Below are 131,039 nucleotides of genomic sequence, written 5' to 3'. Positions count from 1 at the left end.
AGTATATGTTGCATTCATATTTACCAAGATTAATTAATGCTGTAAAAGCAATCTTCATTGTTAGTTCATATGAATCAATGTCATTAACGTATGATAACAAATGCAACTTAATGGTAAAGTGTTTCCAAAAATATAAATAAAATAAAACAAAATACTGATATAGAGTAATGAGAATCATCATTGAGAATAATTGGTACATAAAGGCACATATATTTGGGCTATTCACAGTAGGGCTCCTGCACCTGTCGGGTTTGTTTATTGTCTGTTTTTGAAAGCTTTGACTCTTACTCTTCTCTCCTCAACATGTGCAAAACACAAACACTGCCATTGTATCCCTGCTACACATGATATACAGAGTCCAGCCCAACAGTCTGTGCAGTGAGCCTGTGCTGCTATAAATCTAGTCTGGGAATCAAACTCAATTCACAGTGCCACAGTTGGCCCCAGAGCTGCAGATGGTTTCATGTGTGCAGAGCTGCTCGGAATCAAAGCACGTCTCTCAGAAATCAGCTACTTGTTCTTATAGTCACATCAGTGCTCGCTGCAGTAGCCCACTGGCCTTCTGATGTGGTTAAAAATACTCTCTGATGGCACTGCAGTTAGAGCGAAATTAAGAGCATGCATTAAATTATTCCTTAATTTATTGGTTCAGTGCAGAACTCTGTGTTGCCCTATATGTATAGAGACATTGCATTTTCAGTACCTGTATTACAACACAGCTCAGTTACTCCCTTTTTGTAGTTATATTCTGGCTTATTTTCCCAGATCATATTCTATCATAGTTCCCCTCGACAGCAAGGTGGAATGGAGATCAAATGGAGAATATTGCTTCTGAGATTTTTCTCCTGAGTAGACCCTATGTATTTTTTATTAACTTTTACCACCTGATTTTTTTTTTTTTTTATTAAAATTATGATAACATAATTTTTTTGAGTTGCCAACTCTGTACCACAATGGAAAATGGTCAAAACATAGTTTTTCTTAAAAGCATACCGAAATGTGTATAAAAGAGCTATTTGTGGAGCAATTGTGCCTTGAAGACAAAATCAAATATCATGTGACTTAATAACAGCATGTGAGGCCTATTTGTTTCCTTAAAGACTGCCCTTCCATTTCCAACCATGCATTATGAAAAGTAAGAATGTGAAAGAAATGCTACACCATACCATAAAGGGTTAGTGAAAATTTGGGAGTGCTTTTAAGACTTGAGATTTTGAAATGAGATCAATTTGTTTTTTTTTTTGGTTAGGTTTTTGTTGCTTAAAAACATGTGTTTGTACCCTTTACAGTGGAAGTCTAAGGGACAACTGTTGTGTGCCGGGCCGATAGACTTCCAGTTTAAGTTCGTAACTTACAACACATTCTTTCATTTGTTTTTACAAAGTTGTTTTTTTGCTGCAGTAATAATCGATGATAAGCCACAGATCCTGTTGACAAAGCTTAACAATGAGTATTTAATGCCAAATATTCCATTAAGTATTTTGTTTTTAGGATTATGTTGTGACTTTAGTCATATGCTTCTAAATGTCCTTATTTCCTCTGGTCACCACAATGAATAAGGTAGATTAATAGATGGGCTTATGACTTTGACCGAGGTAAAAAAAATGTATATGACTCGGTTCAAAGGGGGATCTGCAGAGAGCAGGAGGTCTGTAATATGAACAGGATTGAAGTGGAACTGGAAAAAGCAATGAGGATTTTTGTGCAGATGGTTGTTCTTTGCTCTTTTACTCCCTTTTGCTTTCTAGCATAAACAACCCTCCCTGTCGACCTGTGTGTCAGCGTTATCTTTTGTGCAAAAGTCTATAGAGATGCTCTCACTCGAGGTCTTTCTTTTTATTCCCCCACAGATAAATCTTACAAGTTTTTACAATCCTTGATGGTTCTTAATAGACGTGTAGACAATACTTGTGTGGTCGACATCTGTTAACGGAGAAGAGGGTCTTCCTTATGACTGTTTTCTTTGAGTTTTGATCTAGTGCTTCATATTATGAATACAAAAATCTTTGTATTTTAAACAAAAAAGTGAGATACTAGAAAAGTACACTGGCAGCCAAATGTTTGGAATAATGTACAGATTTTGCTCTTATGGAAGGAAATTGGTACCAAAGTGGCATTCAACGGATCACAATGTATAGACAGGACATTAATAACATGGAAAAATTAATATTACAATAAAAAGCTACTTGTTATAATAATCTTCTTAAAGTACTTCAAAGAGTTCTCATCAAAAAATCCTCCATGTGCAGCAATGACAGCTTTGCAGATCCTTGGTATTCTAGCTGTCTGTTTGTCCAGATACTCAGGTGATATTTCACCCCACACTTCCTGTAGCACTTGCCATAGATGTGTCTGTCTTGTCGGGCACTTCTCACACACCTTACAGTCTAGCTGATTCCACAAAAGCTCAGTGGAGTTAAGATCCATAACACTCTTTTCCAATTATCTGTATGTCTGTTTCTTTGTCCACTCTAACCTTTTCTTTTTGTTTTCTGTTTCAAAAGTGTCTTTTTCTTTGCAATTCTTCCCATAAGGCTGCACCCCTGAGTCTTCTGTTTACTGTTGTACATGAAACTGGTGTTGAGCGGGTAGAATTCAATGATGCTGTCAGCTGAGGACATGTGAGGCGTCTCTTTCTCAAACTAGAGACTCTGATGTACTTATCCTCTTGTTTAGTTGTACATCTGGCCTTCCACATCTCTTTCTGTCATTGTTAGAACCAGTTGTCCTTTGTCTTTGAAGACTGTAGTGTACACCTTTGATTGAAATCTTCAGTTTTTTGTCAATTTCAAGCATTGTATATCCTTCATTCCTCAAGACAATGATTTACTGACGAGTCTAGATGAAGCTGTTTCTTTTTTGAAATTTTTGACCTAATATTGACCTTAAGACATGCCAGTCTATTGCACACTGTGGCAACTCAAAAACAAACACAAAGACAATGTTAAGCTTCATTTAATGAACTAAATAGCTTTCAGCTGTGTTTGATATAATGGCAAGTGATTTTCTAGTACCAAATGATCAATTTAGCATGATTACTCAAGGATAAGGTGTTGGAGAGATGGCTGCTGGAAATGGGGTTTGTCATTTCATCAAAAATAAAAATTTTCAAATAGTGATGGTGCTGTTTTTTACATCAGTAATGTCCTGACTATACTTTGTGATCAGCTGAATCCCACTTTGGTGAATTAAAGTACCAATTTCCTTCCGAAACAGCAAAATCTGTACATTATTCCAAACTTTTGGCCGCCAGTGTATATTACATTCAAAACCTAAAGACTTTGTTAAAAACAGTTTCGTTTCAATGGCAAAATAAAATAATTAATTAATAATTCATTAATTTTAGAAAACAAATTAGCACATTCTGATGGAATAATTTATTTTGAGTAATTTAACCTATTTACCCTTATTTATTTTAGTAATGTGAACCCTTTGGAATTAGCTGTTTTTCTGCATTAATTGGTCATAAAATGTGATCTCATCTTCATCAAAGTCACAAGTATAGACAAACACAATGTGCTTAAGCTAATAACACACAATTATAATCTCTCATGTCTTTATTGTCCCATTAAACATTTACAGTTCTTTAGAATAAATGTAAGTGAACCCTTGGATTTAATAACTGGTCGATCCTCCTTTGGCAGCAATAACCCCAACCAACCGATTCCAGTAGCTGCGGATTAGACCTGCACTATGTACAGGAGGAATTTTGGACCATTCTTCCTTAAAGAACTGCTTCAGCTCAGCCATATTCTTGGGATGTCTGGTGTGAACGACTCCATGGAGATCATTCCACACCATCTCTATTGGGTTAAGGTCTGGACTAGGCCACTCCAAAATGTGGATTTTCTTTTTATGAAGCCATTCTCTTGTGGATTTCCTTTGATGTTTAGGGTCATTAACCAACTTCTACTGAGCTTCAACTGGCACACAGCCACCCTGACAATATCCTGTAGGATTTCTTGATAAATTTGGTAAACGGTCAAGGCCCAGAAGGAGCAAAGCAGCCCTAAATCGTGAAACTCCCTCCATCGTACTTCACCATTGGGATGGTGTTTTCATGTTGGCATGCGGTGCCATTTTTATGACATACAGTACATTGTGCTGCATGTTCTTCTGAAAAAATAAAAATCAACCTTAGTTTCATCAGTTCCCAAAACATTTTGGCAAACTTCAAGCATGCAGCAGGCTTCCTTCATGGTGTCCTGCCATAGACACCATGCCTGTCTAATGTTTTCTGATGAACTGAGATGTTAACCCTTTCCAATGAATCCTTCAAGTCTTTAGATGTCACTCTTGGGTACTTTTTTACCTCATTGAGCATTTTGAGGTGTGCCTTTTGAGTCATCTTGGCTGGACGGCCACTTCTAGGGAGAGTAACCACAGTATTAAATCATCTCCATTTATAAACAGTTTGTCTAACTGTGGACAGAGGAATATCTAAGCTCTTTGAGATAACTTTGTAACCATTTCCAGATTTATAGAAAGCTAAAATTCTTGAACGTAGGTCTTCTGAGATTTTGTTTTTTGCAAGGCATGATCCACGTAAGCAGATGCTTCTTGTGAATATCAAACTCAAATAGATGGAATGCTTTTAATAAGTCAAAGTATCTCTAACCCAAACCTTCAATCTCATTTCATTAATTGGATGTCAGGTTTGCCAACTCCTGACTCTAATTAGCTGTTGTTGACATCATTAGCCTAGGGGTTCACTTACTTTTTCCAACCCACACTGTGAATGTTTGAATATTGTATTCAATATGTACAACAACAATACAATAATGTGTGTGTTAGTAGTTAAAACAGATTGTGTTTCTTCATTATTGTAACTTAGATGAAGATCAAACTTCACAAAGTGGCGAAACTCGCTGATATTGCAGATAATGTCAAATAATCTTTTACTGTTATAAATAGTCATTCTTCATGACCAATTCAAGCCCTCCAATAAATATTTAAATAAAATAATAAAACAATTTGATACCTAGATCTATATCTATCACTGTAAGTACTGGGATTTTGTTAGTCACTGGATAAATACATAAATCTAATAGTTACTGAAGTATAGCCCATGTGACAACTACCCCATGTAACAGCTAACCCTGGTCTCCCTTATGTATGTGTATCTGTGCAATACACACACTTTCTGCTCACTTTCACTGTTGAAACTGGTAAATCATAAGCATTAGCTGAGGTTACATTAAGAAATGTTCTTGTGTATTATTTCCATGTTCTGAAAGTGCTCTGGTGGAGTGAAGTGTTTCCCTCTTGTTGTGCACGTCCTGATTAGTTGCCATTTGCTATAATGGCTTTATCAGTCAGAGCGGACACACATGAAACTCTCTCACACTGCAGTAATCTGCTACATGTGATCTGTGCTCAGCAGCACAAATAAGAAACTGCATAATTCAATCCTTCACACAGGGACTCATGTTAGCTTGTTGAGAGTCTGATACACAGTAATCACTTTCTGATGCTTTTTGCAATCACTGGATAATATTTCATTACTGGGACTTTCAAGCATCACTAGTTACGAGTGCTTATGCTTAGTGAGTACAACTCATAACAACTTATCCCAAATCATTTGTGCAACAGGCATGAATTTCCTCAAATGATGAGGCTTGTTGAGGAGTGGTGTGCTTTCTAAGGGTTTGAAGTAAGCGGTTTGCTGGATCCTATAGTATCCTGAAATATGGATTCACAGTAAGTAAATACAGAATCTCAATAGTAGATACTGTGGATATGAGGTCATCAGAGTGTAGGATAAAATAAGAAAACATCAAATCTATTTTTCATACTGTGCATGATAGAATAATGATCCACTGTGCATGGTAATGCTTTACTGGGTACTGAACAGTAATCATCACATTGTATGGCAGATATGTTCTTTTTTTGTTGTTGTTAAAAAAGGAAAAGGATCATGTATAACAGAAGATGTCTTAGTAATTCTGAGCTCCACAGCTGGGTGTATATCTCCATGTCTGTCCACCACAAGAACAAGGAGCCTTTTATCGATTAGAATGCAGCCCTGTCACTCAGCAAGCCATATGATTGGACGAGCTGTCACCGAGACAAATGGCCGATTGGAGAAGAGGTCGCTGTGGAAAATGGTCGATTGTTGGAAGTTTTGATCAAGAGTGAGTGATCAGAGAGTTAACTCCACAGCTGTACTGTGTTTGGACGAGCTACAACAGAATCAGCTGAGTGACATGGCAAAAGACATTAAACTATTTCCCCAGCACATGGAAGGAAATAAAAAATCTTACCCTGAAAGCTCACCTAGTTTATACAAATTTAAAACAAAGAAGTAATACACTAGGCTAAGTCTATTGCTCATTGACCCTTTTGGTGGTCAGTGTTTATGGTGGTTACATTTGTGATCCTGAGGTGGAAAAATCTGATTTTCAGACATAAATGGCGCATTTCCTGAGAATGACCCATAAGCTCTTGGAAAAAAAGGACTTTATTAATCACATGTACATCTGTTTGTTTATATTGAGATTTGTGAATGGGAAGCATGCACCAGATCATGATGAGAAACTTGAAAAACAAGCCCATGTGCCAGATGCAGCCTGTGACACAGTGAGCTTCAACCGTGATTCATAATTATATTAGCCATCAGAGAAACTCAGTTTGTTGCCATGTGGTGGGATTGAAGGTGGGTTTTGTCACCGCAGAAATAGTTATTTTTGTCTGTGACTTGGTTGGCTCTAGAAACATGACTTATGATAAGATTGAGGAAGAAACAAACATGGTCACAGAATGGCTTTAGTGTGGAATTTACTGACCTATAATACAAGATTCCACACTATGGAGTGGTGGTGGCATAGTGGTTAAAGCACAGGGCTGTTAATCAGAAGGTCACAGGTTCTAACCCCATGGCCACCACCATTGTGTCCTTGAGCAAGGCACTTAACTCCAGGTTGCTCTGGGGGGATTGTCCCTGTAATAATTTCATGTGTCATCAATTGCACTGTAAGTCGCTTTGGATAAAAGTGTCTGCCAAATGCGTAAATGTAAGATTCCATGAAGATTTTGCCACAATTCTATATTATTTTCAAAATTGGATTGCAAGGACTGAGCGTGAGAAGGAAAACATAATGACCTTATTGGTTCTTATTGGTAACATATTTCTTTGTGTGTTTCTGTAAAGCAATAGTTGTCAGGGTTACCCTGTATTGTTTCACTGTTGCCCTTTTGTTTGCCATTTTTGTCACTTTTGCATTCCTTAGTTTTCACTTTTGTCCTTTGTTTAGCTCCACAGTCTCCCTGTTAGCGTTCTTGTTCTCTGTCATTGTTTTCACCTGTCCTCATTAGTTTACCATTGGTTTCTGTTCATTCACCTTGTTATCTTGTTTGAGTCCTGTTTGTTCATTGGTTCCTGTCTTCACATGTCCATGTATTTAAACCCTGTCTGTTTGTTTAGTCACTGTCTATCGTTGTATGTTGTTAGCCTGGTATGTATCCTCCTGCCCGAGTTTTCTAGTTTATGTTTTGTTTCCCCATTGTGGGCTTTCCTTTGTGTTTTGCCTGTCTACTTGTCAATAAAGATAACTGCGTTTGGATCCTCAACCTTCGTCTGCCTCCGCTGCCTCATTCATAACAATAGTACACTGTTTTCTAGAATTAGAGATCTGGATTCACCAACAGCATCATACTGTAAAACCCCCTTTAATTTGTTCTTAATGAAATGTTATTCATTTTTTTTTTTTTTTTTTTTTTTACCATAAATCTCCAATGACACATTCACATTTTAAAAGAGTGGAGATTTATAGTAAACAATTATAAAATTATGATCTGTTTCACACCTATTATATCCCTTAAATTATATGGAGTCGTATGGAATATTTTTATGCTACCCTTATGTGATTTTTGAAGATTCAAAGTTCTGGTAACCATTCACTTGCATTGTATGACCTACAGAACTGAAATATTCTTCTAAAAATCTTTGTTTGTGTTCTGCAGAAGAAAGAAAGTCATTCACATCTGGGATGGCGTGAAGGTGAGTAAATGATGAGAGAGTTTTCATTTTTGGGTGAACTATTCCTTTAAAAGCTATTTAAAGAAGAACATATTTTTAGATCTATAACAATTGGAGGATATGAGATGAATTCTGGAATCAGTTCTAAATACAGAATTCAACATCACCTGATAGTTCTAGGTTGACATTCCCTTATGAATATTAACCATAGTTTTATTACAGTAAATATAGTTTAACCATGGTATTTGTACCATAGTAAGTTCAAAATTAACCACTGTTCCTAAAGTAAAGGTTACTACAATATCACTATAATAAACATTGATTACTGAATGGATACTACTGTATTACTGCAATAAAACTATGGTTATGCTATATTACAACCAAATATTGGATTAGATATTTTTGTCGACATTGTGTCGAGTGAAGCAACACTAGAGGACTTCTTTGAAGGCCTATGAACTTAAGAAAAAGCCAATGAGAAATTAGCAGACAGAATTTGCATGTCCCTCTCCCGGACATACGGGTATAAAAGGAGGGAATCATGCATCTGTCCATTCAGATTTCTTCTTTGGAGCCGAGCAGTTGTGCGATCAGCGAGCTGAGATCACATACTGTTCGACTCACCTCTGCAGAGCTTATGCTGTTGGATCCTACGCCACATATCAGCAGCTTTCTCCTTCTTTGCACAGCAGTGCAACTTTGCCCCTGGGTGCTTTGACAGCGCTGCTAAAAGAGAATATTTATAAAAGAGGGTTTTTTTCTTTAAAAGAGCAAATACACAACTGGCGTTGAACGTCCTTTATAAAGATGCCCTTCTGCCCCTGAGTAGTTCCTGGATGCGGTCGATTTCTCTCCGCTCCTGGCGGTCACAGGCACTGCCTCGTGTGTCTGGGCAGTGATCACACTGAGGTGGCGTTTGTGGATGGTTCATGTTCTCAGTACGAGAACCTCACCATGGCAATGTTGCGGTCACAGCTTTCCTTCTTAGGGAGGAACGCCACTCCAGCCGCCCCCCGTGTCGCTCCTGACGGTCACAGGCACTGCCTCGTTCCTTGTGTTCCTTTCTTCCTGTAGGTGCATGATGAGCTGACCTCCTCATCCGCTGTCACTACCCTCGACGGCGGGGTGGCCCACAGGTACTCGGAGGTCCCCCAGGTGGACAGAGTGGTTGCGATCCACCTGTGTCCTGAGAACGCCGCCACCTGGCGGGATCGCCCGGTGCTCCCCTCCAAGACCTTTAGGCTTACATCGTCACTGACCGCCAAAGCCTACAGTGCCACTGGACATGCCACCTCCGCCCTGCATGCCATGGCCCTCCTGCAAGTTCACCAGGCCAAGGCACTCAAAGATCTGCACTTGGGTAGTCCTGACCATCGTGGTAAAGGAGCATCATCTGTGGCTGAACCTGGTGGAGATGCGGATGTAGACAAAGCACGCCTCAACGCCTGTCTCCCAGTTTGGTCAATTCGGCAACACCATTGACGACTTCGCCCAGCAGTTCTCAGAGGCGAAGAAACAGACGGAGGCCATTTCCCACATCATGCCCCACTGCTGTACCAGCGTGGGCCATGCTCCGTCTGCTCGCCGAGGGCGTCGTCCTGCGGCTTCCAAACCTCAACCTGGGCCCAGCTCTTCCCCAGGAAGCTCACACCCCCGTCTCCCAAATGTCCTCATGGATCCGGAAGGCTCCCAATTGTTCCTGAGACAGTCGACCCAGGGAATGAGACATAGGCAGCCCTTGCCCCGCTAAGGGAAGTGGGCATTCGCATACTCAATTACCTCGATGTCTGGCTCATCCTAGCTCACTCTTGAAAGTCACTATGTGCCCACAGGGACCAGGTGCTCAGGCACCTCAGCCAACTGGGGTTTCAGGTCAACTGGGAAAAGAGCAAGCTCACCCCAGTTCAGAGCATCTCTTTTCTCGGCATGGAGTTTCAATGACAGTGCGCCTCACCGACAAGTGTGCTCAGTTGGTGCTGAAATGCCTCGCCTTATTCAAGCCAGGCACAGCGGTCCCTCTAAAACAATTCCAGAGGCTCCTGGGGTATATGGGATCCCATCCCAGATGTGAAATGCCTCACCTTATTCAAGCCAGGCACAGCGGTCCCTCTAAAACAATTCCAGAGGCTCCTGGGGTTTATGGGATTCTCCGAGGCGGTCACGCCACTGGGGTTGATGCATATGAGCTCTTCAGCACTGGCTTCAGACTCTAGTCCCGAGATGGGCATGGCTCCGTGGCATGTACCATGTGTTCATCACCCCCGCCTGCCGCCAGACTTTTAATCCCTGGACAGACCTCTGTTTTCTGCGGACAGGTGTCCCGACGTGTTCTGGTCACCACAGACGCCTCCAAACAGGATTGATGTGCCAACCCGTGCCCGTTGCACACGATACGCTGGCTGAGTTGGCACATCAACTACCTAGAGTTGGCTGTAATCCTTCGGACATGCTGTCATGATAAGGTATGCTCAGTGGAGAGTGGAGGCTCCACCCCCAGGCGGTCCAGCTGATTTGGGAGCGGTTCGGCAAAGCACAGATAGACCTGTTCACTTCCCATGAGACCTCCCATTGCCCGTTCTGGTACTCCCTAGCGGAGGCTCCCCTTGGGACAAACACACTGGCACACAGCTGGCCCCGGGGCTACGCAAATACGCATTTCCCCCAGTGAGCCTACTTGCACGGGTGCTGTGCAAGGTCAGGGAGGATGAGGAACAAGTCACTCTGGTAGCCCCCTACTGGCCCACACGGACTTGGTTCTCGGATCTCACGCTCCTCACAACAGCCCCTCCCTAGCGAATTCCCCTGAGGAAGGACCTTCTTTCAAGCCTGGGTGGGCCAATAGGGAGCCACTAGAGTGACATGTTCTCCACACCTGGGCCAGCTGTGTGCCAGTGCGTCTGCCCCAAGGGGAGCCTCTGTTCGGGCATACCAGAGCGGGCAGTGGGAGGTCTCTCGGGAGGTGAACAGGTCTACCTGAGCCTTGCCGAACCATTCCCAAATCAGCTGGACCGACTGGAGGTGAAGCCTCCACTGTCCACTGTCACTCTCGTGACAGTGCGTCCGCTACCACATTGAGGTTGCCGGTGATGTGAGTGGCACGCAGCGACTTGAGTCCAAAGAAAGAGACGACGGGCGAGTTGTGACATGTGGCGGGAGCGTACGCCGCCTTGGCGATTTATGTACGCTGCCGCGGTGGTAGCGATTTGACGTGTTTGCCCTGAACTAGCGGGAGAAACTTCCGCAAGGCAAAGAAAACAGTCAGCAACTACAGGCAGTTGATGTGCCAGCGCAGCAGGGCCCCTTTCCAACGGCCCGCGGCTGCATGCCCATTGCACACGGCGCCCCAACCCAATATTGAGGCGTCGGTCGTCACCAGGATGTGCCGGGACACCTGCTGCAAGGGGACTCCTGCCCGCAGAATGCAGAGGTCTGTCAAAGGTTTGAATGTTTGGGGTCAGTGACCATCACACGGTGTGTGCTGCGGCGCCATGCTCATCTCGGGACTCGAGTCTTTAGCCAGTGCTGAAGCGGTCTCATATGCATCAACCCCAGCGGCGTGACCGCCGCAGAGGATGCCATATGCCCCAGGAGCTTCTGGAAAATTTTAAATGGACCGTTGTGCCTGGCCTGAAGGTGGCGAGGCATTTCAGCACTGACTGCACGCGCTCGTTGGTGAGGCACGCTGACATTGATACTGAGTCCATGCCGAGAAATTCCATGCCGAGAAAAGAGATGCTCTGAACCAGGTGAGCTTGCTCTTTTGTTGACCTGAAGCCCTAAACGGCTGAGGTGCCTGAGCACCTGGTCCCTGTAGGCGCATAGTAACTCTCGGGAGTGGGCCAGGATGAGCCAGTCGTTGAGGTAGTTGAGTATGCGAATGCCGGCTTCTCGGAGTGGGGCAAGGGCTGCCTCTGCGACTTTTGTAAAGACGCGAGGGGACAGAGACATGCCGAAGGGGAGGACATTGTACAGATACACCTGGCCGTCGAACACGAACCGTAGATAGTGTCGGTGTAGAGGCAGAATTGAGACGTGAAAGTACGCGTCCTTCAGGTCTACCACTGCGAACCAATCTAAATGCCGGACGCAAGTTAAGACGTGTTTTTGCGTGAGCATTTTGAACGGGAGTTTGTACAAAGCCCTGTTGAAAACTCGCAAGTCCAAGATCGGTCGTAAGCTGCCGCCTTTCTTGGGTACGATGAAGTAAGGGCTGTAGAAACCCTTCTTCATCTCGGTTGGAGGGACAGGCTCTATCTCGTCTTTAAGTAGAAGAGCAGCGATTTCCACGTGCAAGGATTTGGCATGTTCGCCGTGTACTGTGGAGAAGCGGACGCCCGTGAAGTGGGGCGGGAGGCCTGGCAAACTGAAGCTCCGTGCTAGGGGCACCAAAGGGACGATTATTTTTGACGTACCCGGCAGGGCTTCGCAGCGGGGAGGAGCAGGTAGTATGGCGTCGGGAGGCGTGGACGTGTCCCGAGGCTTTAGCGCTGAGAAAAAGACTCGAAGCACTTAACTTGCTCCGCATTCCCGGCAGGGGGCGGGTTCATGACTGAGGAGAAGGTCCTGTAGCGGCGTCCTCTGGAAACCGGCCGGCCAGGGAACAGTCGTGGGGCTGAGGGTGGAGGGTCCGCTTCCAGCGTGCTGGGACTGTTGAGGTGTGGCGACAGAATGCTGTGAGAACGGTATTTGCAGGCCAGGTGTCCCAGAAAGAGGAAATTGCTCATTAGTAAAAAACACAAAAAATACGGGGGGCGTGCGCTTCCTGCGGGGTGCTCAACGCTGGGGCTGAGAGCTGGGCCCACTCTTGGTTGAGGCAGAACGTTGAATTTATTTTTTTTAAGCTGCAGGAGGACGCCCTCGGCGAGCAGACGGGGCATGGACCCTGGCGGCAGGTTTGTGGCGGGGCAGGAAGCCTCCATCTTTTTCTTCACCACTGAGGACTGCTGGTCGGAGTCGTCAACGGTGCCGCCGAATGGAAGGAGCTGTGAGACAGGGGCGTTCGAGAAAGCGTGCTTTGTCTACTTCCCGAATTTCGACCAGGTCCAGTCCATAGATTATGTTTCCGGACGACAAGGGTGGCCATCGCCCATTTGAGTGCCGGCGCTTCTGACCTACGTGGCCCGGGGGTGAACGGTCATTTAGAGCAGTTCCTGCAGCACATCAAGAACAGGACTACCCAAGTGCACGTTTTTAAGTGCCTTGGCCTGGTGTTGGTTGCAGGAGGGGCCATGGCATGCAGGGTGTAAGCGGCCTGGGACCGCTCCACCACGAGGGTAGTGAAAGCGGAGGAGCTTTCTCAAGTCAGGCTCAGACTGGGCGAGCAGACCCGAAGGTGGCGGCCCATATGAGTCATCAGCATCAGACGGCGTTGTAACGCTCTCCGATGCAGCGGCAATGTCGTCATCCAATTCCGGGAGCTCAAGGGACCGGTCGGCCGTCCACGAAGCAGGCTGCACTCATCCCGAGCTCGGACGGAATCAAGCAAGCGTGCCGGGGGGGCGGGTGGTTCGAGGGGATTTACCTGCCGAACGGAGCCTGTCATTATCCCCAAATCGCCTTCATCGCCCGCAATGCCTGCCCCAGTCCCGTAGGAAGGAGGCGAGGTGCGGAGAGGCGTCTGAAGTGGCTGTCTCTCATGACAAAAGAAAGCCGTGACCGCAATGCTGTCATGGCTATGTTCTCGCACTGAGAACACGGGGCTGCTTAGGGCCCCGTTTACACCAGAGGGCCCCAAGAGCACATTAAATGACTTAATGGTTAATTTTGTTTTTTGTTTTTGTGATATACTATGTCAATGGACAATGGTAGTTATTACAAAACGCAATATTAAGTTAACAGGCTGCAGGATGCAAGCACATTCAGACAGCAAAACAGCAATGTCACAAAAAAGGACATATCCTCTGGTGCAGAGAAAAGGAAAAAGAAGAAAACAGAGGAAGAGAAAAACAGCATGATAAAGGTATGTTCAGTAGCTAGGCTATGTTATGAGCTAACATTAGCTGGCTTGTTAGTTAACATAGCCTATGTAGCATATCTTCTTTTTTAGGAAAGTTTGATTAAACATCCGTAAATAGCCTTGACATCTTAATATATTATAGTACAACATATTACTTTGCTAGTTTTAGATTAAAGTTTTTGTCTTCTGTGTAAAAATTACTTTCCTGTGTATATATATTTTGTAATAAAAATTAGTTTCTGTTCCATAAACATGGTACTGATAACAACGTAACATTATTTACATTAGTCTACCATTTTGAGGTCTTTGCTATTATATTCCAATATCATTATGCCTCAGTTAGCTAGTTATAGATTAAGAGTTGTTGTTTTAGGAGTACAGATGACTTGCTGCTGTGTATAATAATTTGTGTTGAGAAAATAACGTTCTGTTCTGTCAAATATGTACTCTTATGAAACTTCCCTAGGAGCACTGTTGAAATATTTTGGAGGTGGGGGACAACCAACACCACCTGCCCCAAGTGCCAGTGCTACAGCTGATGATGATTTTTCAACAATCCCAGGTCAATATATTTATATGGATAAACCATGCCTTTGTTTTTGACAGACAGTTGCATTACCTTCTAATATGACATCTAACATGGCTAGCTTTTATTATTATTATTTTCATCTTTCATCAGGTCCATCCTCTGCAGGCGAGGAGCACTTCCCAGCACGTGCGTCCACTGATCGTACTGTTCCTTCCATGTCTGTTTCAACCTCAGCGGATGTGGCAAGTTAATAGCACAGCAGCCTTTGTATTTGCTCAGTTACTGTAGAATATCCTGAGATTAACATTTCTAATTAATGTAATTTCCTTATAGGTCCTTCTACTTCTGTGGTCATTGGGATCGATGTCACATCTACCCCCTTAGCAAATTCCAGCCTACACCATGGATCAGCAGCTCCTCCAGTTGACCCAGCTGAGTTGTCATCTATCCTGTCCGACTCAGAAAGGACTGATCTGTAAGCAGAGGACCACTCCCTATAAAGGAAAACTTCACATTCCCTGAAAACACCTACAGAAAATGAATTAATGGGGAAATAATGTAAGTGGAGCTGGCTCACTTATTCAAAAATAAATGATGCAGTCTGCTGCTTCTGTTAGTCCACAAAACTGGTAACAGAGGGTCAACAAGATTGGGTAAATATAGGTGTGCTACTGTTAAATGACAATTAAAACCATAGAAGGGTCAAATCATGCCAGGCAGACATTGGTATGTTGTAAGCAACACAGCTACAACTAATAAAATTGATAAGGGGTGTGTTAGAATTATAGTGTGCGAATAATCGAGCATTGACTATTGACTAGGGCCGGCCCTGAATCAGAGGCATATTCGGCGCTCAAGAGAGACCACTAGTGTCGCTCACAACGTCAGCGACAGACGGGGAACTAATGTTAACAAATACAACTTTTGATTTTTAAAATGTATTACTACTATATGTTGAAATTAACATTTACAAAGATTAATAAATGCTTAATAATTATTGTTCATTGATTGCTCATTTTAACTAATGTAGTTAATGCTAGCAAATTGAACCTTATTGTAAAGCGTTACCAAAAAAAAAGATATGTTGATTGGTACCGTCAGAGGTCTGCATGCACAGCTCTGGATCTTGTTTCTTTCGCCATTAAAGGAAGATGTTGTCAGATAGACTTTATAGCATGCATTAAGCATTCCTTAGGAAGGCTTCTGTGTGTTATGTGGTACATGATTAAGTATGTTTGTATATTGAAATGCTAGTATAAGCTTGGCTTAATAAATTGCTTAAATAAAATGTACAAACAAAGAGTGAGTAAAGCTTACTTGAAACAGTCTCAAAAATTGTGTGTATCCTTTACTTAAAATATGGAATGTTAAATGAACTAGCAATGGCTGCATGAAAATTGTTTCCTAGGTTTTCTTAAGTGTACTGTAAAGGATGCCTATGCAATCTAGGGTTCAAACAGTTTTAGATAAATTGTAGCATGTCACAATGCTGGACATTGCAGGATCTTTCATATCAACTACCCAAATGTAAACTGACAACCTTGTAAACAGTAAATGAAAAAAAAAAGTGAATTTTTTGACAATGCATAACAAACGACTGCTCAACAGACAGGTGCATGCAAAGATGCCTCACAAAAGCAGACACAAACAGTGAAAACACAGGGGTTTCAGAGTGGATGAGAGACAATCTCAGCAGGGGAGTGGAAGACAGGGAACAGCAAACAGTGTGACAGAAAGACAACCTGTCAGAACTGAGTATCATGAGTGCCTAGACACACACACACACGCACGCGCGCACACACACACTTACTATGCCATATTCTACAGTAAACTGACACTGAATACAACAACCACATAATAATAATTCCATTCAATACCATATTATTAATACATATGGCCCCCAAATGGTTTTTATTACATGCTGTTTTGGAGTAATAAAAATACTATGTACACTGAGTCTGATAAGAAAGACACTCTTCTGTTTCTACAACACTACATACAGTACAGTAACATACAGATCCATAGTTGTTCTGTTATTGTAATATTGTTGTACAGTAGATCTCTCTTGGTTGAATCACAAAATGTGAAGCAATAATATATGAAAAAACTCTTGGTAACTCCTCCACAGTAAAAATGTACATTCATTACAAAATACCATTCTAGAGGACATAAAAATATGCTGTAAATTGTTGTGAAAAGTGCTAAGGACATTTAATAGAACTTTCCCTTCTGAAATGTAGATAAATAATAAAATAGCATTATTACATGGACAACAAAAATTCAGCCTCAATAGAAAATACATGACACAACACTGTAAGGTTATTTCATGAGAACAAAATAAAACTAGAGGAGGGAGTGCAGAATAACAAAGCATCAACTATGGTAAAGTTTTTCAGGACAATTATTAAAATGACAAAGTGCATTTCTTAAAGGAGGACTGTGGTGTCCTTGGTGAGAAAAAAGCAATTGCAAAATGTATAAAAGCATTTCTTCCCATATACTGTATATAGACATCTTAAGACCCCATCTCCGATTCTGTGGGTAAATACTAGTCTATACTGTGTCCCTTGGGCTGTTTTACTGATGCGGCAGCAGTAAGGTGAATCCTGTCCGGCTCTTCTTGAAGTCTACGACAGTCTGACCTAGCTTGGTCTCCACAGTGATGGTCTTTGGTTTACCACTCATGTGTACCTGGACTCCAGTGGAGCACACTTTCACCGGCAGAGGAGTATTCTTCACTCTGAAACAAACACATAATCACATAATTACTCTAGATTGTCAAATACATCCCAAAAATAGCTTGTGACAACTCTCACAGCTCCCTGTGTCCTATAAACGTCATTTAAAGCTTTCCACTGTGCTTTGTTGGACTCTCACCATGAGCAACTAAAAGCAAAGAAGCTTAAAAAGGAAATAAGCTGCACAGGGAAAGTGAATTAGCCATGTCATGTTAACAGTACACTAAATCATCACTCCAGCTGCTTTAATTAAATGGGTTTTGCCTTATTAGTGGTGTTTGCTAAGGTGAGCATCACTATTACTATTGCTCGAAATTAGTGTTATTTGAATTAACACCCAACCTTATGTATTAAAAGTGTTACTTGTCCCTCATGGTTTGTGCTATGGACATGGATGATCCCTCAAATTGGAAAAATGTAAAACAATAAAATACCATTGAATGTATCTACTGTAGTACTAGATATGCTCCATTTATATTTTTGTGACAAAATAATTGTGCTTGTGACAGGTGACAGGATCACAAAATATCTCTATTGTTATCTAATTAAACCTCAAATAAATGTGTTGTTTTAAGCATGTCTAGGATTGTGCTGATTTATCAGCCTATTATGTAAGTAGTTCAGAGACTGTAAAGTGGGGCTCAAAAAGTCCCATTTGATGTGGTCAAAAATAAAGTTGTATGTAGGACAGAAAAGAGAAGGGACACCTCTGCAGACTTTGTCCCTGTTAACTAAATTAAAGATTGAAGTCAGATTGAAAGGCAACATTTACACAAAATGTCTCTATTTTATTATTTTTTTCATACACAAAAGCAATGGTACACACATGCACACATATTTAAACAGGCAAAGTTTAAAGAGGTCATAATCTACACCACATGTACACATTGAGTACTAGTCAAGGTTTCTTGCGTCAAACACATTTAGTAATTTAGTTATACATAATCTCTCTGACCCTTATAATTTAAAGGACTATTCTGGGTTCAAGTTAAAATCAAGAAGCAAACAATCAAGGTTATAGTGAGGCACTTACAATGGAAGTGAATAAGGCCAGAAGGGTTTAAAGGCATAAATGTGAAGCTTACAAACAAATTGATGTTAAGGCTGTCGATATAACACTGTAATGTTGGGTACGTGGAGTGGAAGAGGAAGAGGAAGAGAAAAGATGCAGGAGTTGATAATTTCAATATTTTAATTATAAACACTAGAGTGGAACAATAGCTGGAGTGGAACAATAGCTGGAGTGGAACAATAGCTGGAGTGGATCAAATGCTGGAGTGGAACAAAACAATAAAGCTAAACATCACAACAAACCATTAAACATAGATGATATTTATACAAAAGGAGCCAAATGAGGGAATGGAAGACAGGTGAGGATGATAAGGAACAGATGGAAGTGATGAGGGCAGTGAGCTATGGGAGATGTAGTTTGGAGGAAAAGAGTCCTTGAAGAATATGAGGGAGACAGACTGTGACATTACCACCCCTCCGACTCCTAGCACCCAAAGATGGATGAGGAGGGTAGGGTGATGCAGAAGGTGAAGAAGGATATCAGAAGGATATCAGGCGGCCACAGGGCAGGGACTGGGTCAGGAGGCAGACCCGCTGGAGGATACTTTGGGGAAGCGGGCAGAGCCATTGAAGAGTCTGAGGGCAGAGCTAAGAGAGGCTCGACGAAGGTAGGCAGAGCCGTGGAAGGCGGAGCCAGGAGAGACCCGAGGGGAGGAGCCAGGGAACTTGGTGCCCGGAGAGTAGATGATGGCTAGAAGGGCCAGGGTGGAGCCGAAGGTTCGGAGGACCGAGGTGGAGCTGGGGTATCTGAGGGCAGAGGCGGAGCAGGTGGGACTGAGGTGAAGCTGTTGGGAAGGAGGTTCCTGGTTAAGCTGGAGGCTCAGAGTGATGAAGCATAGCAGGAGGATTGGAGAGCCGAGGCGGAGTCAAGTGACCGACTGACCAAGGTGGAGCTGGAGGGATAAGGGACCCCGGAGAAGCCGATTGGCTGAAGGATCACAGTGGAGCCCAAGGGACATAGAGCCGTGGTTGGACAGAGGGAACAAAAGGCCAAGGTGGAGTTCAGGGCTCGGAGGGTCTATGCTGAGTTGGAGGGTATGAGGTTCCCCTTGACCATGGTTTTGCAGGGAGTGAAGGTCAAGCCGGTGATTTGGGAGGTGCCAGTTGACCAAGAGGAGGAGGAGAAGGATGTTTCCTGTGTGGAGCCAACGTAGGAGCAAGGACCAGGGCACTGGATGGAACTAGTATGTCCATGATGTTGGGTAGAGCCAGTGGAGGAGGAGTAAACTGGCTGGGCTTACGGGTGGGGAGCAAGTTCATGTCTATTAACTAGGTGAGAGCTGGCTCAGGGGAGGTCAAGGCTACAGGCACTGGCTTTGGGACGATCGAGGCTACAGGCACTAGCTCTGGGATGGTCGAGGCTACAGGCACTGGTGCTGGCTCATTGGCCGTGGCAGGCTTGGGCACTGGCTCATTGACTGTGGTAGGTGTGGGCGCTGGCTCATTGACTGTGGCAGGCGTGGGCGCTGGCTCGTTGACCATGGCAGGCATGGGCCCTGGCTCGTTGACCATGGCAGGCGTGGGCTCTGGCCCGTTGACCATGGCAGGCTTGGAGAGAGGAGCCATGGAAGGCTTGGAGTGAGGCGCTGTGGAAGGCTTGGAGGGAGGAGCCGTGGAGGGCAAGGAGCAAGGAGATGGCATGGGGTTCCCACCATAACTCACAATGTAAGGGGAGAAAGCTTGGAGAGGAGCAAACTTGGAAATGAAAGATAGTGAGGGGTGATGGATGTTCAGTGTGGCTATGATATAATCTGCAAGGGCCTCTGGAAGTCCTGTTTTTCTGTGATAGTTTAAACCCTTAACGTGAATGGACTTGAGGTAAATATCCGATATAGAGGTTGTTGTGGCAAACTGGAAAACTTGGTAGAATATTCCAAGAGGAGAATATCATGCCTGAACAGTTCCATGAAAAACCCCTGTTAGCTCCATGCACAGTAATGTGCTTGTCGAGGTCTGGCTTTCTATGAGAGTGGGATCGCTGGAGTAGAGGTGGACATTAGAAAGAACAGGTAAGTAGATAAGTATTCTTTGTCGGTGTCACGATCCCTTGTTGTCTGCCCCGTGTTTCACTAGTCAATTGTCACAAACTACAACTCCCATAATTCCCTGCCCTCATCACTGCCCATGCACTTCATCGTTCTCACCTGCATGTCATTTAGTCGATATTGTGTTTGTGTATTTAAACCCTTTTTGTTCCCCAGTCATTGTCGAACGTCAAATGTGAATGTAAATGTTCCAATGTAAATGTTTAAAGGTAAATGTTAATGTCTTGTATACTCTGGTCTGTGTTCCTGCCTGAGCCCGTCGTGGATGTTTTCCCTTGTTTATATCTTTTGTTTCCCCTCGTGGATGTTTTGTTTGTTCCAGTCTTGTTTGTCTTATTATTTTCAATAAAACCGCATCTAGATCCCCCCTCCTTGTCTGCCCTCGTCTGCCTACGTAACAGTCGGTCAGTCCTTCTGTAACACTGGGTACGTGGAGTGGAAGAGGAAGAGGAAGAGAGAGACGCAGGAGTAAACATTTTCAATCTTTTAATTATAAATGCTGGAGTGGAACAAACGCTGGAGTGGAACAAAACAATAAAGCTAAACATCACAACAAACCATTAAACGTAACACTTCATCAACACAATGTAACACTTCAAGGACTGAGAAAGGAATGGGCAAAACTAGGGGATATTTATACAAAAGGAGCTAAATGAGTCAATGGAAGAGGAGAGGATGGTAAGGAACAGATGCAAGTGATGAGGGCAGTGAACTATGGGAGATGTACTCCGGAGGAAAACTTCAAAATAAGAGTCCTTGAAGAATATATGGGAGACTGATGGTGACAAACACATTAATTCAGTACAAATGAATTCTATACATATTCATTCTGTCTGACCGTACGTAAATTCCATAATAAGCAGTATCCCTATTAACTGAGCAATTCAAGCTTTAAGTGCCACCTTCATGTTTTTGTGAGTCCTAGTTAGCAGTGGGCAATTTGCACAACTCCAGCTGTACAGACAACAAACTGAAGGCTGATCAATGTAAGGAGGTTCAAAGACAGCTTGCCAGAGCACAACAAAATACAGGGGTCTCGAAATGTGTTTTCAAAATGTCAAATTACATTTAATTATAGCAGTCAAAATTAACGTTAACGCATGCAATAAATTAAGTCAAACACGTAAATATGTCTTTATCGCAATTAACGCATTTACTGCTGCATAAATAATGGTGTGAAGGGTGGAACCTTTGTAATGTGTCCGCCCAGAGTCATTACACTGAAGCATACACCACAGTGCCTTCTGCAAAATCCTTCTACAAAGAGAGCCTACAATCTTAGCAAAAAATAACATAATGCAGCAGTCCTATTGACATTCTATGGGCGGTGCTGTCGTAACTGTTACGCTCTCTCCTATGATTGAGGTTGTTATTTTAGTAAATAAAAGAATCTCTGACAGTGCTTCCCTGTCACAGCGGTTTCACATGTCCTCAGTTAGTGGGGCGTAAGCAGCGCGTTTTCGTTTTGGCGCCCATATAAACCCTTCACATTGCAAGTGTGAGTCCCAGACGTGGCAGTGAGCAGATAGTTTCGCCGCCGAGCCTATTTTTGCCTTCCTAGCCATTGGGCCAATTAGGCTGCTTAGGAGACCTCACTCAGCACGCCCTGGGATGGTAGCCAGCATCTTTACTCGCTGAGCTACCCAGGCCCCCCATATTGTTGAGTTTTGTATGACAAATTGCTTGCTATGTTCCTCATTTGGATAAAAGTGTCTGCTAAATGACTAAATGTAAATGTAACTTTATATATTATCATCCTAAAAAACAGAGGATGCTGTATACTGTTGGCCAGTGATAGGCTTTTGTTTAATGATATGAAAATCAACATCCCATATTGCATATATTGACTTCTTAAGCCATTTTTTGTATTATCTAATCAATGCTTTACTCATCCACTACAATAATATAATGTCTTGGAAGACATTATATTATTGTAGTGGATGAGTTTATATTATATTTAGAATTATTTTGATTGTTATATATTTATTTAATATACACTTGATTTATATATGATATATATTAATTACAATAATAATATTATTGAATTACCTTTATTTAGGGTCTTTCTGTGCAAATATGGATATATGTGATCAATTGCCATTAATTGGTATATCATGTAATTCATTCGACAGTCCTAGTTGATACTTAAATCTGGGAGACCATATGTTAATAAGCTCATGGTTGCATTGTCAATCTCATTATTTCTGAATGCACCCTTTTTGCAGATTAGTTTCCATAAATGGTCTTGATAAATTGGAAGGAGCTTTGTGTATGTTTGAGTAAGTCTACATAGTGCATCAAACTTTAACTTTTATTTCAAAAGGTAAATCCTGTTGATATTTCCCCTTTAAGTCTATAAAAAGTCTATCTATATATCTATTTTTTATTTATTTTTTTGCTTTCGTTTAGGCTGTTATTCTTGGGCGGCAACTAGCATGGAACTAGTGAAACAGAACATGGTTGAAAATCCTGAATGGTTGAAAGACTTTCCGTTTACATCCACCCCAAACCACACAGTGGGCTGCTCAGACTTCCCTCATAAGCCTCCTGACAGGTGGATGGTAGTCCACCATGAAAAAGGTGGTTCTGGGTCACACAACCCTCCGGTTCTATTATTGCTATTCTGCTAAACCCTACACCCAGCTGTTCAACACGGGCCCAAAGCCATGTTGTGCACCCACTAACCCATTGACCTTCTTCTGAGAGGCCTCAAAACTCACCACAGGCAGGTCAGTGAAACTTGAAACTAGGGAACATTCATTTGTGAGTATTTAAGTCACTAAAGCATCCAAAGATTCAGTGGTATCATGTGCTTACCGCTATGGATCTAATTTAAGATTTGGTTCAGGCTTAAAGTTGTGGTTTGTTTAATATTGATGTAGCTTTGACAAGTATGTGGTGCAGTGCTTTTCATCAAGAACTTCAGGAGGCCTACATGTTCTCAACGATGCAGACTTGAGATTGAGTTGACCTGTTTTTCTTGGGACATGGCGCCCCAACCAATGTGAAGATGCTGCATTATTTATTGCCATGGAAACCATACCGACAGAACTGTGATACAGACGCAACTCCTTACGATTCTTGAGTGCTCCGCCTTCCTTCTTCCATGAAAACTTCCTTGACTCTCCATATATATATAATGGTTAAATATATTAAACTCTCTCTTGGCCAAGCCTAAAAACACATTCTAGTTTCTTCCAGACAGTGTATGCCTGCACGACCATCCCTCAGAGTAGATACTGACTCAGGAATACACACAGAGCCATGACAGTCTGCGTCCCAGGGCCCAGCTGTCACTGCATGTATATTCTGTTTACCATCACACCAGATGCCTGTTTCAAACAGGTTAGTTGAGTTTCAGATTAAGTTTCAGGTTGACAAAACCATCGGTTTAGATCAGGTTCAGCGATCTCAAGACACTCGCTATAAACCTTCTCTGTAAACTCAGAGTTTGATCCTGAGTTTGTGTTTAACCCTGAAAATCATGCACATGAATGAGTGACGTTTGCCACAAACAGCCAATGCATAGAGCTTGTAGAAAGTCGGCGTGATTTACTTCTTGCGAAAAATTCAGCAAAATGCAACACAGCTGCTGCCATGTCACTTTGTGTGATACCCTAATATACTGTATATTTCCCTGTGAAGCGTGCTTTAATTTTGAGCAAGAGATACAGGGAGAGCAATTTTATTGCGGCTGAGATGTCACTTTAGTTACAGCTGATTGGTTCATTATCTGTTTGCGATCTGTTACGTAGAATAAAACCTGCTCTGGAGTAGCTTAGCCATGTAGGGTAAGTTGCTATGGCAAAGACCACCGGTAAAAACTGACCTGCCTTCTAGAGAACAAAAAAAACAATGCTCAATTTGCTCAAACTAAACTCAAACTTACTGGGTATCCGCTGAAACCGGCTTTGTGAGACTGCCTGTGTGTTTGTTTGTATTCTCCTCCTAATGGGCTATTGAGTATATCACCAGCTAAAGCCAGCACCACACTAGCCGAGTTTTCAGGCAATTTTTCAAGTCTGAGGTTAATTTACATAATCGCCAGCCAGGTGGAGAGAGACTGAGTATTCATTAGCGTCTGCCAGCGGGATGTCGTTAGAGCCCTTGACCGTCAGGACTCTCTGCTGAGATTATTACTACACAAACTCCTAAACAACATCCGACTTGTTTGAAATTATCCCTGACAGTCAGTGGGAAGGGTACATGTGACCAAAGCAGTGCCCAACAAGTCCAGTTCACAGATAAAGGTGAGTGTTTTCCTTATGTTTTTCAAAGGACGGAAGCAACATTCTTTTTGCAGAAAAAGAATGGCATCCAATTGCAAGCATGAGTGGATGGTGCATATGGAGGCCAAGCTAATTGATCAATGGAGCCAACAAGCCTGTTTGTATGACAAATTATGTTATATATTATAATTTACATTAATTATATAGAATTTCTGAAAATGTACTTGATAATATTAATTGTGCTTATGTACTTAAAAATAATCAGTGTTTGCGATTCGTCAATTTTGGCATTCTACGGTCAGATATTTTGTATAAGATCGTTCATCAGTAATCAATGTTTACAAAAATATCGAATGCCTCTCTATTTCATATGTAGTTATGTAATAAGTTTAGTTAGGTCCAAGGTGACTGTACATTTTGCATAACTTATCCATCAATTAGTGGCCAGTGAAAATGGAGATATCTGAAAACGATGATGTATTTGTTGTCATGTGATGCAATCATGTGATCCATTCAACCCAAAACAATCAAGATGGCTTCATATGTTGTAGCGGCATTCGTGTGCCTGATATTCACTTTGATGGCATTGTTAAAGATACATTTTACTTTGTAAAACTTTCACATTGGATTCCTGCAAAGGTGATGGGAAGTTTACTCCGAATTGCTGTCCAGCGGCGAAACACAAGGACAATTGCGTTTCAGACCGCACGTGGAACAGTGAGTTCCATGTATGAGAGTTTTTCAAACAATGTTCCCATGAATATTTTATTCTGAAGTAAATATTGGGACAAAAGTAACCGTAAAAGTAATCGAAGGGAATGGTGTTCTAACCATCAAAAAATAAATAAATAATAAATAAATAAATCACCAGAAGAAGATAAGGAAAAAGGTGTGTCTGCCCACTTATCATGCAGATAAAATAGTATTATTTTTTATGTTTAATTATTTATTTCTGCTAAATTTGTTTAATTGAAAGTGATATAACTGTTCAAATAAAAAATAAAACCATGAATCTCTTTTCCATAAAAATGTGTACAATGTTTTATCGTGAAAGATATCACATGGTGGCATACATGCAGCACACCATTGAACTAAGTGAGAAGACACGAGGAGAGAAGTGAAGAGAGAGGTCGAGAGGTTTCCTGAGGTTTAAGTTGCAATTGCTATCACTCATTATGTTTATTAATAACACAAAGCCGTCTGAGGACACTAAACTATCTTCCACCTTTCCCTCTGCAACATTAACTCTGTTTTACACTCAGCAAAAGTGACTTCTGCATCTCTGTTGCTTATAAAACTATTCTCACCTCAGGCATTCAGCCATAACGCTCACACAACATCACTTCTTTCGCTCCTCTAAAACTGTCAGCCGTTTCTCAGAAGGGAACGACTCTTAGGACAGGAGCTGAGAATGCACATCTGTCAACAACATGACAAAACTGACAAACCCTCTTTGAAAAAGAGACAGAGAAAGACAAAGACAAAGGTGATGCATAGGTGGGAAAGCAAGCAAGTATGAGAGAGATAGAGAGAGACAGAATGAAAGGGAGCAAATATGACCGAGATAGGTAATGAGTGATGAGGAGAGGGAGGACAACACACAACTACAGGTGACAGGAAGTGCAGAAATTAGATTTGACCATTTGTATAATAATAGCCACATCTAAACTTGGTGCAAAAAACACGATGATGGTAACTATCAACAGATCTTTTTTTTTTTTTTTTACCATGAACTGGGAATATTGAGTAGAAAATTCACAAAACAACAAGTTACCCAAACACAACGTTAAAATCTAAAATTAAACTTGTGTAAATAAATTTGCGAACATTGAAACCATACAAGTTCATTAATTATACAAGCCCATGCATGCTGGGAACAATTTCCCTGTCTGTCGCTCACTTTGACGTTGTGTCGAAGAAGCGACACTAGGGGTCTCTCTTGAGAGCCTCGTGAATCTCTAAACTTGAGAAAAGGCCAATGAGAAATTGGCAGACAGAATTTGTATGTCAGCGACCGACTTTGCCCTCAGGGCCATGAAGGCAGGCAATGGCCACCATTGTGGTTCAGGAATGACACGTGTGGCTGAACCTGGTCGAGATGCGGGACGTGGACAAGGCACGCTTCCTTAACAGCCCCGTCTCCCAGTTCGGCCTCTTCGGTGACATGTCGAGGACTTCACCCAGCAGTTCTCAGCGGTGAAGAAACAGACAGAGGCCATCTCTCACATCATGCCCCGCCACGCCACTAGCACGGGCCGTGATCTGTCTGCTCACCGAGGGCGTCCTCCTGCGGCTTCCAGAAAATGCACAGCTCTGCCTCAACCTACTCCACCCCGCTGCTCCGCCCCGCCGGGTACGTCAAAAACGAACGTCCCCTTAGTGCCCCTCGTACGGAGCTTGGACGCATGGCTTTCACTTCCCAACCAGTCGCGCTGGTTGGCCAGGAACATCCACCTCGGCTACGCAAACCAGTTCGCCAGGTGTCCACACCCTTTCGCCGGCATCCGCTTTACCTCGGTGCACGGTGAAGACGCCAACACCCTGCGTGTGGAGATCGCTACCCTTCTACTCAAAGACGCGATAGAGCCTGTCCCTCCAGATGATATGAAGAAGGGTTTCTATATATATGTGACCACAGGAATATTGGGGTGGGGTTGAATATATATAGAAAATACTTCAGTGCGCATAAACTCATACTCGCACTACCTATTTTGCCAAAACGTAGTACAGTATGTATCAACCTGCTCTGTAAGTATGATTATTGTAGTGGTGCAATAGCAAACAATGACAAAAACAGGCTTGTGTTTCTCTCTAACAGCTCTTTGTGTGCACAAAAGAAAAGCCTTCTGGGCCTTATAACAAACCACAGCAGTCATAAGACGCCAGGAGGGACCATTAAGATTTCAACCCATTTAAAACACACTCAGTCACATCCACACTTCTGCACCTCCACTATGGCCCTTCCTCTCTCATGCAATCCTAATTAGCACTTCCTTAGCTGCTTGGCAACTATCGTCGGGGTAACAGCAGCATCTGCGTCCCACAGAGGTGTGGAGGAACCGTCTTTTTTCTCCGTGTGAGTCAGGGGAAATGGGGGCAAAACTGCCGGGTCAAAATGCTTGTTGACCCTCTAAAAAGTGATGTGACCAAAAACAACATTACTATCGCAACAAAAATGAATATTCTTTCATCATTTACTCACCCTTATGCTGTTTCAAACCCCTATGTCTTCTGTAGGAAACAAAAAGAAATGTTAGGCAGTGTGTTACGTCTCAGTCACCATTCACTTTCAGTGCAACTTTTCCCATGGAATAAAAGTGAATGGTGACTGAGGCTGTCATTCTGCCTTAAATCTCCTTGTTTACCATAGAAGAAAGAAAGCGAGGGCAAATGATGACAGAACTTTCCCTTATTTCATCCCTTACATCCTGTCATCATTTTCAGGAAGAGGAATAGACCAAAATATACTGTAAGGGTGTGTTCACACTTGGCAGGTTTGTTTCGATTAAAACAAACTCGGTGCGATTGCTCTGTTAGTGCGGTTCATTTGATCCGAACCTTGGTGCGCACCAAACAAGCGTAACGAGACTGCCTGAATAGTGGGTCTCGGTCCACTTCCAAACGAACTCTAGTGCGGTTCGATTGATATATGAACGCAACATGGACCAAAGACATCTAAACAGACCAAAAACAGGAAATAACTTGTCTAATACTGACCTCAAGTATACCTGGTTCTTCTCATCAGCTATGTTGCTCAAACCAGTTCATTACAGGCGTCGGAACTGTCGTCAGCCGTCCTTGCAGCATATCTTTGTATGTGTACAACGGAGGAATTCTTGGCACTGTTTTGACTCCTTTACACATTTTATTAGCTCTTCATTTGTTCTCAGCTGGTAAAAATACCACCATATATATATATATATAAATATAACGAGTGCATTTCGCCCAACAGCCAGCATTGTTTTGGATGATCGTCAATTTCCTTAATAAACATCATAAAAGCTGTCCAATCAGGTTGTTACTTTTTCCTGATGCCTTTGGTTTTGTGTAGTTAGCTTCGGTTTTAAAAATGCCAGTGTGAATGCTAAGCGAACAAGGACTAAATGTATTACTTTCTTTTTTGGTCCGGACCAAGAGGACCAAGAGAACCGAACTACAAATGTGAACACATCCAAAGATTTGTTACTCCATTTTAGCTCGCAAATCTCATTTGCACTAAAGCATATTCCATCTTATTGTGCATGGTTTTAAGAGAAGCCAGAACAAATGCCATTTGATCATCGGTTACAAATATGGTGCCACTCATCTTAAGCTTTTGAAAGCAAATTTGATTTGAGAGCTACAGCAGAGGGGAAGGTTTTCAGCAAACACTAGCTTAAATTACGGTCAGTTCCTCACACAAAGCTATCATATGGCTTTAAAAGATCTGGAATATAGTGCACAACTCATATGGACAACTACTGTATTATGGTATTTTAATGGTGTTATTTTGTCCTTTCCTACTTCTTCAACAATTCATTAACAATATTGATGACTACATTTTCAGGTGAATATTTTAATGAACTATCCCTTTAAAACCACTCAAACATTTTTCAAAATTGCTGCCCTACTGACTCTTTCATCAGCATTAATGTATGACAAGAAGAACAATCCTTTGTTATTATGTGGCACAGTTATAGTACTACACTGATGAATATACAAATCTATGTGCTAATCTTGAGGCTCTGGAATTATTCAATACATTTCAGTGACTGGAAGACTTACCAAAGGTGGTAACAACTTGTGTAACAGATATATTATCATATAGTTTATCACATAGATTACTTGTAGCCTAGTCAAGCCTCAGTGATTAAACATACATCTTGGGAAGGTAAGCATAGTTTATCTGCTCATCAACTCTGAGAAGCTTGAGAAGATTAAAGGTGCTGGAAGTGATTTTTTTAATGGAAATGTACACAAAATCTTTTACTACTCCCTGAAAGATATTAATGAAATAAGTGTCCTGAGATATCTCATCAGTCTCTTTGACAACTCTAAACTCTGTAAACAGCAAAAAAAAAATTTGTCTGCGGACTGCGGACAATGACGCTTTCTGCCTGTCAATCATTTTGCGCATTCTCATAGTATTGTAGTTGCATCGAATTATTGAGGCTTAATGTCATTTTTATGCCATTTTGTTCATAACAGTTGTCATTTTGCTGCTGTTGTTTTTGACAGCTGTTTCTGCTTGTGTCGGTCTCAATTAAGCTAATTTTGTATTTTTGGAGTGCAGTGTTTTGGAAAAAGGGGGCGTGGCTAAAATCACTTACAGGAATTAAGTGATTTACCTTTAAAGTAATAGTTCACCCAAAAAATGAAAATGTTATTATCATTTACTCACCCTCATACCATCTCAAACTTGTATGACTTTCTCTCCGCTGCAGAACACAAACAAAGATTTTTAAGGATGTATGAGGCGTTCTTGTCCATACAGTGTAAGTGAATGGGATCCATAAAACATTACATATAGAGAGCATAGAGATAATCAATTTGATTCCAGTGGTTTAATCCATGTCTTCTGAAGAGATCCGATCACTTTGGGTGAGAAAGAAATCTAATTTAAATCCTTGTTCACTATAAATCTTCACATCTGGCCTATTTGCAGGCTTCAAAATGGAGATTCTTTGCCAGGTACTCAATCCTGTTATCATTGTACATCAACAAACATTGCATTTTCATTATCTAGTGTTTATAATAAACGTTTTGACACCCGCTGTACACTGTACAGTATCCCAAAAAAACTTAACCTGCCACTCTATCATTCTCGCTGCTGCATTAAATAGCCCAAAAGGGCATTAAAACTGCAAATTTAGCAACACTGTGTCTGGTTCATGTACAGAGCTCTGTACATGCATCAAGCACAAGGAAGTGTATGAGTGAGTATCTCTGTATGCACCAAGGAGGCTACGAATGTGAAGATTTTTAGCAAATAAAGACATACATTTTTGTCGGTTTGTCACCCAAAGCAATCGTATCACTCTAGAAAACATGGATTAAACCACTTGAGTCATATGGATTAATTTTACACTGTCTTACAATGTCCTTTTTTGGAGCTTAAAAGTTTTGACATCATTGATGTAGATTTGGGTCTACTGTATGACACCTCGTACATTCTTCAAAATATCTTTGTGTTCTGCGTGAGAAAGAAAGTCATACGAGTTTGAGACAGCATAAGGCTTAGTTAATGATGAGAGAGCTCTCCATTTAAAATTATATATATATATATATATATATATTAAATGACAAAATAAAGTGTTTAAAGGAATGGTTCATCAAAAAACTTAAATTCTGTCATGTCGGACACAAAAGGATATTTTTTAACGATTATCTTTTTAAGAATTTGATTGCATAAATGTATCTATTGAAAGGTTCAAAGTCATAATGACCTGTCTTTCAATGGGACAATTATTTGCCCCACAATTTGCACTTAGACCTGATTGATAGTAAACCTGGGATAAGCTTTTAAGCCCTTTGCACTGCCTGCAGACAGTTCTGTGAACAGCATTGTGACTGGAATAATGCAGTATTAGGAAACAGATCAACAAAAGACAAATATGTATCTTGCAATCACAAATATGTAAACAATACCGTATATTGCATTAAAACATGATACAACACATGACAGTGTGCTATAACTTTTCGAAGCAAATTGGATTTTCAACAGTCGGATGATAAAATGAGAATAAAATCCCACAGAATTCCATTAAAGGGACCCGAGCCATATCTAGGGACCAGAATGGAAGAATCGAGGGCTCTTTTAACTTGGTAATGTAAAAAAAAAAACCCTAGCAACCACCCAGAACACCCTAACAACCACATAGCAAAACGCAAAAAAACAAACACTCCAAACACATTCAAAACATCATAGTATCAACATTGTAGCAGTTAGTAGAGTTTTGGCAAAGACTTTCATGTTTTCTGTAGATTCTCATGTACAGCCCACAGAAAACAAGATGCATACTTAAAGTTTAGGCTGCTCTGACCTAAGATTACCTAAAACACTAATCTTTTACTGCTTTGCAAGAACTGCTATTTCCTTGCATTTCTTGCAAATTTAGTTAAGCATCTGATATAATGGAACAAAGCAAAAGGTGAACTGATCATATTTGGGCGATAGTTAATGAGCCCCAACTGTCCCTCTTGGCTCTGTAATCTCACAGTCTCACAGACCACAGATACAAAAACCTACTAATATCCAACCCTACAGACCTTTTGGCCAACCTGTCCCCAAATGCACACCCAGCTGTCTTAGCAGATGGCCATGGGGTTTAAACTGCCCAACACAGTGACTGGCGCTGTCTTTCCACAAACAAACACAAATTACATGGTTATAATATCTGTTCATGTCAGGTGAGGGTGCGTGACACAGAGGAAAGTTCAAAGAGTTTAAAGAAAGCCCCAATTACAAAAAGAAAGATATGGACATTGCAGATCAACATGCACTCTTTACGTGCATGCAAAGTGGAATGGAAAACCATTACATATTACAGACTATTTCCCAGATAAGGACAGTGGTTTGAGCAGATAAAAAAAAGGAAAGAATATTGTTATGGTAAAACAAAGTTTCTTATGGGTATCTCTGGTTTGCAGAGATAATTGTAAACATACTACAGTCTACTCCCAAAAATTCCATGTCTCGTGTTTTTCAAGTTGGGTTCTGTTAACTCATTAGAGAGAAGCTGTACCCATCAGTGTAAAGGTGTGGGCATGACCCCAATCGGTTAAAAAGCATTCACAGCTTTTCATCACGGCTTGACGCATGAACTAACACCTCGACTGGACGTCTTTATTAAATAACATTGTGTCGATTGTGATCAAACTTTCTGGTGTTATGAAAGTCAGCAATTTTCATATTTACTTTAGTCACCGTGACTATGGATACAGATGTTAAAATACAGATTGATTGACAGATTGAAGAAAAATTTACTTTTTTCTTATTTTTCTAATTTTACATTATATTTGTCTGGGTGTAAATACGTTGGCACCGAAAAACTATTATTTTATATAACTTTTATTCCCAATCATGTCAACTGTATCTGAGAAAATTTTTGTGTTAATACGACAACGCAATCAAAGATTATAACATTACAAATATAATTGATCACATTGTATGTTCTGTAAATTGTTCGTGAAGTTTTAAACGAAAATGCTGTATATAAGCAACACCAACATAACTGTAAAAGACATATACTTATCTATTCCTCACTATATTTTTGTCTGTGAGTAAAACAAATATGCTGGTTTTCTACTCTTTGAGAGCTTTCCAACAACATATGACACATGGCTATTTGATGAGTTAGATTTTTTTACTGATTGCAATAATATGTACAGTGCAATGTTTTTAATACATAAATGATCAACACGTAACACTTCTGATTTGTCTGAAAATTTCAAAGCACTTGTTCAGTTTTGGTCATAATGCTTACATGCATTGAAAATTAGAGCTTCTAAGCTTTTAAACAATACCTAGTTTGTGTTGGTCAAGGCAGTATTTATCAATATTTTGACCACTGTTTTTTTCTCGTGGGCCAGGCCCATCTGAGCTTAAAGGGTTAAACAATCACACCCATTGAACAGACTATAAGTCTATCCCGCACAGCCTCACAGGGTTAAATGCCATAAACAAATAAATATGCCATTTAACCCAGACATAGGCCCATTATTGTCACTTGCCTCTAATTATCAATACTTTTAAACCATTACTATACATGACATTTCCTAGCATCTACTGCTGGGTGTTGTAGTCCATACTTTTGGACTACAACACCCAACTCCGCAGAAAATTCCCCAATGTATATATATATAATAATGATAATATTGTACATTTCAGGGACACTGGTATGAGGTGTTACATGAAATAATAAAAATGCTAGACAAGTTGAGTTAGACCCAATAGATGATTCTCATGAAACCTTCAAGAAAATCTCCCAGCCACATTTTACCTCCCAAAATTATAAAATTATATTTTGCATAAATAAAATAAAGCCTATATTTAGGACCATTAAGATTTTTTGCATTGTGACTGTATTTTCAGGACACTTAAGCACACTTTACCCAACCAATTCGGGGGTTAGAGAAAGGTTTAGGACTATGTTTGTTTTACAGGAATGTTATTCGTGGGCCAACAAACCATGTTGATCCATTTACATGTCCTACTTAGCAAAAGCACCTTCTGTTTAGGGTTGGCATAAGGTTCACCTGGAATACCTCACATGTACTCTAAAAGAGTGTTCTATTGTCTTCAGTTTATGTGGTTAAAGTAATCAATCATTATTACCTAATAAAATATGCTTTTAAAAAGCAACCCTTTGCTGGATGCTGTGCTTTGCTGAGGTCTCTTGTTGAGTGGGAATAGAGTAAAAGCACGTGCGTGCATTGTCTTCTGGTCTGCCCCCACCCCCCATACACATGCTCACACACTATTTGCCTTCCTCCACACTTCCACAGACCCTCTGACATCTCCTTTTGATGATGACGTAAAGAGGACACGACCCCGAGCATTGACTCGCAGATGGCATCACAATGGGTTTAAACCAGACATGCAGCCTGCAGGAGCAGTGACTATAAACGCCCACTGACTTACACACACCTGCCATACACACTCACACAAGCAATGTATATACAACCAGACTGTTGTCTGCACAAGCCTTAATATTTTAACCCTTGAGACAGTTTATGTGAGAGAATGCTAGAATCCTGGGAATACCATTGCATGAGTGAGTGTGTCTCTGGGACGTGCATTTATACATGTGTGTTTGTGTGTGTGTGTAAAAAAACAAAGCAAATCTCTGGGCTAAAAATACCAAAATGTGATGAGGGAACATGGATCTTCATAAAATTAACTCAATAGGTCAGTAAATGCTTCCAAATGTCATATTTACCCCAGTCTGTGTATTTCCAGCCCTTGGGGATTCACTTCTAAACGGAGCATCAATTTCTCAATCTATCTAAACATTGAGCTCTAAATTTGGCCTAAAAAAATACCTTTTTCCCCAAGAGTTAAAAAAGTAATCATCCTAATATACACCTGATATGATTCATAAACCACAGGACAAAAGGCTACTTTTAAAGAGGAAAATAATTAATGGAACAATTCACCCAGAAATAAAAATGATGTCATTATTTACTCATGAAAGCATAAAGTGACCACCAGGGCCTATCAAGTTCCAAAAATTATAATAAATTACTATAAAATACCATTAGTAGTCTAAGTAGTCTGTATGACTAGTGCAGAATATTCCAAGTCTTCTGAAGTCTTAGTATAAGTATGTGTGAGGAACAGAACAAAATCGTATTTCCACATACTTAAATGTATCATTTCATGTTTGGTTAGAAGACATGCAAGAATCGTTTGGTAGCGTTTGGTGTCATTAGCATAAAACCTGGCATGACACGTTTTCACATGCCATTAAATATGCATGAACGCGAATGAGACTTGAGAGCTGAATGTGGTCTAAAATGGTATTAATAAATTCAGAGATGCAGTTCACCACTTACAAACTGGACATCTGACATCAACACCCACTGAGCACTTTATTAGGAACACCTGTACAACTACTTATTCATGCAATTATCTAATCAGCCAATCGTTTGGCAGCAGTGCAATGCATAAAACATGCAGATACGTGTCAGGAGCTTCAGTTAATGTTCACATCAACCATCAGAATGGGAAAAAAAAATTGATCTCAGTGATTGTTGGTGCCAGACGGGCTGGTTTGAGTATTTCTGTAACTGCTGATCTCCGGGGATAAGTATTGAAATTGGCTAGGAATACATTTTATGATCAAATGTTAGAGTTGGGGAATATGTACCAGATCTCACTCTATCTTACCTTGTAAAATGGTCTGTGAGGGCGCCCACCAGCTCCCCAACACGGTCTTGATTTTGGTTCAACTGACCCCTCTGCAAGTGAGCCAAAAAGTCATCCTGAGATGCAGTGTGTAGCGCCACCATCTGGTCACTGCCACTTGTTACACTCAAACCAATGACCTGTGTGATTGAGGAAAATGTAAAACATGATGTCAAATAGATCCATCCTTCTTAAGTTAAATATATACATTTTCCTTCTAATGACATTCTGTCAGCCTTTGCCATGCAATCCCAGTGTGAACAGCTCCTTCACAAAGCACTTACTTCCTGTGCTTCAGTTCATGATTGACTCTGTAACCTTGAGAATGAGTAATATGCTGGAGATAATTGTGAATGAATGACGTGATTGTTGCAATTACTTGTGACCAATCGATCTTGTGCGTCAGCTTAATGTGTGTGCTTGGCTGGTACACATGATTCTCAGATTAGAAACAGTTCCGGGGATGCTGTTCGCATGTACGCATGTGTGCATGTCCGTGTGTGTCATTTAAAGAAATAGTTCACCTACTTGTTGCAAAAAAAATAAGATATGTTGTGCAGAAAGTTAGCATCAGTGACTATTTCACATTACATTTCCTTTTGTGTTCCACGGAAAAGACAAAGTCATACAGGTTTGGAACAACATGAAGGTGAGTAAATTTACATTTTTAAGGGGAAGGCTGTTGTGGGTTTAGGCGTGCATAAATGTGAACAGTTAAGAGTAGAAGTAGGTGCGTCACTCCTGTGTAGTAGTGGAAGTGGAGAGTTGAGGTACTGTTAAGCCTCTTCACCGCCACTTGGATGGACACACACTAGCAGCACACAAACATACGGGCACACACACACACACACACACACACGCACGCATACACACACACACACACACACACACACACACACACACACACACACACACACACACACACACACACACACACACACACACACAGGTTAATCTCTTTGTGTCTCGTGGTACATGCACCTGACCTTGCTGCATGAGATTTTGAAAAGTGAGAGTGGGCCAGGAAACATGTGTGCTGTGTTCCAATCATAAATACAGACACACACATGCCTAAGACCATAAAGACCTAAATAGCACATGCTGTGTACCGAAAGGTCCTGATGGAATTCTGTCTTTTTGCCATTATCATATACTGTAGGGCAGTTAATAATTTGTCTGGAATGTGGAGGGAGAAAAGGGGGAATGGGATTGGGTCACAACCCAAAGCAGATTCAAACCCAGATCCCAATGAGCAAAACAGTTCCTTACACTCACCTAAAGGATTATTAGGAACACCATACTAATACTGTGTTTGACCCCCTTTCGCCTTCAGAACTGCCTTAATTCTACGTGGCATTGATTCAACAAGGTGCTGAAAGCATTCTTTAGAAATGTTGGCCCATATTGATAGGATAGCATCTTGCAGTTGATGGAGATTTGTGGGATGCACATCCAGGGCACGAAGCTCCCGTTCCACCACATCCCAAAGATGCTCTATTGGGTTAAGATCTGGTGACTGTGGAGGCCATTTTAGTACAGTGAACTCATTGTCATGTTCAAGAAACCAATTTGAAATGATTCGAGCTTTGTGACATGGTGCATTATCCTGCTGGAAGTAGCCATCAGAGGATGGGTACATGGTGGCCATAAAGGGATGGACATGGTCAGAAACAATGCTCAGGTAGGCCGTGGCATTTAAACGATGCCCAATTGGCACTAAGGGGCCTAAAGTGTGCCAAGAAAACATCCCCCACACCATTACACCACCACCACCAGCCTGCACAGTGGTAACAAGGCATGATGGATCCATGTTCTCATTCTGTTTACGCCAAATTCTGACTCTACCATCTGAATGTCTCAACAGAAATCGAGACTCATCAGACCAGGCAACATTTTTCCAGTCTTCAACTGTCCGATTTTGGTGAGTTCTTGAAAATTATAGCCTCTTTTTCCTATTTGTAGTGGAGATGAGTGGTACCCGGTGGGGTCTTCTGCTGTTGTAGCCCATCCGCCTCAAGGTTGTGCGTGTTGTGGCTTCACAAATGCTTTGCTGCATACCTCGGTTGTAACGAGTGGTTATTTCAGGCAAAGTTGCTCTTCTATCAGCTTGAATCAGTCGGCCCATTCTCCTCTGACCTCTAGCATCAACAAGGCATTTTCGCCCACAGGACTGCCGCATACTGGATGTTTTTCCCTTTTCACACCATTCTTTGTAAACCCTAGAAATGGTTATGTGTGAAAATCCCAGTAACTGAGCAGATTGTGAAATACTCAGACCGGCCCGTCTGGCACCAACAACCATGCCACGCTCAAAATTGCTTAAATCACCTTTCTTTCCCATTCTGACATTCAGTTTGGAGTTCAGGAGATTGTCTTGACCAGGACCACACCCCTAAATGCATTGAAGCAACTGCCATGTGATTGGTTGATTAGATAATTGCATTAATGAGAAATTGAACAGGTGTTCCTAATAATCCTTTAGGTGAGTGTATATACTGTATGTAATCAGCATCACACAACCTCTGTGCCATGATTAACAGCATTTTGCAGACCTTTTAAAAACAGTTTTTTTGCATTTTTTGCACTAATTTGGGGGAAAATATGCAAAAATATAAAGAATGGATGTTTAAAAAATAGAGCTGAGAGTACTAAACCCTCATTGGTTGGTAGCTGATACAGGGTTCCCACTCTTTCGAAGGCACAATTTTCCAGGACATTTGCCCATTCATTATGTAATATTTAAGCAAAAACACATGTATGTATGTTATTGTTATTGAATGGTTATTTTTTTCTGAATTCATTACACACTTTCATTTTAAGATTATAAATGTATTTAATTCAATTGCAGCCTCTTGCAGTTTAAACATCACACTAGGACATATAGCAATTTTAATTTGATTATTTGTGCATTCAAATGTTCTTTTTTTTTGTCCCAAATATGTCAAATTCCGAGACATTCTAGATCATGCCATTTTTATGACTGGATTCAGTGATTCCAACCGAGATTTCCACATTGCAGAAATCAAAGAGCCTTACATGTTAATGACAATATATTAATTAGTTAGTAGTTAATGGCAAATTGATGACTGGAGTAGTTCACTATTAGATAATCAATAATTAATTATATTTGGATCGTGAACAGTCATATGAACTCTCTTAGGTTAAAGAATAATCCAAATAAATCCTTGTACAGCTTCTATGGAGTTTATAGCAGCTATGTTGTGAGATCTTTGGGCCATTAGGCTACAGTAGGTCAAACATTGGCTGCATCAAATCCACGTGCTGACTCTGTATGAGCATTTTATTTCTTCAGGAAAAAGTCTTTAATGAGGGCATGTCACATTAGGCATTGATTTGTCATTGCCAGTTGATTTGTAGTATGCTACCAACACAACAAAATTTCAAGGTGTTCATTTGGTGATAGGTAACAACATAGTAGTTATTTTAAGTGATCAGCAAGTTGGTCGTTCTTCAGTAATTACTGATTAATTACTCTTCTATATTAGTTAGTAGTAGTGACTGAAGAGTTAATCCTGTACCCTTCATTTGTCCTGCATTAGTTCCTATATAGTTCAGTATTAACTATGGAACATTACTATAAAGTGTTACCATAACAGCAGTATAAGCGTACTCAGATCGTTCATTTATTATTGAAAATTAATTCACATCCCGAGGTGTAAAGGCCGCATCACCACGCTACCACCTCAGGTTGTGAACTCATTTTCAAAACATCAGCAGTCTGACTGTCGACCGTTGTCCAAGATTTATATTCATATGTTTTTGTAGTTAACACAACAGCATTGTAAGAATGAAAACATCATATTGTTCACTACATCAATACTTAAACAATTTCGTCAGAGCAAAGTAGACGGGTACGTGACAAGGTTTATTTCATGACAGTCAACTGTTGACATGTACATGTAACAAAAACCATGTTAGCCACAGAGTCAAACAGTTATTATAAATGTTTACAGAACAAATAATTACTTTCCAGGACATTTCGGTATTTTTCTAATTTTCCATAACTTTTCTATGACTGGAAAACGAATCGGTTACCTAACGTAACCTCGGTTCTCTCTAGATGAGGGAACGAGTATTGCGTAAGCTAGCTTACGCTATGGGAAATATTAATCTTTTCTGAGATATTGAAGCCAAAAAATTATCCTTAATTTTGAATCCATTGTCAACGCAGTGCAGCAGCTGCATACCTTGAGCGGGCTAGCTAGCGAGCTCATTGGTTGCTCTGCGGCAACTGCTGCAGCCTATAAACGAACTTGAGTGAACTCGCGTCCAATGAGAGGCGCCCGTGCCGTCACTGTATCAAAGCCCGCCAGAATGGGCGTGGCTAGAGTGCATATAAGCGTAAGTTCATAGGCTGGAACCCTGGTTTTCATTGAATGAAGCGAAAGTCGCTTGTGGCGCGAGCACGGCCGGCTACGCAATACTCGTTCCCTCATCTAGAGAGAACCGAGGTTACGTTAGGTAACCGATTCGTTCTCTTACGAGAGGTTCTCTCGTATTGCGTAAGCCAGCTTACACTACGGGAACCCATTGTCAACGCCGTGCGCGCCAAGCATCCACTGCATGAGCCCCGGGGGAGGTAGGGGGACCCGGGGGAGCCCTTGTGAGTGGGGGAATAATATTTGGTGGAGGGGGAAGCCCAGCCCGCTGCCACACATATGTCGTGAATGGAAATCCCGCTGGACCATGCCCACGAGGAGGCCATGCCTCTGGTGGAGTGAGCCCGGGCATGGTAGGTCTTTTGACGCATACGCGGCAGCAATAGCGTCCACTATCCATCTAGACAGTGTCTGTTTCGAGGCAGCGAAACCTTTGGTGCGCCCTCAGAATGAAACGAAAAGCTGCTCAGAGCGTCTGAAAGAGGCGGAGTGCGCAGTATACAATCTCAGTGCTCTGACTGGGCAAAGGAGATTGGCGTCGCGTTCGCTATCGGATGCTGGCAGCGCCGATAGGAAATGATTTGTGCTCTGAAAGGAGTACAGATCACCTTGGGGACATAGCCGTGTCTAGGCTTTAAAATGACCTTGGAGTCACTTGGTCCAAACTCAAGACACGCAGCGCTGACAGACAGCGCGTGAAGGTCTCCCACACGCTTAACTGATGACAGGGCAGTTAGAAAACGGTTTTGAGTGAAAGGTATTTCAAATCCATGGATTGAAGCGGTTCGAAAGGGGGGGCTTTCATAGCTTCGAGAACTACAGAAAGATCCCAGATAGGAACCGATGGGGGGCGAACGCCGCGACGGCCGCCACGTACACTTTGAGCGTGGATGGGGATCTGCCCTTATCCAGCAGCTCTTGTAAAAACACGAGCAGCGACGACACCCCACATGTCCGTGGGTCCAGGTCTCTGTCGGTGCACCATTTTGAAAACACAGACCATTTTGACGCATAGAGTCTTCTCGTGGAAGGGGCTCTAGCGTGTATGATAGTGTTTATTACTCCTTCTGGCAAAGCGACGGGTAGTCGTTGATCACCCACGCGTGCAGCGCCCAGCCTCTGGGTGGGGATGCCAGATCGTGCCGCGAGCTTGAGAGAGGAGATCTGCTCTCACTGGAATGGGCCACGGGGCTGTCAGTGACAGCTGCGTAAGCTCCGGGAACCATGTCTGATTCTCCCAATGCGGGGCTATGAGGAGCACAGAGTGACGTGTTTCCCTGATCCTCTGCATTACCTGTGGCAATAGCGAGACGGGAGGGAAGGCGTAAAGCGGGCGGTTGGGCCAGTCCTGAGCCAGCTGCCCTCGCTTCGAGAAAAATACTGGGCAGTGAGAGTTCTCTTCTGACGCAAAGAGGTCTATCTCTGCTCTGCCGAATATGCTCCATAACTTCTGGACTGTTTGAGCGTGCAGGGACCATTCCCCTGGGGAAATATTGTCTCTGGACAGTCTGTCTGGGCCGTCGTTCAGGTGGCCTGGCACGTGCGTCGCCCTCAGCGAGCGCAGGTGGCACTGGGACCAACTCAGTATGCGTTTTGTCAGATGGAAGAGGTTCCTGGATCTGACACCGCCCTGACGGTTTAGATAGGATACCACAGATCTGTTGTCCGAACGGACCAGGACGTGGTGACCCTGAATGACCGGGAGGAAGCGGACGAGCGTGTACTCGACCGATATAATTTCCAGACAATTTATGTGAAGGAGCTTTTCCTGAACTGACCATAGGCCAAAAACCGGAGAGCCCTCGCAGACCGAGCCCCAACCCGTGTTGGACGCGTCTGTCGAGATGACTTTTCGGCGAGATACAGCTCCCATCGTCACTCCCCGCTGATACCATTCAGCCACTGCCCAGGGCTGCAGAGCTGAGATACAGGTCTGAGTCACTCTGATCGGCTGGCGAGACCCGCGGGTGTTTAGCCAATGCTGAAGCGGGCGCATGCACAGTAAACCCAGCTGAAGTACTGCTGCGGCTGAGGCCATGTAACCTAGCATTCTCTGAAATTTTTTCAGAGGCGTGAGGCTGTTCATCTGAAAGGACGCGGCTAGTCGCTGAACACGGCACGCACGCTGTGTAGATAAGCAAGCCGTCATCGCCATGGAGTCTAGTTCTATTCCAAGGAAGGAAATTGCCTGACTGGGCTGTAGTGAGCTCTTGGTCCAATTGACTGCAAGACCCAAACTGTTCAGATGACTGAGGAGAACTGTCCTGTGAGACAGAAGCTCCGTATGTGACTGTGCCAAAATCAGCCAATCGTCCAAATAGTTCAGAATTCGCAAGCCCTGACTCCGCGAGGGGTGCGAAGCGTCGCATCCATGCACTTCGTGAAAGTACGGGTGCTAAAGACAGGCCGAACGGAAGGACGGTGTATTGATAAACCTGGCCGTCGAGGCTAATCTCAAGAATGGCCTGTGACGGGATTTATCTGAATCTGAAAGTAGGCATCTTTCAGATCAAGAGAAATAAACCAGTCCCCTGGTGCACATGCGCGAGGAGTTTCCTGATTGTAAGCATTTTGAACGGTCTTTTACGCAGCACCTTGTTCAAAACCCTGAGATCTAATATTGGTCTGAGGCCGCCGTCTTTCTTGGGGACAAGAAAATAACGGCTGTAAAACCCCGACTCAGCTCAGAGAAGGTGGCACTCTCTCTATGGCCCTTTTGCACAGAAGGTTTGCTATTTCTGAACGAAGCATGCAGGCTGCTTCCGTGTTCACAGTAGTTTCGAGCCAGCTCTGAAGCGGGAGGGCGGCGATCGAACTGTAGCAAATAGCCCTGTTTTATTGTGCTTAACACCCATTTGGATATCCCTGGGATAGCTTTCCACGCTTTGAAGCGTAACGCTAGAGGGTGAATGGCCAAGTCGCCCTGATTGCCGCACACAGCGAGCTGAACAGAATGTGTGAGCCGCTTACTGTGCTTATGCATGACTGCTCGCAGACAGCAGGGACAGGCTGTTCTGTGAGTGACTTCCTGATTGAGGTGAATGGGGAAAGAGTCACATCTGTTAAGTGATGCGCGAGCATAGTCACGGGCATGGGACTTACATACAGAGAGGTGTTTGCTGGCCGTGTGACAGAGCTGGCAGAGAAGGGGCGCCACGACGGACTCGTGGGCGTGTTTATTGACTCTAACACTCGAAGCTGGCTGTGCCCACTTTATGTGAGTGGGCTCTGATAGGGACACGGGAAGTGTAATGCTTGTGTGTAGGGGTGAACACTGGATTGTGGGCACATTTTCTACACATAAGGCATGTTTGCTTTTTACAAGATTTCTTTGGGTCGCCGTGAAAACGGCATTTGAGTGCAGGCAAGCGGGCAGTATCACCGGCTTGTTGGCTGCTGAATCCACCACTGCAGTAGCCTGAGAGAAGGGGACTGACAGGGGCGAAGCTTTGACGGTGGTCCGCCGCGGCGGACTGAGCCGCCGCTTCCTCAACAAAGCTAGGAGGACTTCGGTTGCTCAGGTTTCAGCGCAATCTTAGGCCGAGGCCCGCGGGGGCAGCGGTCTGCGGCGGCTGTCTGAGCGCTGATCTAGGGCGGCCGCCCTGTCGACGCTGAGAAGTCTGGCTTTGCTGAGCTGGGCGCTGTGAAGAGGCTCGTGCAGGAGGCTGGTCACGTGGGCGGCCTGCAGAGGAGCTAGCGCGACGAGGCAGGAAGAGATTCATGGCTTGGGTGGCTTTCTGGACTTCCGAGAACGGTCAACAATGCCACTCACCGCGGAACCGAAGAGACCGGACGGAGAGAGTGGCGCGTTGAGGAACGTGGAGCGTTCAGCTTCTCCCATGTCGGCTAGCGTTAGCCATAGGTGTCTCTCGGTCACAGTCAGCGCGCCATGCACTTCCCTAGGGCTTGAGCTGCAGCTTTGGTGGCGTGAAGGGCGAGATCCGTCGCGCTCCTTAGATCTGAAACAGCCTCTGGGTGCCTGCCTTTCTCATCCCACTCTCGAAGAAGGTCCGCTTGGAGGATCTGTAAGACGGCCATGGAATGCAGAGCAGATGCGGCTTGGCGGCGGCGGCATAGGCGCGCCAACACAGGCGGAAGTAGTTCTGCAGGCCTTAGACGGGAGCACTGGCTTAGACCGCCATCTCGCGGAGGGCGGGCAAAGGTGTGCTGCTACCGAATCCTCAACCGGGGGGATGGAAGAGTAGCCCCTCTCGGTGGCGCCGTCCACCGAAGCGAGAGAGGTGGAGACATGGGATCGGTTCCTGGCCGAGAGAGGCGCGTTCCACGATTTAGAGAGCTTGGCGTGGAGTTCTCGAGCCCGAGGCGGTCGATGGCCTGTGTGAGGAGGCGCGTTAGTTCTTCTTCGACTCCGGCGCGGGTCCTGCTGGATTCCTGGGCCGAGGAGGAGGCTTGGGAGCCTGACCACTCCTCGCTGTCCGAAGCCATGATTGAACAGCGGCCCTTATCCTCCGCCTCGTCATCCGAGACGGCAGCAGTGCGTCCGCTCGGCGGCAACTGCATGTCCCGGGGGGGCGGGGAGGGTGAAAACGAGGCTCGAGGGAGAGGCTCCGGCGAGGTAGTCGCTTCTAACACCGGTTCCGGCAGCCTTTGGGAGCGGCGCTTCTTTCTGCGCGGCGAAACGAAAGGCGGCGCGGCGGCTTCAGTCTTGAGTGCTTCGAGTCGAGCCCGCAGGGTCGACATCGGAAGCTCCTCGCAGAGGTCGCATCCGCCGTCAGCGAGGGCAAGCTCTGCATGTTCCAGTCCCAGGCAGAGAGCGCAGATGAGGTGGCGGTCTCCGGCGCTGAGAGGGGCGCGGCATGAGGCGCAGGTGGTGCGAGGCATCTTTAAAAGACGCTCGTTGCTCTTTTTGTGAAGTTCGCTGAGGAACTAGCTTGCTCTAAAAGGATACGTCGCCGGATGGCGTAGCTCGCAGGATGGCTGAAGGTGGCGAAGACGGCCGGCTTCTTCGAGCGCTGTCCAAGCTTGCTAGATGCCCCTCGAACGGCGACGTGGCTTCTGCAGTTCAGAGATGCGAAGAGCTTCGCTGAATAGATGAAAATCAGGGTTCCAGCCTACGAACTTACGCTTATATGCACTCTAGCCACGGCCATTCTGGCGGGCTTTGATACAGTGACGGCGCGGGCGCCTATCATTGGACGCAAGTTCACTCAAGTTCGTCTATAGGCTGCAGCAGTTGCCGCAGAGCAACCAATGAGCTCGCTAGCTAGCCCGCTCAAGGTATGCAGCTGCTGCACTGCGTTGACAATGGATACAAAATTAAGGATAATTTTTTGGCTTCAATATCTCAGAAAAGATGAATCTTTCCCGTAGCGTAAGCTAGCTTACGCAATACGAGAGAACCTCTCGTAAGAGAACTGCATTGCTATGGTAGTGGGAACACTGCCATAGCATTGTCAAATTAGCCCAAATACTGTACATTAATGTAATAAATGAAATTGCAGGACTTGATTTTATCCATCGGGGATTGGATCATGAAAAGTGGGCATTCCATTACAATACAGAACCAGACCTGAATGCAAGTTTGCTAAATCAGTGTCTAAATGCGTAGCTATTTGGTTATTGTTTAACATTATCAATTAGGCTACATAGACTGTGTGATGTCAGCCAAAAAGAAAAGTTAAAACATTTTAATTAAAGGTTGCAAAGACAAAAAATGTATTCTGAATAGTGTGCACAAATGAATTAACTTTCACTTGAACAATGTCTGGTGGAATTCAGTCGAAAACTAAACACTCAAATACACTGATTAAGTAATACCATTACATGTATAAGGTTGTCCTGCCTGTGTCTGCTGCTCTACAATAACAGCTGACACAAACAGCCTGTGTGTTATTTAGAATAGTTGTGCATCAGTCTATGGTGAAATGAGATTAAACCCACAATGTACTGGACTGTCACAAAACAATATCCTCGTCTGGGACTGCCTGCAGCCGTCCAGTGTGGTCTGGCTTGACCCGAGAGGGTTGGAAAGGTTCAAATTATGCACTAGGATGGTGACCAGCTAGATGCAGGGCTACCAGAGGTGCTGAATGAATTTAATAGGGTAGATCTCACGAAACCATTGAAGGACATGTAGAAATAAGAAATTGTGCTTTGCACCCAGCCTTCCCAAAGTTCTCGTAAATACATGCAAAAAAAAAAAAAAAAATCTTATTACTGTAATGCATGTAAAATATTGCATTAGAATTATTGTTATTTAAAATAATAATAATAATAATTAGAAAAACTGTATGTATTACAGTAATGACAATATAATGAAAATAATCAATAAAAATAATGAGAATTACAATAGCCAGACGAATATGGTCGTATAAATCTGGGCGAAAATGTGCTTAATTGTTATGAAAATATTGTTTCGATGAAAAATATCCTAAAAATGTGCTTTATTTTTCTTTTGATATATTTTCTTTAGATGTAAACATCATAACTAAACCACTGTAATGAGTATAGTGACGTGTTAAACGTGTGTTGTGAACAATTGGATGGATTCAGTAACATACTGCAGTGAATGTTTTCTGCAGTTATCGCTGAAGTGTCCCATTGTCTCTCTCTGCCTCTCTCTCCCTGGGAAGTCTGAGTCGAAAACATACTTATATGGATAAAATTGCAGGTTTAATGCATGTGTGCATATGCGATTGTGAAGGGAGGCTCAGACAGCAATGCTGCCACGTGTGACCAAATCCCTCTCTCAGAATGTAGGTCAGACTCCTCACACATACCCACACTCACAGCTCTGGTCACTGAATTCAGTCAGACACGGACAGAAGTTTGTAAATGACCCTGTTAAACGATTAAAGTCTGTGTCGCCGCTGGTCATATGAAGTATTAGTTTGGCTCTAATAAGACTTTTGGCAGAAATCCATAGGCTAAAGACAGGAGGCATGCTATGGATGGTGAAAAGGTCAAAAAGGCCCCAAGAGTCAGAGTGAATGCAGCAGACAGATGAGGTGACACACATAGCAGGCTTACATAAAACCGACGCAAACCCAGACAATAACATATAAGACACAGATACAGGACTTGTGTTTGCTTTCTTGTTTCGGGCTGCATTTCTGTATGTACTGTAATACTTAAAGGAATACTTCACCCTCAAATAAAACTTCTGTCATTATATTCTTACCCTTGTGTCAATCAAAAGACATATCACTTGCTTTTTACTGTATAACACAAAACAAGAAACTTTAAAGAATGTATTGGCTGCTATTTTCCATGCAATTACACCGAATAGGGACTGGAGCTTTCAAGCTTTAAAAAGGACGTAAAAGCACCATTAAACTCTTATGGATGACTTGTGCACTATATTCCAAGTCTTCTGAAACCATATGTTATCTTTGAGTGAAAAACAGAGCAAAACTGATGTCGTTACTCACTGAAAAATTGGACATATGCATGTTCATAGGAGTTCATGAGAGAAGTAATTATGTAGAACAAATGATTATTTATGAACATTTAAAGCTCTAGTTTTCTTTTCCACATAAGATAGAAAGTCATACATGTTTAGAACAATAAGAGAATGAGTAATGATGGCAGAAGTTTCATGTTTGGGTAAACTATTCCTTTAACATCTTTGTGTGTGCATGTGAAAGCCTGTGTCAACATGTCATGAGCATAACATACTTACAGAGTCAAGCGGTATTCGTTTCTGCACTTTAAAGTGTTTTTTAGGTTCCAGTCTGTAAATATGCTTGTCCGTGATAAGTAGAGCTCTGTCTTTTGTATTATTGAACCAGTTAAGCTGTAAAAAACAGAGATCAAGAGAGAAAAGGTAAATGCAAACATTTGGTAAACAAATTATCCCTGAACTACAGAAATAAGTAACAATGAAAAATAAATCAAGGTTTAAAAGAACCAAAAATGTTAATTGTGTCATGACTTACTCAGCCTCATGCTGTACAAATCCTGTAGGATTTCTTTGTTCCGTGAAATACAAAAGGAAAATACAGAAACATTGATGCTCTTTTGATGCAGATACTGTACAATTGAAGAAGACTGACGCTTTCAAGCTTTAATAAGAATGCAAAAAGCACCATAAAAGTATCATAAAAGTGTTCTCTATGACTAACGCAATATATTCCAAGTCTTCCAAAGACATACAATTCATTTGTGTAAGAAGCAGACTGAAATGTAAGATGTCACTCTCTGATGATGTTGCCCTCCAGAAAACTGTTTCCCGGTTTGTGAACAAATCATTCAGACATATCAACAGACTCGGTGAAAATATCTGACTCAAAAGAATGATTTGTTCACAAATCAAACATTGCTACTTCTCTCATGAGCTCTCATGATTGTGCAAAGTAGAGGTAGAGTGGATGTGAAGATTTTTTCATAATAAAGTCTTTAATTTTCATTTGTTTCTTACACAAAGTTAACCTATGTCTTCAGAAGACTTGGAATATTGTGCATGTATGTCATATGGAATACTTTTATGATACTTCTAAGGTGCTTTTGCATTCTTTTTGATGCTTGAAAGCTTCTGTCCCCATTGATTGTAATTTCATGGAAGAAAGTTTCTTCTTTTGTGTTTCATGGAAAAAAGAAAGTCGTACGGGTCTGGAACAACATGAGGGTAAGTAAATTATGACAGAATTTTCATTTCTGGGTGAACTTTTCCTTTCATTAAATTTATGTGAAACCTTTGGATCAGCACTGTATTACTTGTATTTACTGCTCCACTATTGCAGCACATGTTTCTTGTTTTAAAAATAGCCTGTGGATTTGGGTTGGCGGTGTGGTTGAGTCTCACATGGGAAGAGAAGATAAACTGGACCAGCCGCAGCAGCATCCATAGCTGCAGCGTTATGATTACAGTCTAGCACTAACGCTCTTTGCTCAAGGCAGTCAAACGCTCAACACACTGTTATGGTTGTGATCTCTACATTTGCTGCGGTCACATGAGCTCATGTAAGAGAATTTGTGTGTTAGACGATATGAAACAGAATAAGACATTGAGACTTTGGCATGAGAGAGAGTGTGACTGTGAGAGAAATAAATTATCTATTTTGTCATCTTTTATGCTAAATAATGAATGTTCTGTAATGTATTGTTATTACATCATTGATTTTTTTTGTAAATTAACATTGTCGTTTTAGTTGTTAATAATACTTGATCCATTCAGACTTGTTAGTATTGCTTGTTTAATCAATTTCCAATATTATTTTATTTATTAATATTACTTTTCCATTCATGTTATTATATTGCTTAATAAATAATGCTTGTTTTCCCACTACTACTGTATTTAGCATTATTTGTAAATATTACTTGTTCACTCAATTCACACAATTCGTTTCATTTATTTATTAACATTGCTTGTTTACTCCATTTGCACTGTTATTTTACTTAATTTTTTAATAATGCTTGTTAACTTCATTCACACTGTTATTTACTTTTTTATTAACATTACTTGTTTTCTCCATTCGCACTATTATTTTATTTGTTATGTTATTAATGCTTGTTTATTCTATTTGCACTATTATTTTACTTTATTGATTAATATTGCTTGTTTTCTATATTCATAATATTATTTACCTTATTTATTAATATTACTTGTTTTCTCCATTCGTGCTATTATTGTATTGTATTTGTTTATTTAGCTAATTAATACATATGCACTATTATTTGACTTATTTTTATTAATACTGCTTGTTTTCTCCATTGATGTTATTATTATTATTCATTTGTTAGTATAGCTTGTTCACACCATTATTTACTTGTTATTTAATAATATTGCTTGTTTCTTCATTTGACCTATTATTTTAATGTATTAATTTATATTGCTTGTGTACTTCATTTGCATTATTATTATTATTTATTTATTATTATTGCTTGTTGAATTGGATGACGACATCGCCGCTGCATCGGAGAGCGTCACAGCGGCGTCTGATGCTGATGACTCGTCTGGGCTGCCAACTTCGGGTCTGCTCGCCCAGTCTGAGGCTGACGTGCAGATGTCCGCTATGCTTTCTCAGGCCGCCGTGAGCGCGAGGCTGGACTGGAAACCTCCGTCCCCCCCTCACGGCTACTCGATCGGTTCCTCGGGTCAGGGCACCGCTCATAGACATGGTTCCGTTCTTCCCGGAAGTGCAAGACGAGCTGACGTGGTCGTGGAGGGCACCTTTTACTGCCTGGAACCGACCCCTCTGCTAGTCAGCTCTCACTACCCTGGATGGCGGGCGGCCCACGGGTACATGGAGGTCCCCCAGGTGGACAGAGCGGTTGTGATCCACTTTTGTCCTGAGAATGCCGCCATCTGGCGGGACCGCCTGGTACTCCCCTCCAGAGACTGTAGAATGACATCATCACTGACCTCGAAAGTCTATAGCGCCACCTGACCGGCCGCCTCCGCACTGCATGCCATGGCTCTCTTGCAAGTTCACCAAGCCAAGGCACTCAAAGATCTGCACCTGGGTAGTTCTGACCCTGATGTGCTGCAGGAACTGATCTCTGCCACCGACGTCACTCTCAGAGCCACGAAACTCTTCCTCAGTCTCCTGCCGGGTGCGCAGAGCAAGGTAAGTGCTTTGAGTCTTTTCTCAGCACCCAAGCCTCGGGACGCTCTTCTGCCTCCCGACGCGCTATTACCTTCTCCCCCGCCGTGAAGCCCCGCCCGGAATGTCAAAAGCGATCGTCCCGTTAGTGCCCCACACTTTGAATTTGGATGCGTGGCTTTCACTTCACAATCCGTCGCTACGCGATTCAGTTCGCCCGGCTCCTGACTCGTTTCAGTGGTGTTTGCTCCACTTCCGTGCGAGGCGAGAAAGCTAGCACCTTATGAGCAGATATCACGACCCTACTCCTCAAGGATGCGATAGAGCCCGTCCCTCCAGCCGAGATGGAGAAGGGTTTCTACAGCCCTTACTTCATCGTACCCAAAGAAAAAAAAAACGGCGGGTTGCGACCAATCTTGGACCTGGGAGTACTCAACCGGGCCTTACACAGTCTCCTGTTCAAAATGCTCACACAGAAACAGATTCTTACTTGTGTTCGACAGCTAGATTGGTTCACGGTGGTAGACCTGAAGGATGCGTACTTCCACATCTCCACAACGACCCTTCATACGGTTTGTGTTCGACGGCCAGGCGTATCAGTACAAGGTCCTCCCCTTTGGCCTGACCCTGTCCCCTCGCGTCTACACGAAGATCGCAGAGGCAGCTCTTGCCCCGCTAAGGGAAGTGGGCATCCGCATATTCAACTACCTCGACGACTGGCTCATCCTGGCTCACTCTTGAGAGTTACTGTGCGCTCACCGGGACCAGGTGCTCAGGCACCTCAGCTGTCTAGGGCTTCAGGTCAACTGGGAAAAGAGCAAGCTTGTCCCGGTTCAGAGCATCTCTTTTCTCGGCATGGAGTTAGACTCAGTCTCACCAACGAGCAGTCTCAGTCAGTGCTCAGGTGCCTTGCTCTCTTCGAGCCCGGCACAGCGGTTCCTCTAAAGCAATTCCAGAGGCTCCCGGGGCATATGGCATCCTCAGCCACGGCTGCTCGGGTTGATGCATATGAGCCCGCTTCAGCACTGGCTACAGAGTCCCTTGTTTTAAGTCCAATAGGACTAAGAACTCTTTTATACCAAGTGCAATTCGGTTGCTAAAGTTGCACAATTCTATGACATAGATGGGTAATACTGTAACAGTGTTTTTAACTAGTAGTTTGTGTTGTTTATTGGTATGTGTATGTGGTGTTTAGGCTACCTGTTATGTCACCTGTATGTTTACCTGGCTGCAAGACAAGTTTCCCTTAGGGGACAATAAATTGAAACTGAACTGAACTGAACTGACTCGAGTCCCGAGATGGGCATGGCGCCACAGCACATACCGTGTGACAATCATCCCTTCTTGCCATCAGACTTTCAAACCTTGGACAGACCTCTGCTTTCTGCGGACTGGAGTCCCCTTGCAGCAGGTGTCCAGACATGTCGTGGTGACCACAGACACCTCTTGACAGGGTTGGGGTGCTGTGTGCAATGGGCACACTGCCGCTGGCCTCTGGACAGAACCGGAGGTTTCATCTGTTGATCTGTTCAGACAGCACCACGACGGTAGCATACATAAATCTCTCGTCATATGTCACAACTCTCCCGCCATCTCCTCCTTTGGAATCAGCCGCGACTCAGGTCGCTGCGCGCCACTCACATCCCTGGCAACCACAACACGATGGCGGACGCGCTGTCGTGGCAGGTTTCACCCAGCAGAGAGTGGAGGCTCCACCCCCAGGTGGTCCAGCTGATATGGGACCAATTCGGCAAGGTAGAGATAGATCTCTTTGCCTCCCAAGACAACTTCCACTACCCGCTCTGGTATTCCCTGACAGGAGCTCCTCTCGGTACAGATGCGCTGGCACACAGCTGGCCCCGGGAGCTGCGCAAGTACGCATTTCCCCCAGTGAGCCTTCTTGCACCGGTGCTGTGCAAGATCAGGGAGGATGTGGAACAGGTCATCCTGGTGGCCCCTTACTGTCCCACCCGGGCCTGGATCTCGGATCTTACGCTCCTCGCGACAGCATCTCCCTGGAAAATTTCCCGGAGGAAGGAACTTCTTTCTCACTTCACAACCCTTGTGGTGTATTTGCCACATTTTACCTCCCCCTAGACCCTCCGCAGGGTCTTTTCCCCTTGAAAGAAAAGGACTAGGAAAAACCGCCTTCCCCGATGCATTTCATAGCATTAAGATAGCCCCAGCCGCTTCACATCCTATGTGAGAGACATAGTGAGAGAAAAGGAGTGGCTGCCGGGCTTGCTCCCATGCTAGTCATGTAGTGCCTGTTGCCCCCCTCAGGGGTTCGGGGAACCTAAGGTCTGTATGTGACACCTCTTTGAGGCCGTTGGGGAGGGCTACGTGCAGCCGACACAGTTGCCTCTAGCACGCAGTAGCCTGCTTGCACCTGTCTCAGCAGTTCACGTAACACGGTCAGTGCGTGGCGTTTTTATATGGGACCCCTTGTGTCATTTCATTCGACACAACGTTGAGTGAGTGACAGAAGGGGAACGTCATGGTTGTAACCTTCGTTCCCCGAGGGAAGGAACGAGACGTTGTGTCCCTCCTGCCACAGCACTAGAACTACCACTGTAAACGTCCGTACCTTATTTTCGGCTCCTCAGTGCAAAATCCTGACTGGCAACTTCGCTGCCCGCTTCCTTTATACCCGTATGTCCGGGTCGGGGCATGCAAATTCTGTCTGCCAACTTGACATTGGCCTTTTCTCAGGTTCAGAGGTACGTTTGGCATCCCAGGAAGACCCCTTGTGTCACTTCATTCGACACAACGTCTCGTTCCTTCCCTCAGGGAATGGAGGTTACAACAGTAACCATGAAGTTACTTGTTAATATTGCTTGTTTTATCAATTTGTGGTATTCTTTTACTTAATTTTTTTAATATTACTTGTTTACTCTATTTTCCTTATTATTAAATGTATTCATTAATATATATTTTTTCTCTATTTACACTATTATTGTGCTTAATATTATTTGTTTACTATATTCATTTGTACTTTTTTTACTTTATACTGTAATTTTTATTGTACTTTGTACTATTGTACACTCTTTGTACACAGCTAAGCTGCGAACACTTTGGTAATACAAATGCACAGATTTTGTCATCCCAATAATGCAAAAAAAAGAGGAAGAATACTATAACCTACCATCCTGGCAAAGCATGAGAAGAGGACCTGACCATACTGGTCTTTGTTCTTTAGCTCTTTGGTGATTCGCACAAAGTTGGAGCTTGTTACTGGAGAGTCCTTCACCTGAAAAAGAGAGACACATTTCTGGATGAAGTCAGAAATAAACTGAGAAGCTTAGTCACAGTAACACAAACACAACTTTTTTCTCCATTCATTCTTTGATGACAATTCAAATCAGTCCATGACGGACTCAACAACACCTTCCTCATCATCACCAGCCCACTCCACTAATGCATCAAAAAGACACGACACCTTATCTGCAACAACAGATTGTCAACTAGGCTCCATGAATAAGCTTTTGACTCATTCAGATGATCTGAAAACTTAAAAGGGCTTTGAAGCTCATATGTCACAGCTGATATAAACTGTGATGACTGGACATGACATTCAACATGCATCTTGTGGGCTTTAAAAATGTGTTTTTCCAGAAGTCACATGTCTTACAGAGCTGAGCAGATCTTTTTATGAAGAATATATATCTTAAAATACGGTATAGAGCACATGCTCAAGGAGTCCTCAAAACCATTTCGCACAACTCAAGTGCGAATTAGTTGGAGCCACAGGGTTATCAGCTTTTATTCAAAAGGGAATGCTTTTGTTCACTTTGCTGTCCTTGAGCAAAGCCAGTAAAATTGATGGTTTTAGTAAAAATAAATCTGGATATACAAAGGAAAAACAGTGTTTGCCTTACATCTGACACCAGACACAAAGAAAAGCTTACCTTTGTGTATGGCTCTCCAATCGAGGAGACATGATTCATGTTAAATGTTATAAGTGTGATGAGCAACACATGAGCAAACCTGGTCACCAGAATATGTTGTTTTGGAAGCTGGCGTTTAAGGATGTGCAAAACGACAAGTTTTAAGATAGTCGGTGGGTTGCCTGAATGACTAGTGAACTAACCAATCTTAAGGAAGTCCTGTATAATTTGGCTGGTTTTGGGTTCTCCTGGGTTCTCCTTGATTAGAGGCCGTTTAAAAACAGTAAAAAGCAATCTTGCATTAAAAACAGCTAGATGGTGCACAACAGAATGGAACAGCATGCAGGGTTTTCGAGAAATGTTGGTTATTTTTAATCTGACACATCGTCTAAATGTCTGAATTTGTATGACTGAAGCGGCGCTGATTTATAGGGGATAAATGTGACGACACGACTTTTCCGAGCAGGTTTTCCTGTGGTAGCAACAAAAACACAGCATGCTAATTAAAGCACCGTTGCTAAAAAATTATCATATTTTATCTATACAAAAGAAAAGAAAAAATATTTGTTATGGAAACTGTTATGGAATTGGTGGACCATCATGACTAATCTCTTCTGGTGTCCACATTAGGCATCTTTCTAGCTTAGCAAGTTAGACATCCTTGGCAAACCAGCTTCACCAGAAAGACCATGTTGGCCAGCTAACTTAAACATCTAGATTTTGCAGGTCCACCAGCTAGACCAGTACCAAACCAGCATAAACTGGCCAGGACCAGCATGCTGGTATTTTAATCAGCGAGTTGTGGATGGTCTTGCATATGGCAGTACCCTTGTCTATGGCACGAGACTAACCAACTAACCAAAGCTAAATTTAATGGCATGTGCTGCAGTCTAACAGATTGGTCTGTGTAATGATGAGATCATTAAAAACACAAGACTGGAGAAAAACTGACAGGTGAGGTCTTTGAAGGGTTAATACTGGGGTCAATTCAATCTAATATTGACTATGCCTCAAGCGGTGGATGAGATGAGATATTTACCTGCTGTTTTTAAGTTATCGGCTATCTTGTGCCTGGTGTCAAAAGTCCAAATGTCAACACTGTTTACGCACACCAGAATATGTTTAGGTTGGACAAAATGCTGACTGAACGGTAAATTGGGGTGTTTATCTCTGGCTACAGTGAAAATAGTTTTCTGAAAAGTCCCCTTCAGCTTTAATGTCAAGATGTTCATGCAGGCTTCTAGTGAAATCAATGTAACTTAAAAAACAAAGATAAAAAAACGATTACAAATAATCACACAAAGCTGTTCTTTCCTCTAAGTGTATCCGAAGGTAAAAAGTAATTAAACTTTAGCAAATGTTTGGTAAACTATCTAAAGAGCAGACAAATTTGACCATGAACTAATAATAATAAATGTTTTTACAGAATAACTTTTTGAAGAAAGCATTATTGATTTCGTGTGAATACAGGCTTGATGAGAAATTCTGTGGTACACCAATAAAATGTGTACCCATAAACAGGGATGGATTACCGACCGGGCCAATTACCAGGGGGCCCTTGACTTGAATCTTTGGGCTTGAACAAAGGAAACCCTGCCCTGCCAAACTAAGTGGGCCAAAGTGGTTGCTTACAGGCCCAAGTCTCAAAAGACCATATCCAAATATCTCTTATATTCTGGTCTCTAGATATGGCTTGGGCCCTCCTTCAATAAAAGTCTATGGAATTGTTTAACCACAAGGCGAAAACAGTCTGATTGCTTAGAAAATGAACAGCACACCTCTCAACATGCTGCACCATTTGATGGTTAGGGGTCTGTTCAAATGTAAAAATAATAGTGATGCTTATGTACTTAAGTAATTGTTCTTCAGCAAATGTTTACTGAGCTTTCATAAGAACAGATAAATACTTACAACATATCATCCTGGAGTGATGTACCACTGGGCTTAATCCTTTCTTAAAGTTTAAACTTCATAGGCTTAATCAATGTAAAAACCCTAAAAATAGCATAATTTTCTCAAGTCCATTCAGTATCCAAAATTGCTCACCAGCAAATATTATTGTGAAAATACTTGTGATTATGCTATCATAATAAAATAAATAGTATCATGATGAATGTCTCACATTGGCCAGGTAGTCTCTCTCCCAGGCACGACTGTAACCCCAGTCCACTCTCTCCCCACTCAGAGCCGCCAGAGCAGCTACTTTTGCCCTCACCTCTGCCATGTCTGATGGGGGGATGTTTTTAATCAGCTGCCTCGCCCACCATCTGAGAGAAAGAGTGAAAGAGTGAGAGGAAGGACAAAAGAGAAAGAACGAAAGAAAAAGAGACATACAAACATTATAAAGGTGGAAGGCATGATTACATACAGTGTTCCACTGTACAATGGAAGTGAATGGGGCCAATCCATAAAAGTTTCAATGAACATTGTTTCAAAAGTATAGTCACTAGATGTAAACATATCTATAAATGTAATTTTAGTGTGGAAAATTGCTTACTAACCTTATCAGTGTAAAGTTATATCCAATATTACAACTTTGTTGCCATTATGACGCAACAACAGTAAACCCTGTAAGCAATTTTATCACACTAAAACAAATTATTTTACAGGGGAGCGGGAAGGTTGAGTGTTTGTGGTGGGAAGGTCAGGTAGATCCGTGACCATTACTATTTATAATTATTTCATCATATTTTAAAATTATTGTTATTTGAGAGGCTTTCTCTGTAAATATTTATTTATGTGATTAATTGTGATAAATTTGATTCATTAATTGGCACACCATCTAATTAATTTGATTAAAAATTGTAATCTATTATATATATATATATATATATATATATATATATATATATATATATATATATATATATATATACACACACACCACAGTTATTTCCGGTCCTCGAATCTGATTGGACAAGAAGTTCCATGAGCACTGATGGTGTGACAGCATCAGCACTCAGACGCTTCACTGTGTGTGTATCACTCCGCATGCTGTTCTAAAATAAAGTGTATCTGTTAGGAGTTACTGTCTTTATTTTTGAAATTACATATGTTAGCCAGCAGGTGGTGGCAAAAGATTATTCTTGTGTGTAATATGAGCCCGTTGGTGACGTAAAGTGAATCCGTTAGTCATTGTATACATAGAACTGCGCTACAGTGTGTGTGATTGCTGTATTACTAATACATTACCAAAAGCTAGGAGATTGCACACGCTCCATCTCTCTCTCTCTCTCTCTCTCTCTCTCTCTCTCTCTCTACACACACACACAAACACACATCCAGCCATCTATCCTTGTTTATCCAATAACTTGTTAGAAACAGCACAAGCCGTGATAATATTTCTGAAGTTAAATTTCTGAATTACTAATGGAGGCTTGGACGCATCATGCCAGCAACGGCAGATTCTGATCCGTCGCATAAGAAAGTAGTTCCATGCACAAATGTGTTTTTAATGACCGTACTCGGTTTTTCCAAATTTTTTTAAAATGTACTTGTTCATTGAACTGTTGTATATAAGCAATATCACACTAATTACCTACGGCACTCAGCCTGCGGCACAATCACAGCAGTGCTGATGTAGGGCCAAATTGCACTCTTGCTGTAGTGTAGATATTGCTATATATATATATATATATATATATATATATATATATATATATATATATATATATATGTTCTAACATACACCTTTTGGTGCTACTTGGACACGTCATCAGTGATGAACCCGGGGTCACACTCCTGATCCACAACCATCGTGAGGCTTTTTCGGCAGCCTCAGAGATGTTCTTTATGGCTCGCCTGCACAGCCTCCAAGGAGTTTGAGTGTTCGGGGTAACGACTGTCCTGCAAAGCCCCGGCAACCGACCTCCACTGGCTCATTGCGTGTTTTCCAGCCGCCGCTCCTGCACTCCTCCACCAGCTCTGCATATTTGGCTCTCTTACGCTCATTTGCCTCCTCCAATCTGTCTTCCCAGGGGACAGTAAGCTCCACTATGACCACGTGCCTGGTCGACTCCGATGTAATCACCACGTCTGGGTGGAGTGAAGTGGCCGTGATGTGATTCGGGAACTTGAGCTGCCTTCCAAGGTCCACTTGAAGGTGCCAGTCTCTTGCATTGGCCAGGAGCCCGCCTGGGGAGCGTGGCTGCTGATGTGCCTTCTCTCCAGCTCTGACAAAGGATATGGTTTGCTTGGAGGGCTGCTGACTCTTACTGCTCTGAATTGCTGTGGTGATAATATCCGCAAGAGCCCTGAGGACCTGGTCATGTCGCCAGCGATACCGCCCATCCCCAAAAGCCTTTGGACAGCAGCTGTATATATATATATATACAGTATAAACAGTATACTGTATATATTACAACTTTATTTATATAACTGATCATAATTATGAACAGCAGCCTTTAAAGTTGCATTACATAAGCTTTTATTTTTTTAAATAAAATTGTTTACAAAAGTCCATTATTGAGCAAGCACATGATAAAATTAGTGTTAAAAAACATGTCCTTGTCTTCCCCTGATTCACTACAGTTTGCCTAGAATAATGATTAATATTATAAGATGTCGGGTCGGATTTGTCTGAAAGCAAAGAAAAGAAGAGTTGGCTAAAGTGTTGCATGTGTGTCAGCTGGGGAAACTTCTGCAGCTTCAGCAGCTGCAGGACAGCAGTCCCCTGATGGATATTTAACAGTTTAATGTTTGGCAAAGCTTACTTGCTATAATGCTTAAATATGTAGTTTTTTTTTTTGGCTGGGTTGTTTAACCGTTTATTGTTTTTTATGCTCTAATACAGGGTTTCCAAAACGGGGGTTCATGAGGGAACTACAAGGGGTTTGTGACAAAATCAAAATGTTGCATACCAAAATATTTCCGTCATTTACCGAATTTTAAAAACATTGATGGATAATTCCAAATGTCCGTTATTTGAATAAATAAATAAAAAAACAAGAAAGAACACAACTTAAACAATGCGTTTTAACTGTCCTTGTGTTCATGCGACTTCAAAGTGCAAAGATGTAAAATGTATTATATTTGGAAAGTTTAACATTACTCAGAATATCAGGGGGTACTTCAAATAACTTGTTTAGGCCAAAGAGGTTCAATTTGTAAACCCCTGCTCAAATGAATTGAGCATTACTTAGGGTATTGCGTTTACCTATTGCAATGTATTGGCTATGCTTTCCAGTGAAGTTACAGTAACACGTTTTCTAATATTCATGACTTATGAGAATTTTATAACATTTATGCAGTTTCGAGATTTCCTAAGTGTGTAAGTAAGTGTGTGTGTGTGTGTGTGTGTGTGTGTGTGTGTGCACCTGTGCCACTGTTTTCTCATTTCTTTTAACAGTTGCAGAAATGCACCAGTTGTGTATCACTCTCTTTTAGCAGATGGTCTGTTACTGTTCTGTAGGTACAAGGTACTATATAGTAATTCCCCATGAATGTGTACTCATCTTAAGTTGTTTATAATGTGCTGATTTCATAGCACAATAATGTACATATTAATTTGATAAGTGTGTTATAATCTCTCTACTATAACTTTACTGCCAAAGAAAAGATTACGGAAACTGTCTATTATTGTAATTGCTTTATTGCTAATTTCTGCATAATATTTTCATATTTAATATAGTATATTTGATCTTTTTGTGTTTTTAGTTGACAGTTGTATTGTGTGCATTGCATATACCTACTACTGTAGTATTATGGTTAACTTGTATTGTCTGCTGAGGCTGTAGATTGTAATATAAAAATAATTAAGTCCATTCAACTCAAATATATAAAAAATATATATATATTTTTTAATATACTTAGTTTCATCTCTTAAATTTGGGATATATGTAGAAAAACACAAACATTAATGTGCAGTGGATAAAACACTTAATCGTATTAAAAGATGTAAATAAGAAAATTGTCTTCCTTTATGAGTAAATAACATTAAAAAAGCCTGTCATGACAACGGCAAGTCATGATCACAGAAAAAGTCCAGGTAACCTCATACCATGAGATTCATCCACGAAGAAGATCAGTGCCGAAACACAATAAAAATATTATATATTACAAATTAAATATTAAAATATTCCTCCACAAGTTGCTTGCAATTTTAGGTTTAAACCATAGATGTCGCTAGAGAGCTGAAAGTTCCGTAAGGCACCTTTAAAGGGATAGTTCAGCCAAACATTAAAATTCTCTCATGACTTACTTCTCTTTAAGCAAAGTGTATGACTTTCCTTCCTCAGCAGAACTGAAATGAAGATTTTTATAAGCAAATTTCAGCTCTTTTTGTCCATACCATGCAAGTAAACAGGTGCCATTAGGTCCCTGGCTGTTTGACAGTCCAAAAGACATATTTAGGCAGCATAAAAGTAATCCACATGACTCCAGTCGATTAATTAATGTCTCCAGAACAAAACTGATAGGTTTGTGTAAAAAATATATAGATAATTAAAACTTTATTAACTTTAAAAAATTGCTTACTGCTAGCAGCCGACACATCAGTGGCGTAAGTGCAATGGCACGTTCACGCAAGAAGCGCGTGCTTTGTGTGCAACAGAGGAACGAATGTCAAGCAAGAGTTAGATAATTTCAAACAGTGAATCCAGCGCTAATGATTTAAAGTAAAAAAAATGTTTTAATTTTTCAATTGTTTATTATACCAACCTATCGGTTTGCTTCAGAAGATATTAATTGATCGACTGGTGTTGTGTGATTTACTTTTATGCTGCCTAAATATGACTTTTGTACCATCAAACAGCCAGCAGCCTGATGGCATCCGTTTACTTGCGTTATACAGACAAACAGAGCTGAAATGTGCTTATAAAAATGTTCACTTCAGTTACACACTTCTGGGAAGGCACTCGAATTGGAGAAACTTTTGTCAAAACAACGTGACTTTAAAAACAGCTAATTGAAAAACTCATTGGAAAAAGTAGCTTGTTACAGGACAACCTACAATATTTTGAAAACAGATGAACTACTGTCATGCTGTTGAAAAATTTAGATAACTTTGAGCATTGCTACTTTAAGTTAGTTACTAACACTGCTAAACATACCGCTGGTAGAGGTGTTTGGTGATCCTGTGGAACTGTGCCAGGGCTGCAGGCGGTGTTGGCCACTCCACGCTCTTGCCGTAGTCGGCCATGTTTCGAACATTGACAAAGCGTCTCTCCACTTCCCAGAAGTGGGCCTTTACCTTATAGCATTTATAATATGCCATTATAGTATAGATAGCTCTGATCTTCCTACAGCGCATACGAGCTAAGGCACCCCTCCATACCTGCAGAAAGAGAGAAATACAGAGAGAGAGAGATGAAGGAAATAATGGGGAAAAGTGGAGAACAAAGTTGAATGTGGATATATGAGAAACTTATGGCTGGTACACAGATGAGACAGATGACTCCATGCCAAATACTAGTGAGTTTCCCAACTTGGTAACATTTATAGGCATCACAGTCATGTTTGCAACACTAACACTGTTCCCCAGCAGGCAGCAAAATGATGCTGTTTTATAAAATATCTTGTTTTGGCCAAACTCTAACGCAGCATTGCATGTATCCTTCATTAATAAGGTTATCCCAGAATGCATTGTGATGAGTTTTGTTTATTTCCTGTGGAGTGCTATTTGTGTGACTGTTATCAGAGTTGCTGCCTATGAAGAGCATTTCAAATCAGCCACTTACATGGTTAAAGTTTGGTTAGGATCCAGTTTGGTTGAGTTACCTTAGAAGGTAGGTGCCTTTGTAGAGAATAGAGGCAGCTCACTAGAGTTTGGTACAGATCAATGTATTATGTATGATCTACTGTTTAGCATTTTGAAAGGAGACTTTCAAAATGAGATTGGGTGGGGAAGTTTTTGAGTGTGATGGATATAGCAAAAAACTTAGAAAGATGACAGCTGGACAGGTGAACTGGAGCAGTTTCAATGCAATGCATGATACAAGAGAGAGAAGATGATTTGCAGGCAGCTACCTTGAATACATACTGTATGTGAGTGAGTGATCGAAGTGTGTGTTTGTATGTGTGTGTGTGTGTGTGATTGATTGATTGAGTGAGTGAAAGAGTGAGTGTGTGTGTGTGTGTGTGTGTGTGATTGAGTGAGTGAATGATTGAGTGGGTGAGTGATTGAGTGAAGAATTGATTGAATGAGTGAGTGAATGTGTGAGTGGTTGAGTGGGTGAGTGAGTGATTGAGTGAAGAATTGATTGAATGAGTGAGTGAATGAGTGGGGAGTGAGTGATTGAGTGAAGAATTGATTGAATGAGTGAGTGAATGAGTGGGGAGTGAGTGATTGAGTGAAGAATTGATTGAATGAGTGAGTGAATGAGTGGGTGAGTGAGTGATTGAGTGAAGAATTGATTGAATGAGTGAGTGATTGAGTGGGTGAGTGAGTGATTGAGTGAAGAATTGATTGAGTGGGTGAGTGATTGAGTGAAGAATTGATTGAATGAGTGAGTGAATGAGTGGGTGAGTGAGTGATTGAGTGAAGAATTGATTGAATGAGTGAGTGAGTGAGTGAGTGATTGAGTGAAGAATTGATTGAATGAGTGAGTGAATGAGTGGGTGAGTGAGTGATTGAGTGAAGAATTGATTGAATGAGTGAGTGAATGAGTGGGGAGTGAGTGATTGAGTGAAGAATTGATTGAATGAGTGAGTGATTGAGTGGGTGAGTGAGTGATTGAGTGAAGAATTGATTGAGTGGGTGAGTGATTGAGTGAAGAATTGATTGAATGAGTGAGTGAATGAGTGGGGAGTGAGTGATTGAGTGAAGAATTGATTGAATGAGTGAGTGAATGAGTGGGGAGTGAGTGATTGAGTGAAGAATTGATTGAATGAGTGAGTGAATGAGTGGGGAGTGAGTGATTGAGTGAAGAATTGATTGAATGAGTGAGTGATTGAGTGAAGAATTGATTGAGTGAGTGAGTGATTGAGTGGGTGAGTGAGAATTGATTGAGTGAGTGAGTGATTGAGTGGGTGAGTGATTGAGTGAAGAATTGATTGAGTGAGTGAGTGATTGAGTGGAGTGAGTGATTGAATGAGTGAGTGAATGAGTGGGTGAGTGAGTGATTGAGTGAAGAATTGATTGAATGAGTGAGTGAATGAGTGGGGAGTGAGTGATTGAGTGAAGAATTGATTGAATGAGTGAGTGAATGAGTGGGTGAGTGAGTGATTGAGTGAAGAATTGATTGAGTGAGTGAGTGAATGAGTGGGTGAGTGAGTGATTGAGTGAAGAATTGATTGAGTGAGTGAGTGATTGAGTGGGTGAGTGATTGATTGAGTGAGTTGATTGAATGAGTGAGTGATTGAGTGGGTGAGTGATTGAGTGAAGAATTGATTGAGTGGTGAGTGAGTGATTGAGTGAAGAATTGATTGAATGAGTGTGAGTGAGTGATTGAGTGAAGAATTGATTGAATGAGTGAGTGATTGAGTGGGTGAGTGAGTGATTGAGTGAAGAATTTATTGAGTGGGTGAGTGAGTGATTGAGTGAAGAATTGATTGAATGAGTGAGTGATTGAGTGGGTGAGTGAGTGATTGAGTGAAGAATTGATTGAGTGGGTGAGTGATTGAGTGAAGAATTGATTGAATGAGTGAGTGAATGTGTGAGTGGTTGAGTGGGTGAGTGAGTGATTGAGTGAAGAATTGATTGAATGAGTGAGTGATTGAGTGGGTGAGTGAGTGATTGAGTGAAGAACTGATTGAATGAGTGAGTGATTGAGTGGGTGAGTGAGTGATTGAGTGAAGAATTGATTGAATGAGTGAGTGATTGAGTGGGTGAGTGATTGAGTGAAGAATTGATTGAGTGGGTGAGTGATTGAGTGAAGAATTGATTGAGTGGGTGAGTGATTGAGTGGGTGAGTGAGTGATTGAAGAATTGATTGAGTGGGTGAGTGATTGAGTGGGTGAGTGAGTGATTGAAGAATTGATTGAGTGGGTGAGTGATTGAGTGAAGAATTGACTGAATGAGTGAGTGAATGTGTGAGTGGTCGAGTGGGTGAGTGAGTGATTGAGTGAAGAATTGATTGAATGAGTGAGTGATTGAGTGGGTGAGTGAGTGATTGAGTGAGTGAATGATTGAGTGAGATTGAGTGAGTGAGTGAGTGATTGAGTGAGTGAGTGAGTGAGTGAGTGAAGTGATTGAGTGGGTGAGTGAGTGATTGAGTGAAGAATTGATTGAATGAGTGAGTGATTGAGTGGGTGAGTGAGTGATTGAGTGAAGAATTGATTGAATGAGTGAGTGATTGAGTGGGTGAGTGAGTGATTGAGTGAAGAATTGATTGAGTGGGTGAGTGATTGAGTGAAGAATTGATTGAATGAGTGAGTGAATGTGTGAGTGGTTGAGTGGGTGAGTGAGTGATTGAGTGAAGAATTGATTGAATGAGTGAGTGATTGAGTGGGTGAGTGAGTGATTGAGTGAAGAATTGATTGAATGAGTGAGTGAATGTGTGAGTGGTTGAGTGGGTGAGTGAGTGATTGAGTGAAGAATTGATTGAATGAGTGAGTGATTGAGTGGGTGAGTGAGTGATTGAGTGAAGAATTGATTGAATGAGTGAGTGATTGAGTGGGTGAGTGAGTGATTGAGTGAAGAATTGATTGAATGAGTGAGTGATTGAGTGAAGAATTGATTGAATGAGTGAGTGATTGAGTGGGTGAGTGAGTGATTGAGTGAAGAATTGATTGAATGAGTGAGTGATTGAGTGAAGAATTGATTGAATGAGTGAGTGATTGAGTGGGTGAGTGAGTGATTGAGTGAAGAATTGATTGAATGAGTGAGTGATTGAGTGGGTGAGTGAGTGATTGAGTGAAGAATTGATTGAATGAGTGAGTGATTGAGTGGGTGAGTGAGTGATTGAGTGAAGAATTGATTGAATGAGTGAGTGATTGAGTGAAGAATTGATTGAATGAGTGAGTGATTGAGTGGGTGAGTGAAGAATTGATTGAGTGGGTGAGTGATTGAGTGGGTGAGTGATTGAGTGAAGAATTGATTGAATGAGTGAGTGAATGTGTGAGTGGTTGAGTGGGTGAGTGAGTGATAGATTGAGTGAAGAATTGATTGAGTGGGTGAGTGAGGGATTGAGTGAAGAATTGATTGAGTGGGTGAGTGAGTGATTGAGTGGGTGAGTGATTGAGTGAAGAATTGATTGAGTGGGTGAGTGAGGGATTGAGTGAAGAATTGATTGAATGAGTGAGTGATTGATTGAGTGGGTGAGTGAGTGATTGAGTGAAGAATTGATTGAGTGGGTGAGTGAGGGATTGAGTGAAGAATTGATTGAGTGGGTGAGTGATTGATTGAGTGGGTGAGTGAGTGATTGAGTGGGTGAGTGAGTGAGTGATTGAGTGGGTGAGTGATTGATTGAGTGGGTGAGTGAGTGAGTGATTGAGTGGGTGAGTGATTGAGTGAAGAATTGATTGAGTGGCTGAGTGAGGGATTGAGTGAAGAATTGATTGAATGGGTGAGTGAGGGATTGAGTGAAGACTTGATTGAATGAGTGAGTGATTGATTGAGTGGGTGAGTGAGTGATTGAGTGAAGAATTGATTGAGTGGGTGAGTGAGTGATTGAGTGAAGAATTGATTGAATGAGTGAGTGATTGAGTGGGTGAGTGAGGGATTGAGTGAAGAATTGATTGAGTGGGTGAGTGATTGAGTGAAGAATTGATTGAATGAGTGAGTGATTGAGTGAAGAATTGATTGAATGAGTGAGTGATTGATTGAGTGGGTGAGTGATTGAATGAGTGAGTGATTGAGTGGGTGAGTGAGGGATTGAGTGAAGAATTGATTGAATGAGTGAGTGATTGAGTGAAGAATTGATTGAGTGGGTGAGTGAGGGATTGAGTGAAGAATTGATTGAATGAGTGAGTGATTGAGTGGGTGAGAGAGGGATTGAGTGAAGAATTGATTGAGTGGGTGAGTGATTGAGTGAAGAATTGATTGAATGAGTGAGTGGTTGAGTGGGTGAGTGATTGAGTGATAGATTGAGTCATTAAGAAGAAGATAGCGCTTTATTTTACAGTACTGTTCTACATTTACGTACTATAATATTACAACAACTACAGTAATTACTAGGTACTAACCCTAAACATAACCCCAACCCTAAACTGAATCCATATACATATATATGAACCCAAGTAAATGTAGTTACCTAATATTACTCAGTACTTCTTGGGTAAGAACACTGTAAGTATACTGAAAGTACATGTTCTATAAAATAACATGCAACCTATATATACATAAATGCATTAGGTAAATATAAACATAGATTTACATATGTGGATATATTTCATCAAAAATGTATTTAAAAACATTTTTGTAATTCTCCTGTAATTATTACATATGAAGTTTTGACCTCATTTTATATAGTAGTAATCAGGGCTGGACTGGGAAGATAAATCAGGCTGGGATTTTACATGGCAACTGGCCCAAAGCTTGTGCCGTTTTGTTGTCCGTTCTGCATAACACAGCAGCTAATTTTTCCTTTCGGCATATTTTGCGGCCGACCCACCGGCTCGGTTCTCCCCGATCGGCCCCAAAGTGCGTCGGCCCACCAGTATTCCAGATTACCAGTCCAGCCCTGGTAGTAATGACACTACATGGAATACTTTTGTATCATAAATTTGACACGCAACAGGACTATTTTAAGGGAAACGCTACTCTGCTGTAGCTCTCAAAATAAGTGAGGATTATCACTGAAGAAAGGCTGCAATTTGGGTGTTTTACTGCACATACAGTTACCATATGGCTTTAGAAGACTTTAAATATGAAAAAGTCATGCTTTTATTATTTTCCATTTTTAGTTTTGCTTTTTAGGTCATTTTACTGATTGACAGTGCCAATTAAATTTTAAGGAGTAGCCAGAATTTTCTTCCAAAAAACTAATTCCATGTTATTTGTCATTTACTCAAATACAGATAAGTATTTATCAACAAGATCGCATAGGAAATCCACATGTTCCTTCCAAATGTTAATGTCCCATTCAGCCCAATTACTGACACGCATTCCCCCATCAGACATTTTTGCATCAATTCAAGTTTGAACACATTGCATCTAGCACATCAGAGACATAATTTAGAGTCCCATGGGGCCAGGAAGTAATCATGTTCACATAATCAATGATAAGCACGATTTGGAGGTTGCATTTTCCCTCTAAGATGACAGTTAAGTGAAGGGTTGAGGTATGGGTTAGGGGGTAGAGTTAATAAAAAATGTATTCCCGTTGATTCTATTACATCATACTGAATCTGGAGCTTACACTTGCCCATTCATTCAACAACACTTCCAGCTTTGGCCACTGGGGGCAGTAGTTAAATTTTCGGTAAGCACAGACTGATTTCAGCAACAGAACTTTCGACTACTGTCACCAAATACAAAGTGTGACTCTGGTACTTATTTATATCTACTTTAAAGAATTTGAATTGTATCCAATAATCACAAAAATTTTGATATGTACAGTATGTAAATATAGATTTATGTTCTACAAGATCAAAAAAGTTTGTATGAGTTCATAAACACAGACTGAGACAGAGGTGTAGAGAGAACTGCTGCCTAAGTGTTATGAGTCCACTCTGCTTTCATGTCACTGCTGATCAGACATTAAAAATGTGAGGTAGTCAGGAATGATTAAGTGAGACATATACAGAGAGCAAAAAACATGCATATGAAAAGGGAAAGGTGACAGAGAGATAGAAAGACATGAATTATTAAAGGCATAGTGCCTGACTCAGGGAAAATAATAAACAATGCTGATAGACAGAGACCTAAAATAATAGACAGAGAGTGTCATTTACCTTCTGTAAGAACAGCACTAATATGGGGATGAGGGCGGCTCTCTCTTGCTCCAGCGTGAAGAGTGTGCGAGGTGTTCTTACAAAGATTTTGGTTTGACCGTATGCTACATCATCCTCAAAGCCATGCTGGTTCACAATTGCCTCCACACCTTCCTGGTCAGTGCTCATCATGTGATTGGGCCACGTGTACTCGCAGGTCATCTTATACCTGAGCAAAGAGAAGACATTCATACAGAGATTGTAGAAATACTGATGTGGCTCAGGTTGAGTTAAAGTTAATCTCAAGCGACAGCATTTGTGGCATAATGTTGACAACAACAAAACAATTATTGCTACTTCTTTCTTTAAAAAATGCAAAAATCGAGGATACAGTGAGGCACTTACAATGGAAGTGAATGGGGCCAAGTTTATAATTTTATAAAAGCATTAATATTACATTTTCAGTTAAAACTTGTGTATTATTTGAGCTGTAAAGTTGTTTAAACCATCATATTTAAAGTTTTACAGCATTACTTTGTCATGGAAAAAAGTTCTCAAATTAGATATAACATCACACAGAAAAGGTTTAGTGATTTCATCACACTAATAAGCCATTAAGATAAGAACTATTGGATTCAATCAACCCTTGATATTTTTGCGTTTGTATATGCATCAGACTATCCGTGAATGCTCCGCGGCCAAGCCATCAGAGGCTGAGACTATTTCAAACACCTTAATTTAAAAGTACTGTATGTATGTGTGACCTCTGACCTCTGAAGGAAGCGTGCATAAGGCTGTCTATAAGCGAATCCAGCTCGCCGCACACGGACGTTCTCCATTAGGCCCAGATAAGCCACTTGGTGCTGGCAGCGTGCATCATCGAACAGCAAAGGGGACTTCGCCTCATTTGGCTTAATACACCGCACATAATAGGGCTCCTGTAAGATACATTTTATCTTATTTAATTAGCATAAATTGCTAAATTAAAGCATTTTACCAACCTCAAAGGTGCATTATTGAATTGCTAAATTGCAGCTGCCCCATAAGTAAGCTTTATGGCTAATAAGAAGGATTTAATTAAGGTAATATAGATGTACAGTGTATGGCGAAATGGTGTTTGCATATTGGGGTCTGCACATGGTCAGATCTCTGGTAGAGTGGCCATGTTCACACTGCAGCAGAATGCAGTTGTCAGTCCTGTATTTGAGTGCTAAATACGGTTACGTTCACACACAATTCAAGTGGCAACCCCATAGTATAAATGAAACTAACACCTGTAAATTATCAGGACTCGCAACCACAGTTTTGGTAAACCTGTGCTGTGAGAACAGAAATGTACTGGATAACTGGTTATCTGTCAAATCATATAATGTCAGGCCGGAGGTCTCCCTTGCTTGAATCTGGTTGTGGCGCAGTGTGACGAGGAGGGGTGGTGTGGCCTGGCCGTGTTGACGCGATTGGACTCGATGCATCAATTTTGATGAGATATGCCAATGTTATGGACGTTGACATCTTTGATGTCGCTGTCATTATGGCTACAGGTGTTAGAATACAGGCATGACTTCGGTTGATAAGGTGTTGTATTAACAGCATATTTCAAGACTCACACCAGTAAGTAATGTGATTGTCAGTCACAAATACTGACTGTGTGAACATATCCATTGTGGTCTGCTTAGTCAGTTTAAATGTATCAAGTCTGGTTCTGGTCTCATGGTCAATGAAAAGATAAAACAGCATTGTAACTTGTGATCTGCCTCTCTTTTTTGATGGTACTCTTTTACACTGCCTCGCACTTTTCTCTGGGCTCTTGAGCTGAGCTGGTTTACAGGTCATCAGGCTAGACTCAAGCTCCCAATGGCATCTCTATCTAACCTTTCTCTCTCTTGTATCATTTTGTCTCCTTCACTCATGTAGTATGCATACTGGTTTCATCTACGTATTGTATCCCTTAGTATAATTATTAATTTTCTTCCTCCACAATGGGACTCTATGGCGGCCCATAGAACCATATTTTCACACTGCTCCTTCAAACTTTGCCTGATTTGCAGACTGATCCACACAGAATAAATAATACAGAATTTTGAATTTCAACTTTTTTGAAGTTATGCAAACACATACTTAATGAGGAGGACGTGAAAGAGTTTTTAAGGCTGTATCTCGGCAATGCTTTGTCCTATCAAATAGAAACTTGGTATGATTAATTAGGACCATCATCTAAGGGTACATGCCTCTAAGGGTACATGCTGACAGCACCACCTACGGGTCAAGAACTGTGTAGCGTTCTGGGCTTTATTTCCAAAGGTTGTTGGTTCGTTGCCTAGTTCGAACATTTCTGTAGTTCTGGAGATTACTGAATGTTGGAAAGTTACATGAATATGAAGTTGATCATGGTAACAGCTGTGCTTGGCTGGGATTATTCTTGGCTTGGTATGTCCCTCTGGTGACTGCCTATGTTGTGGCTGTGTGGTGCAGTGGATTGTGCACTGAACTGTGGAACAGAAGGGTGTAGGTTTGAACCTGTCCTCAGGTGACTTGTAATGTTGTGTTTGTGTGTTTGCTCTTTATGTCATATGCACTTGATGTGTTCTTTTGATTGTGTTAAGTGTTGAGCAATGCTTGCCATTTCAGTGCTTGGCCCTGTAACTGCTTTTTGCAGCTATGTATCTAATTTGTAACTATTACATCTAAACTGTAACTATCTGATGTAACCTCTGTAAGACTTTACTGTTATCAAACATTTTCTCTTTAATCAATGTCTAATTTTAGTCACTGTGTATACAATATTAAGATTAACATTTAAATGCTACATATTGTATAAAAATAAGGTCATAATAAGGTTTTAAACAATGTTGTCCCACATATTACACTGTGTAACAGTGATTACATCAATTCCTAGAATTGTGATTTTCCACGTGAATTGAGAGCGCAATGTTTTGTTCTCTTACTCTACCCAATGAACACCCACAGAACATCCTCCTCACATCCCTCCCTCAAACAGGCTTCTATCCATCTATCATCTATATGTCTATCTCATCCATCCATCCATCAAGCTGTGTCAAGAGAGGAGAGGAGAGGTGGCCCACTGGCTCTAAGCTAAAACTGGATTTAGAAGGTGTTTCTTTTTGTTAACAGCTTTATCCAGATACAAACAGTCTCCATTAGAGAGATAACATTTTTCAACATGTCTACAAAAGAGATTACCTGTGCTATTCTGAGAGAGCCCTATTTCATCTTTCACAGAAAATAGTATTATAGTGATGGTTGCATAGAGTATGCTTGGATTAAATGAATGCTTCGTTCTATAAAAAAACATACATTTTAGATAAAGCAGTGTAAATGTTACTATATCTCATAATCTCATCAATTTATGAGATTATAAAACTACAAACACAAATGGGCTCAGATGGCCAAATATTTGTATAATTTTACTGGAGCTAAGATAAAATCTGATATACAGTAAGGATGCACACAAAAAAAAAAACATGAAAAAAGCATGAAAATACATATAAAATTCATGCCATTGATTACGATATGTATAAAAAAATGAACAAATGAATGAATCGTGTACAATGTTATCAAAACATTCAAGTGAAAGACAATGTCAAGTCTATTACTGCAAAATAAATTGCATGTTAAGTGAAGGGTTATTTGTACCCTGACTTTATTACATAGCTACAAACCAAATAACTAAATAAATGAATGTTGATTCAAGTTACTTGAGAACTATTTTATAACATGAGAAGGAGTCCACAAAGTGCTATGAGAGATATGGAACTAGTACAGCTAGTAATTAACTGATTGCCTGGAACAATGGCCAATTATACAGTTTAATAGTCATTATGCAAAATTATTTGAGCAATATAACCAATCAGAATCAAGTATTCTATAAAGCCATGTAATAATACATTTAAACATCAAAATAGTTTTCAAATACTTTAAAACCTAAATATGACATTAATACAATTCTTACCTTACAGGCCAGTTTGTCCACTAGAGCAATAATAGAGTTTTTGAAGAGTGTAGCTGCAGTTAAAGGCCGTTTGGTCACCTCTGTGATACTCATTTTCCCATCAGGCCACATTTCTTTGAGGACTGAGTCAGAACTACAAGACAGGTTTAGAAAACATAGTCATATAAACCAAGATCTATAAGTAAGAAAAACAAAGAGACAAAACTCTACATTAACTCAACTTTAATTTGAACATGAAATATTTTATATAATGCAATTTTTTAAGGAATAGTTCACCATACACTGAATTTTATTTAAAGGATTAGTTCACCCAAAAATGTAAATTCAGTCATTGTTTACTCACCCCTGTGTTCTTATTACCCTATATGACTTTCTTTCTTTTTCTTAACACAAAGGGAGAAATTGTCAAAAGAAATGTTGCAGTTTTTGGGGACTACTGTATCTCTTCAAGCATCAAAAGAATGCAAAAGTATAATTCAGAAGTCTAAGAAATTATTACATGAGACTCTTGATTGGTATGAAAGGATACAATAAGGTTTGGTGCAAAACAAACTTAAACATAGTGTATAGTGAAAATATTCACTGATCTACTGCGCGCTTATGACTGGGCACGAGAGGAACATTTCACGCAGCCCTCTCGCAGCATTGGGGCGTTCAAGAGAAAACGTGTTTGTTTATCTAAAAACAGGTTGTTCACGGCGATAGCGACAACAGAACACAACACAGCTGCACACAAAACAGAGAACAGAACTTACTAAACATGTCTGAAGAGTTTGTAGTTGAAGAGTTTACGCATTTCTATGCCCAGCCTTATTTTTTGAACGGAGTATTCGGAAATCAAACAGAAACATAGAGGAGACTACAGGCAGCCACAGTCACACCGTGTCCTAAGCTGATGGCAAACGACACATGATAAAAGGTATATTTTCTATGGTAATCAGAGGTTTTGTCCTATTAAGCAGTGGCAAATGTCGGAACATTCTATCGATCACTTGTTTTCTATTTTCGGTATTGCGCGGTACTGTGAACTGGCCCCGGTCCAAAAACGTATAACTGTGATAACATCAAAAATAACTGGTTTGTTCAAGTCAAAAATATTATTTAACATCACTATTATGTTACACCAACAAAACACAATTTTAAGGTTGGATCAAAAGAAAGAACAAATAAAATTGTTTCTTAAGGGAAATATTGCAGGATACCACTTTTTACAGTGTAAAATGAAAATTCTGTCATCATTTTCCTCATTTTCAAACTTTTGTGTGTTGTTTATAAGACAAGTGATTGACATCACACATGTGAATACGATTTTAGAGCTAAGGCAAAGGGCTAGATTTTCAGTGAATATCAGTGAGCAAAGCTTTCATATAGTTTCAGAAGACTTGGAATATTGCACACAAGTTGAATGAACTAATTTTATGGTGCATTTGATAATTTTGGAGCTTGACAGCCCTAGTCCTGATTTATTTTCATTCTATAAAAAAGTCCATCTGAGACATTCTGCATTAAATCTTGTATTGTGTTCTACAGAAGCAAAGAAAAAATAAATTATGGTTTGGAACGACATAAGGGTGAGTCTATAATGACAGAATTTGGGTGAAATACTCCTTTAGGTTATATTGATTCTTTACTTGAAAGAAAGGTTAATGTCTCCCACCACTACCTGTTATACATCAGCCGCTTGAAATCCTGAAATAGTGGGTCCTTGTTCTTATCAAGAAAACCCTCAACTGAGTACCTGAGAAAGGGGAAGTGAGGGAGAAAGAGAGAAAAGTGAAAAGAGAGAAATTACTTAAGAAATCAGCACAAGCTTTAATGCAAAAAGGGAAATTTAATTACAGTAATTTACTGACTCAATGGTTGAACAGTCCTTTATTCATGACTCACAGAGGTACAGATGACTCACATAGCACTCAGGTAAATCTGAGCATGATGGAAACGAAAATGTTTAAGACGACCAGTTCAGAAAGGTCTTTTTATTCATATTTTTGGGGGCTTTTGGCAAACATGATATGATGGTTTCAGATGGTACTTTGATATATATACATCAAGATCTTAGGTTAACATGTATATGAATGTATGGAAGAGTGCATGTTTTGTGTAAAAGTGTATATATTAGAGCTGTTAATTTTTTTCATAATTTCATATTACCTTTATGCCTTCACTTATTAATTTTAAAAGGTTTTGCGACTGTATGTGACAGATACGTTTTTAAAAATCGAAATATTCCATGTAGTCTCTCAATGAACATGGATATAAAACTGCATACATAATAATTCTAAAATAATTAGCAAAGGCTGTTTAAAATAGTTATAGACTTTAATAGATTAACATGCCACACTCAAAAATAATTTTTGCTGCTCATTCAATTTACTTAATTAAAATAAACTAAAGGAACACAATTCTAGAACATTTTGTCAAAACTTGATTTCATTGCATTCTATCCATTGAAATTTGTAAAATGGAAGTTTAGTTAATCCATTTGAGTTGGGACTACATGAATGCTTTTTGTGATGTAGAATTGTTGAAATAGGACTCGATATGGAGAGTAAATTCTGCAGTAAGACAGAATTCCAGAAAATGGGTGAGAACAGGTGTAAGCCCAAGGAAATCTGAAGGAACAGTTTGTGCTTATCACATATCAACACACTCTTTGACTTGGCTTTAATAAACTAAGTCAAGGAGTGTGAATTCTCAAAGGCGCTGTGTTATAGAGAAAACTAATTTGATAGTGGTTAAAAATATAGGCATAAAATACATCTGCTTCAATTCAGCGCCTGAAAGATGAGGTATGATGCTTATTATAGGGTGTGAAATGGTCATATGATAAATGTGAGATGAGTAAGTGGAACAGAAGAGAGAACAGAAACAGGAAGTGAAAGAGACAGATAGGCTGTGTTCGGAATGAAATACAAGATTATACTGACAACTGTTGAAATAAATAGTAAGCAAAACGAAAGCGAAGCGTATTCTATGCAATGATAAACGCTACATTGTTGTCACACATGACCTCATCGCATTGCATGCGAGTGGCATCAGATTACTCTTCTTGGAAATAACAGTTTATTTTAATTAAAGTCTGCATAGAAATGTCTTCACAGTTACGTGTATAATTTCTTTGTACATTTTGCCAAATGTAGTAGCATAGTATTTACACCTACCAGTGTTTAGTACAGGGTAATTATAGTTTTGAATTTTAATTTCTATTTTATATTCAATTTGTCATTAAAATTTTGTTTAGTTATCTTAAGTGTTCACAATTTATCTGTTGTTTTAGTTTAGTTCTTGTTTTCCTCATTGTTTTGCAGTTTCTGTTTAGTTCCAACTTTTAGTTTTATTACTTTTTATGGCTGCCAAAAATGAGCTAAACAAATCTTTGATGAGTAAAAAATTAAAGGGATAGTTCACCCAAAAAATACAATTCTATTATAATTAACTCACCCTCATGCCATCCCAGATGTGCATGACTTTCTTTCTTCTGCTGAACACAAAATTAAGATTTATAGAATCATTTCTCAGATCTGTTGGTCCATACAATGCAAGTCAACGGGGGCCAAAATTTGAAGTCCTTCTTTTACAGTAAATCTGGACACCAGCAGTCTCATTAGCAATCATGATTTAAAGCTTGATTATCTTTCAACATTTTTTCTTTTGACTAAGGTAGAAGACATCCTAAGCTTTCTTTGAAGGTATAATGTTAGGTTATGTGGCATTTGGATCATAATTTATAGTGTCAAGAAATGTCAAATTTCCAAAGGTGTCCCACTTTGCCCATAATCACCCTAGTATATCAAAAACTAAAACTAAAATAAATTTTAGTTAGTTTTGGAGTAATAAAAAAGTATTTTAGTTTAGTTTCATTTTTTTCCAAAAATTTCAGTTTATATTTTTATTTTAGTTAACCAAAATTATTTTAGTTTTCTTTTAGTTTCCGTTAACTATAATAACACTGGTTGGGAAATTTTCTCAAAAAAGTAATCAATGACAAATTACTAATTACTTTCTAAAATTGTTATAAAAATTCTGACTTAATGGAGTACTTCAAATAAAATGTAATTACATTACAAATTACTTTTATGTTACTTTCTAAACACCTTTTACATTAAAGTTTGTTTTTCTGCTCAATGAATTCAAAATAATGTTTATATATTTCCTCCTTGTTCATATTCACATGCAAGTCATAAAAATGACTCATTGCGTGGCACACAGCCTTCAGCTTTCACAGAAAATGCAAACAGATGTACATATGAACGTAATTCATGTTTTGAATGCATTCTATACAAATAATACTATTTTAGAAATATTTGTAAGGCAAGTGATTTACTTAAAAGTACTTAACTGAAAGTTAGTAACTGTATTCTGATGACATATTTTAAATGTAATGAACTACACTACTTTTTGTACTAAAAGATCATTATATTACCATAAATAATTCATTTGTAATCAGATTACACCCAACACTGTTCCCTGCATTCAAAAAGTATGCATACTATGCACAGTATGCATACTACACTCACTTATATCTTTATTAGAAACACCTGTACACATACATATTCATTCGATTATCTAATCAGGCAATCATATGGCAGCAGTACAATGCATAAAATCATTCAGATATGGGTCAGGAGATTCAGTTAGCATGTTCACATCAACCATCAGAATGGGGAAAACATGTGATCTCAGTGATCACATGTTTTTTCTGGAATTTTCACAGACACACAACAGTCTCTAGAGATTACTCAGAATGGTGCCAAAACAAAAACATCCAGTGAGCGGCAGTTCTGCAGACAGAATAACATTGTTGATGAGAGAGGTAAATGGAGAATGGCCAGAAAGGTTGGAGCTGACAGAAAGGCTACGGTAACTAAGATAACCACTCTGTACAATTGTAGTGAGCAGAACAGCATCTCAGAATGCACAACATGTAAAACCTTGCAGCCGGATTTGCTACAACAGCAGAAGACCATGTCGGGCACTTTATTATGACCATAGTGTACCTAATAAAGTGCTTAGTGAGTGTATATACTCTACTACATAAATAGTAAAAGTAAGCTATTCCAGCGACATGGATGTCATAAATGGAATGAAAATTGAAGTGATATAGAAAAAGATGAAAGAAGACAAGGAGAATGGGGGAGGAGAAAGAGTGTGAGACTGAGAGGGAAGGGGAAATAGGTCATGGTTTGGTGGCGTGTTGATAAGGGGTTGTCAGGGTGTATATTTAGCAAGACCTCCCATCATCACTAACACAGCAGAGCCAAAGGGATCTCACAGATTTTATTTTGTGAGTGTGAGTGAGGCTTGACATTCCAGTTCTGACGGTCTATATTCCTCAGGGTACCTCCTGTGGTATGTGTGTATGAGTGTGTGTGTCTGTTTGAGAAAGTGAGTGAGAGGGACAGGGATCATCCATCTAGGAAACCTGTGTTGCAAATGCATTCTCAGGCAGATCCAAAGTGATTGCAGTTAAACCTTGTAACATTCACACACACACAAACAATGTGACAGAGTTGTCATAGTAGTCCCATTGAGTGTAAAGGACTGAGTCCTCTGTCCTCGACCTAATTATCTAGCATGTCGCTCGTGGCTGCCGACACAGATCATCCCATTTCTCAGACCAGCCTACAATAAAACACTGAATTTTTAAATCGCACTTGGCTTCTCCTACTGACTAACTCACTCACTCACAATAAACAGATCTGAAATGAATAACGACATAAAAGGAAATTGCAGCCCTATGAAACTTTAGTTTAGTTTTAGTTCAATGTTGCTTAAATTAGTTACTTCCTCGGTTAAACTTGAGCACAGGCTCATTAAGGAGTGAAAAGGAAGTGAAAAATGTGTCATCTATTTTCATTGCTGAGCCCTCCAGTAGCTTCTCTCTGTGCCTCTTTCCTCAAAGTGAAAAGGTCTTGCTATTTCCTAAATGAGGACACAGCCTTTTCTGAGTTTCATCACTCTGCAGACTTCTGCACTAGCAGCAACTTTAAATCTATTTATAAAGTTGCATCATCCAACCTTTAAAGAAACTTCCCCTTAAGATATTTATTGAAGACAACATGAAATAAAAACAAATACAAATACAAACAATATTTTTGATTATACTTAATGCTTAATTACCTATTAGCATTTTAAATATCGCTGTTATAACACTGATATGATTAATATTGCTGTTACCTTCAGCAGCCTTGATGCAAGCAAACCCCCACAGCATCACAACAAAGAATGGAAGCTCAGGGAAAATCAAGGTAAATGTGTGCAATTGAAGAGGGCCCTATTCCTGTACTTTGCTTAGGGCCCCCAAATCACTAAATCCACCCCTGCCTAAAATGAATAGGGAACTTGCAGTTACCACATCCCATGTAAAACCGCATTCACGTGCTTCGAATAGTTTATAAATCTATGACCCTGCTTGATTTAAAAATGGATCTTATCTGCACGCATACATCTGAGACTCTAGTGCTCAAGTCTGTTGCTTGTCTGTGCTGTCTATATTAAGAATGTAAGTAACAAACTTTAAATATTGTTTCTGCATATTTCTTCTGCACCCCTACGCAGCACTGTGTGTTGTGACACATTCTTCCCGTAACCATCATTATAATTTTCTGTGACTTGTGCCACAGTAGACCTTCTGTTGGTTCGGTCCAGACGGGATACCCTTCGGTGCTCTTGCGCATCGATGAGCCTTGGGTGCCCAACACCCTGTTGCCGGTTTGTGGTTTGTCCCTCCTCTGACCACTATCGGTAAGTACTCAGCACTGCTGACCAGAAGCACCCCACAAGCCTGGCTGTTTCAGAGATGGTCTGACCAAGTCATCTGGCCATAACAATTTGGCCCTTGTCAATGTCGCTCAGGTCTTTATTACTGCCCATTTCTCCTGAATTCAACACATTGACTACGAGAACTGATTGTTCGCTTACTATCAAATCTACCCAGACCTTGATATGAGACGATCATCAGGAGATGATCAATGTTATTCGCTTCACATGTGAGTGGTCATAATGTTTTGACGCATCAGTGTATATATTTAGGAAGCTAAATTACCTTTAACTGACAAAGCTGTTAAAAGCTGTCAAAGAGGTGCATTAGAGTTCAATAAACATTGGAGTTTTCATCATCTTTAATAAAAATGTAATTACTTATTTTCATTGACACTTGTGCATAAAAGGTTCTGTGGGTGGGGCAAACTAATATTAACCAATAAAATCATAGCCCACTTTTCACAATCCAATCTAATCCAGATGATTATAAACATGTCATTTTTTACAACTATATTATTTACTGCGGAATATTCTGTTTTATTTTTCGAAATACATAACATTATGGTAGTTAAATGCCTTGTGAATGCCCTTCCATGTCTTTTAGGACTGAATGGAACATCATGATGACATGGAGGATCTACTGCAGTGTTGAGTGTATTAGATTAAAAAGTAATTAGTAACTGTTATCGAATTACTTTTTAGTCAAATAAATTAATGTAACACATTACATGTAAAAATGTTATTACAGCTAATGACTTTCAATTAAAGTAATTACTTTTAAGTACATTACTTGCGCCAAAGTATTATAGACATTTTGAATTTGGGTGGAAAACCAAAAACGTTTCTAGGAAAAGTTCATTAGAAAGTAATTTAAAAGTAAAATAATTTGTAATGTAGTAATGTGATTACTTTTAGAAGTAACCAGCAAAGCAATATGATAAAATTTTTCAAAGTAATAAGTCATTAGTAGTGGATTACTTATTCTGAGTACGTTACACAACTCTGAGCTACTGTTTAAGTGAGAACTTACACTTCTGTTTTCCTATACACAGATGTGCTGACGTTTTTTCAATCAACATGATATTTTTCGAAGAAATGCTTAATGTTGTTTTGTCTGGCTGTAATACATTGCTGTACTGACCCATATTCATTTCAAATTACGTTTCCAAAGCTGTTTTACAGCTGCTGAATTGAAAAGGCATTTGCAATTACTGAATTCTGTTCACATCACCTGCACCTGAGTCATGAAGGACTGTTTGTTACACAGGATAATAGGGACAAAGGGTAACATTGAAAATGTCTTTCAAACACTCACGTGACATCTCCAGCATAGTGTCGAATACGGAAATCTCGGTTGAACTCCATGGTCTTGTCAGTAGGAAAAAGCTGAGAAAAAAGACCAGAGTTTCAGTGGTCATATCGTCAACAAGTATAATACAGTCCTTGTGTTTTTGTTTCTATGCACAGAGCTCTACACAAGTGCTTTAAAGTCAGCATGAACATTCCTGGTCTCCTTGTGAAGGATTCATTAGAGGACATTATTTCAAAATAAATAAAGAATTAAATAAAGGTCTGTCTTCGTAAGCTTCCATCAAAATGTAATAAATTGCTCCACCTCTAAAACAACTTACATTTTCAGATGATGTCACCAGCTTCAAATAAAAACAATGTTTAATCAACTTTTTATGATTTAATAAATTACTGATGGATAAAATCAAGTGCAATCTTTCATATTTTTCTTATTGAATAAAATTAGAATCATGTTTTACATAGAAATACTCAAATTGAGTCACGTGACGCCATGCGAGGAGCGAAAGTGTGAGCAGCGAGCTCTACGCACTTTGCTAATTGTATTACAAATTTTATTACCATAAACCGGTGAGATTCGATACACCCTGATTTTTAACTGTTCTAGGAAGACAATATGTCAAAAAATTCTAAATCCTCGGGCTGTGGAAATATTAAAAGACACATGCTTGGCCTGATTCACAGGAGCAAGAGGCCGAAAGCCCCGGACTCAATTCTGTGGACTGTGAACTGAAAGAAATCCGCCGTAAATTGATGAATGTGTCTGTAATGCTGACGAAAGTCATTGCAGACTTGGAGGATCTTGCTGTAATACGTCTATCGATTACTTCCATGGAGATGAAATTCTCTGAGTTGGCTACAAGATTATTATTAGCTGCAAACCCGCTAGCAACCAAGATAGACTTGGAACACGTTTGGGAAAAACTGGAGGATTTGGAGAATCGTAATTGACGAAACAACATCCAAATTGTTGGAATTCCTGAGCATGAGGAAGATTGAGATATGGTGGAATTCCTAGACGAGCTCTTCCTGAGTCTGCACGAAATAACAGGCCATAAGATGGAAATCGAGCGAGCTCACAGAGTTCCAGCTTGGAGCTCAGCTGAGGCAGACAGGCCCCGATCAATTCTTGCCAAATTTTATAGATCATCTGATGAAGATCTCATGTTAAGCGAGGCGAGGAGCAATGGAAAGCTTTCTTGGAAGTGTCACAACATTTTCTTGATCCCAGACTTTGCGAATTTGACAAGAGAGAAAGTGAATGATTCAAGGAATGCAAGAATCTCTTACATCAATGGAAAATCGCTTTTGCACTGATGTTTCTGGCCAAACTGAGAACAGATACTAAGGATGGCCATAGAGAATCAGTCTTGTATAAAAACATTGGAGTAACCCATTTGATGATTTTCATGTTGCCGCTTAGTGGACCTGTCTCATTAAACATACTCTCGACTGTTCGAGGAAGCTGAGCGTCTTTTTCGTTTCTTTTTGTGCTGTTCCACCTAGTGGCTGGAGTTTGTTTTGTGTAGAATAATTTCTTCAGGACAGCTTGTAGATACATCTGCTCGTTTTGAGTGCTTATGCTTCCTGTTGGCTGGAGTCGGTTTTGTGGAATATTTCTTGCAGGACATTGAAGTGAGTTTGACTACCCGAAGAACTGTACGGCCTGTTTTTTTATTCATTTTTTGCTGGTTCCGCTTGCGGCTGGAGCTTGTTTTGTGAAGGCACACACCTTTGAGACGAGTGTTTGAATCTACATGTTTTTGTTGTTGATTTTTTTTTATTTGGTTTACTGGCTGGAGTCTGTTTTATAGATTATCTTCTGTTGTTCAATGCTGTCTTTCAAATTGTTTTATATAAACACCGGACTTGAGCAATCTGAAGGCAAAGCTGTCATGGGGGCTCTTGGAGGAGGACTGTTTGAGTTTAGAGGGATGTACGCCAGTTGGCGCTGTCATGCGCAAGTTTTTCTTTTTTCTGTTTGTTTTGTTCTGGGGAATCTTCGGGGGTTGAGTGTTGTACCAATGTGGAGTGTGGTCTTTATAATTTTATTTTTGACTCACAATCTATTTTTTTATATGTCAAAATGTCATATGTTAATATGAGTGGATTGTCTCTCATTGTCTGTGAATGGGTTGGCCACCCCATAAAAAAGGAAGGTAATTTATTTTCTTAAATGTAAGAAATATGATGTAGTTTTTCTTCAAGAAACACATCTTTCCCCGCAGGAAGCTGAACAATTTGGGAAGATATGGGGTGGACATGTTTTCTTTAGTGCTGGCTCAAGTAAGAGCAGGGGAGTCATTACATTGATAAGTAAACATCTACAATTAAAATGTCTCAAACAGATTAAAGATAAATTAGGAAGAGTCATTATAGTTCTGGAAGAAATTCAGGGGCAAAGTTTGATTTTGACTAATATTTACACACCTACCATTGATGATGTGGATCAGGACTTTTTTATAGATCTTGAGGGGTTGTTGCAAGCCTCATGATATAATATTGGGAGGAGACTTTAATCTATTGATGATTCAGTCCTTGATCATAGTGAAGCAAAAGTGTGCAAGCCTTCTAGAGCATCATTGACACTTCACAGGATGTGTAAATATCTTGGTCTTGCAGATATTTGGAGACTTTTGAACCCATCTGGTAGGGACTATAAAATTTTTTCATCAGCCCATAAGATTTATTCTATAATAGATAAGTCCCTCATTTCATCTGTTGTTGATTGTTCAATTGGAAACAACTTAGTCTCATTTCACGCCCTGGTGAGTTTAAAGGTGTTGCCACATACAGAGAAAAATAAATCATATAGTTGCCGCTTTAATGTATCCCTTTTGCAAAATCCTGAATTTCAACAAATGTTAAAGGCTGAAATCAATGTTTATATGGTGACCAACTGGTCCCCTGTATCCTCTGTAGGTGTGGCTTTGGAGGCACTTAAGGCTGTTCTTAGGGGCCGGGTCATACAGAATGCCTCATTCATCAAAAAATTCAAAGCACAAGAACTTGTGGAGTTGGAAGGGAATATTAAAAGTGCCGAGGCAGAGCTGAAGCACCAAATGTTGTCTGATGGCCTCAGAGAATTGATCAGATTGTAATCCTGATATAAAACTATTTTGTCGCAGAAGGTGGAGTTTTGTTTATTCAGGGTAAGACAGTCATACCTTGAGTTGGGGGACAAAGTAGGGAAGCTTTTGGCTAGATAAATAATGCAGAGAGAGTCTTTTTGTACCATTCCCTCAGTGAAATTGGCTGGTGGTGAAATATTTACCACAGCCATTGATATTAATAATGCTTTTAAAGAATTCTATCTTGATCTCTATAGTTTCACGTCTTTGTCTACTGATGAAGATATTAGAAACTTTGTGGAACCATTAGAACTCCCTAAACTGATGAAAAAATACAGGTAAGGCTCCAGGGCCAGACGGCTTTGCTGTTGAATTTTCTTATTCTATTTTATGCTACAGAATTGGCTCCACATTTGTTAGAAGTTTATACAGAATCATTAAAGAATAGAAAGCTTCCACCAACCATGACACAAGCCCAGATTAGTCTGATTCTTAAAAAGGACAAAGATCCAAGTTCTTGTCCAATTTCCCTGGTCCAAACAGATGTAAAAATACTGGCAAAAATCGTAAAATTTTTTTAACCGATTAAGTTATGATCAGACTGCAGTCACTGCCATCTTGATATGTTAGAATGGGATTATCTTTATAAGATTTTGGAAATATGGTATATGGGTTCGGGAACACTTTTTCTGGATGGAGTCATTTACTTTTATAGACATCCGGTCGCGGCGGTACAAACAAATGGATTCATTTCAGATAGTTTAGCTCTGGATAGGGGCACTCTGCAGGGTCGCTGCCTTTCCCCATTATTGTTCTGTCTTGCCCTTGAGCCTAGCAGCTGTGATAAGAAAGCAGGATGATTTTCCAGGGGTGGTGGTGGGAGGTATGGTGCATAAGCTTTTGCTTTACGCAGATAATATTTGATTATTTGTCTCCGACCCCAATAGATCTATGCCTTGCCTTTTCTAAGTTCTCAGGTTACAGAGTCAATTGGTCTAAATCCGAAACTATGGCTCCTTCCAGTGGCCCAAACAGGGCATTAAATGTTTGGGCATTTTATTCCCAGCAAATCTGTGTGATTTAGTTGTAGGTTCACTCCATTCACCAAAAGAGACAGATAAAGGTAATAGTAAGACTGTCACAAAATACAAGATTTATGAAGATGGCAAGAAGTGTAAGATTATCAGGAATTTCTCAATTGAGACACGGAATGCCTTGAAATCAGTGGCCAGGAGAAAGAACTGGAAGAAATTTGGCAATTCAGAGTTTAACCCACCAGGTCCCAATATTGCCACCTTGACAGTGAGTGATGATGTCTTCATGCCCTTCATCTCCAATAATGAGGACTTGAATGCCCAAGACAAGGATAAGAATCCAATTAACAAGCTGAAAGGACAGAAGATTGTGGCCTACCGTATTTGCAAAGGGGATCACTGGAACACCCGCTGTCCACACAAGGACACGCTTGGTCCAATGCAGAAGGAACTGGCCGAGCAGTTGGGCCTGTCCACGAGGGGAAAAGAGAAAGCAGCAGATTCTGAACCTGCTCAGCCAGTCCAGAATAAGACCGGGAAGTATGTTCCCCCAGCCTGCAGAACGGAGCAACGCACAGAGGAGTCTAACCGCAGAGATGATGATAATGTGACCAATCCGTGTGACCAAGCTGTCTGAGGACACCAGAGAAACAGACCTGCAAGTGCTGTTCAGACCTTTCGGTTTCATCTCTATAATCTATCAGGCCAAGGACAAGAACACAGGCCAGTCTAAGGGCTTTGCCTTCATCAGCTTTTACCGCTGCGAGGACGCTGCCAGAGCCATTGCTGGTATGTCAGGATTTGGATACAATCATCTCATTCTCAACGTGGAATGGGCCAAACCCATTGCATAAATATTCCAGGTCCCAATTGCACAAGGCAGTTATCCAAATAAATGCAAACAATTTTAACAACCCATTGTAGTTTCACACACATGCAAAATTCGAAAACCTTCTTACCCGAGAATTTCACCATGCAAAGGTAAATGTGACTGCCTTTAGGAAGAATGTAAGCCCCAGAACCATTCACTTTCATTGCATCTTCTTTTCCATACATCAGAAGTGAATAGTGACTGAGGCTGTCACTTCCAAACATTATGCAAAACATCTCTTTTGTTTTTATGTCCCCCAGAAAAATGAAAAAATCATAAACTACCCTTTTAACTGTATACAGAGTGTAAGCGTACTGCCCCCTTCTGACATTGCTGTCAAACTGCAGCAGTGCAGAGGGTGCAGTTTTGTTCCATAATTTATGAGAAGCCTAAGAAATCTATGCTTATGCGATCTGATCAGAGAAATGCTGTGGCAGGAAAAATGGATGATGGTTCTCATTGTGCATGCTTACCTTTCGGGAAGTGTAGTGAGGATGCTGTCCTAGCTTTTTGTTCATGCTGTCCAGGCAGATAGTATCTGTGACTTTTCCCGCAGTAAGACATGCCTCATCCAGGATGGAGATGATCCCCTTATGAGGCTGCTCCACCAAGTCTACAATGATCTGATTATTAAAGTATTCAATCTGAAAGAAATAATAGTGTATCATAGAGAAAGGTGTAAGATTTAGTATGCTCTGGATGTACAGATATGTACCTATGTACCTAGAGTGCTGAATTCCTTAGTTCCAGATGGGTAAATATATGTATGATGCTTACATGTTGCCATGTGATCCCCTCTCTCTGGTACTCCTCCTGCTCCTGCCGTAGAATGAGCTCAATGAAGAGCTGTTGTAGCTTCTCATTGCAGTAGTTAATGCAGAACTGCTCAAAACTGTGGCCAGGAAAAGGATAGGAAAAAATACTATTTTGTGTTGCATCATTTTCAAAACAATGCATAGTTTTAAAAGCAGTAATAATAAATACAGAGCATAAATGGCACTGACCTGTTATTGTCAAAGATCTCAAAGCCATAGATGTCCAGCACACCTATAACAGTGTTTTTGCCATGGAGGGCAGGGTTGTAGTCCTTGACTTCAATAACAGCATTGATACGACTCACTATCCACCCAAATAATCTTTCGTACAAAGCCTTAAAATGAAGACCAGCAAGAATGACAACAACTGAACTTATAATACATTAAACACATATTTTTATAGGGGTCATGTCATGTCGATTTTCTCACCCTCTCACATAATTAAATTGGCCAAATTGCTAAACAACAAATAGACATGATTGATGTGTAAATGTGGGTGGTCATGTGTAAATGTATTCCACCTTAAGATGTCACACGGTCACCGATTTTGGAAAAGCTGTTTCTGCAGCATAGTTTCATTAAATTGTCTTTTTTTTACTTGGCAGGTAGTTTTATACTAAAGTTGGAGTTTTATTTACATAACACATTGAACTGCTATATATCTCATTAAAATGACCTGACCTGATGTTATCGGATGACCCGATCATTCTGCCACGCTTCCGGTGTGTATATGTTATAGTGGTCTTGTTCATTACGACGTTAAACGTTTATCACCTTTTATTTAGTATGACCTATTTGTTCATAGGGAATCTGAGAGTGTGAAAGGGCATGATGAGTCAAAGGGGTGTTGGCAAAGGTTGTTTTATTTTTGTATTTCCGTTTGGTGCCACTAGTAGCACAGAAATGACACCTAAAAGCGTCTTAAAAGCAAATGAGATGTAAATTAAACAGACATCCTTACCATAAACCAACACCTAAACCTTACCGATAGTGTCATAAAAGCAACTGCGACATGAAAAGCAAATTTTCTTCAGCAACCACATCATTATGTGTTGATTTTATGACATATTCCTTTCACAAGTCAGTTTTTCTGGGCTGGAACCTTGGTCTTCCAAGTCCAAAGTCCAACAATCTATCAGGTGAGCTACCGCACAAGCTAATCACAGTGGAATAAGTGTGTAAAGGTAGGTGGGTCTGTAGTACACGTGTTAAAATGCATTGTTTTTCGAATTATGCATTAGAGTAAAAGTGTTTTGATGACATAACATTGCAGTGTATGTGGAATGGAGTGAAAAAAGTGTTTATAAAGTCATAATCAGCTGTTGTACTCGCCATTTGTTTGAATAAGTGAATAAAACGCAACATTTTTGTAGCGCCTCTAGTGTTCAATTCACCAGGAAACTGCGACGAAACGTAGAGCATGGCATGTAAAACTCAGTTTGCAAAAATTACATTATAGTAACATTCATACTATGACACTATGTTGATTTTAATAGCTTATTTATATATTTGTATATGTATATATATATATATATATATATATATATATATATATGCTCACCTGTTTTTTTAATAGGAAAATCATATAAATAAGAAAAGAAAAAAAAAAAAAAATTAGAAGATGAATAAGTCAAAAAGGGCATAATACCTTGGCAAAAGCATCTCTTCCATAGCTAGCTTCCTGCTCACTGTGTCCCTTTTCGATGACCTCACCACCCCCTGTAGCCACTGTGCGGTATAGTAGTGCTTTTCTGGTGTTCTCAGGCTCCGTGGAGGTCAGCTCAGAAATATGCTTCACTGTGTCATCTCCAACAAGCACGACATGTTCACCATCACTAGTAAACTGAAGTTTACTCTAAACAGAATGTTTTAAAGTGACAAATAACATTGTAAAACGTTTAATTACTGCTGGATCAAATTAAAACTACAAACAGATAGAAAGACGATAGAAAGACTGACCAAGTTTAGGATGGTCCCAAGGATCTTGTAGATGGAACTGATCTCTTCTGCAGTGAATCCAATCACTTTCAGTGCTGCCATCACGGCTTTATGACATAAGGAGTCATTATTGGAGGCCTGTGATGACAACAGGGAAAGATAGAGGGATACTGATATGAATCCATGTCATGGGTATAGGGAGATAATACATGTGATGTGATATTATTTTCTAGAAAATTCATATTGAATTCATAAGATAAAGACATACGAGTGTGACAGAGGCTCCTTGACTGGTGTAAGTATATTCGCCGGGATCTCTCTGCAGATACAGTGATTCAAGCAAATCATCTGATCCTCCCCGTAGTAACTGCATCAACACAAAACATAAAAGCTGATATTTGTGTTTGTTAAGCATTTAACAGCAGTTTTTGAAGCATTTCGGACTCCCGGAGTAATATGTTAATCCCATATGAATACCAATTCCTGGAAGAAGATCTCACCTGATAAAATGAGTGGAAGTTTCTTTCTCCCTCATGCTGTTGGACAACTCTTGACTGAGAAAGAGAAGGTATTACATGTCACAAGCATTCTACCTAATAATGCACTAAACTAAAATGTAATCCAGCGTACGTAGTTGTAAATCTTATGTGGTTTTAAGCTTGGCAAAGCTTGTCTATTTTTCAAGCAGGGAAAAATAACTATATATATATATATATATATATATATATATATATATATATATATATATATATATATACACACACACACACACACACACACACATTTAACTCAACACATTAATTTACAAATGTATTTTCAGAGTTAATTTCTACCAACGTTTCAAAGTTTAGAAGAGTTCGTATTTCCCAACAACCATCGGCTGCTCGAGCGTTTTCCGTTCGTTTTAGTATATGACGGTACGTACTCAAAACATAGTGAAGTATTCGCTTTATTTATCACTTTATTTTAGAGTTACATATTGCAAGTTTATCACAAGAAATGTAGCCCTAGTAGTTTGTTTAAAAGGTCTTTTAAAAGGATGACCAAAAAAAGATTTGTGTTGCGCAAGAAAAAAGTCCTTGTGTCACGTTCATTTGGCGGTATAGTATCCCATTTTGTGAAACTGAATTCTCACCTTTTCCAGCAGGTAGTTGTTGATGTGTCCTCCTGTGGGGTCTCCGTTAAAGTTGAAGTTGATGTCCATGTATTTCCCGAAGCGGCTGGAGTTGTCATTGCGGTTGGTCTTTGCATTCCCAAAGGCCTCTAACACACAGTTGGACTTCAGGAGCACATTCTTCACACTGTGGTAGGACGAAAACAATTCAAAAATGATTAAGGTACAAGAGAAGAGATAACATGGTTATGTCTCCTTATCAGTTCCCGAAATTAACTTTTCCATCAACTGGCAGTAAGTGCCCCCTGGATTTGAATTTCAGGGGCATTTTGTACTTTTATGAGGGCATATTTTGTTATAAACATACTTACTATCAACACTTCAATTTAAAACATACTGTTCTTCATCTGAAAAATTTGATTGGGAATATATTACCTGCTACCCATAAAATTAAATCAACCTCATATTTTATGCCATAATATGTATAACTAGACCTGTAAAATAGAATAAAGAACTACAGTACATCAGATGTTACAAATAAAAAAACATTTTAAAAAGTAAAAAGTTAGTGGCATTAAATAAACTTTGCAAAATAATCTGTTAATTAATAACTGTTAGAAGGAAACATTAAATCTGTGGGGCTTAAATCAAGATAAATCTCCAGTTTTACTACAGGATATTAAAAGCAATAAGATGCATTTATATGTAATTAAAGTAATAGTCCGGGTTCAGTACAAGTTAAGCTCAATCGACAGTATTTATGGCATAATGTTGATTACCACAAAAATTCATTTTGACTTGTTCCTCCTTTTCTATTAAAAAACAAAAATTGAGGTTCCAGTGAGGCACTTACAATGGAAGCGAATGGGGACAAACAATCCATAAACGTTAAAAAAACTTAAAATACTCACTGTCCACTATCCACTATGTTTTTTAGAAAAGGAAGGATGAGCCAAAATATTTGTGGTACTCAAAATTATAAGCAAACACTTTTTTAAGTCCAGAGCTGTCAATCCCCTCAGGAAACTGACCTCTCGACCTCTGCCCTCTGGCTGGGATTGGTGATAGCTGCAATGTACTGCATTATATACTTGCTTGCCTCAGTCTTGCCTGCTCCACTTTCACCTGAAACACAAGGAAACAGTCTAATTCTTTCACTTATGGCTCTCAAAGATACATAATACCAGTTAACACAATAGTTCACAAGAACTTACTAAGAACAACAATATATTCATAAATTAACATTAAGCAAAAACTGTTCAGAAGTAGCTGCTGTACCTGAAATGACAATGCAGGTGTCTTTGGCTCGTCTCTTCATGGCTTTGTAAGCCGCATCGGCGACAGCATACAGGTGAGGTGGATTTTCATATAGTTCTCTGCCCCTGTAGTTTTCAATGACCCCCTTCCCATAGACATCCAACTGTCTGTACGGATTGACTGACACCACCACTTCTCCAATAAAAGTGTAGATACGACCCTTCTCAAACCTGAAAACAACAAACAATAAACTTATCGTGAACAACGTGCACATACCAGAAGTTACAGGAAGAAATAGCTGAATCAAGATTTACTGTTATCATATGTGCTGTTTTGGGTAAATCATAAATCATGCTATGGCAGAATAAAGGTTTAAGTAGAAAGGTACATCACAAACCGCACATTTCTACACTATTCTACATCATTTTGAAGTGCAAGTAGAATGTTAACACTGATGCAACAAATAGATGATGCACTTCTTCAGCTGTCAAAAGGGAGTGTGTAATGTTGGACACTTCTTGCATTTAGCGCACGCGGCTTGCCATATGTAGCGAAAGGGGCGGAGTTACTTGACTGCAATGCTGATCTGACAAAACAGTTGTTGTAATGATGTAGCAACTAGTGAAAATTCTGTGAAGATAGCACCTTACAAATGTGAGTTGAACGCTTTACCATCACCCCACACTGTGCAAATATGTAAGTTGTTTGAGGTACAAGTGTTAAACTGAGATTGGCTCATGCGCTAAAGCTAGTTACAACACATCGCATGCATTTAAAATTTCACTTCCAATAGCTGTTAATAGCTACTTCTGTGTAGTAAAACTTCATACACTAGTTGGGTGAGTGCATAGTGTATATTGTAAGTGCACAGTGTATAGTATGTCATTTGGGACAGAGCTTAAGTTACAGAGAGGAATGTTAACTATGGATGCAGTAAATGCAAAAAAATGATGGGGGATGGGGGGGAGTGGATACAATGACACCCGGGATGGAGAGGTTTGGCAACATGACTAAAACCGCAATTGCGATTGGGGTGGCCAGTGGGGCCACACCCTAGCTCCGCCACTGAGCCCCACAGGGGCATTATGGCTCTTATGTGTCAATAGCATGTGCACTGCCAATGTACATAAGCTCTGACATTCTTAAGTCTTTAAATATATTGTTAATACATCATTAGCTGTTCACAAAATCAGAACCATTATTTTTGGTTTATTTAAACTAGTCACTTAATGCAACATTTGTTGTAGCAATATAGTGCATTTAAGAGTTACAGTAATTTCAAGAGAGAATTTTGCTGTAAATATACAGATTGTTTTTACTGTGTGACCTCTGTGTGACTTTCTGCATCTACTGAACTTTAGCATATTAATAACAAAAGTTTAATAATGGTATCCCATTTTATCAACATTAGTTGAATATCAAATAACATAATTTCAAATGAGGGAAACAAAACATTTGTTCATGTTTATCTACATAATTTCTACATAAACATCTGTATGGCTTTTGCAGTATGGCTCTCAATGTCACACACACACCCATATTCAGCAGGAAGTGATATGAGGCTGGGAAGTGAGAACAGGAAGTGCAATGGTGTTCAAGATGACTCACTTTCTGAATTTCAGACAACAAAAAAATATAGTGTAATCATATTTAGGGAAATGCTATCTCTTCCAAGTGTACAGAGCAAAAACACGGACATCTTTCCATAGTTTAAACGTTTTAGTCGTTTTGGCCTTACTTATATATACTTTTTCAAAACAAGCACATTTTCATTGAAGTCTATACATAATCCACATCTCTAAGGCAGATCTAATACCTGAGGATTCAAATAAAAGAGTAACATGCTCTTTATGCAAATAATAAAAAAGCATTAACTCATAAACTTTGAGTGAATTTACATTTATTTTCTGTGTGATTATGCGGTGCAATCACATGAGACCTTGTCACAGCTTTAAAAAGCGTTATATTATTGCTGGGAATTGTTAGAACTTGATGTTTCAGATGTGTAATGTGACAGACAACACAGGATGCAATCAAACTTTCAGTTTCCGGCAAACACATTTTAACACCATTTTTTTTTTTTTTTTAATTTGACCAAGGTAAAGGTAATCTGATTCCACTCAGTTCAAGCAATGACATCACAGAGGGTGTACTTGGAAGTAAATGCTGCAAGTAGAAAGAAAGGAGAACTGGAAACTTTGTATTTCATCATCAGCACCACTAAGATTCTACTGGCTGGCCTTGATCAGCTGTTATAAGACACGATAAGATGAATTTTGTCGCTTAAGCTGTTGCTGTCAGTCACTAAATTTAATATCACAGCCATGAGCGGGAAAATCAAATGTGATATGACTCATTCGTCCCCCTCCACTTCTGTTTCTTCATCTGTCATTTTTTCATCATTCTGTCTGTTCTAGCGAGGAAGTGGCTAAAGTAAAACGAGCACTAAAAACACAAAATCAGACTTTTAATATTCACAATTTACAGTGAAATGTATTCAGTGGGCAAGTTCTTCAGACAAAAAAATGAGTACCACATTCCCAAAGCTCCCAATAGTCTAGCTAACACTTAACACAAGTATAAAGTCATTGAAATCCATTATGTGTAGAGCTGTAAGTTTCAGTGTAATGTGTATGTATATACATATATTGCCCATTGAGTCTCTATACACAGCCTGACTAAGTGTACTGTACACTGTTCGTTCTTACCTCAACTTCAAATTCTCCATAAACTGCTCCATAGTCACTTCGTCTAGAAGCACAAAGTCAGACTTTCCGAACTCCAAGCCCTCCAGTTCCGCCATCCCTACAGGTGTCTGAAGGACAAACGGATGGAGAGAAGAGTGGAGGGCGACGAGAAAGGCAGAGAAACAGAGCAGTAACTATCGTCTTCTCAAAGCCGGTAGAGCAGACAAGAGTGGGTGTAGCCTGTGTCTTGATCTTTGGTTGATCTGAGGCTGAGCTAAATGAAGTCAGTGACTACTGCGGTCTGCAGGCTTCAGCATGTCATCCTGTTCGAGAGAACGCCTGCATGTGTGTGTATTTGCACATGTGGGTGTATATAATGGGGAAGGAACTAAATTTAAACGCATTACTTTTTCACATCTTCATAAGTTACCACAGACACTGTCCTGATGAAATTTTGCGCTCTCTCTCTCTCTCTCTCTCTCTTTTATAAATTCAAAATAAACCCAAACAACAATGTATCATGTTCTTGCTACTTAAATAGTGTGTTAAATAGGCTTTAAAGTAGGATTTTGCAAAAAATGACAAATTATTTTTTATAATTTAATCACTTGACTTTCTGTCTTCTGTGGAACATAAAAAGGGGATTTCTTGAAGAATATCCTGGTCCCTCTTTTCCATAAAAGGGCAAAAGGAAATCAGGTATGGGGCTGTCAATCACCAGAAATACTAAAAAGCACCTTCAAATAATTATAAAAGTAATCAGTACAACTTGCACTATATTTCAAGTCTTCTGTTCCATGAAAGAGATTCATAACAGTGTTTGTAATGGCATGAGGGTGAATAAATATTGACTGTAATTTTTATTTTGGGGTGAACTATTCCTTTAAGGCATCGTAGACAGTTATCTTATGAGAGGATGAAAGGCATTTCCGTAAACCCGGCCCCTTTCCTCTAGTCCTTCAGTCATGGGGGAGTCTGGATCATAGGCATAACTGCTGTCAAAAGCTAGAACGTTCACACAGTCTGAGTTTGTGCTGCCCACGTACACTAATCTGGGATCTAATTCTTGAAAAACCTACTCATAACCATAAACAACAGGACCAAACAAGATGGAAAGAACTCAAAGCATGCCATTTAGGGAGGAAAAAAGGGGTGCTGGGAGCAGTTGTGATACCAATCAGCAGTTGTGATGCTATCAGTTAAATAGTATGAAATGATCCAAATAAACGTGTTGTTAAGAACAGCATTACAAATCGCATCTTATTAAAACCATGTAAGACTATAATTTGTGTTCAGTTAATATTGTATTGGTATTTGGCAACCATAGCTCCAACATCTGACTGACATGTAAAGTGATACATTTCAGTTTTTGCCTTTGTGTTGTTTAGCAATGGGTTTATTTGAGACTTGTGCTGAAAACATTTATTGAAATAATAGCAGAGCAGAACACCGAAAGCAAAAAGCAGAAAACACACAAAGTTGTTCAGAAAATTACTAAGAGACCAAAGCAGAATATACAGTTCTGCTTATGGATATTTAGTTTACTTGCCTCTAAGTGCCTCAAACAAACTGCTTTTAAAGGGATAGTTCAAACAAAAATTTGTTGTTGTCAATACAGTTTAAGTCAAAGGGGTCCAAAACTTGCACATAAAGGAAGCATAAAAGTAATCCATATGACTTGAGTGCTTCAGTTCATGATTGCTTTGGGTGAGAAACAGATCAAAATGTACTTATATGTACTTGTTCACTATTTAAAGGTGCACTCGGTCATTTATTCCTCATTAAAAACGTTTAACTCATAAAGACATGAATTGTAATTTTGCAATATATGTAGGAAATCATGAGCACTCACATTAAAATGAAGACTCCAGTCATATCAGTAACCTTATAAAAGCTGTTTAATTCTACATGGAGAGGGACAACATGTAAAAATACTTGAGATGACGCTGAGTTACACCTTTACATTTATGTTTGTGCAATTACAACAGTGTGGAAATCAGCTTGTGAAAATCAAAGAATGAGCTGCGATGAGTCAGATTTCACAGTACATAACTATTACAGACTATGTTCTCCCAAACCAGGTACTGGACAGTTATTTGTAGGGCTGGGAACAAAAATATTACATTAATTCATTTTTGATTAATTGTTTTTTGTCAAATTTAGTTGATACTAAATCGATTCTCAAAAGCCGTGGATCGATCTTTTACTCTTATGCGCAACCCTCCACTAAAATGAGAGGAAATCATTTGCATTTGTAACCAAAAATCACACTATACGACTACATTTCTTTTTATTTAGCAACTGGCCGGTCAATTTTCAGATTTCCCTCAACAGTAACTGTGCAGTATAGTAGTACAGCGAGATACTTGTGAGTAAAATTTGTTCCGTGTAATGTGAGTCCAAAGACGAGATCCACACAACCCATTTGCCATTGAATAATGTCTCTTTACTCTTTCTGTCCTTTACTGTCAGTAATAAACATTTAACCGTAATCAGGCATAGCATGCCATTCGAGTCTCTCTCGTAAACATGTGCTCATTTAAAGACGCTGTCTTTCTTTAAAGAGACAGTACCGGTTTTTAAAGCAGCTTCAACAAATCAATGTAAATACTTGTAAAATGTACATAATATTTTATCTTGTAAAAAATATATTCTATATAATATTTATTGATTAAATAAATGTATTTGATCATTTTCTTGAAAGCTAAAATGTGACCAAATTGATGAAAAACAATTAAAATATAATTTGTAACATTTATTTTTTCATAGTGTACCTAGTTAGAAGGTCCCCTTTATAATTCACAAAATTAGCTGAGAGATATATGAAAAATACCCAAATTAATCAAAATCGAATTGGGAAATATGTATTGATACTCAACTCAAATTTTCAGATGAATAAAACACATTAGATAAAGATGTGGGTGGGGACTAAAGCTGTGAATTTACCCACCTGTAATTAAAGGGTGTGGATTTTTCAATGATATGGCTGAAAAATCAGTAGATCTGTATATGTACTGTAAGTATACTCATTAGCTTTACTCTTGGTTATTTTTGGAACTTTTTGTTGGAACATATACAATGCTTTTGTCTTTATGATCTCTTGGATTGTAATATTCCTCACTAATAAGTCACTCTGAATAAAAGAGACTGCTACTGTAATTGAATGTAAAAATGTGAAGTTTATCAAGAAAAGACCTGAAAAAACAGTGTGATCCTTCAAAATGTAGCTGTTGCCAGAAGTTAAATAGTTCTACAATTTATATTATTGTTAGGTGACAGTTGCAGTTGGTTGTTTAGTTCATGTTTGCAGTGTTTTTAATTTTATTGTAGTGTTGTTGCCCTTTTGTTTTGCATCGTTGTACTCCGTTTGATTTAACATTCGTTTTCTGTTCTGAGCAATGAGATGCAATTTGAGTCCCAAGTTGTCCACATTAGAGTAATGCCTAAAAATAATCATTCAAAATGGCTGAAAATAATGTTTTGTCAAGGTAAAAGATGAATTATAGTGACGAAATCAAACCACAGGTAAAAACCTTTTTTTTTTTTTTTTTCAGGGTTCCACTACATAAAGCTGAATCTTACAGAAATATTGGAAATTACATATTCTCAATTAACACAAATAGTAATATACAGTGTCAGATTATAAAGAAAAAACAATTGCACGCTACACATCAATGTATTTATCTCATTCTAACCTTATAAACGTGTTAAGCTTGTTTCATTCGTTTTTACACAGGGAGATGCTCAGGTCTAAGTTAACCACAGGGCCTGCCTCACTTCCTGTAATATGCAGAAAAAGGCACTTCCTCATTGAGTCCTGTCTCCATGGTAATGAGAGAGTCTTTACAAATCAACAATGAAGGCAGTACTGCATATTACGCAGTCAGTGCACCAACTCCCTAGGAAGGCACCATCTTTATAGGGGGCACCGGTAACTCCCCCGGCTGCCCTTACTCGCACAAAATACGCTATTCAAGAACTCTCGCACCACACATTATGATTTACTGATTTATACATATATTAAACTGTGAAACAATCACAGAAATGATTGCAAAGTGCTTTCAAACGTGTACTATTTAAATAACAGTTGTGAATATAATGAAATCGTCAGTTAAGATCAGGCTCGTCCCTCTCTTAATGTACAGTAGAGTCAAGCACACATATTATAAGGTGTCTGACCAATTTAGTTCTAAAAAAGCTGCAAACCCCAATTATAAGTGTGTTTTACAATAAAGGAGATATTGATGGTGATGTGTCAAATTATGAATTATTGATTTACAGGATTCAGTCATTTCATACGCTGGAAATTTGTGACTTTTGATTTTTGCGCAATTTGGATTTGATATCACCAGGGTTCTGAAAAAAAGAAAGAAATTTAGGTACTGGCTTTTGTTTAAATGTCTTAACTCCACTAGGGGTTATCAAATCCTGCTGATCATCATTTGGGAGAGATCTGTCTACTGTCTTTTTATTTTTATGTCGGGACTCAGAGGTGCTACGTCGCCTGCCGCGTTCAGCAGTGGGTTTAGAGGGCTGACGACCTCTGTCCTGTTGTAAGTCTCGCCCAGACTGAGAGTCTCTCGGGTAATGTGAGGGAGAGGAGCTACTAAAAGTAGTAGCTTGAAGCACAATGTCAGGATTTGGTCTATCGTCCTCCATTCTAGTCCTTGTTGTTTGTCTTGGCAAAGAGTTGCTGCGTCGCAAATGCGCGTTCCTCACCAACTGGCTTGGCACAGGATTGTCAACCTCACCTCCAAGAAGCCTTTGCTTCACTTCATAGCTCTCTTTTGATGATCCCACCACTTTAATAACATGCCCATCCTGCCAAATCAAAACTTTGTAGATGTCTTGGAACATGTAAATGTTATGAGTAATTAGTCTCTGCTGACTGTCGTTAAGTTTATTCAGGTCTATTTGTTGTGTTCGTAGAGATGAGGTGATGTCCTGCATGAAGTAAGACAGTTTTTTAGCTGCTTCGTCAAAGGCCCCTCCCAAGATTTTAACAGTAAAAACTCCTGAATCTTCCTCAACATTAATACGAGTGCTATATTCCAATTCAATTTTATTAATAAACTCTTTTTCAAAGCGCATTGTGTATTTAAACACATCTGGTTCAACAGGGAAGGAAACCTCAGTTTGCCTGGGAGAAGGGGTCTTCCAGCTTGTGTTGGAATCCTCATACAATCTGGAGGGACTGCTAAAGGAACCTTCTGAGCTTGAGCTTCCAGCAAGAGGAGAGACCGTCCGGAAGCTTGGGGACTCTGGGGATCTTGAGGTTATTACTGTAGATGGGCTACTGGCCCCAACATACACGGAGTTGCCATTGGTGTGGTTGTACCTCGATGTGGATTTAGGTATGGATTCATAGTCATTGGGGCAATATTTGGATTCAGAGCCTTTAGAGTAGCCATTAGTGTAAGGGGAAGGTGTTGTTCTCTGAAGATGGGTTTCTTGAGCCAGAAGCTGCATGAGTTTGGAGCGGATGAGTTTTAGCTTTAAAAAGGAGCCCTGCAAATGCAGCTGCCCTGACCTGGTCTCTGACACCTTAAAGCCATAGTTATCAAGAAGATTTAGGATTTCTCTCTGACTAGAGAACAGATTTGCATCGAGGAATGCTTCGGCTGACATGTCCAACTAAGAAAAAGGAAACATGAAAGAAAATATCTTAGCCATACTTCTCTTAGAGCAAAAAAGCAAGAATTCAAACAGGAGCCTGACAATTGTATTTAAATTGTAGTAAATGGATAACGGATAAATTTTAAATATGATTAATATACTGCATGCTGTACATTTACCCATCTCTAACTATGAGTAAATGAGGATCACCAACAATAAGCATTACCTGAGGCTGATGCACTCTTTTAACTTCCAGTGGGTAAAACCGACTTTCCGCTTCCAAAAGATGACTGTGCTCCAAAACTCCAGGTACTAAAATATTGAGAGAAAAACAAGGGGTTTTACTCATGGATTCTGGCATTCTTCAAACAATCAACAAAACGTAGAAGGAAAAAAAATATATTAAGCCAAACTATCATACCTTCTGCCGATTCAAATACTACATAAGCCTGGCCTTTGGTGGAAGTGGGATAAATCACTGTTAAAACATCTGCACCCATGTTACTGCGCTTCAGAAAGTGCATGGTTATTCTGTCAATCATGCTATTGTTTGGTTCAATGTCTGGGAGCCCACTGACTTCAATAACCATTCCTACTGTGTCCATCTTTAAACTAAAACAATGAAGAAAGTGGGAAAAGTCACAAAACATCAATTACTGTCTGCAACAAGAAAGAACGAAACCTTGTCTTAAGGAAATGTTGTTATTACTATAGTACACATAAAGAAAATTGTTTGGCCTGTCTATGCCTATTGGGAAATAAAATATACAGAAATAAATGATTAAACAAAAATATGGAAACAAATGCATGAAAAATAAATAAAATATATTGAAAAAAATTAATAACAATAAAATACAAAAAATATAAATAAAAAAATAAGTTACAAAAGTATTACCTATAAAAAAACAAACCAATAAAAAATTATTAAGATAAGAATTCAGGACTAAATTGTGTGGAAAAAGTTTAAACAAAAACCTTTACACCATGAGGTCATTTGTCATGTATTTCGGTTTACATGTTTGGTCCTTTATGCTTCTAATATGCCAGCAAAAGACGCGATCCGAAAAGACAAACTATAAAACTGTCGTTCAACATCAACTTCGACAGTGTGCTTATAAAGCGAAGGTTGTTGCGTCTCTTGATCTAGATGAGGCGTTTTCATGGTACTGTTGGCTTTTATAAAATACCGAATCGACAAGCTCTGGTTGTAGCTCTAAACAAATAGTCGCAAAAAGTACATGTGCCATGATGACTGAGATTATTGTCGCATTTTCAGTGTAGCACGAAACATGGAAAACTCGTTATACAGCAAGCGTTTCAAAATAACCTTTGAACGTCAGCCAACAGCAGTGTTTAAAAAAAATGAAACGTAATTTAAAGATAAATGAACAGCGATTATTGACGTATTTTAACCACTAAGATATTCAAAAACCATACCTGTTGCTGATATAAGTTCCAAAGTTTCTTTTGCCACGGTGAGGTACCCAAAAACCACCAAACCGCTCTCGTGAGTGTGAAAGTGAAACTGCGCACTGTGCTCACGTCTCTTCAACTCGATTAACTGCCTTAAAGGGATAGTTCATCCCAATATAAATATATATATATATATATATATATATATATATATATATATATATATATATATATATATATCTCTCTTCATTTGCTCACTCATGCCATCCCAGATGTGTTTGACTTTCTTTCAATTAAACACAACGATTTTAAGAATATTTCAGCTCTGTAGTTCCATACAATGCAAGTGAATGGGGATCAGCCCTTTGAAGCACCAAAAAACACATAAAGGATACATTTAAGTAATCCATATGACTCGTGGTTAAATCCATGTCTTCAGAAGTGATATGAATGGAAAGAGTGAGAAACAAAAAAAAAAGTACTTACATTTTAATCTTACTTTAATTTGTAGGTGGTGATATGCAAAGAATGTGAATCATCAAAAAAAGAAAAAGTGGAGATTCATAGTAAATAAAAACTTAATTGATCTGTTTCTCACCCACAACTATTATATCACCTCTGAAAGTAATGTCTTTAAATCTAGAGGTTTGGACATTCTCCAACAATTTCAGTTTTATGGCCAACATAATTTTAGCTTGTAAGCTAGCTTGTGTTGCTGAATTTTCCCCAGGATTTTAATAAAATACCCCCTATCCCATGGCATGTATCATCTACATACACTACTGGCAAAATGCTCTAAAATAAACAATAAAACATTGTTTTTGGGGGTTTTGTGTGTTTTTGTCTACAATGTGAGGTTATAGGAAAGGCAGTGCATGCAGTAGCACACAAAAAATTGACTTTGCATTCAATTTACAGGCTATCTAGGGCATTTATAACAAACAATTCAGTCTTTTGCAATCGAGTTATTGTAGCAAAATTCAAGTAGGCCACTTATTGTAAATCATACTGTGAAGTTGCTTTCCTATTAAAATAAAAATGCTAATAACTGAAGGTTAAGAAGGTGTACAGCAAATTACACCATTGCACCGGTAAAAAACACTCATGCACCATCTTCAGCATTATCCTTTTCATACAAGATATGCGCTCAGCAATGTGTAAAAGAATCCACAAACATTTTTATTTTTTTTTTTAAGATGTGCTCTGTCTTTATTCAGTAGAACTTGTAACCATACAGACGGTATTAAAAAATAAACAAAAAATTGATGTTTTTGAACCAACACCACATGCACAAAATACTGTTAAATCTTAAAATGACATTTCCAATTAAATTCTATTCACTACAGTTGTTATGTCTTCTTTAAGCAACAAGTGATCCAACTGCACTGCAAAGAACGAGTTTCTCCCTGTAAAAGAAAAGGTTAAATATTTTGTTAAAGACGACTTCATTTGCCTCACAAGACTAGACACTCTTCCAATACAAATGTTTGAAGATTATATAACCGTGCTAGGATGGGCACCACAGCAGGCCTCAAACCACCTCAAATCTCTCTAGCAGACATCACAGGAAAGGCAAGAGTCACAAAGACTCAACCTCGCTGAACAGCCTGCAATACTGGCTATTTCATTGTACAAGGATAGAAAGTATTCAAGATTACATCAAACTTTAAAACTGTGGCTTCGCAATCGGTCCGAATCTTCATAGGAGGAGCGGACTTCTTTCTTGAAGCTGCTTTGAGAAATTCATCTCCTTGATGGCATCAAACTCACAACCAAAACAATGCGTAGTTTTCTTCAAGGTGGCCAGATGGATGTTCTGTTAAAGCTCCAGGGGACTTCCATTACTCTGCAAGAGAGGGATCATTTTAGTACATTTACATAAAAGTGGCAGTATGTACAGGTTGAGAAACAAGACCCTCAAGTACATAATTGGGTAGCACAGCTTGTCAGGGGTTTCTATAACCGTGCAGTAGAGAGTACGATGCATGGCCTCAAACCACCCCAAATTCATCTAGCAGACACAACAGGAAAGGACAGAGTCACTTCAGACTCAACCTCGCTGATCAGCCTGCATAAATTTGTACCACATTACTACTTTAGGGTTGTATCTTTCAATATATAAAGCTGCACAGATTTTCAAATTTAAGAGCTTTTTTTTAATGGGGCTATATGTAAGATTAACAACAAGTGTTTGAAATGGTTACTGCAGTCCAAATGCAGACTCTTATTTTGAAATGCATGTACTCCCAGTAGCTCACAAAAACAGATAAAGGAAATAAAATATGCACTCTTACAAACATCCACAACTTATTACTATATACACGCTGTAAAATAAACAGTCATAACACAAAAATAAGCAGTAATTAACAGATTTTGAACCGGAACACAGCACATGAGCTCCCTGCGTGCTTAGAGTGCCGCGTCTTCACGTTGAAGCAAGTCAATAGATTTACTGAATTGAATCACTGCCTTTTCCGGTTTAATAATTACATTTGGCCATATCGCGATTCCAGTTATCTGCCCCTAAACTTAAGACCTCCTTGAATGATAATTAAGGCTTTTGTTATACCATTTAATACTTATTACCTTAAATCTTTCAAATATAATTTAAGATTTCTAAGGACACCAATTTGATACTCATGCTATGAGCCTGTTTAATATTGCTAAGCAAATGTTAGTCATAGTTCCTAGAAATTACACCAGACAGGTAAAAATGAGTAGTTACGTCTAATGTAATTAACACAATTAAAATGTAAAACTTTGACTAAACTGAACCAATATGCATTCCAAGCAGCGAACATGCACGTGGATCCTTGTGACCACGTGTTTAAACTGAGACCCCTCATATAAAGCCATCCAACGAAGTTGAAGGATAAATGTAACACAATGTGACCCAATACTTCATCTTACAATAGTTAACACAATAGTTTAATAACTACTTGATAAATTATTAATCAAAAAAATTTAATTAAGCAAAGAATACAAGATTGAGATTTGAACAGCAAAGTGTTATGTGAGACATACCGCCATATAAATCTCACCTTATGAAATAAACGAGATTTTCAGCAAGAAATAGTATTTACTGGTACATCTTCCAGGACTTTGGATCTCCACAACGTGGTCGTCCAGCGAAACGAACGAAATGAGAGAGCTTGTGCTTCTTCTTCTGGTGTTAAGACCGCTCAATAGAAACGTTGCCTCCACCTACAGCACATTAAATGTCCTTCATGAGGGATCATCTGAAATTAAAATCTAGAGCCCGTTTATGGGATGCCACAAATTCTGCCCCGCCTAACCCTAAATTCTACACCCGAAACATAGGCCTATGTAAAAAAAATATATATAATAATAATAAAAAAGTGCCCTGTACACCAGTGCACCCCTCATACATGCCCTAAAAACATCCCCAACTCTAACTGGCCTTCATTTTATGCAATCAAACAAACTATTATGCTTAACACTCCAACAATATACTTTTGTACTTCTGACAACCCACGGAAGTACTCTAGCTTATACATTTGATAGATTTTTTTTCTTTAGCACTTTCTGTAAACACCTGCAGTAATTAATAAATTCAGGAATGGACTCACTTTACTTCTGACAAAATAGGACAAAATACCATATTATAAAGGCCCAATTCCTTGACATGTTTCCACACTTCCACCCAAAACTGTTCCCTCCATACCATACCTCTTATATATCATTCCTCCTGTAGCCTCCTACACATTTCAAACGTTGACCCGTTTTCCAGAAATTTTCACCATCTGCATAGTCATACCCACATTTGGTTTCACCTAATAAAATACATAACTGATCATTTAAAAATTACTTGACTAATTACATTCATAATATAATTTATGGAGCTGACAATTCCTTTCCAATCCTTAAAGAAATAGTTCACCCAAAAATGAAACATTTCATCATCATTTACTCACCGTCATGCCATCCCAGATGTGTATGACTTTCTTTATTCTGCAAAACACAAAAGAAGATTTTTAGAAGAATATTACATCTCTGTAGGTCTATACAATGCAAGTGAATGGTGATCAGTTCTTTGAAGCTCCAAAAAGGAGAAAAATCTGCATAAAAGTAATCCATACGACTCCAGGGATTTAATCAATGTCTTCTGCAGCGATCCAGTTGGTTTCGGGTGAGAACAGCTTCAAAAGACATTGATTAAATCACTGGAGTCGTATGGATTACTTTTATGCAGATTTTATCTCCTTTTTGGAGCTTCACATTTTTGGTCACCATTCACTTGCATTGTATGGATCTACAGACCTGAGATATTCTTCTAAAAATCTTAGTTTGTGTTCTGCGGAAGACAGAAAGTCAATCACATCTGAAATGGCATGAGAGTGAGTAAATAATGTAATTTTTGGGTGAATTATCCCTTTAATGCAAGAACACAAAGAGTATTTATTTGTAATTAATCACATACTTATTACAAAAAAGATCTGCTCTGTGCACATAAAAAACCTTTATGTCTGCAGTGAGGAACAATTGAATGATCATGTGAACTTTAGTTTAATCACTGGTCAGTTTTGAATGCTTTTATTTGATTGATTTATATACACTCACCTAAAGGATTATTAGGAACACCATACTAATACTGTGTTTGACCCCCTTTCGCCTTCAGAACTGCCTTAATTCTACGTGGCATTGATTCAACAAGGTGCTGAAAGCATTCTTTAGAAATGTTGGGCAATATTGATAGGATAGCATCTTGCAGTTGATGGAGATTTGTGGGATGCACATCCAGGGCACGAAGCTCCCATTCCACCACATCCCAAAGATGCTCTATGGGGTTGAGATCTGGTGACTGTGGGGCCATTTTAGTACAGTGAACTCATTGTCATGTTCAAGAAACCAATTTGAAATGATTTGAGCTTTGTGACATGGTGCATTATCCTGCTGGAAGTAGCCATCAGAGGATGGGTACATGGTGGCCATAAAGGGATGGACATGGTCAGAAACAATGCTCAGGTAGGCAGTGGCATTTAAACGATGCCCAACTGGCACTAAGGGGCCTAAAGTGTGCCAAGAAAACATCCCCCACACCATTACACCACCACCACCAGCCTGCACAGTGGTAACAAGGCATGATGGATCCATGTTCTCATTCTGTTTACGCCAAATTCTGACTCTACCATCTGAATGTCTCAACAGAAATTGAGACTCATCAGACCAGGCAACATTTTTCCAGTCTTCAACTGTCCAATTTTGGTGAGCTCTTGCAAATTGTAGCCTCTTTTTCCTATTTGTAGTGGAGATGAGTGGTACCCGGTGGGGTCTTCTGCTGTTGTAGCCCATCCGCCTCAAGGTTGTGCATGTTGTGGCTTCACAAATGCTTTGCATCAACAAGGCATTTTTGCCCACAGGACTGCCGCATACTGGATGTATTTCCCTTTTCACAGGGGGCGCTGCACAGTGGCGACCTGCAGTACAGGCTATCTGTTTCGTCCGTTTTGTTTGTTGTGATTATTTTCAGTACAAAACATTATTAGATGCACTGTTTTACAGAACGATACCATAAGTCACTATGAGTCGCGTATGGGAACGGGCTTTAATAGTCGGGTCGATACTGTTTGTTATCAGCGTGGCAAGTGAACCGGCCAGCAACGCGAGTCACATGTATGCTACAACAGAGACTTTCTCTTACAACTGAGTGCCTACGCGGGCGATTGGAATCATACCAATCTAAACATACCCACGGAGATAACAAGAAATTTCAATGACAAGGAATACAAGAGAAAACGAGGGAAGAGGGGAGGAGTGCGCCAAGACTCAGGAAGAGGAAAACAAAAATTCCACTACCAACTATCATTCTCTCCAACGTCCAATCGTTAAAAAGAAAAGCAGACGAGTTGCGAGCAAACACTCGTTACCTGCATGATTACAGGGAAGCCTGTGTCTTAGCCTTCTCTGAAACCTGGCTAAATTGTACCGTGCCAGACTCCGAGGTTCGTCCCGACGGATTTAGTATAGTGCGCTTGGACCGATGCAGCAAGGCAACAGGCAAGGAACACGGAGGGGGCGTGTGCGTCATGATAAATAACAGATGGTGCAAAACGACTGTGGTAAGAAAAAAGATCTGCACTTCTGATATTGAACTTTTATCAGTTTCTATGCAACCCTCTTATCTTCCCCGTGAATTCCCACAAATATTTCTGACTGTTGTCTATATACATCCAAGAGCAGACATAAACAAGGCAGCAGACATTATTTTTAATATCACCCAATAATTGGATGAAATCTCACCAGATGCGCCCAAGTTTATAATGGGGGATTTTAATAACTGTACGCTCAAAAAAACTCTGTCTACCTATTCGCAGTATGTCACCTGTCCAACACGAAAAAATAAAATCATTGACTTATGCTACGGCTCCATCCCCAAGGCATACTCATCCAGTGCCAGGGCCCCCTTGGGTGGCTCAGATCACAACACAGTCCTTCTAAGACCCACTTATAAACAGGTTTTGACAAGGATTAAGCCTGTGGAAAAGCAGATCCAGGTGTGGGATGAGGACAGTGTAGAGACGTTAAAAGGATGCCTGGAGTGTACATCATGGACCATCTTCAAGGACTCTTCAGCTGACTTGCACGAACAGACAGAGGCTATCTCGGGCTACATAGACTTTTGTGTGAGTACGGTCATTCCAACTAAGACCATCAAGGTGTACCCAAACAATAAACCGTGGGTGACAAAGGAACTGAAGGACACACTAAATGAGAAAAAGAGAGTCTTCGCTTCAGGAAGCTTACAGAACAGAAAAGATATGCAAAGGAAGGTCAATAAGGAGATCTATAAGGCCAGGTGTCAGTACAAGGACAAGGTACAGAGTACCCTGTCTATGGGGAATTCAAGGGCTGCATGGACTGGTATAAAGTTGATGGCCAACGCCCCCTTTAAGACAGGGAAAAAAATTTACCTTATGGATGACACAGCATCCTTTGCTCTGGCCAACAATTTAAATGAACATTTTACCCGCTTTGAAATAAATGACAGTGATAATGTCTCTGCCTGGCAACAGATTATGATAGACGATGCTGGGATGGAGAGCACTTTGATCATTAAGGAGGAGATGGTCCAGCGAGTGTTTGAGAGGACTAACGTACAGAAAAGCCCGGGGCCGGATAACATTGGAGGCAGAGTGCTGAAGCACTGTGCGGCCCAATTAAGTGGAATTTTTTGTTACCTCTTCCAGCGCTCAATGGACACCCAGGTGGTTCCACTGCTTTGGAAAACAGCAGTTGTGACCCCCCTTCCCAAAGTCCCCCACCCATCCTCACCCAAGGATTATAGGCCCATCGCCCTCACCTCTCTTTTAGTTAAATCACTTGAGCGGATCATTAAAACACACATCATAAACTCTTGTAGACACGCCCTTGACCCTCTACAATTTGCCTATAGATTTGGGAGGGGGACGGACGATGCCATTGTAGTGCTTTTAAATTATCTGTATAAACACCTGGAAGGTTGTAAAACACATGCTTGCATTTTATTTGCTGACTTTTCATCAGCATTCAATACAATCCACCCACACATTTTAGCAAACAGACTTAGAGACAATTTCCAGCTAAACTCAAAACTAATTAAATGGATCTTGGATTTCCTGAGTGGGCGGCCACAACGAGTAAGGGTGGGGAACACATTATCTGGGGTCCGCTTCACTTCAATTGGGATACCACAAGGTAGCGTCTTGTCACCACTACTATATATATTGTACACTGACTGTTGTCGCAGTAGTTACCAAGGACGTCATATAATTAAATTTGCAGATGATACTGCTGTGATTAGTTTACTGGAGCAAGATGAAACTGAACATGGCCAGTGTTGCATGAATTTGCTGAATGGTGTGGAGCTTCCCAGTTGCTTTTGAATACGTCCAAGACCAAAGAGTTGGTCTTTGATTTTAGACATAGGGCGCCCTCACCCACTCCGTCTCTGATAAAAGGAGAGGAGATAGAGATGGTGACGGAGTACAAATATCTCGGTCTTATCATTGACCATAAATTATCCTGGGATCAATGTGCTGATGCCGTTTTTAAAAAGGGCCAACAACATTTGTATTTTCTTAGGAAACTTAATTATTTTAATGTTGATAACAAAATTCTGACTTTTTTTTATAAGTCTTTTATTGAGAGTATTCTCTCTTACTGTATAGTATGCTTGTATGGACATTCAAAAATTACCCATAGGAACAAATTGGGGAAGATTGTTAAAACCTGTGGAAAAATCATTGGTAAACAACAGGTAGACCTGTACAAACTATATCTGACCAGATTGGCACAGAAGGCAGACAAGGTTTGTATGGATTCAACCCATCCACTTTCAGTGGCGTTCAAGCCGCTCCCTTCTGGTCGTAGATATAGATACACAAAGGTTAGAACAAATCGAGCAAAAAAACTTGACATTTGGCTGGTTCGGGGTATGTCCTAGCTCCTCTGCTGATGCCTGTTCATCTTGCCTGTTCTCGTCTACCCTTGTCTGGGCATTTGGCTCATTTGGGGTATTTCCAAGCTCTTCTGTTGCTACCTGTTCTTCTTGCCTGTTGTCATCTACACTGAAGTTTCTCTGCACTACCTGTAATTCAAAATGAGTAACATCAAAACTTTCTGATGTCCGAAAAGACAAACTATAAAACTGTTGTTCAAAATAATCAACTACTTATATCTATGTGGACAGCGTGCTTATAAAGCGAAGGTTGTTGCGTCTCTTGCTTGTAATCTACATGTGGCATTTTCATGGTACTGTTGGCTTTTATAAAATACTAAATCGCCAAGCTCTGGTTGTAGCTCTAAACAAGTAGTCGCAAAAAGTACATGTGCCATGAATACTTTTTCTCAGTGCAGCACGAAACATGGAATACATTTCGGTTACGTACGTAACCTCTGTTTCCTGAGACGAAGGTAACGAGACATTGGATATGGGGAGTGCCTTCATACACAACCTATTTGAAACCTCTCTACAATAATGCCAATATTCTAATATTAGCTATGGTGTTTGAGCCCCACCTGTTTTCGGCGCGAACTGACCGCTATAAACAGGTGCACAGACACCATTTCTGACTGAGAAAAAGGAGCGCATTGCTCATGCCTCAAGAACTCTATGAGTATCTATCTATCTATCTATCTATCTATACATATATATATATATATATATATATATATATATATATATATATATATATATATATATATATATATATGGCCAATGAATAGCAAGTGCTCTAAACATAGAAGACTTGTCAAGAAAGAGACGTTATGTCTATGGTGTAAAACCTTGCGAACGTGTTTCAGCAGGAGGACCATCCTGCTGCAAAACATATGTCTTGTAAAGACACCCCATTCGTCCATGCCCATGAGGAGGCCATGCCTCTAGTTGAGTGTGCTATAACACCAATTGGGCAAGTCTGACTCTGTGATTCGTAAGCCAGGGTAATTGCATTAACAATCCAGTGAGAAAGTCTTTGCTTGGAGATGGACGTTCCTTTTGTGCATCATCCATAGCATATAAAGAGCTGATCAGACAGTCTGAACTGGCAAGTACGCTCAACGTATGTATGTAGCGCCCGCACAGGGCATAACAAATGTGAGAGACACCAGTCAGTGAAAACCTTCCATTTTAGTGTATAGAGGCATCTTGTGGACGGTGCTCTGGCTTGTAAAATGGTGTTCATGACTGAACAGTTCTGGTGCGTGTAGTGCGCCCCATTCAGTGGCCACACAGGCAGGTTCCACAGCTGATGCTGGGGATGCCAGATTGTTCCGTGCGCCTGAGAGAGGAGATCCCTCCTCAGCTGTATTTCCCATGGTGGGCTGTACAGCTTCTCTATCATTTCCGGACACAATGGCTGGTTGGGCCATTTCGCCACAACTAATAGATCCGTGTTCTTGTCCTCCAGGACTTTGCATATGACAGAGTGAATCAGGCATTTGGAAACGTGTATTTGTGTTTGGCCGGCCATTTGTATGCCATTGCATCCGTTCCCGACGGGGCTTGGGACTTCGAATACCAAAGGGGACAGTGGGCATTCTCCACTGAGGCAAAAAGGTTGATTTCTGCTTTGCCGGTTATTTCCCAAAACCGTTTGAGGATGAAGTCTCCAATCGCCTGGTATCACCCCTTGTCGTGACAGTAGGTCTGTGCCGTAATTCAGGTGGCCTGGGACATATGTCGCTCTCAGGGAGAGGATATCAACTATATATAGTCTCAACTGTGGCGGTGAATGAATTCCACCTTGGTGGTTTACATGTGCCACAACTGTCATGTTGTCTGAGCGAACCAGGAAATGACAGGCTATAATTACAGCCAATAGTTCTAAGTGGTTGATATGCCACACCATCCTCGGACCTGTCCAGGTGCCGAAAGTCGGGCGCCCATCGCACACCGCCCCCCAACCTGTGTTTGAAGCATCCGTAGTCACCACTTTCCACCTGATAATTTGCCCCAGCACCACACCTCGTTGGTAAAATGCAGGAGCATTCCATGGTACCAATGCAGCCATACAGCGGCGGGATATAGTGATGCGCATGCGCCCTTGGCACCAAGCATGTTGTGGCACACGGTCCTTCAGCCAGCACTGAAGAGGTCTCATGTGTAAGATACCTAATGGGATGATGGCCGATGCCACCGCCATAAATCCCAATGCTTTCTGAAACAGCTTCAGAGGAAGTGTTCTTCCTAGTTTGAACTGAGACAGACACTGTAGAATGGTCTGAATACGCTCGCTCGTGAGATGCGCGCCCACTCGTGGAGTCGAGGCGGACTCCCAAAAAGGAGATATTTTGGCTGGGAGAGAGAGCGTGCTCTTCGACCAGTTTACATTGAGGCCCAAGCTATTTAGATGCTGAAGCAGTAAGTCTGTATTGGCATAACAGAGCCTTTGATTGTTCCAGTAACAGCCAATCGTCGAGGTAGTTCAAGATGCGTACGCCGCTGAGTCTCAGAGGGGCGAGAACCGCATCGATGCACTTCGTAAATATGCGAGGAGCCAGAGACAGTCCGAAGGGCAGGACTTTGAATCGATATGCTGTTCCCTTTAACGCGAATCTCAAAAACATCCTGTGATGCTATACAATTTGGATATGGAAGTACGCATCCTTCAGATCTATAGGCGCAAACCAATCATGTGGGTGTAAATCCCTTTTTGTGCTTGACAATTTGGCCCAATCTCTATTGCGTTTTTCATGATTAGATTGTGTATTTCGTCTCATAACAGTGGTGCGTCTTCGGACAAAACTGTGGAAGACAGAACGGCGTTGAAACGGGGTGGCCGGCGAGGAAATTGGATCATATAGCCATGTTCAATCGTTTTTTGGTGGCTCGGTGGGGGCCGGTGCAGGCACTGAGTTAGCAGGCATAGGTCTTTATACCCGTTTGGGCATAAAGTGCCTTATGGCTTGTCACTGCTGCCGAGTCGTTACGTAGCGCTCAGCAAACGTACTCCCTGCGCCGCCAAAGAGGCCGCCTGGAGACACTGGGGCCACCAATAGAGATGTCTTCTCTCTGTCCCTCATCTCCTTGAGGGTCAGCCATACATGCCTTTCCAGAACGACCAGGTTACCCATGGACTTTCCGATGGCCTGCGCCGTGACTTTCGTGGCGTGCAGCGCCAAGTCTGTAGCAGCCCGAAGCTCTTTCAAAACTTTGCTCGTCTATTTGTCTGACAGTGTGTACACTGTCCTCAATCTCGCTGGGGGGAGGGGCGGTAGCATCATCCATTGACCAGTCGCCTGATGCAGTGAGAGACATGACATCATCATCCTTATCATCCCCAGCATCAGATCCACCAAACGTGACAAGGCTGAATGCTCCTTCAGAGGGCCAGAGCTCCTCTCGCACATAGCCTATGGGTAAATATGCACTTCGTGGAGATTGAGGGGCTCGTGGGGCATGCCAGTGTGAAATCCACCTCAAGTTCATCCTGCTCGACCTCGCAGCCCCGCCGTGCCCCCTCGTGTGAACCCTCGGGAATCACAGAAGAGGCGGGTGGGAGGGCACGAGAGGCTGAATGGTCCATCAGACCAGGGCGATTCGTGAGCGAAGCGACTTGAGACTCATGTCCTTACCGTGAGGACAGTCCGTCTCCATGAGAGCTGACTGCGTAGGCACGGCCCAGACAGAAAACGCAACTCTCATGCTTGTCTGACAGCGGGAAGTGCCTCTTGCACAAGGAACACTTACGGAACGACATCTTGAAAAAGACACGAACAAGTAAGTGGCTCTTTTAGATATATAAATATCGATTTATATTTATATAACTTATATTTATAACACACAAGTACAATTTTGATGGGCGGCACGGTGGTGCAGCGGTTAGCACTGTCGCCTCACAGCAAGAAGGTCGTGGGTTCAAACCCCTTTCTGTGTGGAGTTTGCATGTTCTCCCTGTGTCTGCGTGGGTTCTCTCCGGGTACTCCGGCTTCCTCCCACCATCCAAAAGACATGCAGGCTAGGTTAATTGGTGTCTCCAAAAAATTGCCCTAGGTGTGGATGTGGAGGTGAGTGTGAGTGTATGTCTGTCTATGTGTGGCCCTGCGATGGACTGGCGACCTGTCCAGGGTGTCCCCCGCCTTTCGCCCAATGTTAGCTGGGATAGGCTCCAGCCCCCCGCGACCCTGTACACAGGATAAGTGGTTGACGATGGATGGATGGATGGATGGATGGAAGTACAATTTTGCTTTAAATAGATACTCTACACCTACCGACACGCTGCAGAGAATCAGGATGCTGAGGTCCGTTCACCAGCGAAGGTCAAGCAGTGAGGCGGAGTGATGTTCGCCGTAGTACTGCAGGGGAGCGGAGAGTCTTCTCGCTGCCATGAAGATTCTGTCCGCTGACTGATATGTATCGACAGCGAAGGTAGAGGGCTTTGAGACAAGAGGTAATTGCTGTCTTGAAGGAAGAAATTCTGAGGAAATGGTGTCTGTGCACCTGTTTTATAGCGGTCAGTTCACGCCGAAACGAGCGGTCAGTTTCGCGCCACAACAGGTGGGGTTCAAACACCATAGCCAAGAATATTGGCGTTATTGTAGGTTTCAAATAGGTCGTGTATGAAGGCACTCCCCATATGAGTTAGTAAACGCAATGTCAAGTGGACTGAAGTCGTAAGGGAACTCATTTTACAGCAAGCGTTTCAAAATTACAACCCTTGAACGTCAGCCAACAGCAGTATTTAAAGAAAATGCAGAGATTATTGACGTATTTTTACCACTAAGATTCAAAAACCATACATGTTGCTGATATAAATTGTGAGGCACCCAAAAACCACTTAACTGTTCTCGTGTGAAAGTGCGTAAACGTCTCTTCTACGCGATTAACTGCCTTAAAGGGATAGTTCATCCCCAAAATGTATTCTCACTTAATTTACTCCCCCTCATTGCCATCTACTTAACACAAAGATTTTTAGAAGAATGTTTCAGCTCTGTAGGTAGATGCAATGCAAGTGATTGGTGACCAGACCTTTATTTTTAACTTGTAGGTCATTCTTGTGATTTACACAAACATTGTTTTGCTGAATTTTCCCCAGGATTTTAATAAAATACCCCCCTATCCCACGGCATGCATCTACAAAAACTCCTGGCAAAATGCTGTAAAATAAACAAAATAAAACATTCATTTTGGGAGTTTTGTGTTTTTTTCTTCTACAATGTGAGGTTATAGGAAAGGCAGTGCATGCAGTAGTACACAAACAAATGACTTTGCATTCAATTTACAGGCTATCTAGGGCATTTATAACAAACAATTCAGTCTTTTGCAATCAAGTTATTGTAGCAAAATTGAAGTCGGTCACTTGTAAATCATACTGTAAAGTTTTGTTTTCCTATTACAATAAAAATGCTAATAATTGAAGGATAAGAAGGCGCACAGCAAATTACAACAGTACATTGCAGCTGTCAAAAACAATCATGCACCATCTTCAGCATTAACCTTTTCATACAAGATATGTGCTCAGCAATGTGTAAAAGAATCCACAAACATTTCTTTCTTTAAAGATGCGCTCTTTGTCTTTATTCAGTAGAATTTGTAACCATACAGACGGTATTAAAAAATAAACAAACAAAAAATTGATGTTTTTGAACCAACACCACATGCACAAAATACTGTTAAATCTTAAAACTACATTTCCAATTAAATTCTATTCACTACAGTTGTTATGTCTTCTTTAAGCAACAAGTGATCCAACTGCACTGCAAAGAACGAGTTTCTCCCTGTAAAAGAAAAAAGGTTAAATATTTTGTTAAAGAAGACTTCATTTGCCCCACAAGACTAGACACTCTTCCAATACAAATGTTTGAAGATTATATAACCGTGCTAGGATGGGCACCACAGCAGGCCTCAAACCACCTCAAATCTCTCTAGCAGACATCACAGGAAAGGCAAGAGTCACAAAGACTCAACCTCGCTGAACAGCCTGCAATACTGGCTATTTCATTGTACAAGGATAGAAAGTATTCAAGATTACATCAAACTTTAAAACTGTGGCTTTGCAATCGGTCCGAATCTTCATAGGCGAAGCGGACTTCTTTCTTGAAGCTGCTTTGAGAAATTCATCTCCTTGATGGCATCAAACTCACAACCAAAACAATGCGTAGTTTTCTTCAAGGTGGCCAGATGGATGTTCTGTTAAAGCTCCAGGGGACTTCCATTACTCTGCAAGAGAGGGATCATATTAGTACATTTACATAAAAGTGGCAGTATGTACAGGTTGAGAAACAAGACCTTCAAGTACATACTTGGGTAGCACAGCTTGTCAGGGGTTTCTAAAAAATCTATAAATTTGATAAAATAACTATCAACAAGCCAAAAATACACCGGGGACTCTTATTTTGAAATGTCTGTACTCCCAGTAGCTCACAAAAACAGATAAGGGAAATAAAATATGCACTCTTACAAACATCCACAACATATTACTATATACACTCTGTAAAATAAACAGTCATAACACAAAAATAAGCAGTAATTAACAGATTTTGAACCGCTGGAAACGGTACATGAGCTCCCTGCGTGCTCAGAAAGCAGTGTCTTCATTTGCCCCACAAGACTATAGACACTCTTCCAATACAAATGTTTGAAGATTATATAGCCGTGCTAGGAAGGGCACCACAGCAGGCCTCAAACCACCTCAAATCTCTCTAGCAGACATCACAGGAAAGGCAAGAGTCACAAAGACTCAACCTCGCTGAACAGCCTGCAATACTGGCTATTTCATTGTACAAGGATAGAAAGTATTCAAGATTACATCAAACTTTAAAACTGTGGCTTTGCAATCGGTCCGAATCTTCATAGGCGGAGCGGACTTCTTTCTTGAAGCTGCTTTGAGAAATTCATCTCCTTGATGGCATCAAACTCACAACCAAAACAATGCGTAGTTTTCTTCAAGGTGGCCAGATGGATGTTCTGTTAAAGCTCCAGGGGACTTCCATTACTCTGCAAGAGAGGGATCATTTTAGTACATTTACATAAAAGTGGCAGTATGTACAGGTTGAGAAACAAGACCCTCAAGTACATAATTGGGTAGCACAGCTTGTCAGGGGTTTCTATAACCGTGCAGTAGAGAGTACGATGCATGGCCTCAAACCACCCCAAATTCATCTAGCAGACACAACAGGAAAGGCAAGAGTCACAAAGACTCAACCTCGCTGATCAGCCTGCATAAACTTGTACCACATTACTATTTTAGGGTTGTATCTTTTAATATATAAATGTGCCACCACAGGGATGCTGCACAGATTTTAAAATTTAAGAGCTTTTTTAATGGGGCTATATGTGAGATTGACAACAACTGTTTGAAATGAGTACTGCAGTGCAAATTCAAAATATTGGTTGTCTGCCCCGCCCAGACTCAAAGCTCATCCGGGTTGGCAGAATGTTAATACGCAAATTAGCCAACTCAGCATCAGGGTTTATAGGCTTTAAGCGGTCTCCATCTTCCAAAGGCATCTCCAGTATTTATACTTGTTTTACTACATCTCTGGTGATAGTGGTTTTTAGATGGCTGGCGAGGATTTTTAGGTTGGCCGGAATTGGCTATCTCTGATCCAGTTTGTTTCCTGGCTTCCAAAGCTGCAGCAGTGATGTTTGCCTGCAAACTTGTTCAAATCTGTCAAACCGGCAGCAAAACAAACAAAAATTCCAGGCCTGAATGGAAACTTCAATGTAGAATACACTGGCTGTAACCAGTATTTCAACTTAGCATGTTTCCTAATTCTCAAATGACATTATGATAATTTTATGGTTTAGTAAATTTACATACAGCACATTTAATACTTGAACAAATAAAATTAGTATGGCATGTCCATACCAGATCATGTTAAAATCTTTACCACTATATCAGCGAGTTTACGTACATACATCGTTTTTAAAATTGATATTGAATGTGTTAAAAGTTCTTAGAATTAGTTTTTTACTCTGGCAGGCACAGAGGCAACAAATTTCAAATAATAACCAAAAATACACCAGGGACTCTTATTTTGAAACGTCTGTACTCCCAGTTGCTCACAAAAACAGATAAGGGAAATATACAAAAATATGCACTCTTACAAACATCCACGACTTATTACTATATACACGCTTTAAAATAAACATCGTCATAACACAAAAATAGGAAGTAATTAACAGATTTTGAACCGCTGGAAACACAGTCCATGAGCCACGTCTTCACGTTGAAGCATGTCTATAGATTTACTGCCGAATCGCGATTCCAGTTATCTGTCCCTAAATGTAAGACCCCCTTGAATGGCTTTTGTTATACATTTGAGATATTTGAGACTTTTAATGGCCTTAATTTAGACATTCTTTAAGGACACCAATTACAAGCGAGACACAATTAGCTACTCATGCTATGAGCCTGTTTAATATTGCTAAGCAAATGTTAGTCATAGTTCCTAGAAATTACACCAGACAGGTAAAAATGAGTAGTTACGTCTAATGTAATTAACACAATTAAAATGTAAAAGTTTGACTAAACTGAACCAATAAAGGCATTCCAAGCGAACATGCACGTGGATCCTTGTGACCACGTGTTTAAACTGAGACCCCTCATATAAAGCCATCCAACGAAGTTGAAGGATAAATTTAACACAATGTGACCCAATACTTCATCTTACAATACTTAACACAATAGTTTACTTAGTACTTAATGAACATTTATAGATGAATAATTGATCAAGCAAAGAATACAAGATTGAGATTTGAACAGCAAAGTGTTATGTGAGACATACCGCCATATAAATCTCACCTTATGAAATAAACGAGATTTTCAGCAAGAAATAGTATTTACTGGTACATCTTCCAGGACTTTGGATCTCCACAACGTGGTCGTCCAGCGAAGCGAACGAAATGAGAGAGCTTGTGCTTCTTCTTCTGGTGTTAAGACCGCTCAATAGAAACGTTGCCTCCACCTACAGCACATTAAATGTCCTGCATGAGGGATCATCTGAAAATAAAATCTAGAGCCCATTTTTGGGATGCCACAAATTCTGCCCCGCCTAACCCTAAATTCTACACCCGAAACATATGTAAAAACATAAAAATGCCAAAATATATCTCCTTTTTCACTGAGTTATATGATCTGTTCTCACCCAAAACCAACTGGATCACTTCAATAGACACTGATTAAATCACTGGAGTCGTATGGATTACTTTTATGCAGCCTTTATATGCTTTTTGGAGCCTCACATTTTTGGTCACCATTCACTTGCATTGTATGGATCTACAGACCTGAGATATTCTTCTAAAAATCGTAGTTTGTGTTCTGCGGAAGAGAGAAAGTCATTAACCTCTGAAATGGCATGAGAGTGAGTAAATAATGTAATTTTTGGGTGAATTATCCCTTTAATACAGGAACACAAAGAGTATTTATTTGTAATTAATCACATACTTATTACAAAAAAGATCTGCTCTGTGCACATAAAAAACCTTTATGTCTGCAGTGAGGAACAATTGAATGATCATGTGAACTTTAGTTTAATCACTGGTCAGTTTTGAATGCTTTTATTTGATTGATTTATATACTGTATATATATATATATATATATATATATATATATATATATATATATATATATATATATATATATATATATATATATTGACAAATGCTTTTATATGTAGCTGTTTATGTGGTATCTGCATTTTGAGCCTGAACTTGAATTGTTCCTTGGGAAAAATTTACACATTTCATGATAAAATATGTATTTATCATTACAAACAAACACAGAACAGAAAGTTATTGATAAAATCTATTTTCTAAATGTGTGACAGAAAACTTCTGCTGTCACAAAATCTTCCACTAGAGGGAGGCAACATACTGTTAAGTGTGCTGATGTCAAACAGGAAAATAAACGAATCTTCTCATTTCAAGGTACCCCTATCAATGTTTGGGCGAGTAATAAGGATTTGAAACCAAAACCAATAGGCCAATTATTCATGCTGGCTACAACACCAGTATTGCCAATAGGCCTACTTAGAAGAGGTGGCTAGGAGAAAGCTGTGCCTTTTGTATGTGCACACACACCAGCAGTTACTGTAATGACCATAGACGTAGTTCCACATGGTTCAGTGTTTTTGAATCAGAAGTATGAGGAAGAGTTTCAGGTTGACACATGGGGCTTTAATCAGTTAACACAGAGAGCCACACAGCAATACCAGAGCACAGAGCCCTGTGCCAACACTGTTAAAGTAAGACAACATACTGTGCCAAGAAACAGACATCAGTGTTACGAAATGAGACAGATGGACAAGTCCTCTGTGCTTATAGACTTTAACTTTCCAGCACTTATTTTAATCTCTTCTCTTTTAGCAAGTACCAAGTCTGCTTGATATAATTTAGGATGATCAAGGCAAAATCGTATTATTATAAATTAATGTGTAAGTGCAAATTTGGTCTGTGTCGGAACACAACCAATTCAATTGCATTTCAGACCGAACATGGAACAGTGATTTTTCCCAATAATCCTGGCCCGTGACCCTACTAGAACAGAGCTGTGCCCCTTTTTTGGGTCACAATCCACCAGTTTAGAACCACTGCTCCATTAGACATCTGCAAATTCCTCTAAAGAGCCAGTTGCAGATTGGAGATTCACAACCACAGACAATGTTGTGTTTTGCATTGAGTATACATGCAGCTGCTTTACCATGGAATTGCATAAGCAGCACTGGTCTGGGCAGTGAATGATACCTTTGTGTGAGTGTGGTGTACGCTCATGAGCTGAGGATTGGGGAGGAACACTGTGTTGAGCGGCCTAAAGGGCAAGAGGTCATATTCACACACTGATTTAGGGGAAAGTTATGACTTTTAATGACACATTATTGGTGCTTGCTTAGGCAAGCATCACTTTTACCATTGTTCATACATAAGTTTAGGAATTGGGGAGCATGGGTATCTCAGAGAGTATTGATACTGACTAACACCCCTGGAGTCACGAGTTTGAATCCAGGGTGTACTGAGTGACTCCAGCCATGTCTCCTAATCAACCAAATTGGCCCAGATGCTTGGGAGGGTAGAGTCACATGAGAATTAGGAATTTGAAGAAATCCCAAACCCTAAGCATAAAACTTCAGTACTTAACACATGGCGAACTAGAGTACAGAACCATATCTAGAAATCTGAATAACATAGAAACTTGGAGTTTGACTATGGTTAAAGGACCATAAAGCAACAATCCAAAACACCCTAGCAACAGCATAGCAAGGAGTTAAAACACTCAGATCACGTTAAAGCTGAAGTATGTAATTTCTGCGACACACATGCCACCGAATGGAATTGCAAAAACAAAGTTTTCAAAACAGCTTTCTGAATATGCCCCACATCTGCCGTTGGTCAAACAAACAAATAGCCCCAACCGCAACCCCAACTAAAGCCATTGGTTGAGGAATGTTTTTAGAGTGGGTCTTAACAGGTAGCTCAGAACACATTTTTCACATGAATCTTATAGCGCCATGCAGTGTTTAAAGTTTTTGAATAAATTAACTTATGAATGGCTTACTTTTAGTTATAAAAAAAGACTATTCTGCCTCCACTTTCTGATTTTTAGTCATTTTAGTGTTGGAAAACCCCAGGAAAAACGTCTAGGTTACATATGTAACCTCCGTTCCCTGATGGAGGGAACGAGACGTTGTGTCAGAGAAGCGACACTAGGGGTCTCTCTTGAGCGCCGATATTCACCTCTGGACTATGAAAAAAGGCCAATGAGAGTTGGCAACCAGTATTTGCATGTCCCGCCCCCGGACATACGGGTATTTAAGCGACGCAAATACGGGAGTTCATTCAGGATTTTTCTGAGGAGCCAGGAATGGTCCGGCCACAACAGTGGCTCGGCTCAGCGACGTGGCAGGGGAGACACAACGTCTCGTTCCCTCCATCAGGGAACGGAGGTTACATACGTAACCTAGACGTTCCCCTTCTGTCGCTCTCTCCACGTTGTGTCAGAGAAGCGACACTAGGGGTCCACTTATAAAAGTGCCATGCACTGAGCCGTGTACGTGAACTGCTGATACAGGAGCGAGCAGGTATTCTTACGTGCAGGACGACCAACTGTATCAGGCTGCAGGTACCCTTCCCCAATGCCCCATTTAAGCCATCAGGATTCCTTATCGTTACCCTGGAGGGGAACAAGGTGCTGGCCGCCAACCTGGGAGCGGGCCAAGCCTGGCCGGGCCTCTTTTCTCTCTATGTTTCTCGCATAGAGCAACTAAGGCCGGGGCCCTTACACGCATTGAGGGAAGGGGGTCTTAGCCCTTATTCAGGGCGGAGAAGACCCTGCAGAAGCCATGCCTACCCGAGAGGGGAGGCAAGTTTAAGTGGCAAAACCATCAGAGGCCTGCTTAGGGCCTATGTGGAAAAGTCGGTGCGGTGGTGGATCCAGCCTCATAGAGGGGGGAACATACAGCACGGCAGCCGAGGCAGCCATGACTGCCTAAGGGAAACACAGGAGTCAGCTCGCCAGAGGGGACAGAACCGTGGTGTTACACACAGGGGGAGTCCGGAGGAGGCCTTAGCTGTGGAGCACCTATACCAGTACAGGGTACCTTGCAGGAACCCACAGTGACTTGGGTCAGCGAGTTCCTCCGCTGAACTGCGACCCACGAGGGCTAGGGAGGAATCGACCAGTGTCCCAAACCTGAGATCTCCTGGGAATGAAGGTGCACTGTTTCCCCTGGTTAGGGGGAAGGGCGCTAGGTGCAAGCGATTCACCCAGTCAGATCGTGGGCGTGCCACCGAGTTCTACGGGCTCGGTACCTGAGAAAACACGGGACGATACTGACTCAACTCGGAGATTGTAGAATCTCGCAAAAGTGTTAGGTGTTGCCCAGCCCGCTGCTCTACAAATGTCTGCTAGGGCAGTGCCCCTAGCCAGTGCCCATGAGGGCGCTTAACACTCCTGGTGGAGTGAGCTCGGACCCGCAAGGGGGGCACGGCCTGGGTGTGATAAGCCAGGGAAATGGCGTCGACAACCCAGTGGGCGAGTCTCTGCTTGGAGACAGCATTCCCTTTCTGCTGTCCCCCAAAGCAGACGAAGAGCTGCTCAGAGCGTCTGGTGCTCTGTGTGCGGTCCAGATAAATACGTAAAGCACGTACTGGACACAGCAGTGAAGGGGCTGGGTCTGCCTCCTCCCGGGGCAGCGCTTGCAGGTTCACCACCTGATCCCTGAAGGGCGTGGTAGGAACCTTGGGCACATAGCCCGGTCGCGGTCTTAGGATCACGAAAGTATCTGCCGGACCGAACTCCAGGCAAGCGTCGCTAACAGAGAACGCATGCAGGTCCCGACCCTCTTGATGGAAGTGGCGCGATCAGCAGGGCAGTCTTGAGAGAGAGGCCCTGAGTCCAACTGAGTCAAGCGGCTCGAAGGGGGTCTCTGGAGGCCCGTGGGGCGACCGAGAGATCCCAGGAGGGGAACAGTTTAGGCCGGGAGGAGTTATCCTCCGGGCACCTTTTAGGAACCTGGCGATTAAGTCGAGTGCTTACCAAGAGACTTGCCGTCTACCGTGTGCGTGGTGGGCAGCGATGCGCGACATACACCTTGAGGGTGGAGGGGACAGCCTCCTCTCCAGCCTCTCCTGAAGAAACACGAGCACTGACCTAACTTGAGTCACTGCTGACTCCAAAGGAGGAGGCGGCCAGGCGAGCTGTGACATGTGGAGGGCGTGCTCCGCCTTGGCGGTTTATGTAGGCTACGACCGTGGTGCTGTCTGTCCTGACTAGGGCGTGTTTGTTCAGATTAGCGGGAGAAACTTCTGCAGGGCCAGAAAAACAGCCAGCAGCTCTAGGCAGTTGATGTGCCAGCGCAGCGAGCCTCGGTTCCACCGGCCTGCGGCTGCACGCCCGTTGCATATGGCGCCCCAACCCAATTTGAGGCGTCGGTTGTGACCAGAACGCGTCGGGACACCTGCTGCAAGGGTACTCCTGCCCTTAGGAAGCAGAGGTCTGTCCAGGGTTTGAAGGTTTGGCGGCAGGCAGAGGTAACTTTTATTTTGTGCGTGCCGTGGCGCCATGCTCGTCTCGGGACTCGAGTCGGAGCCAGTGCTGAAGTGGTCTCATATGCATCAACCCCAGCGGCGGCTGCCGCGGAGGATGCCATATGCCCCAGGAGCTGTTAGAAACGTTTTAAGCGGGACCATGAGCCTGGCTTGAAGGAAGCAAGGCATTTCAGCACTGACTGAGCACGCTCGTTGGAGAGACGTGCTGTCATTGGGACTGAGTCTAACTCCAGACCGAGAAAAGAGATGCTCTGGACGGGGAGAGCTTGCTCTTTTCCCAGTTGACCTGAAACCCCAAGCGGCTGAGGTGGCTGAGCACCTGGTCTCTGTGTGTGCATAGTAACTCTCGTGAGTGGGCCAGTATGAGCCAGTCGTCGAGGTAATTGAGTATGCGTATGCCGGCTTCTCGGTGCGGGGCAAGAGCTGCCTCTGCGACTTTCGTGAAGACGCGAGGGACAGAGACAGGCCGAAGGGAGGACTTTGTACTGATACGCCTGGCCGTCGAACGCGAACCTTAGGAAGGGGCGATGTCGAGGGCGAATTGAGGCGTGGAAGTACGCGTCCTTCAGGTCTACCGCTGCGAACCAATCTAGATGCCGGACGCCAGATAGAATTTGTTTCTGGGTGAGCATTTTGAGCGGGAGTTTGGACAAGGTCCGATTGAAAACTTCGCAGGTCCAAGATCGGTCGTAAGCCGCCGCCTTTCTTGGGTACAACAAGTAAGGGCTGTAGAAACCCTTCTTCGTTTCGGTTGGAGGGACAGGCTCTATCGCGTCCTTTAATAGAAGGGAGGCGATTTCTTCGCGCAGGGAGTGGGCATGTTGGCCGTGTACTGCGGAAAAATGTACGCCCACGAAGGGGCGGAGACCTGGCAAACTGAATTGCGTAACCGATTCGAATGGTCGGTGCAGCCAGCGTGGCGGGTTGGGCAGTGAAAGCCACGCCTCTAAACTCCGTGCTAGGGGCACCAAGGGGCGGGTTTTTGGGCGTACCGGTGGGGCTTCGCAGCGGTCGCGGAACAGGTAGCGTGGCGTCGGGAGGCAACGTGGCGTCCGAGGCTCTGGTGCTGAGAATAAACTCAAAGCACTTACCTTGCTCCGCGCACCCGGCGAGGCGGGTTAAGTGACTGAGGAGGAGGTCTGATGTTGGCGTCCTCTGGACTCGTCTGAACCGGCCGGCCAGGGAACAGTCGTGGCGCTGAAGGCGGGGACACCGCGTCCATGGAGCCGGGACTGTTGAGGCCTGAAAGCAGAGTGCCGTGAGAGCGGCATTTGCGAGCCATGTGCCCCAGAGACAAAGGAAATAGCTCTTTTATTGAGAATTTGGGTACCGCAGCCCGTGTTAGGGAGTGCGGCAAATGAAAAAACAAAGGATTCTCCTCCCGGCCCTCCACCGGGGGCGGAGCGGTCTTACCACCTCGGAGCTAACATCTTGGGCTCTGGGTGCGTTGTCTCAGGAGCGCCTGGGAGCCTTCCGGGTCCTCGAGGGGTCCGTGAGACAGGGGCGTGCGCTTCCCGCGGTTTGCTTTCGGCGCTGGGGCTGAGAGCTGGGCCCGGGTTGAGGCGGAGCAGGGGCTTGCCTTCTGGCAGCGGGAGGACGCCCTCGGCGAGCAGGCGGGGCATGGGCGTGGCGGCAGGCTTGCGGCGAGGCATGATGTGAGAGATGGCCTCCGTCTGCTTCTTCACCGTGGAGAACTGCTGGGCAAAGTCCTCGGCGGTGTCGCCGAAGAGGCCGAACTGGGAGACAGGGGCGTTGAGGAACCGAGTCTTGTCGGCTTCACGCATCTCGACCATGTTCAGCCACAGTTGGCGTTCCTGGACCACTAAGCGTGGCCATCGCCTGCCCGAGCGCTTGCGCTGTGACCTTCGTCGCTCTCAGGGCGAGGTCGGTCGCTGAGCGCAGTTCCTGCCGCGTGTCGGGATCAGGGCCACCCCGTGCATGTCGCGTAGTGCCTTGGCTTGGTGGACCTGCAGGAGAGCCATGGCATGCAGGGCGAAGCGGCGCGTCGGTGGCGCTGTAGGCCTTCAGCTGTCAGCGAGGAGGTTGCTCTACAGGTCGGGAAGGGAGTGCGGGCGACCTCGCCAGGTGGTAGGGGAACCGGGGCAAAGATGGATCGCAACCGCCCTATCCACCTGGGGAATCGCCTCGTACCCATGGCGCGCTCCGCCGTCGAGGGTGGCGAGGGCGGACGAGCCTGTGGCGATGTGGCGAGTGGAGAGGGGTGCTCTCCACGAAGGCGTCAGCTCGTCAAGCACTTCCGGGAAAAGCGGGACCGGGGGCGAGGCTGTGGCGGCCCAGACCCCAGGAACCAGTCGTCCAGCCGTGATGGTTGTGGGGAGGATGGAGGGTTCCAATCCAAGCCCACGCTGTTGGCTGCCCGGGAAAGCATGTCAGTCATCTGTGCGTCAGCCTCAGCCTGGGCGTGCAGGCACGAAAGCGGCAGCCCAGGGGAGTCCTCAGCATCAGATAACACGCCGTCCAATGCCGCGGCGAGCTCATCTGCTTCCATCGCAAGAGGGTCGGCAGACTGGCTGTGAGGCGAGTCACCACTGCCTCGAGCACGGACGGGAATCAACGAGCGTGTCGGGGTGTGGGTGGTCCGAGGGGGCGTACCCGACGGAGCTGCACCCGCTGCAGCCCCAAATAGCTACCATTGCCAGCCGCATCATCCTCAATCCCGTGGGAAGAAGGAGCGACACGGGGGGCGGCTGGAGTGGCTTGCTCACGGTTGTAAGCAAGCCGCGACGTTGTCATGGTCATGTTCTCACAGTGAGAACATGAACCCTCCACAAACGCAGCCTCGGTGTGATCGCTACCCAGACACGCGAGACAGCGCCTGTGGCCGTCGGAAGCGGAGAGCACTCTACCGCATCCAGAAACAACACAGGGGCGGAAGGGCATCTTTATAAAGACGCGTCCTTAAAAGGACGTTCAACGCCGCTGTGTTTTGCTCTTTTAGAGGAAATTACTCTTTTAAATAAAATCACTCTTTTAGGGAAAAAACTTGTGAGAGTTTTTAAATCTGCACTGTCGATGCGCCCAGGGGCAGGAATGCACAGCCATGCAAACAGGAGAAAGCCGCTGTTGTGCACCGTAGAATCCAACAGCATGCAGCAGAGGGATCACAGGAACTCGGTGTGTACACGCACCATCGGCTCCGAAGAAATTTTCTGAATGAACTCCCGTATTTGCGCCGCTTAAATACCCATATGTCCGGGGGCGGGACATGCAAATACTGGTTGCCAACTCTCATTGGCCTTTTTTCATAGTCCAGAGGTGAATATCGGCGCTCAAGAGAGACCCCTAGTGTCGCTTCACTGACACAACGTGGAGAGAGCGACAGAAGGGGAACACTTGGTGACAGAATCACTCTGGATTACATTTGACACGTGATATATTTACATTTACATTTATGCATTTGGCAGACGCTTTTATCCACGACATACAGTGCACTTATTACAGGGACAATCCCCCCCGGAGCAACCTGGAGTTAAGTGCCTTGCTCAAGGGCCCAACAGTGGCATCTTGCTGGGGCTTGAACCCCTGCCCTTCTGGTCAGTAACCCTGAGCCTCAACCACTGAGCTACCACTGCCCCTAATATGGTTGAGTACGGTCACTGATGAAAGCATTCTGATCAGAGTGTGACGTCTTGTCGGTTCTTCAGTAAAAGAGGCTCATTGGTCAATTGTCAAGACCACAAGTACTAACCCTGGCAACTGAACAATTTTTTTTATTATGTTTGTTGAACTTTCCCATTTGCTGGAGCCATTAACTAAGCAGGGAGTCCAGACAGTCAAGAATTGACCTGCTGGCAGACTCTAATTGGAGTGCCAACTCCTTCTGACCTCTTCATGATCGCATGTTAAGTCTACATGTTGTTTTCAAAAGTTCCAGTACCCTAGGATCAGCAACATTATGCCAACTCACTGACAGGTGAAATCTCCCAGCAGATCACATTTACCTTTCTTTGTGGCGTGACCAGATGTGTGCTGTGTCGGCAGCTTGGAGACCCAAGTTTGTATCCTACGTTGAAACCAGGAAGAAATCATTAATCAGCGATGAGTGCGATTCAGAGTTTGCATTTTTCACCCTAACATTACATTTTGACTCCACTGATGGTTATACTTAGGTTTGGGGGGAACAGTTCATAAAACATGCACTTGTTTTCACCGTATTACATCCTGTACAGTTGAAAACAACTCGCTTCACAACTCGCTTTTGGCATCTAAGGTCAAGAAACACTTTTAGCACAACAAACTATTAAATGCATTGAAATAGTTCACAAATTTGTTTGATTGAGTTGGTGTAATGTTTTGTTTTAGCACCTGGGAAACACTGACCTCAATGTAAATTTTCCACTGAATACCCCAAGAGACCATAGACTCCAGCACAATCCCAGGGAGGGATGATCAAGTGATAGTAGTGTACACAGCTGTCTGTGAAACAGGAGAACATTGAGTAGGTTTTGAAAATCGCTGATCGAGGGTTTAAGGTCTTATTGCAGTATAATCTGGGAATGACTCAGGGTTCATAAAATTCCAGTCAGCTGACAATATTAAAATATAATATAATTATTTTTAAACACAGGAGTCAGATCTCATAGCAGGCCACACACACAAGAGAATCTAGAGTCAGATTTGTCCCTGCCTTTGTAAGTTTAATTTCAACTGCCTAACCCTTGTAGTCAGCCTAACCTACCTAACACATACTACCTGACCTCCTGACCACCTAACACTTAATGCTATGGACATGAATGTTAACTAAATTCATATGACTTGTGATTTTTATCTGTTGGAAAATAATATATTGAGATTTAAATATGGGCTCTTTTGAGTTGGGTCATTAAGCCAATAAGCCATATAAAATATTAACAAATGCAAAAAAAAAGAAGAGATCTTAAAAAATGGCTCAAACTGTGCTCAGATTTGCCAAGATACCAAAGTCTGCAATCAAAAGTCAGATTTCAACTCAAACAATTGCATCATATTCTTCCAATACCAGGTATCTGAGGTATCCAGATTTCTTTTAAATATCTGTACTCTTACTCTATATCAACAATTGCATCATTTGTTTTATTTCTCCTGAGCAATATTAGGTGTCCAAGCAGAGTAACAACAGATGTAGTTTATTATGTTAACTATAGACATGTTCCACTAACGTTTCACGACCACAATGTATCCAAATGCCTTTTGTCTTTATTTTGGACAAAAAAATCTATAGTTTTTTCATTTAAAACCTGATACTTTGTTTCCGAATGAAGTGAAATTTACTTATGAGTCCAGAAATTTTTTGGGGCAGTTGTCTGGACTTGATCGGTTCTGTGCAATTCATGCATGAACAATTTTTGCTTTGCCTGTGTCAACATTATATAGCAAAGGTGATTACTGGGCAGAATAAATGGCAACATGTAGGAGTTATATTTGCAGTGTCATCTCCTTGGCCTGTTAGTCACACAGGAATGGATCTACTTCACTCCTCCTGCAAGTGGCCTGATGACTCAAGACTTATGTACTGCCACCAGCTACTGGATGTTCTGCTGAAGTGTGACAGTGTGACTGCCCTAATCCTTCCTTTCTTTAGTCTTTTTCCACCAAAGATTTTTCCACTCCCTTCGACCTCAGCACCATTCATCCATCCATATCATTCTCAGGCTGATTGCCTTCTCTCCAGCCTCCACCCCTCTCTGTAAATCAGCTGACTGGATTAATTCATGTTATTTGTAGAGGTCCAATCCCTGTATAATGGAATTATAACATGACACACTTTACCGTGACACAGCATGTCTGCCCAGGTGAACTGACAGTCCAGGGAGGGTGAGACATGATTTGGAGGAGGACAAAGGGCAGTGATAGATTATTCTAAGTGGACAGTGATTGGTCATTTATTAATATATTATAGGCTAAATATTAGCTCTGCATGCCATGAGGGTCACTGAAGTTTTTGTTAACACTTTACATTAATGTTTCCTTTGTTAAGGGATTATAAAGGGGTTCATTAATGGCTAATTATTCAATTACAAATGTATTTTAAATAATTGATAAGTGGTTATAACAACTTTCATGCAATACCAAACCATTTTACCTCAAATGTTATAAATGCTTAATAACACTTTACAACATTAGTAACCTGTTAAAATGTACCTTAATGTAAAGTGGACAAATGTAAAGCATTTATTAAGGAGTTGCCAACATTAAAAGCTTGTACATATAAGTTCAGTATGATCCAGTGATCTATTGATGATCTGTGTGAAGATGGAGGCCAAACACTATCTGGGCCTGAAGATTTCCTAGTCTTTTGCTTACGAAAGATCAGGCACACATTCTCCTCACAGATCATAAGTGCAGATTGAGTAGGGGGGACGAGGGGGTTCCAGGAGGTGTTGGTGTGTGTATGTGTGTGTGTGCGTGTGTGTGTGTGTGTTTGTGTGTGAAGTGAAGTGAAGATCAGAGCGGGGGAGGGGTGTGAGATGGGCTTTTCAAACCTGCAGTAAATATTCAGTTCATCACCCATTAGTTGACTTTCTACAGAGCGAGGGGGAGGTGTCTTGTACTTGCTGATGCTTTTTAGCCCTTCTCTCACAGATGCAGCATCGTTAGCTGAAAATAGTTTTTTCAGCTTTTCAGGGTAGCTTTGTTTAGCCACACTGACTTCCTTAGTCAGTGTGTTTCTGGCCTGGTTGTACAATATTTTATTCCCAGTTCTGTAAGCATCCTCTTTGGCATGGCAAATCTGTCTGAGTTTTCCTGTAAACCATGGTTTATCATTATTGAATGATAAAAATGTCCTAGTAGGGATGCACATATACTCACAGAAACTGATATATGATGTCACAGTATCTATGAGCTCGTACTGGTCTGTGGCTGCAGCATTAAAAACACTCCAATCAGTGCAGTCAAAGCAGGCTTGTAGTTCCAGCTCTGCTTCATTTGTTCAACTCTTTACAGTCCTTACTACAGGCTTAGCTAATTTTAGATCCTAAAGGGACAGTGATCAGAGAGTCCTAAAACTGCATGTGGGAGAGAGCTATATGCATTCTTTAGAGTGGTGTAGCAGTGATCCAGTATATTTCTGTCTCTGGTGGGGCATGTGATGTGCTGTTTGTATTTTGGCAGTTCACAGGTGAGGTTAGCTTTATTAAATCTCCCAGAATAATAATAGATGAGTCCAGGTGTTGTTGCTCCATGTCTGTGATGTGATCAGCCAGCTGTTGCAATGCTACATTCATGCATGCTTGTGGCGGGATGTACACACCAGACCCGGATTACCCAATGGGCATTATGGGCACGGGCCCAGGGGCCCATGCGCACTTGGGGCCCAAGCAAGGGAAAAATGTATTTATTTTTAAAAAAAATTGTTTTCATTTCCGAAAACGGAGCGTATATTTGCACTACGTGCTGGCCCGGTGCCTGTCTTTTTAGCAAAAAGACGCTCGACACAAAATAACTACTGTAGCGTAAGGCGTGAGGTGCATGATGGTAGCTTTTGACGCGTTCGGCCAGAGTTCGAATCCGCTTTTTGCCGAACTCGCTCTTCTCCCTTTTCCCAACACATGCAGGTACTTACTGCTGGTGGTGACACGTACGCGTGCATTTGAGCAACACTGGCAACAAAACTAGCACTAGTGTAATTGCTAAATAAGTTAATTGCCATTATGCAACGTTTTAGAAAAGTATGAATTAGCAGAATATCCAGTGTTATGAAAACAGTAGGTCAACATAACTACAATGCATTCTTTAATTCCCTGTCTTATTCTGCCCTCTGGCATATCGAAATTAATACAAACCTTAACATAAAGAGACGGACAGTGTTATTAACAGACAGTAAAAATCATACTAATAATACTATGTAAAAAAATCTGATGAGCCCAGAATATAAACTCAACGTGTTTAATTACACGTTATAAGCATTGCCGAATACACTCAAATGAGATCGACTCAGAAAAGACGTCAATAAATGCACGCGTCACCTGCTACATCCTCTTTGTTGCATGCGCAAATTATGATCACTAATACAAAATACAACATTTTATTCACAAAAATGTCTCTATTTGTAGAAATTGCTGCACATTCGTTGAATTCTGAATTTTGCACACATAAGTTGAAAGCAATTTGTTTGTAGATAGTAGGCACAGGCTATCCTAGAAGAACATATCTGATACTTTATAGAGAGCAAGCAGCATAAGTCTCCTCAAAAACTGTTGCAGGTGCTCTTGAAACATGGTCTGCAATCAACTTTCCCCAATGTGTTTGTAGACCTACATATTTTTTTTGACACTGCCGGTTACAAATTCTGAAGGAGAAAGATCTTTTTCAAAAATGGCAAGAATAAAAAATGAACTTAGAACAACACAAACACAAAAGCACAAAATGGCCATTGAATCTCAGCTGGTCATGGACTTGGATTTTGATGACATTGTAACTGAGTTTGCTAACAGGAAAGCCAGGAAGAAGTCTTTTTAAGGGCAGCCGGAGAGAGGAGAGGAGGAGAGACAGACAGACAGACAAAAAAGTGAGGAGAGGAGGAGAAAGACAGACAGACAGACAAAAAAGTGAGGAGAGGAGGAGAAAGAAAGACAGACAGACAGACCCTGAGGAGAGGAGGAGAAAGACAGACAGACAGACAGACAGACAGACCCTGAGGAGAGGAGGAGAGGATGAGACAGACAGCCCCTGAGGAGAGGAGGAGAAAGACAGACAGACAGACAGACAGCCCCTGAG

The 131,039-nt window shown here is 41.2% G+C and overlaps 2 protein-coding genes, 1 long non-coding RNA gene, 5 other non-coding genes and 1 pseudogene across 10 annotated transcripts; 1 reads left to right on the top strand and 8 right to left on the bottom strand.

Moving 5' to 3' along the window:
• Positions 1-16,344: 16,344 nt before the first annotated feature.
• On the bottom strand, positions 16,345-93,099 carry myo1g (myosin IG). 2 transcript variants are annotated; one of them, XM_052093417.1, is made up of 22 exons: positions 92,827-93,099; positions 90,140-90,348; positions 89,893-89,986; positions 88,883-89,048; positions 88,248-88,301; positions 88,016-88,114; positions 87,769-87,885; positions 87,458-87,664; positions 85,999-86,144; positions 85,772-85,886; positions 85,468-85,638; positions 80,026-80,096; positions 73,612-73,686; positions 71,949-72,081; positions 68,750-68,916; positions 68,000-68,207; positions 61,276-61,499; positions 56,349-56,493; positions 53,485-53,589; positions 47,477-47,590; positions 35,417-35,574; positions 16,345-17,203 (listed from the first exon to the last, which is right to left on the bottom strand). In XM_052093417.1, the coding sequence occupies exons 1-22, from the start codon at positions 92,919-92,921 to the stop codon at positions 17,041-17,043; spliced, it is 3,036 nt and encodes a 1,011-aa protein (XP_051949377.1). In that variant the 5' UTR covers positions 92,922-93,099; the 3' UTR covers positions 16,345-17,040. The 2 variants fall into 2 exon arrangements, with proteins under 2 accessions (XP_051949377.1, XP_051949378.1); XM_052093418.1 differs by lacking the exon at positions 73,612-73,686.
• On the top strand, positions 80,512-84,977 carry LOC127619866 (eukaryotic translation initiation factor 3 subunit G-like; annotated as a pseudogene).
• A 1,488-nt stretch (positions 93,100-94,587) lies between the features above and the next one.
• On the bottom strand, positions 94,588-99,957 carry si:dkey-154b15.1 (uncharacterized). The gene is made up of 4 exons (XM_052093125.1): positions 99,859-99,957; positions 98,843-99,033; positions 98,648-98,733; positions 94,588-98,439 (listed from the first exon to the last, which is right to left on the bottom strand). Exons 2-4 carry the CDS (start codon positions 99,024-99,026, stop codon positions 97,099-97,101), a joined length of 1,611 nt encoding a protein of 536 aa, XP_051949085.1. The 5' UTR covers positions 99,027-99,033; positions 99,859-99,957; the 3' UTR covers positions 94,588-97,098.
• A 1,146-nt stretch (positions 99,958-101,103) lies between these two features.
• Positions 101,104-117,216, bottom strand: LOC127620114 (uncharacterized). 2 transcript variants are annotated; one of them, XR_007967668.1, is made up of 5 exons: positions 117,081-117,216; positions 115,083-115,270; positions 114,306-114,493; positions 101,493-101,680; positions 101,104-101,240 (listed from the first exon to the last, which is right to left on the bottom strand). It is a non-coding gene; the product is annotated as an uncharacterized LOC127620114 (long non-coding RNA). The 2 variants fall into 2 exon arrangements; XR_007967669.1 differs by lacking the exon at positions 114,306-114,493.
• Positions 101,316-101,447, bottom strand: LOC127620468 (small nucleolar RNA SNORA9). The gene has a single exon (XR_007967740.1). It is a non-coding gene; the product is annotated as a small nucleolar RNA SNORA9 (small nucleolar RNA).
• LOC127620465 (small nucleolar RNA SNORA9) lies at positions 101,776-101,908 on the bottom strand. Its single transcript, XR_007967737.1, has one exon. It is a non-coding gene; the product is annotated as a small nucleolar RNA SNORA9 (small nucleolar RNA).
• Positions 114,129-114,260, bottom strand: LOC127620467 (small nucleolar RNA SNORA9). Its single transcript, XR_007967739.1, has one exon. It is a non-coding gene; the product is annotated as a small nucleolar RNA SNORA9 (small nucleolar RNA).
• On the bottom strand, positions 114,906-115,037 carry LOC127620470 (small nucleolar RNA SNORA9). The gene has a single exon (XR_007967741.1). It is a non-coding gene; the product is annotated as a small nucleolar RNA SNORA9 (small nucleolar RNA).
• On the bottom strand, positions 115,366-115,497 carry LOC127620466 (small nucleolar RNA SNORA9). Its single transcript, XR_007967738.1, has one exon. It is a non-coding gene; the product is annotated as a small nucleolar RNA SNORA9 (small nucleolar RNA).
• Positions 117,217-131,039: the final 13,823 nt, after the last annotated feature.

This window comes from Xyrauchen texanus, chromosome 26, assembly GCF_025860055.1.
Source record: "Xyrauchen texanus isolate HMW12.3.18 chromosome 26, RBS_HiC_50CHRs, whole genome shotgun sequence".
Taxonomy (NCBI): Eukaryota; Metazoa; Chordata; class Actinopteri; order Cypriniformes; family Catostomidae; genus Xyrauchen; species Xyrauchen texanus.
Note: the sequence above shows the minus strand (reverse complement) of the source record. Positions and strands in the feature narration are given on the sequence as shown.

Excerpts from the sequence above, each read along its gene's own strand:
- myo1g (XM_052093417.1), bottom strand. The coding sequence starts at position 92,921 with ATGGCGGAACTGGAGGGCTTGGAGTTCGGAAAGTCTGACTTTGTGCTT. Across the intron at positions 87,886-88,015 it reads AAGGAGCCTCTGTCACACTC|GCCTCCAATAATGACTCCTT; the intron begins GTATGTCTTTAT and ends TTGTCATCACAG. Across the intron at positions 56,494-61,275 it reads ACCAAACACCTCTACCAGCG|ATGGTGGGCGAGGCAGCTGA; the intron begins GTATGTTTAGCA and ends TCTTTCTCTCAG.
- si:dkey-154b15.1 (XM_052093125.1), bottom strand. The coding sequence starts at position 99,026 with ATGGACACAGTAGGAATGGTTATTGAAGTCAGTGGGCTCCCAGACATT. Across the intron at positions 98,734-98,842 it reads AGTATTTGAATCGGCAGAAG|TACCTGGAGTTTTGGAGCAC; the intron begins GTATGATAGTTT and ends TCAATATTTTAG. Across the intron at positions 98,440-98,647 it reads AAAGAGTGCATCAGCCTCAG|TTGGACATGTCAGCCGAAGC; the intron begins GTAATGCTTATT and ends CCTTTTTCTTAG.